This window comes from Drosophila teissieri, chromosome 3L, assembly GCF_016746235.2.
Source record: "Drosophila teissieri strain GT53w chromosome 3L, Prin_Dtei_1.1, whole genome shotgun sequence".
In the NCBI taxonomy this organism is placed as follows: Eukaryota; Metazoa; Arthropoda; class Insecta; order Diptera; family Drosophilidae; genus Drosophila; species Drosophila teissieri.
The window spans coordinates 4016076-4157408 of NC_053031.1; the positions used below are offsets into that span (position 1 = coordinate 4016076).

At 43.1% G+C, this 141333-nt stretch overlaps 11 protein-coding genes across 23 annotated transcripts; 8 read left to right on the top strand and 3 right to left on the bottom strand.

The window, feature by feature from the left end:
- Positions 1-4149: 4149 nt before the first annotated feature.
- On the bottom strand, positions 4150-8886 carry LOC122617586 (POU domain protein CF1A). The gene is given in 1 exon segment (XM_043793502.1): positions 4150-8886. A coding segment is annotated over 1 exon segment (2151 nt). The 5' UTR covers positions 8218-8886; the 3' UTR covers positions 4150-6066.
- A 26105-nt stretch (positions 8887-34991) lies between these two features.
- Positions 34992-41577, top strand: LOC122616913 (radial spoke head protein 3 homolog B). 2 transcript variants are annotated; one of them, XM_043792503.1, is made up of 4 exons: positions 34992-35325; positions 40089-40179; positions 40265-40680; positions 40754-41577. In XM_043792503.1, exons 1-4 carry the CDS (start codon positions 35120-35122, stop codon positions 41274-41276), a joined length of 1236 nt encoding a protein of 411 aa, XP_043648438.1. In that variant the 5' UTR covers positions 34992-35119; the 3' UTR covers positions 41277-41577. The 2 variants fall into 2 exon arrangements, with proteins under 2 accessions (XP_043648438.1, XP_043648439.1); XM_043792504.1 differs by lacking the exon at positions 34992-35325 and adding an exon at positions 37250-38229.
- Positions 41578-41695: 118 nt separating this feature from the next.
- Positions 41696-44187, top strand: LOC122618526 (IST1 homolog). 5 transcript variants are annotated; one of them, XM_043795024.1, is made up of 5 exons: positions 41696-41985; positions 42052-42784; positions 43069-43119; positions 43404-43466; positions 43739-44187. In XM_043795024.1, the coding sequence occupies exons 1-5, from the start codon at positions 41804-41806 to the stop codon at positions 43955-43957; spliced, it is 1248 nt and encodes a 415-aa protein (XP_043650959.1). In that variant the 5' UTR covers positions 41696-41803; the 3' UTR covers positions 43958-44187. The 5 variants fall into 5 exon arrangements, with proteins under 5 accessions (XP_043650959.1, XP_043650961.1, XP_043650960.1 ...); XM_043795026.1 differs by lacking the exon at positions 43404-43466; XM_043795025.1 differs by lacking the exon at positions 43069-43119.
- On the bottom strand, positions 44188-45214 carry LOC122618527 (ribosome maturation protein SBDS). The gene is made up of 2 exons (XM_043795029.1): positions 44984-45214; positions 44188-44900 (listed from the first exon to the last, which is right to left on the bottom strand). Exons 1-2 carry the CDS (start codon positions 45112-45114, stop codon positions 44273-44275), a joined length of 759 nt encoding a protein of 252 aa, XP_043650964.1. The 5' UTR covers positions 45115-45214; the 3' UTR covers positions 44188-44272.
- Positions 45215-45581: 367 nt separating this feature from the next.
- LOC122618525 lies at positions 45582-53937 on the top strand. 4 transcript variants are annotated; one of them, XM_043795019.1, is made up of 9 exons: positions 45582-46189; positions 46896-46986; positions 47043-47756; positions 47832-50294; positions 50360-50471; positions 51334-51452; positions 51565-51781; positions 51872-53328; positions 53395-53937. In XM_043795019.1, the coding sequence occupies exons 2-9, from the start codon at positions 46906-46908 to the stop codon at positions 53719-53721; spliced, it is 5490 nt and encodes a 1829-aa protein (XP_043650954.1). In that variant the 5' UTR covers positions 45582-46189; positions 46896-46905; the 3' UTR covers positions 53722-53937. The 4 variants fall into 4 exon arrangements, with proteins under 4 accessions (XP_043650954.1, XP_043650955.1, XP_043650957.1 ...); XM_043795020.1 differs by having other exon boundaries at positions 50363-50471; XM_043795022.1 differs by having other exon boundaries at positions 46896-46980.
- A 1214-nt stretch (positions 53938-55151) lies between these two features.
- On the top strand, positions 55152-69926 carry LOC122618467 (protein split ends). 4 transcript variants are annotated; one of them, XM_043794924.1, is made up of 10 exons: positions 55152-55282; positions 56275-56408; positions 56613-56701; positions 56769-57460; positions 57557-57772; positions 58531-59754; positions 60752-60889; positions 60945-61069; positions 61132-65325; positions 65384-69926. In XM_043794924.1, exons 2-10 carry the CDS (start codon positions 56381-56383, stop codon positions 68005-68007), a joined length of 9330 nt encoding a protein of 3109 aa, XP_043650859.1. In that variant the 5' UTR covers positions 55152-55282; positions 56275-56380; the 3' UTR covers positions 68008-69926. The 4 variants fall into 4 exon arrangements, 1 of the variants encoding a protein (XP_043650859.1); XR_006326029.1 differs by lacking the exons at positions 60752-60889; positions 60945-61069; positions 61132-65325; positions 65384-69926 and having other exon boundaries at positions 57557-58134; positions 58531-58556; positions 58627-58741; XR_006326030.1 differs by lacking the exons at positions 60752-60889; positions 60945-61069; positions 61132-65325; positions 65384-69926 and having other exon boundaries at positions 57557-58134; positions 58627-58725.
- A 9467-nt stretch (positions 69927-79393) lies between these two features.
- On the top strand, positions 79394-84686 carry LOC122618625 (tyrosine 3-monooxygenase). The gene is made up of 7 exons (XM_043795199.1): positions 79394-79927; positions 80956-81067; positions 81303-81422; positions 81554-81646; positions 82025-82844; positions 83164-83290; positions 83515-84686. Exons 1-7 carry the CDS (start codon positions 79859-79861, stop codon positions 83911-83913), a joined length of 1740 nt encoding a protein of 579 aa, XP_043651134.1. The 5' UTR covers positions 79394-79858; the 3' UTR covers positions 83914-84686.
- A 5265-nt stretch (positions 84687-89951) lies between these two features.
- LOC122617138 (ras-related and estrogen-regulated growth inhibitor) lies at positions 89952-94897 on the bottom strand. Of its 2 annotated transcripts, XM_043792854.1 has the most exons (4): positions 94772-94897; positions 93794-94717; positions 90420-90550; positions 89952-90364 (listed from the first exon to the last, which is right to left on the bottom strand). In XM_043792854.1, exons 2-4 carry the CDS (start codon positions 93879-93881, stop codon positions 89960-89962), a joined length of 624 nt encoding a protein of 207 aa, XP_043648789.1. In that variant the 5' UTR covers positions 93882-94717; positions 94772-94897; the 3' UTR covers positions 89952-89959. The 2 variants fall into 2 exon arrangements, with proteins under 2 accessions (XP_043648789.1, XP_043648790.1); XM_043792855.1 differs by lacking the exons at positions 93794-94717; positions 94772-94897 and adding an exon at positions 91348-91599.
- Positions 94898-95982: 1085 nt separating this feature from the next.
- On the top strand, positions 95983-110661 carry LOC122615770. The gene is made up of 6 exons (XM_043790869.1): positions 95983-96167; positions 107400-107606; positions 107706-108545; positions 108608-108765; positions 108830-109613; positions 109688-110661. The coding sequence occupies exons 2-6, from the start codon at positions 107525-107527 to the stop codon at positions 110047-110049; spliced, it is 2226 nt and encodes a 741-aa protein (XP_043646804.1). The 5' UTR covers positions 95983-96167; positions 107400-107524; the 3' UTR covers positions 110050-110661.
- Positions 110662-132807: 22146 nt separating this feature from the next.
- On the top strand, positions 132808-134003 carry LOC122616413 (uncharacterized protein CG32395). The gene is made up of 2 exons (XM_043791852.1): positions 132808-133776; positions 133845-134003. Exons 1-2 carry the CDS (start codon positions 132808-132810, stop codon positions 134001-134003), a joined length of 1128 nt encoding a protein of 375 aa, XP_043647787.1.
- Positions 134004-134961: 958 nt separating this feature from the next.
- On the top strand, positions 134962-136506 carry LOC122617263 (eukaryotic translation initiation factor 4E1). The gene is made up of 4 exons (XM_043793032.1): positions 134962-135453; positions 135520-135619; positions 135706-135793; positions 136104-136506. Exons 1-4 carry the CDS (start codon positions 135113-135115, stop codon positions 136262-136264), a joined length of 690 nt encoding a protein of 229 aa, XP_043648967.1. The 5' UTR covers positions 134962-135112; the 3' UTR covers positions 136265-136506.
- Positions 136507-141333: the final 4827 nt, after the last annotated feature.

The window sequence follows — 141333 nt, forward strand, 5'->3', positions numbered from 1 at the left end:
ATTTGTGGAAATTTCAAGTGCTGCAAAATAGGTATTATTAAACGCTGGCAAATTACCAATGCTTAAAATGGAATGGAAAAGATTTGTTATTTATTTTACATAAATGTTTTACTTTTACAATGTTTGTCTTAATGCACTTTCAATTATCACCTAACTCTATAAGTGCTAGCGAATACATTTTAGCTTGGTATTCCTGCGGGGCTAATCTCTATAAGCAAATAACTAAAAACTTACATTTCGAAAACGCTTTTAAAACTTTTCCTTTCACCAGTTTAGATAGCACACAGTGCTAATAGATTACCTAATAAATCTATCAATTTCTTCCAAACATTTTAAGCTTCCCCTAGATGTTCCCTAAAGCTTACTTATATCTATCACTATGATCTTCCATATATAGCGTGCCCGCATTATTTGTCTAGGTGTCTGCTGATCCAGCGCTGTAGGTGCTCCACTGTCGAAGGTGTCTAATGGCAATAGCGGCCCCCGCACCACAGAACTACCTTCAGCACCACCTTCAGCACCACCGCCACCACCGGCACCACCTTCACCTGCCTCATCCCAATTTGTGGCTTGTTTCGCCTGCACTTTACACACAGTCACAGCTTAATTCGCTGGTGGGAGTATCACCCATTATACACACCATACACATACATCTAATTTTTTTGTGGGTAGTTAAAAAGAATTTCCAACGCTCTTGACTTACGTTTTCGAGGGCTCCGTTAAGAGGCAATAAATTTTGTAATTAGCGCAAGGTTTTTACAATACCAAACGCACTGATTTGGCTCGAAATTTGGAACGAAACAAGAATATCCACGTACACCTATATAACTTAATATACGCAATACGTAGTACTTCCCATCCGGATAGTGCTGTTCATCCGTCTTTTCATTTCTTTTGTTTTTCCTTAGCAGAAATGTCGCACACGAACGCACACGGCCAGAACTCTGAAAATACAAAAAACATAAAAAAAAGAGGAGCGCGTAAAAAGAAAATGAAAATTCCCAAAGGAAGCATAGATAATGAGCACAGAGTCCCCGACACTCCGAATGGCAGTGGAAAAGTCGCCCAGCCGGAGCCAAAAGCCAAAGTCACACCGACAGAAAGTGCGGCCCAATCACAGGGGCGGATTGCGGAAGTTTGCAGCTTTACAGGGCTGAAAAAAAACTTTAAATAATTTGGGAACAAATTATGATTTTAAGAATTTTAGTGCGTACATAAACATGAGGTAAAGTAAGCTGACCAGGCTAACTATGTTTTATCAAGTTGGAATTAAATAATAGCAAATGTAAACTAATATTGAACATATATGTTAAACATTATTATATATTTAATGGCCAATAATGATAATATGGTTTTAATCATCGATGTAGATTGTAACAAATATAAGTTTTAAGTTGTGAATTGTAAGTTTAAGCTTAAAATGTTGTTATATTTGTATTATTTATTTTATTTATTTTAAACCCGGACAGAACGTGTAGGTAGTCCGCTCCTGTGGGCTGGTCAGTCGGCCAGTTCGTCAGTTGGCTTTCTCGGGTGACTTTGACTAGAGTCAGCCATTTTGGCGGAGTTGCGGCAGTGCTGCCACAATGGCAATATGCCCGAGACCATTGTGGCCCGATTCTCCGTTACCAACTTCTGCTGCCGGCTCGGCTCACCTACCAGCTTCAGTGTCTCTCAGCTGCCGCCACGGTGGCTTTTGTTTTTAGCCATTGTTAGTGGAACGCTGATGCTTCTGCTTCTGCGTCTGCTGCCTTTGCAACATTTGAATGATTCTCGTTGGTCGTGTCAGTCCCACGGGTAATTATTGACACGGTTGTATGCACGCAGCCCAAAAAGCACACACAGTGAAATGTACAAAAGCAGGCGGCGTGTTGCTTTGCCACGCGAAATAATAAAAAACCAGCCAACTCCACTCGAAATAATAATGAAAATGTCGGTGTATTTGCCTCGAGGAGGGGTTTCTTTCTATAGATATGGTCGGGGTATATATATTCGTATATATACATATATAGGGGAGGGTGTGTAGGGGGTGTTGCCACCGCTGTCGCACTTGGCACGCACGGCAACATTAAAACCAATGAAATCTACAATTTGCCCTCGTAGATTAGTGGCTTTTCTTTATCATCGAATAATGTGGAATGTGCTTTTTAACTATGCAGTGACTATAAAATGGTAGTATAATTTTCATTAGGCGGTGGAGAAAATAATGATATGGAGCTGATATATCCGCATATTAAAATAGGCCATTAGGTATATTAATCACCTGAAGAAATTCTACAACTTCTGTGCGATGTGTAATAAGTAATAATATAGAAATAGCTCACATTACCTCACATTTGAATACAGCAAATCCATTAGCCATGATTAATCAGTGAGGAATTTCCCCCAATTTCTCTTGGACAATCCTCCGAAAATCCCATAAATTCTTAAAGCGCATTTCAACTAGCACATGACCATTAAAAACCTTTCCTTTCCTTTCGGTTTTCCATATACAAGTTTATATAGCCCGAGGGGCAGGTTTCATCTACACCAGTGGGTGTGTGTGGGTGTGTGTATTTCTGTGTGTGTGTGTGTGTTCAACTACCCCAAAATGGCAGGTGGCAATAGATAAACGTATAAATAGGCTTGTGGGCAGCCATGTTGTTTCCCCATTAAATTTCATTTCATTTCGCCGTCTATTATTTCTCTTTTTTTTTTGCTGTTGTTAGAAAATAATTAAGAGAGCATAGAGAATAATTATATGGGTGGATAATATAATACTGTCGATATTATATTGTTCAAGTGCATGAAGCGCATCGCGTGGGTGTTTTTCCTTAGTATGGTGCGGAAAATATAATTTTCATTTTTATTTTCCATTTTCCGTACGCTTTATTGAAACATTATAAACCACGCGCGTCGAGAGTTCAATTTCAACAAAAAATAAAAATAACAACGGGCATTTTTGTTTTGTTTAAACGGCATTATTGCCGTCGCATAAATAAAAATCATTGCACTTGCGCTTCTGTATAATATATATTATTGTTATTATTTGTTGGTTTGTTACTGTTATTGTTATTGTTTTTGGGGGCAGTTGTTGTTTATATATTTAAGCCTAAAACTGGCTTTCAATTATGCGAATTTATTTCGCACACAAAAGCGAGTGAGGGCTCGGGTTATATGTACGTAGATATATATTTACAGGCTGATGCAATTTTTATGCAGAATTACTAACCAATATCATTTCGGCACAAAATTGTTAATCAGCATCCAATGAAATATGCATTTAAATTATGAATTAAATGCTAAAAGCGTGCGGCACATTAGATGACAATGAGGTGGCCAGGGGGCAATGTGCAGGTGGACTGAGACGAATTTAATGATATTGTATGAATTTGTTTTTCATTTGCGGAGCTCGTGAAATAAGTTGGAAATAACTTAAATGATTTGAAATTTAAGGACAACTTTAAATGAAGTTAGAAGAGGTCCCAATATCTCATGGGATGTTTTGGGTGATACACTTGCAAACTCAAACGGAGTGAGTTGCGTAAATTTCCAAATTAAATTGACCGCGTAAATCTGGCAAATTGTCACTTTAATCGCCTGTCGATTGACGTCGGTGTTTTTTATTTTTTCGTTTTCAACCAATGTGCATTGACCAGGCACAAACAGAGATCCATCAAGTGCTTCCAGCAGCACTTAAGGCCTTATAAAAGGGTAATTTCACGAAATGCCACGCTTTTTAATGGCAACTTTCATTAACGAGCGGCATAACTCGATCTGCGGAGGGGTGTTGTTAGTTAATTGCCAATTGCTCGCACTCTGACGTAGGCAATCGCATTATAATATGCCCACTTAATTATTTAATGGCTTTCCGAACACTTTAAGCAAACAAACGAAATTAATAATACGCGCAATTATCGCGATTTCATCGATATAAACATATAAACGCCCTATCGCCACCAGAATCTGCAAAAGGTGGCCGTAAAACTCCTGTAAAACTGTCAAAACCAACGACTCATAAACTTCTGAACACAAAAGCAGACGAAAGGAAATGCAAATAAATGATGCCGCTAATTAAATAATAATAAAAGGACGGTGCGTTTTTTTTCGAATAATATTCTTTTTTATTTGTTTTTTAAGAGTTTTTTTTTGCTTTTCAGTTTTTTCTTCTTGGTTTTCCTCGGTGTGGATGTGTGTGTGTGGGTGGAAATGCACCGCTTTGTTGACTTTGCTGTTGCATACTTGTATATATGTACGTCTATATAATTTATTATACAGTTGAGGGCATGGCTTAATCTTAAATATTCGGCTTCGCTTCTCTCGCTCTTACAGCATAGTTTTCAACATACCAAAAACAAAGTACACTAAACAAAAATTTCGTTAAGTTCTATAATATAAAGTTACACCAAAAGATAAGGTTCGATATCCTTTTTTTTTTGTTTTGTATATAAGAAAATAGAAAAGGTGGACTAAAATGTAAACGTATATCAAAAAACACAAAGAGGATTTTTTTACACAATTTTCGTTTATTTTTGTTGTTGAAATAATTTCAAGTTTGTTGTTTAGCATTTAGTTTGCCTTTTGTTTTAATGTACATCAATTAATATATTACAATTTAGCATTTGTGGTATTTGATTATTATTGGTTTTCTTTAAATTTTAAGATTTAGCTATATTCTTTTTCGTTTTCCATTCGATTTCCTTGCTTATATAGAAAGTACAGTACTAAGTAACTAAACTTCACGTGCCTATTCTTTAAAAATTACCGCCTAAAAATTAAAATTTATATTTTGTAAATGTTGTTTACTTTTTTTTCGCTTGTGGTTGTATTTTTATGATTTTTTCTTAGGGGGGCTTATTAAAAAATCTACAATTGCATTTAAAGCTAAAAAATATGACTTAACTGTAAGTTTTTTATTTACAGATGTTTTGGGTTTTTTTTTTCTCATATTTTACTTAATCCACCTTCATCTCGTATTTTTGCTTACTTCGCCGCGCGTTAAATTCTACGTTTTTCGATTTCTGTTTTACGTTCTGTTTGTTTATAGATTTTTTAGAGTACAATCTACTGGCTATATATATATAATATATATAAACACGGCTTGCTTAAGAACCTAAACCCTATCTAGAACCCACCGAGTTCTCCTACTGCTGCTGCCTTCATTTCTATTGAGCCTTTTTTACTTGATCTAAACGGCGACAAAGTGTTGAACGAAAAAATATTTTGTGGACTTTTGGGCATGGAAACATTTACCTTGCTTTTGGAGAGCAGCTGAGGAATTTGTTTTCTTTGCTTGTCTTTTTTTCTTTTTTGGTTTCTTTAACACTTGGGTCGCACTTTTAACTAGTTTTTTTTCTGTTTTTGTATCATTTAGTTTAATTTTTTAGCATTTAGTTTTTAGGTTAAAACAACATCACTTGGTTTCACGTTTGATTTGAATTGCGTGTTTCTTTCGCTTTTATACAAAGGAAATTTTCGTTTACATTTTAATTTAGTTAATTTGATTTAATTTAAGCAAGTTTTTCAAACTTTAAAACAAACTAAAATGGTGGATGGCAGCCTCCCCATCTCCTCCACTCCCTGCTCCTATTTAAGCTGAAGTTTAACACAGATTAATGCACTGGTAAAAAAGATGATTTCTCAACCTCATCGACGGACCTCATCTATTTCTATTCTTTAAAGATCTGCATACAGTCGAGCTTGTCTAACGTGGATCTCAGAATGGTCGAAATAGTTAAAGTTTTGTTTAAATATATGATTTAAATAACATTAAATAACATATATGATTTAAATAATGTTTTTCCGTCGCTAAATTTAGTAACAGATTTTAAGATTTTGAAATTTCCAAAAAATTGAGTTATAGAAAAATTCCAAAAATATTCTTTCGACTTACGAAGTATTGAAAAATGTTCATAGCTAGTTAAATTTTAGATAGCTACTTCTGCGATCAAGCGAACCGAACCAACCAAGTTCGCGTTAGAGAAGTTCGACTGTACGATTCTAGGGCTGCTCCCGCTTGAATTGCGGCCACCCGTTCGACGCCGAGTCCTAGGAGGACTCATAGCCGAACCAGGCGGCCGACGAATGCTATTCCCCACCCGCACCGCCCGCCCCGCCAAAGCTGTTGAAGTGCCGTACCGCTCCCGGTGCCGCCGCCGCTCCAAACTGCAGACTCAACTCGAAGAGGCGGCGGGCGTGCAGCTGCTGCTGCTGCTGCTGGTGGTGGTGGTGCTGCTGGTGATGGTGGTGCTGATAGTGGTGGTGCTGGTGCAGCGGATTCAAATTGAGATGGCCACCGAGCACCGAGGATGCGGATCCGGCCGGCGAGGCGGAGCTGGGCGGCTGCAGTGGCAGCCCACTGTTGCTGCCGGCACCCGGTGACAGTTGGGAGTTGCTGCTGGTGCCGCCGACGGTCTGCTGCTGCGAGTGCTGCAGCTGATCGCTCGTGTGGAACAGGTGCGGATGGTGGGCGGGATTCAGGTGCGGATGCTGGTGCGGATGCGGATGCGGGTGGTGCGGATGCTGGTAGCGCATGGGATCCATGTACATGGCGGCTGCTGCAGCGGCTGCTATGCTGGATGCCTGCTGTTGTTGCTGTTGCTGCTGGTGGTGTTTGACTTGCTCCTCGTTGTTGTTGTTATTGTTGTTATTATTGTTGTTGTTGGTGCTGCTATTGTTGTTATTATTGTTAGCCTGATTGCCAGCGGAGGAGCTGCCCAGCGGACTCTGCGGCGACATCACCTGGCTGGTCATCGTAGCCGATGATCCCGCACTGGAGGATGGCGTATTCGGTGTGTGCTGCTGCTGCTGCTGATGTTGCTGCTGTTGCTGGTGTTGCTGCTGCTGCTGCTGTTGCTGTTGCTGCTGCTGCTGCTGTTGCTGCTGGCTTAGACTATTGAGGGATGCAGGAGTGGACGCAGCTGCAGCTGAGTTCGACTCCTGGATTTCTGATTGCTAGTGGGCCGCCAACTGATGCGCCGCTACCGCCGACGATTGCATATTCTGTGGACTCAGCATCGGCGGACTGTGCGAGTGGGAGTGTGTGCCCATCGGACTGCCGTGCATATCGTGATGCGGATGGTAGCCACCGTGATGCATATGGCCCGGCGGCATGCCGTCCATCATGTCGCCGCCGAGCGTATTTGGCGGCGTCATGCGCTTCTCCTTCTGCCGCCGATTGCAGAACCACACGCGCACCACCTCCTTCTCCAGCTGCAAGGAGTCGGCCAGCGAGGTTATCTCCTGGGCGGACGGCTTCGGCTGCTTGTGGAAATGCTGCTCCAGTGCCCCCTTCACGCTCACCTCGATGCTGGTGCGTTTCTTGCGCTTACGCCCCTGAGCGGCGATCTTGTCAATGGACGTGGGTGAGCCCGTTGTGGAGTCCGCCTCCTCCAGCCACTTCTGCAGCAGCGGCTTCAGCTTGCACATGTTCTTGAAGCTCAGCTGCAGTGCCTCAAATCGGCAGATGGTCGTCTGCGAGAACACATTGCCATAGAGTGTGCCCAGTGCCAGGCCCACATCGGCCTGGGTGAAGCCCAGCTTGATGCGGCGCTGCTTGAACTGCTTGGCAAAGGCCTCCAGATCATCGGACGTGGGGGTGTCCTCCTCGCCGCCGCTTATGGCATCCCGATCGCCGCCGCCCATGTGATGATGTATGTGCAGCTGTGGCGATTCACCGCGCAGCGCATGATGCAGTGGCGCCACACTCTGATGATGGGCCGCTGCGGCTGCATGAGCCGGATGATGCAACATTCCGTTCATGGCATGATGGTACTGCAACGGTGATCCGCCCGTGGGCGCATAGTGTCCCGCATGGGGGGCGTGCCAGGCGGCATGGGGCGAGGCCATGCCCTGTTGGATGCGCGTCTGCTGCGAGAGATGCGACATCTCCTGCTTGACGGTATCGGCGGCCGAGGCAACGGCAGCGGCGGCGGGCAGATGGTGCGTATGATGCGTTTGCATCCACGGATCCGGATGCAGGGCACTCCATGAGCCCAATCCGGAACCGGGACCCAGTCCCAAACCGCCTCCATTGCCCTGGCCATTGGGCGATGGCGATGAGGGCAACTGATGGTGGGCAGCTGCCGCAGCGGCAGCATGATGATGATGATGGTGCTGCATGTACTTCATCTCACCGGCATCCGCAGCCGAACGCGGCGACGAGGTGTGATAGCCACCGCCTCCGAGGGCCATGTCCAGATCACCGCTCGGCGGCGTCATGTACGAGGTCGCGGCCATCCCCACCGCTCTGGGGCTGTTCAGGCCCTCCACGCTGGCGGGGTAGGGCTCCAAGTTGGGGCTCAGTTTAACGACTTTGTACACCGATCGATCGAAAGGAAGACCAGGGTCCCTATGCTCATTCCACTCGAACCGTGAGGCAACCGTCTTGACGTCTTTTACGGGCAACGTGGCAGGCGCAAAAATATTCTATATCGTTTATTTTCTTTTTTTCTCGGGATCGGCGGTTTTAGCTTTTTTTTTGTGAGGGGGGGCGTGGCCCTCGAGCGCGCTCAACAAGTTTATTTCAGCTTTGGGTTAAGTAAAAAATCCGACGGCAATTTGCTTGGTTTAACACGTTTGCTTAGCTTGACTAGCGTGGGGCTAACTGCGTTTTATTTGGTTATTTACTTCGATTTTTTTTTTTTTCGAATTTCATTTAGCACTTCTAACACTTGGCACTTTTTGTGTTTGGCGACTTTTTCGCTTTAACTCATCGATAGAACTCAGTGGTCAGAACGCAGAACTCTGTGTTTCAGTTACAGATTGAGATTTCGAATGTGTGTTGTTTCTACTGGGTTGGTTGACCGGATTCGATGCCGATTGAGATTTGAGATTGTGTGTTGTGTGAGATTTGTTTGAGCAGTCAAGACAGCCGAGAGCCCAGGGAAAATTCACGTGCAGACTCGTAGAGCTATCGAAGTGAACTAACGTCATGTCTCGCACCGCAGCTCTACGTTGAGCGCTCTCGACGCTCGGCGGTACGTCACACAGATACGTTTACGCACACAAGCGCACCGAGTACGCACACACACCCCGGCGAGCGAAACCAGTTTGTTCGCTGGCCTTCCAGCGTTCCACGGGTGCGAGCAGCACCGCCATTGGTGCGGCAAGCGAGACAGACGCTCAACCGAGCAACTGGAAGGGAGACTTGCGCTCTATTGGGTTCGCTGTATTCCAGCGTTACGCCCCCAAAACCAAAAACCAAAAAAAAAACCAAAAAAAAGAGAGTACGAGCTGAAAAAATCATACGTAGAGCCGGCTCTACGAAGTTCCCTCAATGCATTCCCATGCAGAGTGACATTTTTAATTGCCCAGCGCCCAGTGCGAGCGAGAGAGGGCGAGAGACGATACGAACGGCGACGGCGCATCTCTCGATTTCTCGGTGTCCAGCTATCGGGAACAGGGATTACATGGCAGTGCCATCTCCCAGTTGGAGCTGGAGCTGAAACTGGAGCTGGAGCTGTAGCTGGAGCTTTTCCGTACAGGACTTCTCTCTCCCATGCGGGGAGCTTTGCTTCAGTTCCTTGCAGCTCCTTGGCCAGACAACTTTTCCTCTAGCTTTGTGAGTGTGTGTGTCTGTTAGTGTGTGTGTGTTTGGAAGGGGGAAATGTGGAGTGGTTGCCATTGCGTTTGGAAGAACATATTACTAACAATTTACCAAGAAAAGGAATTAAACAAATAAACTGTTCAAATATTTATCTGTTTATCGTTGTGCTGTTAAAAAGACTATTTGAGGCAATTGTTTTGGTCAACATAGTACGAAAAGAGTGCCTAGCAATAGTACATCGACTTTATTGCCAAAATAATATTTTATTGTCATAAATTATATATTATACTTGAGTCTGCACAATCTAACTTTCAGCGAATTTTGTTAAAAATATTCGTTATATAGACTGTGCTCCATTAAATGTTCAAGCAATGTGTTAAATAGAAAATATTTGTTTACAAGTTTTCAGATGCTCATCAGTACAATTTTAAAGAAGTGAAGTTTTTTAAAATAAACTTAGTATGAATTAGTATTTAACATTTTGGAATGGAAACGTAATCATACTACCGGTGACTATGTTATCGTTTTCCTTTTCATATGCATAACAGTTTCGTTTGCTTGCCTACATAAAATATACCTTTCTTTTGCACTCTGATATCTTTCTTTGGCTCTTTGTGTTTGTGACTGTGTTTTGACTAGTTTACAGTTAAATTATGTTTCCTGGACAAAAGATATTGATTCACTTCATCCGTCAGTTTCATTGATTCTATGGGCAGTTTGGCGAAATTCACGCAAAACTCGACAGCAATTTGCATAGCTAAAGGAATTGCCATCGTTAAAGTTATCATTGGAATACCGACTTTTGTTTCTGGGTGTGCAGTTTTAAAGTTTTTTGATTTAGTGGAGCGTTGGGGGACAATGAGAAGAATCGAATGGAAAACATACGAAAGAGTTAATGTTTCCTAAGACAATGAATGAATGAAACTCTCGAGAAACAATCAACGGAAATCTATTTCTCTTTGGCAGCCAATTGCCGTAAAATGCATATTAAAATGTAGACATATAATAGCTTGCTTTTCTAAAAGAAATACAAATTACTTCATATTATTCCATTCCATACAATTTCCATTAAATTAATGCACAAAATGTTCAAAGCGGCAAAAAACCTACCTTTTTTTTAATGAGTCGTGGCACACATAATTTCACTAAGAATCCCATCAACACCCACCACAAAGTGCTCAGCATAGTTGTAGACCCCTTTTGAGGCAGGTCAAGAGCTCAATCAAAAAATTATGCAAACTAAGGTCATCCAGCCGAGCAGACGCAAGCCAGACAAGTTCAGGCGTATTTGCATGAAATTTGTTGACTTTGTCTTTTTTTTCCATGACCATATCCTTTGGCCACGCACTTGGGCATAATTAATAAGCCAACCGTTGGCAGCCCAAAAAAAAACAACTCAGTGACAAAATAAAGTCACAGTCATTGTTGGTCCTTAGACAAAAATTTACATGATAATTAGGTGGCGGCGCTAAATAACAACAGCGAGTGAGTAAAAATACAACAAAAAAGAGACGCTGGTATTTAAATTTCAAATGTCAAAGCGCAGGAAAAAATCCTGTTTCTGCTGGCCATCCTCCCTCGGTGATTCTGTCACTTTTTTCAGTCTTTTCGTTTTTTTTGTCCATATGCTAAATGCGCACGCGCCGCGTTTTTGGTTTTTGTGGCCAGCAAAGGACTTGTTGCATAATTATGCGCCGCATGCGAGTAAATAAAAAACGATACGTTCGTAAAAAAAATGAGGATGAAAAATATACATATACGAGTATATACAACTAAGCGCTGCGTTTATGAATGGAAGATCTCTCGTGGCGGCCACGACCACGGCGCCGTTGATTTGGATGATAATGAGCTCGATTAGCATTTCGGCTGCATTTTTATATGGCCATCTACTTGTATCATCTACCCGTCTCCTTCTCCTCGTCTCTGGCTGTCTCTATCTCACACCTCGTTTTCGGGGCGCACTTGTTTATAATTATTAGCATAATTTTCTTTCTTATTTTGCATTAATTTGCCATCTTCAACGAGTGTGAGCGAGAGGCGAAAACCTCAGCGTCTGCTTTGGTAATTAAAGTGCCATAATTTCCGAATCAAGACATATAAACTGGTCTGCTTTTGATCGCTTTGTTTATCGCGCAATACAATTAATGCACACTCACACACTCGATAAATATTATGCGAATCTCTATATTTGTGGGGGAAATAAAACACGTCGACTAATTTGTGGCAAATGCAAAGTCATTTTATTCGCTTAAGCTGTATTTAATGCATTTGAACAGGATTTTGCGTATGAAGAGCATTATTTCATTGGATGTGCCAAAAGTTAAATGAAGTCGGCGGGTGGGCGTATGTATAAACATTTTTAAGTGTTAGTCGTAACTCTACATTATATAAGGCAAATTAATAAAAGCGATGAACAAGAAAAGTTGCTTTAGTTTGCTGATACATTTGAATCTTGGTATCTAAGCATTTGAAACATGATTCCCTCCAATTATAAACAGATAATATAATCTCTTTTAGAACCCCAGTTGATTTCAGAGGTAACCCAAGGCGAATCGATTAAAAGTCTGGCATTCAATTGATCCATACCTACCATGTCCTACCTACATCATCTTCAAAGTACATTTCATGCAAATAATCCCAGCATCATCTTCCCAACCCCTTCCCAAACCCCTTTCCATCCTTCAGCCTTCACCCCAACCCCATTTCCGGATCTATCTATTTTGCTCATTTGCAAACAAACGTTTCATTAGAGAGACACACCGAAGGCATCATCATCAGCTGCAATCCATTTGCGTAAAAAAGAAGCCTCGGCTCGGACAACTCGTTACCATATGCCCAACTCTCGATTATTTTTTGCGCGCCAAAAAAAACAGACAGAGAGAGACAAGCACTTAAGAAAACAACAGGATGGAGAGGAGGACCTCGTTCTCGTCCTGAAGACGAGGCCGCCGTAGAAGACAACCCTTGAGCAACCCTTTATTACGCTTTTCGGCAAGGTCAACTATCTATCCGTGTAGGCAAATTGCATATAGGCAAATCCGAATCCGAATCTCCCGTGGATGCAACCCAGTCATTTATCATTTTCTTCTGTTTTTTTTTGTGTTGTGGCCCTCTTGCAATTTCGATTTTTGCAATTTTGCATGCAGCGGCCGTTAAAAAAGTCTCTGGTATGCAATCAGGGCAGGGCGCTTATCCTTTGGGTCTTCGGCGCGAATCCTTTCACTTTCGCTACCTACGAGGCAGGACGATTCAGAGAAGTAGAGTTTGCCAAAATTCCAGCACACACACACGCACATCCTTGCTGTCATATGCAAATTAGCACAGCAAAAATAGAAAATTTCTGCGTCCCGCCAAAAAGTACGTAGCGTAGAAGCGACCAACATAAAAAAAACAAACTGAAAATGCGAACGGAGCACAAAATGGCAATTGTAGTCGAAAAGGGTAGAAGAACGGCCCATCGCCCCGTTTTCGGTTTAAATGCATTTTTGGTGCGCCTCATTGGCTTTTGGCATTGAAGCCCGACGCCCGACGCCCAACTGTCAATGAGACCGCGCAAAGGGCAAATATGCAAATTAGTTAGCATTTTTTCCCTTTTATTTATTAACTAATTTATCTCTGCGGCGCTGTGACACGTCCCATAGGCAGAGCGAACCCGTCAGGGTCGTGAATTATTGGCGAACGCCATAGAGGAGGTACGAAAAAGCGTTGCAACACCTGGACACAATTTTTTTTTCCAACTTTTTTTTCCCCTTTATGTGGGGTAAGCGTCGCTCTCAACGCTTGTTAAGTAGTTAAGTAGGTTATGATAAAGCCGATTAAAGAAGAGCAGTTCAACATGTCCTTAAGTCTACTTAGTTGAAGTTCACAGTACCAAGGTTACACCAATTTATTTACAGTGCCGTTTTAACATAAAATATATCATATTACAAACTATTATAAAGAAACATCAATTACAAAATATTAATACATTTTTAATGAGTTTTTATAATTATGAACTTCGATATATGTTAAATTCTTTCATTTTGTTTTGAAACACTTTATTTTTACAACTTACAATCAATGGGAATTTATAGACCATATAATGCAGATACAATGACCTTTAAATTTAAGCAATAGACTCGCTGAGAAATAAATTAGTAGTTATAAAAAATATTAACCATCATTAAAACTATTTGTGTTTACATCATAAAATCAACATAATTTGCCTTTTAAAAGCCAAAACTTGCATCTGCTTAACTCACTTTCAAGATCCGATTTAATAGCTTTGATTTTGGTTTCATCATTTGGAAAAACTCCAGCAAAAGAGAAAATCTAGAAAAATGCATAATTCATTAAGGCGTTAAATCTCCATAAACTTCACTTTTGTGTGCTGTGCTGTCCTCTCACTTTCAATCGGTTCGAAATGCAAACCAAAGCACTCAGTCACTGAAAACCCAACCCAAGAATGATGGCTGGAAAATGGAAAATGTATGAAAATTAAAACTCTGTTCACACCCACCGAAGTGGCGACAGGAAATTCAACGAAATACATGCGAGCCGCGCGGCAAAAGGGAAAAACATATGTCAATAAAAATCTCTTTTCATTGAACATTTGCATAATGCAGTCAAAAGGGCAACGCGTTCTCCGACTCTTCCTTTTCCTGTGCCCAGGTGACTGCGACTTCAAACAGAACCCAAGCTTGCAAACTATGGCACAACTACGGCACGCATGTTTGCTGGTTTCCTTCGAAAAACAGAAAAACTGAAAAAAACAAAAAAAGCAACGATTGCGTCAAACGATATCCATCGCATTTGAAGGGGTCGTGGCCTTTTAGGCCCAGGGGTGCATATCATTAGCGACAAAAACAGTGGCACACATTTTCCGACTGACACTTTTTTCCAGGCACACCAAATGCCTCCCGACACATCAAAGGCCAATCAACTCGTCCAATTGTTTTTATGCCCCGAGTTCTTAGTGTTTTCGGTTCTTATAGGAAGCGGAAGTGAACCCTTCTAACCCATGACTTAGCCTCTCCACCAACCATCTGCCCAAGGGGTGGGTTTCACGTCCGTTCGTGGTGAGTTTCCTCTGACCTTGCCATAAAAATTGCAAATTTCAAAGTTTCGCTCGAAGAAATTCAAGATTGTTTCCACTTTGTACTTTAAAACTTTTCAATTATTTTAAATTGTTTCTTTAAGAATCGAACTCAGTTACATTTTTATAGTTTCTGTCTGCAATTTACATCATGCAAAAAATCATAAAAAACTTCCCTTAATATTATATAATTTCTGTATTTATTTACAAGTCTGCATAAATTAAATTTAATTGAAACATAAGTGCCATTTTTATTGTGCAAGTCGCACGCGCCACGCCGAACCAAATTGCGCAGAAATTGCAAATCGCCCATAAGGCATAAATGAAATTTTTATAATCGAAACGATTGCCGAAAAACGCCCGAAAGTTGCGCATGTGGTGAATACTGTGTTTTCGCCGCTGCCACCGAAATTGCTTATACTGTTACTGTTATTGTTATTAACTTTAGCTGACAGTGACAGGAGCGAAAAACTTTACAAAAAAAAGCCTTGTGCCGACAAAGACTTGACGCCCTGACGTGACATGCCCGACTTTTGTATTTTTTTTTTTGGTCGGGAGATGTGGTCAGGAGTTCTTTGATCTGCGGGCGGCTGACGGAGGTGGATATAGCACGTGCAGAAAAGCTCAGCCGGCGATGGTATCTACTGAACCACTATCCTCCAGAGATGTGGCGAAAATCAAAAGACTTCGGACACAAACGCGTTTTCATTGAAACCGCTTTGAGCGCGATGCTTTACACCTGATAACCGACCAAAAAAGTAAGGCAAAATAAAACGCAAAAAGTACAAAAAGGAGTACTCTTTCCATTGAGACCGCCACAGGACTGTGATGTAATCAGATTCTCGACCCCCCGCGCCCCATGCGATTTGCCGTACGTGATATTGTTAAAAGCTTTTAATTGAAGTCATCTTCTTGCTCAAAACAGGTAGCTGCCCCCAAAGAGTTGTCTTCTTCTGCTGCTGCTGCCATCGATATCGAGCATTTTTATGATTAAACTAATTTTTCTTTCCCCCATATAGCAGGTGATGGTGGTACCCCGAGCTCTCCCGATATCCCGCCATTCCTGTGCGTCCCTCTAGCCAAGTTATTTTAATAAACTGCGCGACGTGCCGAGCATTCTGAAATGCGATCAGTTTCAATTTTATTATTGCTGCTGCCGCTGCTGCTGCTGTTACTGCGGTTGCTTCTGCTTTTCAGCATTTCTGCTTTTATATTATGTAGTTCCAGCACTTGTAAGTGTTGTTAGAAGCCAGCCCCGGAGAGGAGTGCCCCGGACACGGCTGACCAGGCCCAACGTGCTCATTTAACAGTAGCCAGCAAACGTTCACATTTCCCTGTTGTTTGTACCTCTTTGTATAATAATTTAAAGCGGCGTAAAAATATTTTAATGATAAGATATAATGGCCGTTCAGCTGGCGGAGGCGCTTCGCTTTTGGCCAAGTCAAACAAGGCGTTTAGAAGGGCCGTTAAAGTTGAAGACTGGCGCGGGCTAGGAATTTTAACTTCGGTTTGGGTAATATCATAATAAAAACCATTTGAAACTATGCGATTTATTATTCATATTATTTCAAATTCTGGCACTAAAAATATGGAAATATATTGCAATTATTGGCTTTCATACAAAGGGATTTTTAAATACCTTAAGAGAAGTTGAAGGATTTCTATTTTCGGTCTACTCCCAATTTGTTACCTCGAGATTTATTTGCGCTATTTTTCTTAAAACTTCCTCTTTAAAAACCCCATCTATTAGGCGCCTTTTTCAAAAATTTTTGCAGCGATTGTAGGCAACCTGTGCGAAGCTTATTTATTTTCCAATCCTTACCCCCTGAAATAATTTATGCGCTGCAATGACACTTGCTCATGACCTTATCGACGTCGTCATCGTCATTGCAGTTGGGCCCGGACTTTGGCAACAACTTTGGCCAGCGGCATACATATTTTTTGTTATTTTTTGTTATTTGTTGTTGCTGTGGCCAGACCTAAACGAAAAACCAATAACAACAATTAAGCACATATACACGACCATGCACAACAACAAAGAGCGCAGTGTTGCCATGAATTGTATTGTTGCCATTTTTCTTTATGGTTTTATGCGTTTTGGCATAGAGTTCCAGCCAGAGCCGAAGGAGAGTTCGATATTGAGCAAATAAATCAATTTATTTCAATTATAATTATAGGCTCGAGTGCAGGCCGAAGCAAAGAGACTCCACTTCTCGCTGCATCCTTCTGCAGTTTTTTATCTTTTCGTTAGCCTGCGGGTAATGTTTTTTTCCCCCCTTTTTTTCTTTACTGTGAGCGCGCGTGGCCAACTGCTCATTACTTTTGTGGCAGCACACGCCCCGTTTTGGTTATTGAGGCGTAGTTTTGGCCAATTGTTGAAAAATGAAATGGTCTGGCACATAGTTATGCCCCGATATCGGATCGGCATCTCCCTCGCTTCTGGCTAGGCATTCGTATGTTACATGGAGATGTAAAAATACCATTTTTGATTTTAATCAATAGAATCGCCTGGTTATTTATACGCCAGCGCTACTTCACAACTTTATTTGAAGGCCCCAGGCTTTTGCTCTTTGAGCCCTCGTTTCGGTGGGTTTTTCTTATTCGCTAAGGCCGCAAATTATATGCATTACGCATACGCAGCGGGGAAGTCCTCCTGCTTCGAGCAGCAGCAGTGGCTTTTGTAAATTAACTCATAAGTGAAGCCCAGAAAAACAGGCTGCAGCGATGAGTGCGATAAGTAAGCGGAATTGCCGATGAATTTATAAACTTATTACAAGGTAGGCTCAAAAGTGCATAAAAGCGATATTTATATCCAATTTTTAAAATAAATAATCAAAATGAAATTTATGCACATAATTATGCATTTAAAATAAATTTAGAAAAACCAAAACTATATATTTAAATTATTATTTGGGTGACAAATACTTACCTTAATAAATGAGCATTTAATTCCCTAGTTAAGCAAGTAACACAAAATCATATGTAAATCGAGTATATGCTACCCTTTACCTTCTGACATTCTGTAACCTTTAAGAAAACGTCAGAGGCAATCTGGAATCTTAATCTGGAAACTGTACTGCACCTGCTATCCGCCAGTTGTCAACGCCAGTAGCGCGGGACCCAGTCTTCAGAAATAGTTGTGCCGTTCCATATCTAAATATACGAACGTACAGATACCGGCTGCGATGCCTTGCCAACCTGTCTCACATTTCAAAATACATAATTAAGTATGCACAGCGAGTTTGTTAGATAAAAATCTTAAAAACCCTTAAAAAGCTTTAAGCGCCTAAGACACACACACTGGATATTTATTCACTTGTATGGGGCGGGCGAAAGAGACAAACCGAGGAGGCAATACTTGATGGATAACTTGATAGGTATCAGAAGAGTTTTTCTCTTTCTGTTGGCGACTTTTTGTTTTTTTTTTTCGTATCAGAGCACAAAACAAGCTAGAAATACAACAACTATCACGTATGCGATGTATGATACGAAAACACTTTGGCGACAATCATGGGAACGATTTTTTTTTTTGGGATTTGTGTGCGTCGCTAGCTGCGACCATTAAAATGACCAAACCCAAAGAAGAGGTCAGACCGATAACGAGCGAAAGCTACAAAGGCAGTAAAGACGGTCTGGCACCTGATGGTCGTTTTAGCCGATTTGTAACAGAAAGCTTTCACATGTGTCTCCAAAAAAACTTGAAACCAAACCAAACCAAACCAATGCCCGGCGACCGATCAACGACAGAAATCGATAAAGTTTCCCAATGCCAGGGAGACACAGAAGAAACTTAATTAAAAGGTCTCTGTTAATGTTGTTAATTTGAAAATATTGTCGAAGGAAACGACCTGACATACCAGCACACACACACACACACGCACACACTAGATGAGGCTCTCGAAATCGGACAAAAGAGGCTACGTTTTAAAAAATCGTAGAAGAAACGCCATAAAAAACGGCAGCCAACAGCATCGTTGGCATCAACTAATTTTATAGCCCCCGTATTTTGTGTCTGCGCTGACAGACATCTCGGCGGGATCGGATCCCCTACGGTTTACCACCTGGTTAATCAGGCCCCAAACGCAGTTGATCAACAATTTCAGCCTGATGACAAACAAGTTTATTGCCCAACGCATTTGCTCTAAATATTCATCTAGCAGCAGCACAAACATCAAAAACCTTTTTCAATAACAAGTTCGTTGCCTAAGTCTTTTGTTTTAATTTAATGAAGCAGCATATTTCAAATATACTCTTCTGTGTTTCTCAATTCTTTCTAAAGTTGAAATGCTACTTAGCTTTTTGTCCATTTTTATAAAATCAACAAAAAAACCAAAATATTATATTTATAATGCAATTTTAAAAATGTTCTGCATACTCAGTTATGTGGGTAATTTCTTGGTAAGTACTTAAAAGATGAAATTTATTTTATGGAAATATTAAATAGCTATCCGTTAAATGTGTGCAGCTCATGATTTTTTCCTTTCCCACTTCAATTAACTCCTAAATATATGAGAGCTACCACCGCTCAGAAAGTGCACCCATCGCATACAAATGACGCCCATTTGGCCTTAACCAAAACGAAAATTTCACTGAATTTTCAATGCGACAACCGATTTCCTCAATCAAAACGAAGGCATTGAAAATGAAGTCCCCCGCCCACCACCGCCGACTCCCCTTAATAATGTTAATAATCAGGCATATAGACGAAGTTAAAGAGTTGCACCAGCAACGAGCAACAACGAAAATGCACCGCGATGCAGGTGGTTTTGGGGTGGGTGAACGGATGGGTGCAAGTGGATGGGGCCAATTGCTGCGATTGCTGCGTGGCCTCCGTTTCATTTATATATGTATATATTTATATATATAGGTGTATATAATTTTTTGTTGGTACGCCCGAATGGCGTTGCACGCACACATGAAGAGATGGATACACACGCACTAGCAATGTAACTTCAACCTTCAATTGTTGTTGGCGGTTGTCACGAAACGTTATTCGTGCGGCGGCCATGCGAGTTCACTGCCTCCCCGCACTGCGCGTGTGTGAGTAGCTTTTGGTGCTTTTCACATACAGTGAAGCCTCTGCAAGGAAATCCAATAATTTTGATAGAAAAATATCAGCTCAGAAACTTATAGTTTACACAAAAAGGTTAACATTTTAGATAAGATATTGGGGATCGTAAAAGTTATTAATAAAATAATAATATAATTACCCATTAGTCAGGCATTTAGTATTAAAAAACTTCCTAGCAAACTCTTAGGCACATAAAATATAATATAACAAATTCCTTCTTGTTCGCTTTGACTGTACATAGCCACATTGTATAATGTTGTTGGCCATTTGCCGTTCGCTTTGTTTTTATTGCTCTTCGCCGCATTCGTGGCTATAACAAATAACAACAGCAACAATCACAGTGGGCTCCTCGCCATGGCGGCCATATTAACATGGCTTAGAGTACAGTTTGCACCTGCAGCTAAGGCGGGACGGACAGAAAAAAAAACAAAAACACAATATCGTTAACTGCTCAAAAGTTTTACGACAGAGAATCTATTGTTGAGTACTGCACGTGATTGAATCGAATCGGAGGAGGAAAACCACAAACAAAAACACTGAAAAATTGCGTTGGTTTTTTCGGGGGCAAATTAGAAAACCCGCTCACGATCAAAGCCAAATACAAGAACACAACCAGCAACAAGCTAACAAGCACAACTGGGCGAATCGTAGAATTATAGTAAAAATTTCCAAGCCTCGGGCCTGCTAATTGGACAAGTCAATAATAACAATAAATGTATTGATTTTTCTTCATTTTTTTTTTTGGCAATTTGTCGGCTGTCAACACTCAATCATATTAACAAATATTTATGATCGGCTCCTTTTAAATTGCGACTTTTGAACAATAAATACTTTGCATTCCTTTTAATTTGTTCAACTTCTTGTAATGCTTGCCTACTTGAAATATAGTAATTAACAGGAGGTAAACTAAAAAAGAGAGAAGCTTCCATTGCTGTTTAATTGCCAAAGCACATGCAAGTGTAGGAGGAGGGGGAGTGGACTCATCACGGTGAGAAAACCCATCAACTTGGCTAGCTGACATGCAATTATTATTTCTATATATATATTTTTGTGTTTGTGTGGACTAATCCAAAACAATGCGGTGCTCACACAATAAATTCATTAGTTATTGTCTAATTGGTGCATATAACGAAGGCAATTTCGAATGCTCAATGGGCACGGGGGAATTGCATTTGGGTTGTCTGCTATTATATAGTATATAAGGCAGGTTGAAGGAACTTTCGATAACAGATTAAGACATTGTTTTCCTTTACTTTAGTATGGTATACTTGATTTTCGTGTATGTTACCCACATAATTGATTCATTACTTCCTTTCGTGGGCCTTTTTTTGTTGGTTTGATTTCACGACAATAACCCACACACGGCAATTAATTTGGGGAGAGCTTGTTGCCATTTTACGATCGTCATTAAAACCAGAGAGGCTTCCTCTATAAGTCGCTGTATTCCCGCCCCATTGCAACCACAAAATTTAACGACTGCCATCAAACTCCCAACATTTGACGCTGATTCTGTGATTACACCAGATCAGATAATTAACATCGGCCCGATGAAGGAATAAGTCGGTGGTTAATCGGCAGTCGATGGGCTTATCGCAGAATAAAATATAACTGCCAGCCCCATTTTCCGCTCTTTCAAAGTGTTAATATCCTACCTAATGTGCTAAATGTGTGTACACATTGTAAGTTGAAATTACGCGAAATTCATTTTTAACGCGGATTTAGCTTTATTTTTAATGATTGCCCTCTCTCTGATAAAAATTCATGAGCTCAAGTGTTGTTTTGGTTGAAAAGAGTTCTTATAAACATCTTCTTTCTGTGGCGTTGGCTTGGCCGCTTAGAAGTCAGTTAAAAAGCGGAAGTTCTAGTGTTTCATTTGAGATAGCAAATGTCCACGCCCTTGACAGACATTCCAGCTGCATAAATCAGAGCTGCGCGATCCAAGCTGGCTAATAACAGCAATTGTTGTCAATTTGCCACAAAAGCAGGCGCGAAAAATGCAGACATAATTTCGTTGTTGCTGTCGTTAAGCTTCGAACACACCCTGACAATTGGCTGAATTTAAATTGTTTATAAAAATAGAATATGTCCCAAAACACGCGTCACTCATACTCACACTCGCATGGCTCACACACAGCCGAAAAATGCAGCTCACCCTGGCTGGCTGGCAAGTTCGTGCCTTAAGTCTTTCGTTTTGGCCACGGTGACAATGAAAGCCTAGGATAGCCGCCGCCTGCATTTTCTGTTCCGTCGCTGTCTCGCCATGAGCATGCAAAATGCCATTAACAATTTGCGCACATAGTGCCAAGGCAGCCAGTTAACAAAAAAATCTGTTCCACGCACAACTCAAAAGACCAAAAATAAAGGCGCATAAAAAAACTGTTTACAAGAGTTTTGAATTTATTTATGTCAGCAATTATTTTATTTATATTGTCATTGCACACATGCACACACTGTCTCTTTGCATTGCCCGCCTCGCCATTCTGATTTCGCAGTCACAATATGTTTGCAGCTCATGATATGCTACCCGTTTTTAGCGTTTCTGCCGCTTCTGCTGTTGCGGTTGCCTTTGGTTTTGGCTACTGGTTTTCTGGTGGCAGCCGTTGATTGTTGAGCAGTGCAGAAACGCAGGATTACGGCACGTACATAAGTTGTACGAAATATTAGGATTTAGGATTGTGTTTAGTTCAAATCAAATACAAGCCATTTATATTTATAATATGCAAATCCATTTCAAAGTTCAATTATGTGTGCTTTCTACAAGGAATGTGTAATTCCGACATTAAATATTTCAAACCTTTGTTGACGCCTCCGCAGAACTTATTCAGAAGAAACCCAGAGACGGCAGCGAAGACGACGCGACACCAAATAATACCAATTCTCCACCGCCACCTCCGTTGGCAGCCTCAATTCCTGGGACCAAACCGAACCAAGCCAAACAGAAGTAGCCAGCAGTACGCGGCAGTCCGTCAATTGTCAGCGACAAATAAATTTTTTGAAGCGAAACACCAAAATATAAAAATAAACACACCAGACCAAACTAAAACGCAACCACAAAAATCGCATTTCAAATTCAAAACGCGATTTTTGCCGAGGTTAAACTATTTTATCATTGTCACAAACGGAATTTTTCACCAGCGATCGGATCGTTTTGGACGCCTGCTCCTCGCCCTTGCTGCCACGCCCACCGACCCTCTTTCACCGCAGCCCCCATTTCAGCCAGTGCGTGCGAAAACGCAGCTAAAAAAAATTGAGCAAAACACACACACACTGATTGTACGTTTTAGGGCGTTTTCTGGCCACGGTTTTCATTCTTTTCTTGGCCCTCTTTTATTTTCCTTATGGCCTCCTCATAAGTTTTGCGTATGCAGCAGGACGGCGGCGGGGGGCTGAACTTGGTTTATATCTCTTCATTTGAGCGGACCGGCCAGTTATTTATTGTATTTTATGTGCTTGCTGTTGTTGCTGTTTAATTGAAGGCCAAGAGCTGCCGCATTTCTGCATGCATGGCCAACATGTCCTGGTTGCTGTTGCTGCTGTTGTGGCAGTGGCTACTGCAGTTGTTGCTGCTGTTGCCGCTGCTGCGATTGCTGCTGCTGTTGCGTTGCTGCTGTCGCCCCTCTGCAGCTGATGGCCACTGGCCAGACATGCCCTTATTTGCGCTGCCAGCCAAAACGTCCAGTGCATAAATTATATATGCCAACAGCACAAATTTTTCGCTAAATACCCTTGATATTTGGTTACGGCTGCAGTGTTTATTTCCAAGATCGTTTTAAAGCTCTGCATTACTATTGAATGCAATACAGTTTAATTTTCAATATTTTTAAGACATTAAAAAATGCTTTATATGATTAATATGCCTAACTAAATGTACCACTTATTTTGTGCATAATTTTTTAAACCTCATGTAATATTATTTAACTATTGCAAAATGTCTCAAACTTTATCTGGTATTTTAAAATAGTTTTTTGTTTGAGTTTTCAGACTTTTCAGACAAACGAGACTTCCGTTTGTGTGTGCATTTAAATAAAAATCTAAAATCCAGCCTTCCGAAACTACAGCACAAAAAATAAGTGTTTTACGGAAGCGGACAAGTAAGATTTTTACATTTTGCCCTCCAAAACTAAATTGAATTCTCATACTACCTGCAAAAGATTGTATGTTTAATAAATGCGGTCTTTATTCAGCGAATCTGTTTCAGTGGAGGCAAAATCGAAATCGACGACAAGGGCATTCCTTCTTCGGTACCTTGATGAAAACCTCCGACGTCAACGCAACTCGATTTTCATTTTGGCATTGGCTGTTTTTGATTTGGGACTGACTGACAGTTTCAGTTGTTTTCTGATGTATGTAAGCGCGCTGCAGAAACAATCTTATTTTCTACATATTTTATATTCGTATATGTAGAAACCAGTGCTTCTCAACGGGGAAAAAAGGAGGACTTGCGCAACTTGGGGCGAACTACTTAGAATACTGTAGCAATTGTATTTGACATCCATAAAACATGCGATCGATTGGCCTCTTTAGGCGGGTAGCTCGCAGATCATGCAAATCGCTTGGGTCGAGATCAATTATAAATGCAACAGCCGCCGTTGATAAACATAACTCGGACCCGGTGTCGGCGGTGCCAAATACAGTGGAGATCCCCAAAGACAGACACAGACACCACAGCGGTTATAGGCGATAAGAATCTTGGGTCTGGCCCAGAGCGTTTATATAAGCAGCCAGCAGCCAGCAGCCAGCATCCGTAGAACGCGATCGATGTGACAGACATCGATCAACGAGGCGACCAGCGACATTAACGCTGCATAAATTGTCATAAATTACATCAAACAGACTGTGCGAGTTGAGATAGAAACCGAAACCAAAACCAAAAATGAAACCCCAGCCCAATCCGTATCCGAATCTCAAACCTCAATCCCAAATCCCAGGACCGAAACTCCACGCATTGTGTGGGTATGATCGTAACAGAGATATGCGCTCTGCTGTTTTGTAATGCGATAAAACCCGAAAAAGTCAGCATTTAAACCAAAAATAGGTTTTTTTCGCCACTCCGACTGATGGAACACCCCAAAGACTGATCCAACACATCGGGCACATCCCAGAGCGCTAACCAGATACGCATCATCGTTTGGCTAAATGCTTACCCAGTTTGGGCTTATCCTTACCCCCCTCTAAGTCCCCCTCTCCCGAGCCCCACCACTTCTCTTCACAAAGAAACGTTGATCGATATGTTAAAAATCGCGATTAAATGCGTCGAGCCGAGACATTGTGGAAAAACTTTGATTGACACGGCCCTTGTGCTGCAATTGGATTGTCGCAGAAACACGCAGAGTGACGAAGGTACTGGTGGGAGTTCTCAAATGGCCATTGTATGGGGAACGATCCTTGAGGATGATGGCAGGATACGATGGAATGTCACTTGGGTTAATGAACTCCAATCGTAGATCTAAAGATTCCGATCTCATTGGGGTGTTCAACAAGTTGTTTTGTTGAAAGGAAGTATTTCAACTTATTATTAATCTTTTTAAAATGTTGTACTTAAATATTCTTGAAATATTACTTTATTATATAAGACACTATAAAATGATAATATATTTCACCAATGCTTAAATATGACTTGCCATGTTTGCCTGGACCATTGAATTGGTTTTTATAACCAAATCTAAGCAAAGCCCAAAATGGAATAATCGCATCATAAACGCTTCATAAACATGTGCAGATATTTGAATTGTAATGCAAATGACACAAGGCACAGCTCGCAGCGCCTAAAAAATCAAAATCAAGTCGAGAAACAAAAGCGGACTTGGCAGGCAACAGGCATAAAAGTCGTGATACTAACAAATTTCATTAATGTACAACAGCGGCAACAAGTTGCAGGCAGGCAAACTCGCTCGCTGATCCGATCCTCATCCGAACTGGAAGCCCCATCTTCATCCGCATCCACATCCACAAGCAAATCCACATCCACAACCACATCCCCGAAACTGCGAAATCTGCAGGCGATTCCATTCCATTCATAAAACGAAGCGCACTCAGCTCCGCAGACAGACAACAAACACTAAGCGCATTGCATGATTTTGCATAATTTTATGCAAATTTACGCTGCGAGACGATCGGCGGTGCGCAGGCGCAGATTCGAGGCAGTTTCTTCGTTTTTTTTCAGTTTTTTTACTTTTCAGTTTTTTAACATTTTGAGCGGGCGTTGGGGCGTGGCAATCGCCATGTCTACGACAACATGATATATGCCACATGATGTGGCCCACGATGCGGCGAACAGTAGCAATTGCTTTTGTTGTACAAGGACACGATTATGGAACGTCCAGGATACGAATTCAGTGGGCTTTATACATACATATATTCTTGAAAAGCTACGATCTTCACACAATTTATGCAAAGTGCAAAACGTGGCAGCCAAAAGTAGATTTCTGCATTTTTCTTTTGTCTTCAGTGTTTTGTTTTCTCTATAAATAATTTTTGTGGCCAAAAAGCATGCAAAAAATCACTGACCGTTTCAAGGCAAGTCGAGTCTTAGAGTTGACAATGAAATTCAATTTATGGCTTAAAATATATTGTTTAAAGCATAACCACTAACGGAAGTGTTCTTTTGGTGGGGTAGCAGAAGGTTTTAAGTTCTCGGTAAAGGCAGCCAGCAACCCCCACACAAATATTTAAGTCAAGAGCACAGTGGATCTATAATTGAAATAATATCTAAAATAATTTATTCAAGTATTTAAAACCACTTACAATAGTGTTTTAGTATCTAAAAGACACAGCAAATAAATCTATAAAATATGCAGGGGGTGTTATACCAAAATAAAATTTTAAAAAAATGTTAAGATATTGTTGTTATCACTTTTTCTTATAATTTTGGATGTCGAACCACTGTATATTATAGAGGATCCCTCGTTGTCTGTTCCTGCGAATTGGGCCTGCAGCGGTGCCTTCGGTGGCTCAGTGGTGCCTTGGTGGTGCTGTGGTGGAGCTGTGGTGGTGCCATGGTGGTGCAGTGGTTGTGTGGAGGCCGCCCGTCATCCAACGTCAAGGTGGAGCGATGGACGGACGAGGACGAGGACGAAGGCGGAGGACGAGCTGCCTTCTGGCTCTAATCAGATTCAGATGTCGTCGAAAAATGCGCGACGCGCTGGCCATTTTAGCCAGCATCGCGTAACACGGTAGTTGGGCCAACTTAGGGCTCCTCGGCTGCCCTCCGTTTCTGTTTCAGTTTCTGATTCTGATTCCACTGGCATGCACAGCTGAACCTCAAGCTGAAGCTGAAGCTGAAGATGAAGCTGAGGTTGAAGCTGAAGCTGAAGCTGAAGAAGAATGACGAAGTCATAGCCGAGATGCGTCAATTTTAGATTCAACAAAAATGATTGCAATGCATGTTGGGTCCGGATTCCGTCCTGGATGGATTCAGGATTGAGGAGACACAGCGCTGCGACGAGACGAGACGAGCAACCAGTTTGGTGGCACAGACCGACCGTCTGTCAGGGGCAACTTGTGAAATGCCAATTTATTCGTTAGCAAATATTGCATCTGATAGAACGGACCCCGCCGAATGAAGGCTGGCTGGCTGGCTGGCTGTGGGTCTTACTGGGTCTTTTTGGGCCTGAACCCGAACTCCGGGCCTCTGATTTCGATTTCGAGTGGCAGTGCAACATATGCAGACATGACTGCCAGGATCTCGGGACTCGCGGGTCTTCTTGGCTACTGAATCATGTGTAAAAATCTTAAGTGCAAACAATTGTACGCGTTTATCGTGTCTCTGGGGCGACGACCACCATTGAAGCTCCATTCGAATCGAAGGAAGACGACGACCCATCGGAAAACACAGGAGTCGAACAGAAAGGGCAGTGGGCAGATGGAGCGGAAGAGCTGCGGAGCAGGAAGAGATTCCGTTTAATTAAGCTTGCTGATTCTTTAGGCGTTTTTGCTTCACTCTTTTGTTTTGTTTTTTTAAGTAAAAATTGGTTTAAGCATTTTTTGGAAAGCCCTTAAGGTGGTACATCGATCCGATCGGATCGATCGGCTCAGTTTTGCCAAAAATATCCATCAAATTGATCAATGCTCATAAATCAAATGCGGATGCCACGGAGAGTATTATAAAAGTTTGACTCGCTTTTACTGGAAATTGCCCGCAAGAGGGCCTGGCTGTCTGAAATTAGTTTTGCCCTTGCCTTTTTCGTTTGCCTGATGCGTCCGTTATGACGACGCACGCTGACCCAATAATTACGACCCCCTCCTCAATCCACACCTAACCCTCCATCCAGCCATCCAACGATCCATTTCGGCATCCATCCATCCAGCCATCCATCCATCCATCCATCCGTCCATCCTCCCGAGAAATTGAGAGTGAAACTCAGGCGCAGACATTCTATGCGATACATTTATGTTGGTATTTTCGGAAAGCCCGCGGCGAGTTGAACATTTTTGCTTATCAGTTAGATACAGCCTCAGGTTTTTCCATGTTACCAAATACTCTACACACACCTTGGGGGCATTTGCATTTTATCGAGTAATTTAACATACAAATCTATATATTATATTTATAAAATGTAATAAAACAATCGTAATTCTACAAATCAGTTAACAAATTTAATGGGAAAATATCTATCAGAAAAATATATAAAATATTTTATGGTTACTAGAAATAGAACTATATATACATACTTCTTAATCAATTAAGTCCCCGTTTTTGTACTTCCAATTCTCTTTTTAAGAGTATCAAACGTGTTACCTTTAAAACTTCAGATCCCATCTAATACTCCTCTCTTAACTAATGTTCCAAATGACTGGCTAAAATAATTGTGTGATTGCTGGCCATATAGCACGCGTCACACACGCAGCTAAAATTATAAAGCCCCTTAAAGTGGTTGTGTTATATGGCAAGACTTGGGATTTGGGAGAAGATCGCACCGCGGGCGAGTGTCACACCACGCGATAAGCAGGGGGTTTCGGTTAGTCTAGACGTCTTCTAGAGGCTGGGATTAGAGATTGGTATTAGGAATTTTGTGTTTTGGTGTTTTGGATATTTCGATTTCTGATTTCGGTTTCAGCCTGACCGGGCTAATCAATTTTAAATGTGTTTTTGCGTGTCAATCGCTTGTTTGCGTGTGCGACTTTTATTGATATGCCTTTTGGTCTTTTGATTGTTGCCAAGGCATTTTGTTTAATAATTATTGCCTGACTTGACTTGGCTTGGCTTTGCCTTGAAGTCACTCCTCCATCTCCAGCTCCTCGACGATGGCTTCTCGGTTTCTCGATTGTTTTTCTGAGTGAAATTCATTTGATTTATTGCACAAATTATGGAGACAGCGAGCTAGCTGGCTGGCCAGGTCTATTGGCCATTATGCAAGACAACAGCTACAACCTGAAGCGGTGGCAAGCGACAACTATAACTATGTATAACCGCGATGAGAGAAGCTGGGAGCTGGCTTTACACTTGTCTCTGTCTCTTTGGCGCATTTTTACAAATTTGGCACGCCTGCCCATAAAAATTGGTTCGAATAAAAAAGTGTGAAGCTGCAAATGGCGTCGCCTTGGTTAGACGAGTTCTTGACTCGATTTGGCATACCAACGATTAGCATAGTTTGCTGTCCAGCCAAATAGATATATATATCTATATAGCTCTATACAGCTACATTGTATCTAACGATAGATATATCAACTGCGATTCGGGGCGGCCAAGGGGGCGTGGCACTGCCGCACGCGTTGCAACGGAAGTCCAGCTCATTTGGCCAGCGAAAGAAATCGAAAAATGCGGCGCGAGCGGAAGGGATTTCTTTTTTAAACGCATCCTGGACACACGTTCGAGGACAACTCCATTGATATATGGTTTGTTTTTCCTCCTTTTTTTTAGACCCATCCAAACTTCCTGTGTGCAGCCTTTTGTTTGCCAGCAAACGGCCACCGAAAAAGTGTAATAAATATTCCCGAATTTTATTCCGGCAAATGGGGGTTCGTTTTATGAAGTTGTCTAACCATTTTCGAGTACGCCCAGCTACCAGCCATTAAAAATGTATAAGAAGTATTTTCAATAATTAAAAACGAGTTGCTTTTTATCGACTTATTACCCCCCCAAACATATAATAAATAAGGCCAATAAAACCCTACAAGGAACTACGGAAAGCTGTTAAATATTATGAATCAGGTCCGATTCGCTGAGAGCCCCACGCAGCGCCACCCGAGAAAAACAAAGAAAAAAGTCCGTAAAATTCCATTGATTGGTTAATTTCTTTCATAGTTTTCTCGATTTTTATGGGCCCACAAAATGTATTTTGTGGAATATGCTCCTTCAATGGCGGCCATAGAATATGTTGACAATAAACAATGGATTGCCAGTGAAGTGGATGACTGTTGAAAGTTTGATGAAGTGAGATCGTATCGCCCGATATTGGAATAGTATTGCTCATAAGCCGCGAGGGGTGGCCCATTAAACCGCCATTTGTAGGCAATCGTTAAGTCATAAGAGGATAAATCAGAAGAGTGGGGGTCGAATCGTTGGCGAATAGCATGAAATTGTTCTATGAATATGAGATTTGATGATGATTGGCTTAGAGACTTCCGCTTGCTGTAAGATTTTGGGCCATGAAAGATGAATAACATTTTTAATAAGTTACAAAACTATTTATGGTGGATTAAGCATATCACTCAATCGTAATCTACAGTAAAAATCCAACCTCTCAGTTGAACCTCTAACTGTAAAAGTATTTCTTCAGGCTTAATGTGTTGAACCCTCCGGAATTTTCTTAACCCACTACGTGACCAAATTTCCGGGTACCGGTCACGCGCATCCTTAACACTTGTTCCCGATAAAGTCAACTGGCAACAGGAAGAGCGATTTCCACACCTTTCGGATCGCTTCCAGGGAAAACGGAAGTCATCTCCCAATTGCCTTGTAGTGTGGCCACAACAGATTATCCTCGGCTAATAAAGATCTTTGGATTTTTAACACCACACGTAGTCCTTGGAAATTTTCTGGCTAATTGAGTTATGAGGCAAAACACCCAGAGCCAGCACCCAAAAGATCGATTACGATCGACGCCCGAACACAATGTTGTTTACAATTTTTCTAGGTAAACTCGCAGAGTTTTGCACGTGTGTAACAGGTAAATTCAGTTGAAATCTGTCTGGAAGGCAGGGAGAGAGAGTGAAAGTGTGCCCAGCAGGAAGATCTTTATCCTGGAGATTCTGTTCTTATCCTTGAAACAGGAGAAGGCTGGCACAGGTGGCGCCTAACGGTGCTTCGAGTCATAATATCCCTTCTTTATTTATGTGACTGTGTGGGAAAGTGATACCTTTCTTAAAACCTTTGCAATAAGCTGAAAATACTATATGGAAGAAAAAAATCTTTTTTTATAGACTATACAAATATTTTAGTTAACTTTAACATCTTTGTTAGTTGCTTTGTATATTCAGTTCTTGATTCTAACGCCCATCACCGGACTCCAATCATCTGCATATTTATTGGCCAAAGTGAGAATCACAACCCTGTCGGAGCAACTTTACAGGACGTAATTGAAAAATTGCGGCTTTTCCAACTGCATTTCATTTGCCAACTGACAGACAAAAAAATCTCAGCTGCAGCCAATGAAGTTTGCTATTTTTTCTTCCTTTTTTCTATGGCAAGGGGTGAATGGTAGGGGGTAAGAAACTATTCCTCGCTCGTGAGGGCGACTCAATTATGAGGAATGGTTTTTGGTTTTGGGCTCCTAAGCCCGAGCACTGCCGCAAACATTCGCATCAATTATACATACGCCAACGCACACAAAGGACTCGGACTCGGGCAGCTCCCGAAATCCTTGCTGCCCCCAGCATTTGAAACTTGCCTCAGCTCAGCTCAGTTCAGTTCGGTTCAGTTCAGTTTACCGCATGGCAAATTCGACGAATTTCCTGCGGTTTTCAAGCATTTCACTTGCCCTGCAAACGGAGGGCCAGGCCTCCTCGTCAACCGCAAACAGCATTGGTCGAATCCAATTTATTGTAAATGTGCAAAAGGATTTGTTGCGGGTCGCTCGAGTTGCCCGAGAATGCGAACCCAAAATGCAGCTGTACTCGAGGCGAAAGGAGGAAAAAAGGGAGAAACAGTTGTCCTCTCGTTAACATGGCACATCCGCATGTCAAAAATGTCGCACAAAAATCAATCGGCCGGCTATTCTGGGGTCCACTGGGGGTCCACTGGGGGTCCACTGGGGGTCCAAAAGGGAGGGTCAAGCGTACCAGGAACCCTGGTTGAAAAAATACAAAAAAAATACAGGAAAAAAAAAACAAAAATCAGCAAAAATAAAAACAAAAAGCAAGAGGCAAACCCAAGCCAAAGCCGAGCCAACTGAAAAGCAAATTAGCAATTCCGATGCGACCATTTATATTGTTCATTCTCATTGTTGTTGACGATCGTCTGATCGCGTTTTTATTTTTATTTCATTTTCTATTTCCCTTAAGTGTGTATCAGTGTATCAGTGTGTAAGGTAACAAAAAGCTCGCTAGGTTTTTTTTAAATTATTCCGCCGTGTAGTTGGAAGCGATCGGTTGGAAGCAAACGGATTTTGCTGTTATCAAGTCGCCAGCGAAAATGCAAATTAGACGCACAAAAGTCAACCGAATGGCGAAATGTTAGGGGCGGCAATGTCTAATGTCTGACTAAAACTAACTAAAACCAACTGAAACGACATTTTCACTTACCTCGCACATTTGTCAGACGAAGAACGACGAGGAAGTTAAAGAGCCATTTATGCTCCAAATGTCAGCAATCAATAATACTAGGAAATATTTCAGTCATGCAAGCTTGTCTCCCCGAAAAAGCAACCAAAATGTTTGCGTGTCTTGCATTTCGTATATATGGGGCTTGTCATTAGGAGAAAAATGGTTATATTTATTTTAATTTGGGTGAGTTTGTTTATCGTTTAAGGTTTTGGAGAGGGCCACAATGTAGTTTATCCACAGAGATATTAGCAATTTAAGACCATTCTTGAGCTCCTGCAAATGTGGCTAGCAATTAATCAAGTTTTGTTTAAAACTTACTTTAAGTACTCCGTGCTTGATTTATTTATATATTTAATTACTACAAACCAGTTTAATTTCCATTTGTTTAAGAGTCACGATAAATCATATAAATAAAAAATTACTTTTGAATAAATCAGTAAATTTAAATTTGAAAATTTCGCTTTATAGGCAAGTAATTCGATTTATTTCAATTTAAAATTTTGATAGTTTTCCTTAATCTGATTGAAATTACTAATGTGGCGAATGTAGGCCACTCTATTATTTCTTGGATAACGCTTACATTTATTTTCACGGATTTACCCATAACTATTTTATGATCCTGTTGGCGCCACAGCCGAACATAAATAACTCATAAAAAAAGTGCCCACAACAGCAGCCCGCAGATAATTCAACAATTGTGTCTACCGAGTGTTTTTTACGATGCGCAACCGTTAGGAACCCGAAGATCACTTTCCCTTCGAGCAGCGGTAATAAATTAATCAAATCTCGAACTGGACGTACTTTTTCCTGGGAAAATTGCAGCTCACACCTACACGGTAATATCAGTAATATCTTGAGGAATATCGAGGATCCGCAGTAAATGATTTGTTTGACAACAAGCCAACAAACCCAGTGGGATACCCATGCCCAGTGAGTTCGCAGAATCCGTATCGTATCTGAGCAAATGATCGGGAAATTGCTGGACAAGATCTCAGTCGCCAGTTGTCGCCTGTGTGGCCATCATTAACCTTTGACCTGGCTAAATGGCCAGAGGACTGCAGCAAATGTCAAACGTCATGGCCACTTATCGAATGTGGACTGTTGCCCCTGTGATCTTATTAGGCATTTTCCAGGGTTTTCAAGGGGTTCGCTCACAATTATCACCCCCGCATAAAGCGAAACGTCATCGTTGACAGCCACGTCATTGTTGTCCAGTCCGAAGACGAAAGTCCTTTGAATTATTTGTTAATGAATAGCCAAAACCATACAAAAGATTCTGTGTAACTCGAACAGCAGAGGGGGTTAATTCAAATGACAACCGTTCGATAGTTCGAGATATGTATGATATGCCTTGAAAACCTAATTAGATGACACGTTCCAGGGAAATTCGATTCAGGCGTGTCTTCATCGTTACGTTTTAACTGATGGCAAGCGATTTAACTTCTGCGCTGATAAATTGTTGGGAAATTCAAAGTCATTCTAATTTCCAGGAATTAAAGCAAATTTTTTGATGTCTCTACGGCAGATAGACAATTTCGGTAATTGTGCAACCAAAGAGACAAAAAAATTAATTTATCCTCATACTAAAAACAAATCTGTAATAAGAATTTTCAAAGAAATAAGCTTATACATTGTTGTCTTTTGTTACTGTAAACTATTTAATAAAAACCAAAAAGGTAAAAGAACACTGAAAACGTTAAAAACTGCTTGCATTCAAAGTTCGTGACTACTGCTTGCCGAAAAGTAGAACAAATGTAAAATGTATAATATTACTGTAAGATAGAATATTCAACATGTTACAGTACCTAGTGTATAATGTAATGTACATCAAAAGCGTTATTTTCTTTAATGCTTGTAAAATGTGTTAACTAGCACAAAAAAAAATTGCTGTAAGCCCTTTTTACTACGTGTGAAATATTTATTGTTATGCGAAAAATAAGCTTGTATATTCACTGATACTTCTTATAGACAAATGATATTTCAAAAACGCTTCAGTTGGGAAGAATTAAGATAAGTTCACCAGTAATTTTCAAGAACTGTGGTATTTGGTAATGCGGTAAGCTGGTATTAAAAAATCGATCAAAGATTTAAATTCCTGAACGAAATGCATCCTGCATCCTGGTGTAGGGGAAATAATTAATCAGGGATACCATAGGTGTTATTTAGACCCTTGGTCTAATCTTGCCAATCCCAGCTTAAAGCTAATAAAGCTCCTTTGAGAAAGTTGCCTTGCCTCAGATTCGTCTTGCTGCGGAGATATAAAAATAGATTCCTCATACTGAAAGATAGTTAGTAGTGAATACTATAAGGGCAAAGGCAGTGACCATATGTAAGCTAATCGAAAGTGTGATAGAAAAATTGCAGGAAATATTCAAATCCATATATCCCGATAAAAAAAATATATCGAGTGTTAGAAGGAAGAAGTCGCATTGCCAAAAAACCCATCCCCTCACAGCAACAGTTTAACAATGCCGACTTTTAATTCCCATGGCAACTGAGGAAATTCCGCCGTCGTTGTTTATTTTGGATACAAATTCTGACCAATGTCGGATAACACCTAAAAAAATACAAATATTTAATAATTTAATTTAAAGAAATCAAAACATAAGGCAGAGAACGCCTGTAAATATGTGTCACTTAAATAAATCACTTTTTTACACGTAATTTCGGCAAGCGGTAGACCTTTACCCGATAAATATTGTAAGTGTCTAAAAACCTTGAAAACGTAACATAGCAAGAGTGAACAATGCCGACGATCCCGAAGAGGGAGTACAAGCCCAGTGGTGGGGGCAAGAGCTCTGGAATGGATTTCCTCAGTTCCGGCATCAAGGGAACCGAGGTCACCGAGATGCAGCTCAAATGGCACGAGAATCCTTGTCCAGCGCCACCATGCAAACAGGCATTTTGGTGGGCCAGCCATCCCAAGCCGATCAAAATCAAAGGTTGCCCCAAGTGAGTACCAAACAGAAACCACCCAAAGAATTTCCCAAGCTTACCCTGTAATTAGAGCGAGACAAGTGCGGCATATTGACTGCCTAATGCTTTAGACAGAAGCCTATATTCAGTTGTATTATTAATAGGTAACTTTCCCAAGTTAGGACAAAATTTATAACTTATACGTACATATGCATTTCGATTAGATTTAGCTTAAGTAAATAATGAATATATCACTTATGGGGTTAAAAATATGAACCAATTCAAATGCCAAACTCATGTGAAACATCATGGATATTATCCCTTTTCTAAAGGGTATCTTATAGTTGCAAAATCAATGCGTTTGGTAACGCCTTCGATGGGGCTCTTCGACACATTTGTATGTCTCCCCACTGGGGTCAATGGAACCCAAGACCAAAAACGAAAGTCATAAATTGCGTAAATAAATTATTAAACGCTCGCCGTGCTCGGGTGATGGTCAATACAATGGCCCAGCTAAAGGACACGCAAACTCGGTACGATTGTGTGTGGAAACATTCGTGTCCTGAAGCGAAACAATGAGAGAAACAATGTCCTGTGTACTCAGGACATGAAAGGCGATGCGAGGGGAAATTATGAGGAGTGTGCAAGTCGTTGAGTGCTTAAAACTAGAAATTGACGCACTATCATAAAGGTGTACAAATATATCTGACTACAGATAATGACGGGGGCTGGACTTGGGTCGGATTAAGGTCAAACAGGGAATAAGGATGATCCCAAAATATGATAAAAACACAATAAACTGTGTAGTGTATCTATATTAAGTTGTAGTCAATTTCTCACTCTCTAAAGCCAAATTAACCAATATATTAGTACATAAAGTGTGGATTAGGATAACAATACTGTGTTTTTATGTGTTTCTCGTGAAGTTCTAAGGTCAGTCACAGAATTTAATCATATAAAAGTATGATGGAGCTCTTGGACCTCCCAATTCTAGTTACAATAATCTCTCATCTATTCACTGACCTTTCCTTATTGCCAGTGAAAAAAAAGAAGTGCCACCTTCGAGTGCTAAGAAATCCACTTAATTATGCTAGTTCCCTGTTGAATTCCGCTTATCAGGCCGTCCAAGCAATTGACCTTGGCCATTGACATTAGCTGGGAGGTGTTCCAAGTAATAGGACCACCACCCACCTCCAATTTCAATGTCAGGCAGGGAAATGCGTGAAGTCATCTCCAAGTCCAATGTGACAGGAAATGTGGACACCATCGAATGAAATTCAAGGTCCTCCGGGCGGGCAGGACCTTTAATTGGAGACCCAGCGAAACTACTTGGGTGGAAAAAAGCTCTTATGCAAAGTAGAATTCCTGGGAACGTGGATTTGGCCATGCCAATGCCACCGACTGTTAACAGTTCGCATTATTATTGCAACACCTGCCCATCAGGTGGCTCAAACTACGACGCTAACCTCCAGATACACTCGAAAAAAATTTGAAAAAAAAAGTATGTATATAGACAGAAAAATTATATCCCGCGCCAAATGAATTATTTTTATTGTAAACATCTTTTGAGGTAAAAGCTTAATTGCTGCTTCCTAAAAATAATTACAAAACAAACTTCGAATAGAATGAATACGATATATTTCTTCGTCTGCACGACGACTGCTGACCACGGGCCGAATCCAAAGTCGAAACTGGGTCCGAACGCGAGTCCTACGAGTCCTGCGAGTCCTTTGGTCATTTGGCGTTTGCCATTCGAGCCGTGCGGTACGTGTTCCGCGGTGAAATCAAGCAATCAAGCAATCAACGACAAGCAACACCTGAGCGGCCAGCGCGGCACACAAAAGGGAAAAATATCAGAGAAATATTGATTAACTTTTTTCGGTGCGGCGGGTGAGAGAACCGTGTGGTGGCTATTTATAATGAACGAGGTGACCGGTGGCCGGGAGCAGGGATAACCGAGAGGGAAGTGGAGACCATGCCAGAGACGGAGCAGCAGCAGCACCCAGCACACTCACATCCTGAACTCAAGCCAGATCCACAGCCAGCGGTGGCAGAACTGGAGCACCACACCGACAATAGACCGAATCGCGTGCAGAACTTCTCCTTCGCCAGCAGCTATCCCTACGCACCAGGACGCGTCTCGTCCAGCTCCGATTCAAACACCATCTACAACTCCAACGCCGGCGGCTTCAACGTCCAGCGCTATCAAAGTCCCTACCAATTCCAGCACGTGGTGACCAACGCGTTCTCGGTGCTGCGCCACCAGCCCTCCGAGGAGCCCGAGTTCGATTCCTATCCATCGCGACCCCAACAGGCCATCGTGCGTCCGATCCGACGAGAGCCGGGTATTAACCACGTTGAGGATCACAATGTAGCAGAGCCAGCTGGGAATCCACCGCAGAGATCCCACTTCTCGCGCAGCAACCAGGAGGTGCGCAGCTTCGCCGATGAGCTGAGCCAGAAGTTGCGCTTCCTGGCGCCGGAGGAGCAGAACTACGGCGGTCGCCAGAGCGCCAGTTCCGGCGCCTGGATGGATCCAGCGATGACCCAGCGACCGCGTTTCGAGACCACAGTGCCGCAGGGCATCTTCCTGCCGCCTCCCCATGAAGTCCAGATGATACCGGCCACCATGTTGCGGCGGCATGTCTACGCCTACTCCTCCTATCCCATGATTCTCCAAGGATATTTCGCCAAGGAGCCCGGCACCGAGAGCAAGGAGCAGAAGGTGACCGCCACCCGGCTGAACGGCGTGCGTGCCACGGCGGCAGTGGCGGCGGCCACAGCTGCGGCCTCCAAGTCCGCCCGCAACGATTCGCAGTCCCTCGCCGGTGGACTCCACATCACCAAGGCCCAGTTCCAACAACAACTGCAACAGCGTCGCTCCACCAACAACAACAACAACAGCAGTAGCAGCAACAACAACAACAACAGCGACAAGAGGTAATAAAAAGACCAACCCCCAAAAATGGTATGGGTGCTGGAGTTGGAAGTAAAAAAGGTGGGAAGTAAAAAAGGACGAACAACTGACCAAGGCAAAGTGGGCCAAAATATATTACCATAAATTCAAATGAGTAATACGTACCTAAACTGCCATTCTGCAATGGAACCAGAACTAAGCTCCCCATTTCAGTTCGCACTGCCTTTATCGATTGACACCCAACAATTCAATTACAAATAGGTTTAGGGCTTTAAAGAGCTCCGAAGTTAATCCTTTAAAGGATTACCTCTTTTTTGTATAAACAGGAACTTGGCTCTTCGTCAGCCAAGTTTTTTGAAATGATAAACATGTGTGGCACGCCCACTTCCACAATTAACCCATCAACAATTCAATTGGAAATGCTTTTCCAATAACATTTGGACTTTCTAAATTCCCTGAACGGTTTGATTAATTTATTTAGCGCATTCTCGAATGGGGAAACTCGTTTGCCTTGCATAAAAGAACATGCGAGCAAACGGACGGACAAAAGGACCCTCGAATGTGTCGTGCCAGCGGAGAATATCCCATATTCCCAGCTCAGGGCTTAAATAATTTAAATCAAGATTTCGTAGACAACAACAATGGGTTGAAAAACAGCGAAAAAATAGTGCCACAAATGGAGGGATATTACGTTCAATTACCACACCAGCGAAGAAGGACACCTATGGCACAATAAAAAACAAAAACATGTCCTGCCTGGAGTTTTTTTGCCCAAATTGGATGTTGTTCGGCAAAATGGGCCATACTTTTTGGGTTACGGAATATGAAATATCACTCAACGTTTATGAAATATCACTCAACGTTTATGAAATATCACTCAATGTTTATGAAATATCACTCAACGTTTATGACATATCCCTCAACGTTTAAATAAAGCAGCTATAAAGCAGATAACTAAGCGTCACAGAAATAAACTGTAATGACGATATGTAGTTATACCAAATGGTGTAAAAACTGAACAATTTAGATTTTCCCCCTAGTAGTTGTAGTACCCATAAGGAAATCGCACCCAGGGTTCGGTTCCTCGTTCCATTTGCCGATTGGCGTGGTCTGCAGACCCAGACCCAGAGAAATGTTGTTAGACATTCGCCAGCAACTTCAATGTGACTTCCGGTTTGTGGGCCAAAAGTAGCTGCGAATTTGCATAGGTCACGAGTTCAGGTGCCAAGTTCTCCTAGTGCAATGTCTCACAATGTTATATACTCCTTCTTCGACTCGCAATCTGTATATGTACATATGTGGATATGCGGCAAGAAATGTTTGTTTCCCCGTTTACTTGCCGGGGCAATACATATAAATTAGCAAGTCATAAATAACTCAGCCACGGACTGGACTCGGGATTTGCCTTTAAGTTTAAGGCTTTAAACTCGATTTGCTGCCCTCACATCTGACCCAAAAGTGTACTGAACTTTGGCCAAATTGATTCGAATCGGAGATGACCTGCCAAGCGGCCTGCGAGGGCGTCGAGAAATGCACAAATTTGATGTTTATCGCCTTGATAGTGCAACAGATTTGGGTCTTGGGTAATAAAGCAAAGTGCACTGAAACTGCAAGAAATCGTAACTTAATAAGTAAAGAAATATTTAAGCTTTAATAGGTACTAAATTCATATTTTTAAAAGTTATAAATCATGCAGTTATAAATGTTTTGCATGGTATAGTATGGTAAGAACTTAGTATATCATATTTCTTCGAGATCTTTTAAAACTCATGTAAAATGCATCCATTTTTCTGCATGAGCAGTTTGTTGAACTGGGTCGAGGCTTACTAATTGGTGGCTCCCACCTGGGCAACTCCTTGCCCGCCATTTGCTCCTCTTGCAGGCCCATCGTCCCGCCTCCGGAGCCCTACAAGAACGTCATGTACGACCGTCGCGTCATAAAGGGCAGCAACTTCGGCAACGCCTCGCTGGTGGTAAGTACCATCGGAGCCCGCCCAGCTCAGCTCAGTTCTCTGGCAGCCCTGACCCGCGACTAATCCACTTTACTTTCCGCTCCAGACGGATGTGGATCCCTTCGACAAGGGCGCCGAATTGAGGCGCCGCAATATGTTGCGCAAACGGACGATGCAGTGTCGCAATCAGCGCAATGTCCTGGGCACTCCGCCGCCGGTCAAGGGCCGAAAGCACGAGACCATACAGACGGAGAAGTATCTGGAGAAGTTGGTGCAGCGTCCGCCGGAGTTCTCCATCGACACGCAGACGGACCTGTTTCTTGAGAAGCCGCCAACGCCGCCCTTCATCCCGGCCAAGGTGGGCGTGGATGTGGGCACCGAGATCGGCGAGGGCGAACTCTTCCACTTCGATGCCGAGGCGCAGCCCATCATCGATGTCCTGGTGGACGCCTGCATCGAACAGAGCATGCTGGAGGTGGCCCACGAGATGGAACTGGCCAGTCTGCGGCGCAAACAGGAAGAGTACGTATCAATGTGTACATATACTTAAATGCGAATTCTTCAGATTCCAATAATGGTGTCTTGTTATCCACAGATTCCTGGCCCAGAGGGAGGCGGAACTGGCGGAGCTGCGCCGCTTGGAGGCGGAGGAGTTGCGTTTGCAGGCGGAGAAGGAGCGTCGCCTGCGGCAGGATGCGATTGCCAAGGAGCTGGACGCTGAGATGCAGAAGAGCGTGACGGCGGCCAAGTTGCTCCAGGGACACATTGCCAGCCTGGTGCCGGAGGTGCTGGAGAACATTGAGCCGGCCAGCGATGCCGTCAAGAAGGAGCAGCTGATGAAGAGCGTCTGTCCGTGGTTGTCCGCCGAGGTGGCCGAGGAAGTGGGTCATATTGTGGACTCGCGCGAAATCCTCACCGCCATCATTCAGGAGATTATCAAGCAGCGTGCCGAGATTTATGCCGGCTACAAGGAACCTGAATCGGAACCATCCGGACCGGATGCGGGTATTTGCGAGGAGGAGGGCTGCGCCATCGATGAGATGGAGGCGTGTCCCTGCGAATCGGAAACGGATATGGAGCAGTGCCCCGAACCGCCGCCACCGCCTCCTCATCTCTAAGTGATTGCGTTCGAGTTCTTAGTTCATATTTCGAGTGGGATCCTGATCCCACACCCACACACACAAACACTCACGTGTAACACTAACACACACCTGCTATTAAATCGTGGTTGGCTGCAACTTTGTTGTTGTGTCTGGCGAAGAACTCAATTCGCCGCAGGATTCGAAGCTGGGCGCCAAACACAATTGCACAGCGGCGGCGGCGAAATGGAATCGAATGGCAAATTGTAAACTGGATAATTGTTAAAGGTTTTTGTGTTACCGAAAATTCAACCAATAAAGCTCAACAAAATAAGCCGAACCAAGCATTTTTATGAATATTTTTAATTAGTTTGAATGGATTAATATTATTCAAGCCAATTGGAATTTTCAATGTTACCGTCCTGCAGGTGCTGTTATTTTTATAGTCTGCCCGCACGGTCACACTGTACGTGACGTCACATTGTTTTCCCTATCAAATTAATGAATCACCACTAAACAAATTTCTTGTTTTCACTACTAACTCGGCTGACCAGGGTGAAGTGAAGATGTTTTCCAGCGGCCCCAACTACAACAAACTGAAGACCAATCTTCGATTGGCTCTCAATCGCCTCAAATTGCTGGAGAAGAAGAAGGCGGAGCTGACGCAAAAGTCCAGGAAGGAAATAGCCGACTATTTGGCCACGGGAAAAACGGAGCGGGCGAGGATTCGCGTGGAGCACATCATAAGGTGAGTGATGGAATATATTATCCATACAGATCCCTCCATTTATCATCTATGTACATTCATTCATAGGGAGGACTACTTGGTGGAGGCAATGGAAATGGTGGAGATGTACTGTGACCTGTTGCTCGCCAGATTCGGCCTGATCACCCAGATGAAGGAGCTGGACACAGGGATTGCCGAGCCGGTGGCCAGCCTGGTTTGGGTGTGTCCCCGCCTCCAGAGCGATATAGCCGAGCTGAAGATCATTTCGGACATATTTGTGACCAAATATGGACCACAGTTCGCCGAGCAATCGAGAACCGCCACTGGGGAGCACTATGTGTCGGAGAAACTCATGCACAAGCTCACGCTGCAGGCACCGCCAAAGCTTTTGGTGGAGAACTACCTCATTGCCATTGCCAAGAACTACAACATCGAGTACGAACCGGATCCGCAGGTCATGCAGGAGGATCAGCCACAGCAGCCGCATCTGATTGATCTGTCGGATCGGAACAACTTGAGCGGAGGTGGAGGGGCCGGCGGAGGTGGTGCTGCACCGCCACAAATGGGCTTCATTGGTTATCCGGCTATGCCAGCACTGCCCGATATGCCGGTGCCACCGAGCGCAAAGCCCTTCAATTATCCACCCTTCGGTGGAGGCGGCGGAGGAGGTGGAGCTCCAGCTGGGGCTTATGCTGTGCCACATCCCGTGCAGCCACCGCCGCCATTTGCCTACAATATACCGCCCAATCAGCCGGCACCGCCTGCAGTCCTGCCTGCCAAATGCGCCGAGGAGAAGGATCTGAACACCAACTTTATCAATGTAAATATACTTTTCTAACGCCTTATTGTAGTTCATCGGAAGAGGGATATTAATAGTTTATGCAGTTGCAATCGCTTTAGTTATAAATTAGTTTGAGCTGCTTCACAGACTATCTACTCGAAGATAAGCTAGTAAATATACGCTTTTAAGTACTAACATTATTATTTATTGGCCTTATTAAGTAATACATTCGATTGCAACTGCAGTAAAGGTATATATCCTTTTTGGAGAATAGTTATTAGTTAAGCTTTGGCATGTTTTGCATGACTCTTGGGCTGTTGCAGCGTGAAGCGGACAATGCGGATGGCTCGGGCAGTCCGGATGAGAATATTTTGGTAGGTTATCTCTGTGTAGAATGCTGTTAAATCAACAACTAACTCGCTTATCGTTCTGCAACATCACTAAACAAATGAAAAACGCTACTATGGGCTCTCCTCTTCCTCCACTTTTGTTTATCTCTGTGTGACGTCCACTGTGCGTGTAAGTCCAGTCATCCAAATGATTCATAGCTTGCTGTCCACTGTTATCTCGTTGCTTGTCTCGATGTTCCTTATTGATTTGTTATGCCAGTGTTTTTATTTTTTATTTGCCTTATCTTTTCTTTAATTTTGCCTAACAGCGCCCCAAACCCGAAAATGATCCGCCGCCGCGTTACACCTCCATTAATCCCGTAAATCTCCAGGTCAGGACATTGGATTTGATAAAATCCAGAACCTACTTTATATATCATTTTATAGAATCAAACCTATATTTTCTGAAAATTCATAAAAAACGGAATTAACTTATGATTTAACAGAATTATTTATGAAATCCAAATTAACACAAATTTTTAACATTAAAAATGTTATTTACTTATTTTTAAATGGCTTTTAAATATCAGAAAAGAAGGTTTCGCACAACTTGTTACTATTAAATATGTAAGGTACTGATTAATTTTTTTTATTCCGTTCGCAGAATGCCAACAAACCCAAACCTCAACCCCGATCCAAGCTGCCACCGGGTAATCCCACGCTGCCAAGTGCTCCGCCGGCGCTGGACTTCCCCTCGCTGCCCAACGTCCCGAATGATCTGCCGGATATTCCGGGCGCAGGTGCCGAGAAGAAGGACGACGAGGAAGAGATTGACTTTGATGACCTGTCACGCCGCTTTGAGAACCTTAAGAAGCGAAAGTAAAGCTGGGCAGCTGATCACCTTTTTAATACTACAGTATATTTGTTATAATCTCTGTCCTGTTCTATATAAATAATCACATATATATGTAAGGAACGAACTATTGATCATTTTGTATTTTGGATTAAGTAGTTGGTCAGTTGAACTTCTCAACCTTGAAACTTGCTTCTCATTATCGCAATCATAATGATTTTATTTAGATGAAGCTAAGATTAAAATAATAACAGATAAAATTGTGTGTGTTATCATCTTTATGTTTCACATAAATATCAACAAGATTACAAAGAAAAACAGAAGATTTTTAAGGGATTATATTTCCTAGAAGAGTTCCTCGCTCTCCACAACTTCCTTCAGTTCGAGCAGCTCCAGCAGCCCCTTGCCCTTTGTTTCATTCCTCACCAGCTCATCGATGACACGATATTGGCCAGGATCTATCAGCAAGGTTAAGTGCAAGGTGGCCTCGTCCCATTCCTCGTGCTCCACTGTGTTGGCCAACTTGACCACCGATTCTTTGAGCTTGCCACCGCCCTCCTTTCCAGCGAAGCTAACCCGCAGCTTCATGCGTGACCTCTCGATGGGCATATGGTCCTTGAGAATCTTGATGGCCTCCAATGTGTTCTGCTTGGTGTTCCTGTTCATCTTTACGGAGAAGTGGGCATCCTTCAGGGATTTCTCGATGATGGAGGCGGGATATGGACGACGCGTTTCTGGATTTACACACAAAGCCGCCACGGAGTTAACTATACTATTTAGCTGGGTGTCCAGACAACTTTGCCGCTCCTTTTCCGACACCTGCAGTTCTCCTTTGCTCAGGATCTCCTTGCAGATCTCGGTTTCATCTGTTTTGTTGAAGGCCTTTTGCAGCTCGTCCTTTTTGGCAGCCTGACCTTTGGAGACATTGGTGAACACGGTATGGGTTTGCAGGACCTCATCAATGTCCTTTTCGCTATGGGAATACATAAAGCGATAGAATATACATAGGTAAAACGTATTTCACAAGGTGCACGTGTTGCATTTAGCGACATTTACCTGTTGCTCCTCCAGGAAAGGACCTTATTTTTATAGCAGGCGATCTCGAAACGCTTGCCTCCTTTTTTGAGCCTCACAATGGCGACATTTGTGAGGCGAATTTGATTTGTAGGCGTAAATATTTTGGACATTGTTATTAAAATAAAAGCTGCGGAATTAGAGATGGCCAACTATACCAAAACACTTTCGATCGAAGCAAACGATAAATTGTTAGAAACTAAACCTTTTATGCCCCTAGTTATGAAATCATTAAAATTTCATTTGAATTGTCAGATGATGAAATTTTCAACAGTTTTAAAATCGCTTATAATTTTTGATAATAATATTTCGAACGAAAAGTGCTTGCTAGATAAAAAACTAATTGGAAATTTGATTAAAATATTTGGCGAGCACAAAGCTTTATATTAAATTTCAATTATATTTGTTAAATTTTTTATCATATTTGTTACATTTATAACATAGTTGTAGTATTTATGTTTGGAGGGATTTATTTTATATATTTTATACATTATTATTTCCACCCACAGTTTCCCGAGCTATCGAGTTTATCCGCCTATCGCCATTTTGCCATCACAACAGCGATGTTGTTTTTCCCTCGCCTCGCTTCTTCTTCTTCTTCCTCACCCAATTCGCCAGAGCGCGCAGCAAACAACAAAACACACAGTGCTCAAAACCGCGATATCAACGGCCGTTAAAAATCGTTATCAATTGTTTTTCGCTAAATAACGGCAAAATGTGGTGCAAAATGAAGGAAATCACCGAATCAGCGCGTTCAGTGCGAAAAACTAAAGATTTTAAGGCAACTCCAGTGGCCCGACCGTTTAGTGGTCCCTTTAAACGGGCTACATGCCAAACAGAGGGACCTCTAAACATTAGGCGAAGAGGACGGCACAAGGCAGACATCGATAAATCAGCGGCCCAAAGCAACGCTGCAAAGTGTTTGTAAACAGCTGACGAGCCCGCCAGGTGGCGCTCGAGTTCGGGCATTGCCAGATTGGAAAAATCAACCAAATGCTGCCTTTAATGGTGAACGCCATTTTTATTGCAAGAAAGAAAGCCACGGGTTTCAAGCAAAAACGCTAATATTTAACGTGTGATTATTGTAAAAAGACAGCGCGACTATGATTTAACCAAACAACAAGTGTTTCGAGCTGAGGGCACGGCGATTGGTTCCAGAAACCAGCCATTTTTGGAAGATTAACGGAGGTGTGTGGGTTTGGGAATGCCAACCAAAAAAAATGAGGCTCAAGAAATGCCCTGTAATTGTATAATAAATTGGTCTAAAAAAAGTTAAATATATTGCAAAATTGTCAAAGAATTAGTTTACACAAAAGGTCAACCGCATATTGACAAGTTTCTGCCCGGAAAATGCTAGATATCACAATTTTCAAGTGCGATTTTGTGTGTGTGTTCTTGAGGGCTGTGCAAAAGTCTCAAAAATGCGACGCCTGCAAAAAGGGCAGAAATTTATATATTCGTGTGTTTAAAATGGCACAAGAACGTGTTTAAACTTGTTTTCCTGTTCACCTAATAGTTTTTACTACAGCATTTAGATACTTTTCCTTGATTTTATTATATTGAATGTTCAGGAATTTAGTAAGAGCTTGTACTGAGACGTAAAAATATAACCTGTAAAGAGTACACAAATGTTTGAAGTGTCTTAGTTATGCTACATTCGGTGCAAAGTTTAATAACTTTATAACATTGTAATTTAAATATTATTAAAATGCCTCTAGGTGCATATATTAAATATTAAATGACATTTAACTTATATACAATATTAAAAAACATATTAAATAAAATGTGCAATTACTCGTCACGTTTGGAAAGTATAAAAATGCAATATTATTTTGTAAGGGCTTAAAATGCATATATGCAATTCCATCTTAAATGAAATTCTTACCCTTTCCAGCTGCCTTAAAATGGAGCAGTATATTGTGCCGCTGGAGGAGCCCGTCTACTCCGATCTGCAGGTAGTGCAAGTGCCCCAAGATGAGGTGGGGGTGAGTAGTATCAGAAGCCCACGATGAACACCTAGCTAATTTCCTGATCCTTTCAGTCTCTGGTCCTGCAGGATGACCAGCAGTTGGTGTTCAATGACCAGCAGCAAGTGGTCTACCAAACGACGGCTCCAGCTCAATATCAACAGCCGCAGCAGTCGGCGGCACCCACATACCACATAATCGGCGGCGATGATCTTGCCCATCAGCAGCAACAGCACCAACAGCAGCAGCAGCAACAACAACAGCAGCAGCAGCAGCAACAACAACCGCAGCACCAGCAACAACAAGTTGTAATGCATCATCAGCAGCACCAAGTGCAGCAAGTGCAGCAGGTGCAGCAGGTTCACTATCAACAGCAGCCACAGGAGCCCCAGCAGCAACAGCAACAATTGCACATGGAGCAACAGCAGCAGCAACAATATGTGCAGCATCAACCGCAGCAACCCGCCATCCAGCACACGCAGCAGATTTACTACACTTCCGAGCAAGTCCTGCAACCAAATGCCATCGTACAACATATGCAGCAGCAGAAGAAGCAGCAGCAAGTGCTGCAGCAACAACAGTATCAGCAACACGCACCCGCCTACCAAGTGCAAGCGTCGCCCCAAGGGCAAACTCAATTACTACAGAGTCCCCCGCAGCAGCATCAGCAAGCGCAGCAGCCACAAACATTGCAGCTGCAGACCTCGCCACCCCAACAGCAACCGCAACAGCACCAGCAGATTGTCTATCGCATGACCACCACCCAGCAGCAACAGAGACCATTGGGGGTAAGTTAGGTTCCACATAGCCTTCTATTTACCTGTCACTTCTGAAACATATTGACACGATTTCAATACACTTAGATGCTCAACAATACGCACGTGATTGTCCAGCAGCAACCGGTGTTGATCCAGGGGCCGCAACATCAGGAGCTGATTATGCGCCAAGCCATACATCCGTACAACAATCGTGTAGTTTATGCCACTTCACCGCAACAGCAGCAGCAGCAACAGCACGTCATCCAGCAGCACGTACAGCAGCAGCAAGTGCAGCAGCATCAACAAGTCCAGCAGCAACAGCAGATGCAACTGCAGCCCACGACTCAAACAGCCCATTTGGTTCAGGCGCGTGTGGTGCCACAGCAGACGCAAAACGTTGTCTACCAGCAGTTAAAGGTGCAGCCGCAGCAACAGCAGCAGGCTCCACAGCAGCAGCAGCAGCCCCAGTTGGTGGCACAGCAGCAGCCGCAGCTAGTGGCCACCACTGCTGCAGGAGGCACTCAACTGGTACGAGCCTCGTTCAGGAAATCCGCCCGAGGGGGAGCTGTGTTGGCCCGACCGGGCACACTAATTACCACCAGACCTACACTCACGCCCTCAACTATAGTACGACAAGTTCGCCCGCGAGGAGGAGCAGTGGGCTCTGTGCCCGGCGGACTGGTTAGGAATATGCGCCCTGCGGGCGTACGACCCACTCGAGCTCAGCTGGTGGTGCAGACTAGCGGTGGCGGCGAGGGTCAGGCCATGCTAGTGACCCAAGGCCAAATGAAGCACATTACCATCAGCACGAATATCGGCCAGCCGCAACAACAGCAGCAGCAGCAAACACAGCAACAGCAGATGCAGCAGCAGCCGCGCCACATCTACCGCACACACATGGTCACCGATGGAAACCCCCAGCAACAGCAGCAGCAGGCGCCACAACAGCAACCGCAGCAGCACCAGCAAATGCTGATGATGCGCCATGCTCCGATTCGTTACAGAGCTCCGGTGACCACAGCAGTCGCGGCGCCAGTTCAGGCGCCTGCTCCAACGCCCGCAGGTGGAGTCGTCCAAACGAGTAATATAGGCATGGATTTGGAAGAGCGCATTCAGGCGGCCGTGCTCAAAAAGGAGCAACAGAAGCCCCAGCCTCCTGCTCAGCCGGTGGCCCCCAACCAATTACAGCCCATGCAGATTGGAGCGGGAACCACACTGACCACTTACTATCCTGCAGCAGCTGTCCCGCAAGAAGAGGAACAGCAACAGCAGCAACACCAACAACAGCAGCAGCAGCAACAACAGCAAGTGGTGCAGAGTCAGCCCCAGGGAATACGACCACCCAGTGGAGCAAGCATGACTCTGGCGGAGTACAAGAAGAGGCAAACGCTGTCGGCCTCACCAGCTCCAGTTCCGCCTCCAAATCCAGGCCTTGCGCCCATGAGAGCCACGGCACCTGGAACCATGGTTCGCCCACCGGCCAAAATAACACCCACACAACCTGCTGGCGCCCTGCCCCCCGGCACCAGGATCATGCAGCCACAGAGGCCTGTGCAAGCGGCAGTAGCGGCACCACTTCCAGCGCCAGCGGCGGTGACACAAGGATCATCCGTGATGAAGACTTCGCACAATAACTACGAGATTCACTCGCAGCACGTTCTGAATAACCGAGCCGGTCAGGAAATAGCCGAGCGCGACAAGAATAGTGCCAAGATGCTGGTGATCCTGGCCAGCGGAGAGCAACGTCTGATCACCTTTACGCTTCCACGTGAGTCCTGCACGGTGCAGGATCTGCTCGAGCAGGTCGGCGTGCCCTTTGACCACAACACCACCATCCAGTGTGTCGAGCATCGGGGTGCCAATGTGGACTTTGTGGTCACTGTCGGCTTTACGGTGCACGAGTCGGCCAGCGAACTGATTTCACGGGCGGAGGAGAGTCTGCAAATGAACCGTTCCCAGGAGAATCAAGCTGCCGTCGCTGGAGCAGCGGCCAATCCCAATCCCAATCCAGCCACAACCAGTGCCTCGCCTGCCTATGCCCAAGCAAATGCAGCCGCCGAGCAGGCGAAACGCGAAGCGGCCAGTTCGGCCAGTGGAAACTCGACGGTTGGGGCAGTTTCCTCTGCCGGTTCCGCTGGAAGCAATCCGTCGGAGGGCAGGAAACTGATCGACGGTTTTCTGGCCGTCTGCCAGCTGTGTGGATTCACTGGCGTCGATCACGCCCGCTGCGAGCGGTGCAAACGCGTCTTCCCGGAGCCGCCGAAACGCAAATCCTACATGCCCAAGAATAGTGCTGCGTCCTCGCCAGCCTCATCGTCCTCCAGCGAGCCCGTGTCTGCTCTCCCAACGGCAGCGGATAAGAAACGCGAGTTGGCAGCAGCTAGATTCAACAATAAACTGGCTGGAGTGACCTACGCAGTCGGAGTTGGAGCTCGCGGTCGCGGTTCCCTGGCCATGCGAGGCGGTCGCGCCAGGGGAGGCAGACGGGTGCCCGAAGTGGATCCCGTCGTGCTGCTGAGCAGCGAGGATGAGGCCGACGAGGGTGAGGGCACCTCGGACTCGGGCAATGTAAGTTATTTACATTTACATATACCTCTGTCTTGCAATTGTTAATATTTCGTTTTATTTGCCAGCAGCCTACAAGCAACTCCAAGCTGAACTCCAATGGAAACCTGCATGAACTTTCCGCCGCCTTTCCTTGCGACCCAACTCTCCCAGAGATCGATGAGGAGCTTGTGTACAAAGGTAAGACCTAATTATGCCATTCAGATATCATAAACTATACGTGTTCGATTGCATAAATCGATTGTATAAAAAGAACATGGATACATTTTTACTTCGCATTTCAACTATAAATCATTTACTCAGATTCATTTTAATTTATGAGATACTATTTGTGAATAATGAATGAACTCGGGTACAAAGTATCTCTTAAACAACATAAGAATGATAATTACATTTCTAAGATACGTTTTATGGCTAATATACGAAAAAAGATACATAGATATGCATTTGGTTAGAACATCAGATACAAACAGTGATTACAGTATGCCCGTATATAAACGTATCTAAAAGATACAGTACATTTGTTTTGGCAACATTAAAGTGAACAACAGAAAATAATTTACTAAAATTATATTAAACATTAAGCTAGTTTTCGTTACCCGTTTATTTTCGGGCTAGATCTAGCCATTTTGTAGCTAGCAACAGCACTAATGCATAGCAATGTTGTGTGTGCAGTTATTTCGTGTTGGCAACGCCATACGCCTGTGTTGCGTCGCCAATCCGCCAGGGGGCGCTCCAGCCAGCCAGAGCACGCCATTTTTACGGTCGGCAAAGAAGAAGCAGAAACGCAAAGCGAATGCGTGAAAACACATCGTTTTCCTCATTCTTTTGCAATTTTCCCATATCTGCAGGGTTTTTAGTACTTTTTATTTAATTACTTAACGACACCGAGTAGACGAAGCACTCTACCACAATGAACGATGAAGGTAAATGTGTGGGCAAAATCTAAAACTCGCGAGTGAATAAAAAATGTGACTGGTGGCCACGAGGAAAATGTTGCAATTAAATAACTACCACTGGTTTTTGTTTTCTACAATTAAAGATTTCTCCCGTGGCGATGTTAGGGATTTGTCGGATGTCCCTGAAACGGAACAGTTTTCCGCATCCTTGAAGTGCAGCTGCGTGCGTCTGGTGCCCTACAGATTCGAGATTACCGAGCCGGTAAGGCGTCACCCCTGTACCCTGTACCCTTCACTCCTACCCCATTCCACTGTCCTTGAAATGTGTATAATACAATCGAATGCAATCTAATTGTGCATTTGCAATCCCACAGGTATGCTTCACCACGAAGGGCGTTCGCATCGCTGGCACGCTGAAGGACAAGGACGAGAAGTTCGAGCTGAACATCCACAAGCAGGAGGTGATCAAGGTGATAGCCCACTTCGGCAACGTTGAACCCGCCCAGCCACTGGTCACGCTATATCTTCTCAAGACGTGCGCCGAGTACGTGAAGAACCAGCTCAAGCTGCCCGACGATCAGCATCACGAACGTTAGTTTCCGTCCATTATAGTTTCATTCATCGTTTCTTTCACCATTCGGCACTACACTAACTAATGCTAATTGATTCTTTCAATTGTAGAAACCGGTTTCAAGACGCACAGCTATCACACTCGCCGCCTGATCCTGATGTTCGACAGCATATCCGTGTCCGCCCGTGGTAACATCAAGTCGATGTTCAGCTGCGTGGACGAAATATCGTCGACAGATGCCGCCGAGATTCTCGAGAGGATAGCGGACTCCGACCGCAAGACGCAGGACAAGAGCTCGCAACCACCGCCGCGCCAACTGAGAGCAGACGAGCAGGTTAGTCTGCTGATGTATCCGCCGAAGGGAACGGGGGGCCTGTGCATCCGCATGGAGGACTACGTGTGCCTCACCAAGGAGTCCTACCTCAACGACATCATCATTGACTTCTATCTGCTCTGGCTGAGGAACACGCTGATTCCGGAGCCACAGCGCGACAGGACACATATCTTTAGCACATTCTTCTACAAGAGACTCACAACGCTAACGCGCCCAGCGGACATGAAGCAGACGGCAGCACAGAAGCGGCACGCCAGGGTGCAGAAATGGACCAAGGGAGTGGACATCTTCGAAAAGGACTTCATTATAGTGCCCATCAACGAGCAGTCGCATTGGTTCCTCGCCATCATTTGCTACCCCAACTTGAAAGGGCCCGTCACGTTCGATACGAATCAGCCAGTGGAGCCGCAGCAGTTGAAGCGCCCCAGAGGCAAGAAGGTGTCCCTGCAGATTGGCAACACCACCATAACCCCGCTGACGAAAAGGGGAGAGGGAGGACAACTCCCAGCGGCGCTGACAGCGGAGAACGTGTGCCGGATAGCAGACGATGAGAGCGAAAGGGATGAGGCGGAGGGCGATGAGAGTGACATGGCCTCGGATGACAGTGAAAACTCCAACTCGGCCAAGGAACCAGCGGCCACGCCCACTTCCACGACTCCCAGCACCCCCAGTCTATCCAGTTCGCAGCCAACAGCCCCCGGACCAGCGAGGAATCTTGCATCCGATGATGTGCCAGCCGTAAAGCAACCCCTAATCCTAATCTTTGATTCCCTGGCGGGCGCTTCGCGTAGCCGCGTGGTGGCCACATTGCGAGACTATCTCACATGCGAGTACCGGGTGAAGAAGCCGGATGCGCAGGCGCACGTCTTCAACAAGGACAACATGCCGGGCCACTGCGTCAAGGTGCCGCAGCAGAACAACTTCACCGATTGCGGCCTATATCTGCTGCAGTATGTGGAGCAATTCTTTGGCGAGCCAATCAGAGACTATAGACTCCCCATCAAGCAGCTGACCAACTGGTTTGACTTTCTCACGGTGACAAAGAAGCGCGAGGACATTGCCAATCTCATCCAGCAGCTAATGGACGAAGGCAATCAGCAGCAGCGACTTATTCTACCAGTGATCGAGTTCCCCACGCTTAATGGCCAGTTGGTGGAGTATCCGGAGGACACGGAGAGTGCCGAGTTTGAGGAGGAGGAGGGCCATGACGACGAGGATCCAGCCAGTGAGTTGGTAAGTTTCTGTCAAAAATGTATACCTGTTAACGGTCACGGTCACTAACTATATCCTTTCCTTCAGCATGATGAAAACAATGCCGGCACTGACATGGAAGTGGACCCTGTGAACGAGGAGCCAGCGCTGGCAGGGAAAACCGCTGCGGTTGCCCCTGCGCCCACAACTACGGCAGCACCCACGGGTAAAAGATTCGTGCTGAAGCGGCGTCTGCACAACGGATCCGTCTCAAGTCCGAGCAATGGAAACGGGGAGGCTAACAGTAATGGCGGTGCACTGATACCCCAACTGGTGAGCACGGCGACCGCCACGACAGGCGTTTCGCCCGGAGTCGCTCACCTGGCACCGCGCGGTCCCAGCGGAGGTCTAAAGATCCGCAAGATAGAGCCGTAGCATCAACCTATTCTCGCCATGCGAGCTCGCGATCCGGATGCGCATATGACCCACCTGCCTGCGCTGCTCCAGCTGCCACAGCTGCGACACCACCTGTAAATACGCCATTACATTACATCGGTTATTAATTTTATGTATTCTAACGTTTGCCTCTAAAACTACACTAAACTAAAACTATAAATAAAGACTAAAGTACTATGTATGAAATACAAGAAACTGGTGTGTGTGCTTTTTAAGCATATATTGATGGGGAAAAGGGAGAATTTTTATTGAAAATGAATTCTATGCTCATTCAAATTGATTTGACTTAATCCCTGAATTAATTTACAATTTCAATGATCTTGGAATGACTGATTAATTTCAAACAGCCAAATTCCAGTTTGAATAGATTACAAACAGAGATAACAAAATTAAGGGTTTTGAGTTATTTCAATAATGCCTTACTTGTTGGTTCTAGGGGAGTCTTTTCCAGCACCACTTTATTTTACAACGAATTTCGTGGTCGCCCTTGCCCAAACCAGTTTCGCATGTCTCGCCATGTAGGCTAGAATCGCCATGTAGATGGGACCTACATGGTGGGACTCCCCGAGGCACGTTTATGAACAGAATGCAACTTCAACTGAAATATGCATAAAGGAGTTTGCAGACTATTAAAAATATTGCATGCGCGCTCAACTTGCATTGCAGCTTTGAATGGTTTTGCATAATTTTGGTTAATCTTTAATTGATAGCTCCCCAACCCGCGATTTATTCCATGTAGTTACTTTAGAACCTACATGGCGACCTACATGGAGACGGACACGCACACACCCGCACTCGTGCGTGTAAAGCAACAACACACACAAGCACGCCTCCATGTAGTTAGCAGGCCAAAAAGTTAGGTTAGACTCACAGCTGCTCGCGCGAAGGAAGGGGTGGGAAGGCATGAAAAAAAGAGAAAATAGTAATGGGTGGAGAAGTAGTGGAGAGGCGAATGGCAAGCGCAAAGCGAATGGAAGAAGGAAATCGATGTATCGATAGAAACGCGGAAAGTCGTAAATTAGGAGGGAACGCATTGAAATTAATTACAAACTTCCTAATTCAACATAAATTATCAATTTATTGTTATGTGTGTTATAAAGTACTCTTCATATCTGAAGTATTGTGTTTATATGAAAGGGCGAATATATTTCAAATATCGTTATTAGTCTGATTTTGAAACAAAAAAATGCATTAAAAATATGTTTTATAAAACATAAATACACATTTTAAACCAAATAATGTATAAATTGAATGTGAGTTACAGATTTTTGATGCAAGACAGTTAATGTTTTAATTATTTTTTGATATATCCTCTTAAAACTATCGCTTAGGAAAAATTAGCCTCCGGGTGACTCATCTCTAGTGAACCATCGATGCCAGGCGTGTTGACGAATTTCAGGCCACCACTAGTTATCGAAAACCTCGATAATTTCTTCGCCGCGTTTGCTGCTCGCTGAAGAAAATAAAATTAACCAGGAGCGCAAAAAACGCGAATCGCATATTATCTGCGCAGCTAGCCAGATTAACGGGATCGAAACGGGTTAGCATGCTGATTAATCAATCGATCGCAGCGGATTGTTTATTGCGTGCTGCTGTTGTTGTGAAATAATTAATAATATTTTATGGCAGATGGAGCCCCTCTTCGTGTGACTGTGTGTGTGTGTGAGCCCTGGCATCTGAGTGTATGCGTGCGTGTGTGTGAAAAAGAAATTGAGGGGGGAAAGCAGAAAGAAAGGAAGATGCGCTGGGAAATGGGCGTCTCTAAAGTTAAATGACACTTTCGCACGTAACTGAAAAATATATATACGTGTATTAATAAAAATAAATACACACTGGCCAGCAGGCAAAAAACGGAGGCGGAGAAAAGCCGTCGGTCGTCAGCCGCCGCGCGCATGCTCCACAAAATTGGTAGTTTAATAAACGGCTATGCTCGCCAACTAAATCTGGGCACCATAACCTTTCATCGCGTGCCATTATTGTGAAAAGCGGAAAAAATCCAACTGCCCAAGAGCCGTGTAAATTGCACATTATAATTGCAAAATAATCGAGTGCAGTGTAGTCAAAATAGTAGTGCCCATTCGCGGGAGCGAGATGGCAGGCAAACGTGAAAAACTGAGCGGTTCGGCTATTGGCTGGAATGCACCAGTGCCGTCCCACTCTGGCGCACGCCTGTGCCGTTTGTCGGCTGTCTGTTTTGATTTTCTCTTCGTGAAAATAAGCGCGCGAAAGGGGTGCTCGTGTACTTTCTTTTGACCTACCGTCCACCCACTCGACCCACCCCCCACCGCCTCCCCTGCGCTGCCCAGCCCCTTGCGTGCATCGGAATGTTTGATAAGTGATAAAGCCAGATGTTTGTGTATATATCGCCGCCAAATGTCCCAACACTTACACACACACATGTTGCACATATTGTGTATTTTTTTGTTGTATTTCTTCGCTCGCTCTTTTTGCCGCCTTTTGACTTTCGGTCGTGTAATTTGAGCCTAATTCATTAACGCCTGACCACATTCGTTATATATACAATATACGCAGCCCGACTTCCACGCAGAGAGCTACCAAAGAGGCCCAGGAATAGTTTTTAGTCACATCTCTAAAATCCCGCAGAGGAGCAACGTTTCCAATAAGCAAGCATACATAAATGGTTTCTACTTTCATTGGTCTATTAGGTGAGCTATAGTTCTATCAAAACCAAATCAATGTAAATTAAATTAAAATCGATTTTTTTAAGTTTACTTAAATAGAAAACTTAAAATAAAATCCGGTTTCGTACCAGTTTTGTATTCTAGTAATATAAAATACTAACAAATGCTTTAAATGTAATTCAAAATTATTTAGAAGTTATCTACAATTAATGACAATGTTTTTTGCAGACATTCAATCATGGTGGGAGATACCGTGTATTTCGCATTTCTGTTCATTGTTTAGTTCCGCCTTTGATCTGCCCGACATCGACATCGAGGTGAGTACCTGATAAACACTTTCTGAATTGAATGAATCTTATTGAACGCAATCTTATAAACGCACAGGACCTCGAATCGGCGCTGCTCTCCGATGGTACCAGCGATGAGGATCAGGTCGCCTTAGTGCCCGAGTTAATTGTGCGCCTGCTCAAGGGCTGCGATGCGCTACAGTCGGTAGCCAAGGAAATCACACACAGCAACTATCAGATGTTCTTGCGTCGCTTCCTGCGCCAACAGTGTCGCCTGCACCAGACCGAGAACCACTTCGACACGGACATTGACTTCCAGTCGCTGCCCGTGCGCAAGCGCCTGCACATCCTGCACGACCTGTGCCACTTTCGCCTGGACTCCGCCGATGTGCAGGTTATCCTCAGCAATCTAGAGGCGGACAGTCTGCGCGTGGAGCCCCTGGGCTACGACGCCAAGAACTCCGGCTACTGGTACTTCTACGGCACGCGACTCTATCGGGAGGACAAGGCCACTGGTGGAGCGGCCGCCTCCAGTTCGAGTTCGTCCGGTTCGGGATCAGGGTGCGCCGGAGCCTCAACTGGCGGAGCATCCAATAGCAAGGGCATCGGCAGCAACGGCACAGTTTGGCAAGTCATCTGCTTCACCGAAGAGGACTGGCAAAACTTGGCCGCCAAGTTTAAGACATCGACGAACGCCAAGGAGCGCGAACTCTTTCACATACTCGATGACAACTTTCTGCCCAAGCTGCCGCAGCTTTTCCGCGAGCGTGAGCGTTTGAGGCGTAGGAAGTGAGTTAAATACCTTTATCTTAATCCAGTTTACATTTATACTCAACGTATTCTGTGAAGCGACATTGCTAATGAAATAATATTTTACTTAACCAGACTTTTGCAAGTGCGCAACTCCAGTCGCATTCGCAATATCGCGGAGTTAAAGGCGCGCCAGGAGGAGGAGCGTCAGCGTCGTGAGCGGGAGAATCTCTACCAGGAGCGGCAAAACGCGCACTGGTTGGCACCACCGCAGCAACAGCAGCAGCAACAACAGCAGCAACAGCAGCAGCAGCATCAACAGCAGCAATCGCAGCAGCGCACACGCAGACGGTTAGCACGCCAATGTTCCTAAGAAGGCTGGCGTACGCGACGGCCACATCCATCCTACTCACAGAACAGGAAGCAGAAACAGAACAGATACATTGAACTCACTTGCATACCAAAAGCATCTTTGATTTATGTTTTCAATTGATCATTTGAGTTGCCGTACTTTTATAATTTGTTAAGCCAAAATACTCTTCGCTTACAATTTGTGTTGCTGCAGTTGAGAAACCAAATCGACATCATCAACATCGACGATAAACCCAGGATCAGCATAGACGGAACGAGGATCAGCACTTAATTTGAGTTTTGCCCATCATTTAATTTTGTATATGGAAGAATTGGTTGGATTTCGTTTTCAAAAACAAGCTGTAAGCATGCTTTTTAATCTATTTCTATTCGATATATGCATTATCTTATGGTTTAAGTTTATTTTAAAGAGAACTTCACACTTTCATCCCATTCACGAGACACAGACATTGACAGATTCGTATCAAATAACATCTTGTCATCAATTTCTCGTATCTTAAAACGCTGATTCAATCTTAAAATTAATTCATCAAAATTAACTTGTAACGTTTGCTTCTATTTAAAACCGTGCAAACGATAATATAATATTGAAACGCTTTAAAAACGGTTTTAGTGATACATTATCATATCCTAAAATCCATTTGTAGTAAAATTTAATCTTCATTATAACCAAATAACATACGGAAAGTTAATTATTAATAACATTATTGTGTTTTTCTCAACTGCTTGTATTATAGATCCCAGTCTACGTCGACAGCTAGTGGTATTTCAACCTACGCAAGCTCCCTGAGACGAACAACCACAACTAATTCGAGCGAATTTCTGTGCCACAGGGAAACCTTCTGCCTCTCGCCAGAAAACGACGAAGACGACGACGACGAGGCCCTCGACGCGGAGCAGCAGTCAGATCAGCCAGAACAGCAGCAGCAACAAGAGGAGCAGCCGCCCGAAGAGGAGCAGCGGCAAGAACCAGAGGAATTATTAGCAACCTCAGCAACTGGCGACGATTTTCGCTCTCCAGAAGCGCCGAAATCGCAAACGCCGGCGGAATTGAAGAGCAAGAGTAGTCACCACCACCATCATCATCACCACAAGAAGAAAAAGTCGGGCAAGAAGCAGAAGAAGCGACATCATCGTGATAAAGATCGTGAACGGGATCGCGAGCATCATCATCATCATCATCGGCGGCGACACAAGCATGCTTCAGAGGCAGACGAAGGCGAGGACGACAACAATAACCACAACAGCAACAGCAATAGCAACAGCAACACCAATAGCACCAGCAGCAACAACAGTGTCCAGCCAAAGCGAAGACGTAGTGGTCAACAGCAGCATCATCAGCAGGCAGAGACTGCCGAGCCCAGCACTTCTCTAAGTCCCGAGGACAAGGAGAACTTTTGTAGGCAGCTACAACTTCTGGACACCAATTCGGCGGCCATTGCGGTGGCCACAAGTATCGCCGATCTAAGTCTGCCCTCGCCGGTGGCACATGAGAGCGAAGCCGAGCAGGACGAGCAGGTTGATCAGCCGGCAGTAGTGGAAGCACATCCACCAGCAGTAACTTCTTCAATGGCGCCAGCGGCAAATGTGAAGTTGCCTGGCAGGCAGACGAACAATTCGCTCAGTTCGCTGACTGGAAACATCTTCATACCGGGAGGAAGCGCACAGCAACAGCAGCAGCAATCGCAGCAGCAGCAATCCCAGGAGCCGCCGAGCAGCAGTAGCAGCAGCCACAGTGGCACCACCACGACAGCCAGCACTGCGCGTTCCAAGAAGCAGAAGGCCGTGCTCAACAGCACCGGGAGCAGCAGCACCAGCAAAGTGGCTGACAAGGCGGATCGCAGCTTGAGCAAGACGGAGACGGGCAAGTCCAAGAAGTCGGCCACGGGCTCATCGGCGTCATCGTCCTCCAGCAAGGCGGAGCGCATCAGCGGTGCCTACTCGGACAAGAGTGGCGATGAGTAAGTGAGGGTGGACAGTTTCGATCCCCAGACACAACACAATCGTACTATCCGTTTGCTCTTGGCATATTCTTTAATCATTCCTTATGCTTCTGCTTGCTGTTGGAGGTGTGGGCATCATGTCATAGATTTACATCTTGTTTAAGCAAAAATTAAATCCTAAAGAACGTAAAGACTTATTCAAGGTGTAATTTCATATATTATGCATAAGCTTTCATGATGCTCAACTCTGGTATTGTTGTTGATTTTGATTATTGAGTTTGGGCCCTATGCTGCGGTCTTGGTTCCTTTCTGTCACAACTTCTCCTTCCTTGATTGTAAATTTTCACAATCCGTTCTTAAGTTCTTAACTTCCGTTCTTAACTATAAGGCATTGCATGGTGTCGGCTCAGTACATCCACTCACCCATCAAATTGTATATAATATGATCAATTGATTAACATATTTATCATTGTTATTGTAAACTTTTGTACCCACCCGCAAACACAAACGCAAAAAAAAACATTTCGACTGTTGATCATCAAAAACCCAAAACCCCGATAAAATGTAGCCATGTAAATAGTAGCAACCGTAGCACCACCAACAACAACAGCAGCCTTAACAACAACAACAACCACCATAAGCACGCGTCGCACCACAGTCACAACAACAACAACAACAATAGCCATCCAACGGCGACATCGGCTACAACAACAGCAACAACGACAACGTCGCAGGGATATCATTACAATTCGAATCATAATCATAATCAAAATAATCAGAACCACCAAAACTCCCACACCCACTCACACTCACACCACACCCACCATCATCATCATCACCATACCACTAATAATTACAGTAACAAACATAAAACCAAATCGCACCACTCCCTTGCCCACAACAACAACAACAACAATAATCACACAACAAACGCAACAAGCACATCACAACTCCACCCAGTAACCACAAACAACAATTCAACGTACAACTCCTCCAATCATGCGAATATTCTTAGCTTCACCGAAACGGAAGAGGTCCTGCAAATCGGGATGCACAAGGTGCTCGTCTACGTGAAGAACCATCGCGATGCCTGGCCTTTTGTGGATCCCGTGGAGGAGGATATAGCACCGCGCTACTACTCCATTATCAGGAGGTTGGTACTTACCCAAAACCTATTTCAAAATGTAATCTGTAAAATCGCTTTCCAGACCCATGGACCTGCTGAAAATGGAGGACAAACTGGACAGTGGGGAATACCACAAATTCAGTGAATTTCGCAACGACTTTCGCTTGATTGTCAACAACTGCAGATTGTACAATGGGCACAACAATGGTACTGTTCCACTTTAACACACATATTTAATGAAAAACTAATTTACTTTTATTCTACCGCAGAATACACAGAGATGGTTAACAATCTGCAGGATGCTTTTGAGAAGGCCACCAAGAAGTACTTTGATAATCTCTCCGACGACGAGGATGATGATCCCAATCTGAGCTATCCCGCCGCTGACTCCAAGATGAACGTGTTTCGCGAGAAGTACTTCAGCAAGAAGGCGAAGGAGGAAACGGAGAAGGATGCGCCAGGTCGGCCGGAGAGCAGCGCTGAGGAGGATCTCAGCGAGATCGAAGCGGAGGTCCCTCAAAAAGCCCAAAAGCGCAAGCGTAAGGAGAAAGACAAAAGACGTAAAAAGAAGACCAAGAGCAAGGCGGATGTGGAAACGGATGATGAAGATATGGAGACCGAAAGGGAACCAACCCCACCACTTCCACCTCCTCCGCCAACCAGCAAGAAGAGCAAAACAAGCAAGCTAGGAAAGGAAAAGGAAAAAGATAAGGAAAAGGAGAAGGATAAAGATAAAGATAAGGATAAGGAAAAAGACAAAGAAAAGGAGAAGGAAAAGGAAACTTCTTCATCCAAGCGAGGACGAAAAACTAAAAGCGATAAAGCCGCGTCCAAATCCAGCAAAAAGACCAAAAAGGGGACCAAGAAGACTTCGGCCGATTCGGATCCTGAGTCGGATCCGAGCGACAGTCGCGAGAGCGAGGATTACAGCGATGATGACCACATTTCGTTGGCCAAAACTAAATCCCTGGTTAAACCCACAGCTCGCACGATAGCGGCCCAAAAGAAGAAATCTGTACCCACAGAATCCAAAGTAAAGATGCCTACTCCGGTCAAGCGACAAGTGAAAGGCAAGGGCAAAGGTGGGCGCAAGGCCAAGGACGACTCCCTGGAAAGCGACCAATCCGATGTGGATGTTAAGAAGCAGCTGCCACCAACGGCAGCTGCCGCTTTAGCCGATTCCGCCGCCGAGCTGGAAGAAGATGCGGATGATCCGCCCAGGGATGAAGACGAAGATGAGGATAGCTCGCGGTCGCGAAGCATGTCACCATTCAAGGTTGATCTCCACAAGAAATACTCAAAAAGTGCCCTTAACGATGATCTCTCCGAGCTGCTGACCACCGTGAAAAAGGTTCCCTCCGCGGAAACCACAAAACTGAGTGCCCGGCACCAGGATGAAGCGGATGAGGAGCGATCTTCCCGAGAGTCTGACGGCGACTTTAAATCCTTAAGCAACAGTAGGGCCAGCTCTGAAGAGCGTCCGCCAGTGGCGAAGAAAGGAAAGAAGGGGGAAAGCTCGAAAAAGGAGAAAGAAAAGAAAGGCAGGGATAAGGACCGAGACAGGGACAAGGAAAAAGACAAAGATAAGGACAAATCCCGCAGCGCAAAGCATAAGAAAAGTAAAGACGAATCCCCACTTTCAGCGGCCGCCGCTGCAGCCGCAGCAGAGCAGGCCGAACTGGAGATGCTGTTGCCTTTCATGGACAAGTACGATGTGATCAAGTACCGACGTAGTCGTGCCGCCCTCAGCGGTTCCAGTGCATCCAACTCGTTAGCACCCTCCGAGGATTCCAAGTCAGCGAGCACGAAAGGCAATAGGGAGAACAAAAAAGCTTCTGCGAAACGAGAGAAATCTCCTGATGCTGTGGAGCACAAGCGCGGGCGGAAAAGCAAAGACCAAAAGCGATCAAAGGAGTCGGATAAAGCGGAAAAAACTGATAAAGCTTCAAAGGCCGACACCGAGAAACACTCCGAAAAGTCGAAGAAAAAGGAGGAGCCACTGAAAGTAGTGGAAAAGCCGCCAAGAGAAAAGTCCCCCGTACCGGAATCAGCTTCGGAAACCATTAAGGAACCTCCAGCTCCAACTCCAATACCCACATCAGCGGGCAGTAAGGTGAAGGAAGCACCAGCTAAAAAGGAGCCTAAGAAAAGACCCGACAAACAAATGCCGCCCCCTCCGAAACCTGCCGATAAACCAAATGAAAAGGGATCAGGCAAGAAGGCTTCCAGCAAAAAGGCAGCCCAAAAAGCGGGACAACCGCAGACCAACAATAACACAAATCTTGAAGCATTGGATGTGGAAACAGAACAGACCCTTAAGGACATAAATCGCTGGCTGGAACACACGCCCCGCTTCACGGAGTTCAGTTCGGCCAGCAATTCACCATCCCGATACAATCTTCTGGATGACTTCGACTCGGGAATCGGTAGCAAACTGGATGCGGCCGATTTTCGACGACCAGTGGCATTGGCGGCTCCAAAAGCGGAATTGGTACCAACTAAACTGGCTGAGGCACTCAACGAACTGGTGAGCGAACCAAAAGAGGCTGCTAGCAAATCGGAATCGGAGTCGGTGGCTCCAACTCCTAGCAGTGTGAGTAGCAGCTGTGGTACTCCTCCGCATTCAATGCACTCAGGGAACTCCATTGGAAGCACATCCGCCACTGCGGCTTCCAGTTCAAATTGCTCCAATAACTCGATGCCCACTCCATTACCCGTGGCGGTTACTCCCACGCCAACGCCCGCGCCTCCGCCACTTCTTCCGATTCCCAAGCCAAAAGAGCCGAGCACCACCCAACTGATCCTCAATCCACCACCGCCGCCTCAAGTTAAACAGCAGCTGGCGAAGGAGGCCAAGCGCAAGTCCCTGAAAGAAAAGCAGGCGGCTCAAGCTGCCCAAGCTCAGCAGGTGAAAGCCAAGGCGAATGTTATGAGAACCATCGATAGGCTTCAGCCAGGCAAAGCGAAGGGAAATCTTCTGCAGAATGTAGTCGCCGTAAAATCAACAGAGGAGGGCGGAGATTCGCACGCGGGTGTAAATCCAGTGGCCACCAAGGTTAAGGAGCTGAAGAATGCTCTTATCACGGAAACGTGCGAGGGAGCACCGAAACTGAGTTTGGGTACGGTTCTAAAGACACAGGACTTTACGTTGGGCAAATCTCTTGAGGAAATGTCGGGAAAAAAGGACGGAAATGAAGACGATAGTCCAAATGAGGAAATCAAACCGGAGAATGTTTCCACACCGACAACACCGAACGCAGAGGCTCCAAAGCCCTTCGAAGCCCTTCTCGAACTCAGTAAAATAGGTAAATCCACAGAGCCATCGAAATCGGAGGCTAGTCAGAAGGAGAAGCCCAATCTCAGCGCCTGGCTAAAAGCTTTCGGTGGCCCAAAGGTTAGCAAGAAGTCAGAGGAGGAGGAAAAGCAGCAGACGCCGGCCCAAGATCTTCAAGGTGATTCCAAGGTGGATCCGCCTGCTCACTCGCCAGCTGGTGATAACTTCTGCCTACCAACAGTACTGCGCCCAAGGAAACCGAGCACTGGCAGCACGAATTCAGAGAGGAGTTCCTTTAGCCAGGATCCAGATTCCCCTAGAATCGCCATCGATGAGCGTTATGCATCGTATGCCGCTGGTTCTTATACCTCGCCGATCGGTGCCTCACCCATTGGCGCATCCCCTATTATGGTTTCTCCTAAGCCCAATGACGATATGGGTAAACCAGCATCACCTTATCCTCTAAATGGCGCTATCAAAGTGGGCTTTTACCAGGACACCACGACCAAGAGCAGTCCGGACAAGAGCTGCAGTCCCAGAGAGATGAACTCGCCGTATCCGCAGTACTCGCAGCATATCTACTCATCCGCCTCGTCGCCTAATGTATCCACTCCGGATATGAGTGGAACGTCCCCTTACGGAGGAGGAAACAGCTACAATCCTTCGGGCTCCGAGGCTTCTAAGACTCCAGCGTATTCTTCCACATCCCCGCTTCCAATTTATGACCAATACAAGCAACCGCGCTCCCAGGAATCGGACTACAACTCTTCCATGAGTCCGAGCACACCCAACCCACATTCGCCTTATCAGCAACCCCAAAGTTCTCCGTACACCACCCCGCAGCAGTCGCAATCGACACACCCGTCGCCATATCATGGCCAGTCGCCGTACCACCAGCAGCAGCACTCACCATATCATCCACCCGCGGCGCAGCAGCAACAGCAATCCTCGCAGCCTTCGCACAGTCCGGCAGCCCATCAGCAGGCTCTCAGTCCCATGCACAGTGTGGAATCGCCGGCGTCCTCGGCAGCAACGCAACCGCCCACTCCGTTGGCTCAGTCACCGGCGGAACAGCAGCACTCGCCGTATCAGCAGCCCGTGTTATCACCTTATCAGCAGCCGCAGCAACAGGTGCAGCCGCCGGTGGTACCGCCAGTTCAACCATCCACTGGTGCTCAGGCAACAACGGGTAAGCATTGATTTGCTTAACTATGGCCAGCATTTTCTAATACATTTATTTATTCAAGCTCTGGGCAACAATGGTTATGCGCCCCCTCACGATAGCTACCAGCAGCTTCAGCAACAACAGCGATCCTTGTATAACCCAGCCACTTTGATTAATCCTCTGCCGAGCGCTGCGTCTTCAACAGCTTCCATAACAAAGCCTAACAATGACTGGAGTCTAAATCGTAGCTTGTTGCCGCCCAGTATTACGAATACTGTAAATCAGGCGGCACAGCAGCAGCAACAGCAGCAGCAAGCTGGACAGCTACAACAGCAGCCACAAATGCAAGCTGCGCAGCAGCAGTTGCAGTCAACACCTCAGCAGCAGCAGCAGCAGCAGCAACTACAAGCAACACCTCAACAGCAGCAGCAACTACAAGCAGCACCTCAACAGCAGCAGCAACTACAAGCAGCACCTCAACAGCAGCAGCTGCAAGGATCCCAGCAACAGCAACAACAGCAGCAGCAACAGCAGCAACAGTTGCAGGCACCACAGCAACAGGGGCTGGGCCATCAGCAGCAACACAAACCGAAATACCCAACCTATGCGCAATATCAGTCTACTAATGCCGCTGCCAATGCTGCAGCTGCAGCAGACGCCGTGCAACAGCAACAGCAGCAGAAAATTGCGCCTCCAACATATGGCAGTGATATGGCCACATTTATGCAGCATCAAATGCAGCAGCCACCCAAAACGGATACCTTAATAAATCCACTAAAACGACCCGGAGAGGAAATAGGTATGGATTACAGTGGAAATGCGGCCAATAAAATGCAGAAAAGAGAGGAGACTCCTGCGCAGCAGCAACAACAGCAGCAACCAGCCCAAAACCAGACGCCATCCATGCTCAACAAGCAACAGCAAATGTTTAATAGCTTCCTGGGCTCCATGGCATTCGGCAAACCTATTGGCAACATAGCGCCTGATAAAGCATTTGAGATGTATAACCGAGCGGCGGCCATGGGATTCCCCAAGGACTTCGCAAAGGACAATAGTTGTCAGCTGCAGCAGCAACAGCAACAGCAGTCGCCCCAGGTGACAACAAACAAGCAGCAGACGAGCCAACAAACGCAGCAGCAACCGCAGCAGCAGTCCCAGCAATCGCAGCCACATCTTACTCAGCTTCAGACGGCGCTCAGTCAAAACTACCAGCAACAGCAGCAGCAGCAAACGCAGGCGCAAAAATTGCCGCAGCAGCAACAACAGCAACAGCCGCAACAACTCAACTACCAGCAACAGCAGACACAACTTAACCATAACTATACCGCACAGCAACAGGCAACTGCAGTGGCGGACAAACCTCCCGCAGCTCAGTCGACAGTTGCTGCTGCGGTAAGTGAAACGAGCAGCAACATGATGAATCTACCCTCTACCGCGCACCAGCATCATCTCAGCCAGACGCATCACCTCGCCGCCTACAACAAGCCAACGCCACCGCCTCCCCAAACCTACAGCAATCCTTTGATGCAATCGATGCTTGGCTATGCCGGAAACTATTTCGACAAGGCCATTCCGCCGGCAGCACACATGTATAGCGCTTCGAGCTCTGCGGCTTCGGCTTATGGCAATCCGGCGCAGCAACTGCCGGGTAATTATGTTCCCGGCAACAACAATCCCGCTCACCAGCAACAGCAGCAGCCACAGCAACAGCAGCAAGCTCCTGCTGTTCCGCCAGCAGAAGTCAAAGCTCCAGCGAAAAGGGGACGGAAAAAGAAGGCAGCTACTATTGCGGCCGAAGCTGCGGCTGCAGCTGCCAAGCAGCAGCAACAACAGCAGCAGCAACAGCAACAGCAGCAGCAACAGGCGCAACAGCAGCAACAGGTGGCCGCCCAGCAGCAGCATCAGCAGCAACAAGTCTCAGCCCAGCAGCAGCAGCATCAACAGGTGGCCGCCCAACAGCAACAGCACCAAGCCATGTCGCAATACAATATGCCGCAATCAGTGGCTTCCGCGGCCGCTGCCACCAATAATCAGCTGCAGGCGCATGCGCAGGCGCTGCACCAAGGCTTCCAGTTGTATGCGGGTTTAAAATCCGGAGGCGTATCCTCGCCCGTGGGCGGTTCAGCAGCTACGCCGGTAAACAGTGGTTCCACCGGCAATCAGACGGCGGCCGATGCGGCAGCCATTTCCCTGAAAACATCGACAGGGGGAATGGTGCCCGGAAGTGCCTTCAACTTTGCGCCAACCCCAGGAGCGCTGGGCTTGTACGGTGATCAGGCCGCTGCAGCTAGCAGCTATTTGGATCAATTTAGAGATGCTCCCAATCCCTACTACATGCCACCGGCGCCGGCCCACAGTGGCACAGCTGCGAATCCGTCTGGAAATGCGGCGGACAAGAGTCAAAATCCACTGAACACGGCAGCCGGATCGTATCCGTTCCTGGCGGCGGCACATCCATCATCGCGGGCAGCTGCTGCTGCAGCTGCATATCCGTTTGCCGATCCCAACTCGCAGTTGTACCAGCAGTACCTACGGCGCGATGACTTCCACACGCGGATGATCTTCAACCAGAGTCTGCTGGGCGGACCGGCAGCGGCGGCGGCAGCAGCCGGATATGGTCAACCGCCGCCGCCTCCATCCGCCTATCAACGCGCCGCTCTGGGCATGCCAAAGCCGTATGACATCAACCGGCAGTCATGGTTTTAGCAGTACGCCAGTGCCGCCAACGTGGATCTCCAAGGAGACGACCTGACGGGGGCGGCAACTGGAACAGCATCGGGACCAGCAGCAGCTTCATCCTCGACAGCAGCTACACAGCGATGAGATCGAAAGAGTGGGCAGGTTTAGAAAGGTTTCAAATCCACATGCTAATTGGTTCCAAAAAGGTTAACAAACACCAGAGTTTTCGTTTCGTTTTCGAGCTTACATGGAAGAATTTTAGTAGGTGTTTTATTTTTTGAAACTCGCTTTTTATATTGTACATTTTTTATTTATGCTCAAAAAAGCATACAAATCGTGAAATAAGAAAAGCTACTTCTTTGGCAAAATGTTTGGCATTCTAACATCTATTTAGTTTCAAGAACGAATAAGGTAATCATCCTGCAAGAAGCAAAGTTTGCGTTATGTGTAAAAGTAAGTGAACTTTTTGAGGTGTCTTTGTTTTGTACTGATATTTGATATTCATTTTGGAGACTCGAATTCCACTGCCCCCATCCTCTGACTCATTTTTGTATTCTATGACCATTTTCATTTGTGCAATGTTTCCTTTTGACTGCAGTTGCGCCCTGGACTTTGGCCACGCCTAAAGAGCAAGTTTGTTGGTCTTTAGTTTGTAAACTTTCAGTAGTCTGTAGGTTTTAAGCCTTTTGTTAATGACAATTAATTTTAATAGCTTTAGCTAATTAGGCCTCTAATCTAATTTAATTGAACTTAATTTGTTTTAAATGCTTAACAAAGGAAACTAAGCAGAAAAGCGAAAGAGAAATAATGCAAAAAATTCAAAGAATTACTCTAAAGCTCCCCCTGACTATAATTAGATTTTAGTTTTTTCCCGAACCTAACTCGTAACTATAGAACTCGTGTAAATTAACGACGATTATTAGTTTTATTACTATTGATTATGTACTACGACTATTATAACTATTATCGATTCGTGCTGCGGGCGATTTGTTGAAATATTTATTAATCCAACTAAACAAAGAGATTCGCAACACACAACTAAAGCTAGATACGAAATCTAAGTGAGGTACACACTTTTAGTTTGTAGAACGCCAAGCAGATGTATAAATTTTTGTTAAATATGCTAAGTAACAGTACGGTCTAAGCAGTAAGTGTCCCATCAATTCAAATAAATCCATTGTAAACCCAAACAGCTCACATATGTGCAACATTCCGCCTCAGACCCTCATCCCCTCCCATCTTCCCAACTTCCCTAATTCCCAACTTTCATTATGAAAATCCATTTGGTGTACATACAAGAGGGAAAACAGACATGTAAAACCTCTTCTCGTTTTTACGCATCTCAAATTGTAGCTTTAAAGTTTAAACCATGTAAAAATCGATATAGATTTGACGAAAAGCAAAACAATTGAAATTTATGAAATATGAATGAAAAAGTGTCTTAGTCGCTATTGAGGGCGAACGGAGCCGATGAATCGAGAAGGAAACGCATTAACCGAGCGCCCATAATATTATTAATGGATAAATATATATTAAATAGTGAAAACAATAAACACAAGAAACCGTATTTAATTAAGTTGTTAAAGCTTTCGTTTTGCAAACGTACATTTTAATTAATTTCCCTACGATAACATAGTTGATAGAACACAAATGGAAGAGAAGCGATGCGATGCGTTGCGAAATTGCGAAGAGACGGTACCTAGAGCATAAAAGAGCAGCAACAAACATATTTAAAGAACCACAAGCTAAATATTATATTAATAATGAATATATATACATAAATTATATATATATATATACAAACATATATATTATATGCAGTAAGTGCAGCCAGTGCACATTATACATAAATCTGTATGTATAGGCAACAGCAGCAACAAGAGTAAATTACAATAAAGAATTCTATTGCATATTGTACGAAAAAAAAAGAAGACAAAAATCCAAAAGAACCCATGTTTCAAATCAAGTTGATAATTTCGCCGAGCAATTATTATGCAATTTGAGGCTCTCGACACGGCACGCGTTCATTTGCATACAATTGCAGTCCGGATTGCAGCGACTACTGCTGCCCTTCACCAGCTGGTGTGTTCTGCTGTTCTGGCGTTCTGGTGTTCCCAGTTTCCAATTCCCAGCCAGCAATTGCAGACAGCTGTGCCAGCTTGCTTGCCGATCGAGCGGCTATATGATATATGCTATATGGTATATGCTATAGCGGATAGCCTACGGCTCCATCGATCATCTGCGTGCAGGGGCTCCTAGAACGGCACGAAGTCGGGAAGCGTGTGGCTAATGCACTGTGCCATTTTATGAAAACTTTCGAATGGAATTGCCGAGAGCAAGTGATCAGATTTAATTATCAGCGCCACAGCGATTACAGCATTATCTTCGAGTGCAATGGAGTGCAGTGAGTGGTGACATGTGGCGAAGGAGGAGGAGGAGGTTGACATCTCCAGCCGATCACAGGGCACATTCCCCTGGGTGAGAGGTCAAAATTCCGGGAGATGACGTGTTGCAAAGCAGGTTAAGGAAAAACACCCAATTACCCCGCACAAGCTGCTAATTAAATATGTAGTATATATACAAATCTTAACCCAAAACACGGTGCGTGACTAACGCTACCTGATCCAATGCCCTCTTCTTGGACGCCTGGGGTTTATCCGGCAATTAGCGGACTTACATTGGTTTTCAACACCCATTAAGACGTCGTAATCTATATCACAGATAGCCTTTGAGTCACGTTACTATATATACATTCTATAACGTTCTTGTGATTAATGATCTGCAGCACTTGTTTGGTTCTGCCGGTGGTAGGCGAAATTTTCATCCGGTTAGAACCAGTTGTTTTTGATTATTACTTATAATAATTATTGTGCATGTTAATTGGTTTATTCACCAGCAGCAATCGAAGCCGTTTGAAAATGTATGAGAATTAAAATATTCGAGTCAAACCGGCGCGCTCAAACATTTCAAATTATAATGAAATGCAAGCGTGCATAATAAATTCGAGAATATTTAAATTGCAATTTGTTAATTAAACGCCGGCAGTTGCGTAACGATTGTTATAAATTTGTGCGCGAAATTCTTTCGATGTTATTGACACGCAAGCACTGGGCGGCTCTGCCTTTGCCGATTAACCTGAGAATTTCAGATATTCTGGGGAGGGATGTTGAGGAATATTCTAATTGGTCGAAAAGAGGCGTGGCAATCTGAACAATCCACACAATCCGTACATGGGCCGTCATTGTGTTTAGTCACGCAGCGATTTTCACCTGCCGGCAAGTGGAGGCATTCTAAAATAGCCTCCGGATCGAGATTTATGTGTTGCAGTATTGCATAATTTACGAGCTCGACGCTGCAGTTGAAAACTAAACAATTAATACATAATAATCATGTTGGAGGAGGGCAAGGAAAAAAAATACAACATTATTAATACAATATTGTGCGTCGTCGTTACGTTGCTGACCAAAAAGGTCATTCAATTCGTATTTATGCACTCGAACTGGTAATTGTTGCTATGGAAGTTAAGGCACTATTTTCCATTCTATAAGTTAGGTATGTAGTTCTCGGTTCTCGCCACAATTTTGCACTGGGATTGAAGAGAACGTGGTGTTTAATTGGGTATATCAGCTGGTAGAAGGCGGTTGAGGTATTTCAAGTTAATAGTTTACAGGCTTAGGCAATTTTTTAGAAGATATTTCTACAATTCAAAATATTTCTTTACTTATTTTAATGAATTTTCAATTGACAAGGTTTTAATTAGTTCCTAAGTCCCCTGAACTATGAAGTTACAAAATGTTAACTAATAATATTACAAATGTTTATACCTAATTATTATTTCTTTTATTGCTCAGCTAATTAGAAATAATTTCGAAATGTTTAAGAAAGGTTTAATGGACCTAGCTCTATCACGTCTGATTGTATAATACCATTTTCTATTATTGCTCTTCTACCGAGCACTACGATTGGAAAGTACAGCCAATCAAAATACAATTAAATAACTATTCACGATCGCCTCCGTAGGGCATTGTAAAATCGCCGTCACAAAAGGTTCTTGGCTATGTGTAATTATTACATTACACTTGTAATGGCTACGTTAAAATTGACTTTTATTGATTTCGTGTGCAGTAGACGGCGGTGTAAATCAAGGAGAATGTGCAAATAACATGCAATCAGTTTGGCGAGTCGTCGCTTAGTCAGCCCAGTATTCGTATTCAGTAAATAGTGTTCAGCATTTGTTTATCCCACGTGAAGCACCAAGCACCTTTTACTTTCTAAATTTAAATTACAAGCCTTGCTGCGATATCATCCAACAAGAAGCTCCTTAGTCGGTTAGTCAGTGCCATGCAATCGGTGACTTCCGTTTGTGAATCAACTGGTAACTGGAGAAAGATATCCGCCCAATTAATGCGAACAAATCAAATTAAATCGAACTTAAAAATAGCGTTCCCTTGGACGCCGTTCGTTGAACCTGTGCTTCTGGATTTTTTCTCTTTTTTTTCGGAGCTGCCGGCCTTAGTTGTCAATATGTTAGTGGTTTTGCCATTAAGACAATGCCTGTATAGAGGGTGCGGTTTGAACTTGGCCTTTGTATGGTCGATTAGACAAATGGTTTGTGTATTTGCCTATGCTATATATAGTCGAGAGTTAGTTGTTAATGTAATGCAGATCTTGCCCCGTCATTCCTGATATTAGATAATCGCTGATCGGATCACAACATTGTTTGGCCACACTTTGTTAATTAATGGGTCATTAGAAGAGGATTATGTCGTTGTTGCCCGGGTGATCACGTAGTCACTGGAATTTACATTGCCGTTTACACGTTAATGCCAACGGCGCACATTAACTCATATTTAAGCGTTTCCGACATAATCAAAAGACTTAAGCGGCGAACGCGACTTCCTGCACAGGTGGAAACCAACATCAACGCCAAAATCAAAACCAAAACCAAACAGCCCAGCATTCAAGTTCAATGGAATTTTCGTGCACGCGCCGTGCAAAGTAAAGCGAGAAATTGAAATTGAAATTTAAATTTAGAATGCAATGGCAGCTGATTAAATATTGCATTACATAAAATGCAAAGCAAATGAATGAGCTCACCCCACCGGCGACACTCATGACACTTGAAGCTAATTAGTCGCCACTTTTCACCCTCGTTTAAGCATTAAAAGTATCTTAGTATCTTGGGTGCAAAAACATCATCGCAGCTGGTCTAATGAAATTGTTACTAGTTGTTTTACCAGGCAGCTGCTCGATTGAATCCGTAATTTATGTTAATATACAGGAGCCCACTAACTAACACCTCCGATTCCGATACAAAAAGGTCTTAGAAAGTGCATAACCTTCAGGCAGTTGGCTTAAATTTTCGTATTGTTCGCCTTGACAGCTTGAATTAAGAACTTTGTGCCCGACTTCAAACGGTAGCTAAACAAAACTGGGCTGGGCTGGGCATTAAGTGGAACATATTTGGCGAATTATGCTAAACAGAATTTTTGGGTGAAAACCGGTTCAATGGCGTGAAACCCATCCAAGCCAAAATCTGTCAAATCATTCGATTAGCGTTTGCTTACCATTGTGAAAAGACTCGTAAATAGAACGTTTCCTAGGAAATAACCCGGCAAAGAATTATGCAAATCCCCCAGAAAACCCAGACCAAAAGATGATATCTCTTCCTTGCCAGATTAACCGCGGCATTTCCGATTTGGAAATTAGCACAAAAAAAAGTGCCAGAATCAAACCAGAATACTGATCTCGAGGAAAAAACCCCTTGTAAGTGGGAAAAATAACCACTTTTTCGAAAGTATCAACATGGCACTCATGACCATGACTCAGATAGCCGTAGTATAAACAGCAGCAGCCACATTTGGTCTTGACGCAAGTGCGTTGGGGAAGACCAAGTCGAGTCACCTAACTGGATTTTGTGGCACAGACAGCGCCATCAATTAGCATGTGACTCCTTTTCGGCTTAATTGCTGCACCTGGCAGCCGAGGGAATCCACCTCTTTAAACAGAACTTTGTGTGATTTACATTTGTGCAAGCGAATCTGGCGAATCAAGCGAATCAGGCGAATCAAAACCAGAGACAGGCACTTGTGGAATGAAAAGGCTGTGGAGGTGGGCTTCCGATTTCGGTTTTTGTTCGAGTCTCAACTGTCATCAACAGGTGTCTATTGATTTTTGAGCCGACCCACCCCTCTTTGCTAAGCGGGTCAAGAGTGTTTGGCAGGAGAGCAAAAAAAACAACATTTTCAAGTGGCCAAAAGGGCTTGTCATTGACATCATTTAATCGGCCACCATACATGGATATATATTAATATGAATTCCTATATATCCCTGAGTAAACGAGTGCAAAATCTTCCGAGCTCCTTTGGCTTTAATTTTAACTTTCTTTGTGTGGTATAGTTGATAAGGTGCAACAAACTGGTTCAGTTCCACGGTGCTTTGTTTAACTTTAGCCGAATTTTTACGACAATGTGATAATAATGAAAATATACTCGTACATACCTGCGAAATGCTACTTTTTGCCGATTATTTTTGGGGGCTCGTTCCGATACACATGGTGATTAAGTTGGTGTTTATTTTTGCTCCACTGCGTGAACACGCCTTGGAAATGTTTTGGAACACATTCACTGTTAAGTAAGGCAAAGTCGTTAAAATCAACTGCGATAAGCTAAATATAAAGCTGTGATTGGCAGCAGGGAACACGAGCTGCAATCCTGGCCAGAATTCGCCAACTTCCCCTTACCATTCGAAAAGCACTCTCGAGCTGTCCGGAAAAAGAATTTATCATCAGTTGGAAGCACTGCTAAATGACTTATTTAATTTAATGAGTAGTTTAGCATTCCAGAGCCAGACTCATCAAGATAATTTGATAAAGCGCACTCAATCTGCCATATTAATTTGTAAAAATTCCCATTCCCCTGAATAGTTACATTTCCCGCGAATTCTACAATCAATATCAATTAGCAAAGCAATTTGTTTGCCTGCACACTCATCAACATATCCTTTCCAACAAAATCCCCGCCACTGAAATTGCGTTATGCTGCAGTGACTCTGGGATTTTTTGAACATGTTTTTGGTTTGCCGCACGTGACGCAAAATGAACTGAAAAACAATCCGAAAAAAAGCACAACAAAAATGGCATAAAACAAACCAAAACAAACAAAATACGAAATGCGAACGAGGCGTGCGGCTATTTTGCATATTCAAATGAACAATTTTACTGATAAATACGGGCAATAAAAACACACAGCATCAGGCAGCCGGCGTCATCTTAGGCCCCCAGTGTGAATCAGTCCCAAACGAGTTGATCTTAGAAAGCGGAGGAGCGGAGATCCCCGCCTCCGAACTTCGGTTTCCACAGCACGTGATTGACATATCATCGCCAAGTGGTCGAGGTGGACGTGGACGTGGAAGTGGACGTGGACTCCCCCTTTGCGACAGCTCATCGCCATGGAATAACACTAGCCGATGCCCCCATCGACTTCGATTTGGGAAAGCAAAACCTCAATATTATACAATAATTAGCAACAAAAATGATTGCCATTCGTAATTAATGCACATAATTGCCGCGCCAGATTGCTGCCGTAGAATGTAGTTCGCTAGAATGGAGTAGTAACAAATGAACAAAAAAAAAAACAGAATTCAGAATTTTTGAAATGGACTCTTAATTGTATTTATTAATTGCGCTTAATTGAATTATGAATAATATTTACTTGCTGCCCCCTAGGAAGTGCCGGCAGTACAGTCCTACCACAGATTCGTATTCTCGGAAGTCCCCAGCAAGGGCATCCAACGAGGGCTGGGAAATCGCCAGTTCTCCAAGTGGATCGAACCAAGGCTGCAAGATCGTGCGATCCGATCGGATTGGATTGGATTGGATTGGATCCGGAGCCGGAGAAGGGGAAATAAGGCGATCCAGAGCGGAAGGTTGGGAAAAACTAAGCTTGTGGCTTCTGGTTCCTATTTAGATATCTACAAATACATTTATTTCTTTTTTATTCCCATCTTTCTATTGATAGATAGATCTGTCATAATCATTTCACAATATGTGTTTAAAACACTTCATGGAGTTGTATTAAAATTAAAACAAGTTTTTTTATTTTGCGAGTAAAGAATTTTATTTATTTTGGTTATTCTAAAGCTTATATTAATGTACTTAAGTAAGCAAACTTTTGATTAAAATAAATTCCCTTGCTTACCAATGATATAAATTTATGTATAATTTAAAGAATACCATTAAAAACTATCTTGTTAACATAAAACAAATTGATTGATTTTCTTTCTATTCTTGTTCTCAACATCAGGCAATTGGCCAACAGGAACTGCTTTCCCCGGATTTTTGAAAGATTTTTAGCATTTCATGCTGGCCATAATGATTGATGGCATGGACACAAAAAGAAACTGTACTTCGATATTCCCAATTTGGGCAAAAAAGTGGACTACGTGACCGAGGCAAACATAAACACATTTTTTTTTAATAGAACAATGAAGTTGTGTGGCACAGTAAAAAGCCAATAAAGTCCGAAAAGGTCGTTTTCAGCAATTGCCGCCTGTGAAATTTTTAATTATAGAATTTAATTTGTTTGAACGCTTTTTTATCTTGATGATTGATCATTAGGTCTAAGAAAAAACACAAATATAATACAAGCGAAAAGAAAAAAGTAAATCCGTCTTATGTAACAAATCTAAAAAATTGCAAAAGCCAAAATCATCGACCTTCAAGCAGCCAAAAGCGAGCCAAACTCAGTTCTCAAAGGAGCCATTTCAAAAACTTATTGCTGGCAAACAATTAAACATTGTTTAATGGCAGGGAGATAGAAACGCCCGTGGTATAGACTGTATAACTGATTATGGTTTGATCATGAGACTTCAATAAAACAAACAAACTGGTTGACCCATAAAGGGGGCCGGTATGGGGGGAAGTTTTCGATGGAGCTCAGGAGCTAGTCAACCGTTAAAAGGTTCACGGCCAAGGACAAGGAAATCCCAGTGAATGGCTGCGGCTGCCGCCTCCATGAATCACGACTTGAAACTCAGACTCCGTGTATCTGAAACAATTTTGTGACTTCTGAAACCTTGGGCGTGTGCTCGTATATATTCGTTTTGCATATTGTTCGCCGTCTTATATCTAATACCTTTTAGAATACGCTTGTGTGCGGCGTGCACAATTAAATTTAAATATTGTAATACTACAAGTAAGAGAATTAAATTAGCGAAAATAAAGGCTGTGCCTTAATCATGCGGCGCGACTCACAGAACAATAGTAGAAAACTTAAGTCGGAAGAAAAGTTTTGACCCAGCCGTGAAGGCATTTGAATGTGTGAGAGGTTATGCTGGCTTGAACCTGAAAGCACTTAAGCCATAAAAACATTTAGCTGAAATTATTGTTTGATTGACTTCCTAAAATAATGCACGAAAATCGAAAGTAAATGTTTGGCCGCATGTGAATGGTATTAAGGCTAATTTGGGAACTTTTTGCAAGTGACTAATGGGTAATATAGTACGCAGTTTATTGCAAGCTGGATTGCAATCTATGTGGGTTACTTTTATATTCTTTTAATAATATAAGCATCACATAATCTTATTTATTTATTATATCCCTCACTAATCTTGGTTTTAAGGAACTGAAGTAATGCAACTAAAAGCATTTTAATGTTGTCAAATGTATTTCCTAGCTCCCACGAACTTATTAATGCATAAATCCCACTCCATCGAGCCATACCGATTTGTATAATGGATCTATCAGATCAATAATTATGTTTTTACTACTCCAGATGCTATGCAACTCGGGGACTTAATAACTTAATGTGGATCGAAGCAAATCGACGTGTATACTATGTGGTGTGTTATGATGTGTTAGCTCATTATCGGGCTCGTTAGCTCAATCAAACGATTCGATCTACTAATTTGAACGGTCCGCATTAACATCGGCATTAGTTAGTTAGTTACTTAGTTAGTTAGTTGCTAGATGCAGGCTGCAAGGATGACCGGATTGTTGGCAAGTACAAGTGCACATATGTAGATCAATGGCAAATGGCGCCGATCTCGAGATCGCCGCTAACTGAATTTGGTTAAAAGCTAACACGATCGAAAATAACGCTGCCACTGCCACTGCCACTGAAAATGTCATTCGAAATGGCGGCCCGCGTCCAATTTGAGAAGCGGCGGCAGCCTTGCAAACGTTATCAGCTTACAGGACAGGAATATATACTCGTATATATAATTATTTGTATATAGATAGATTGCTATATGATCTCGTAATCCGTCAGCTGCCATATGCAAATGGCATTTGCCAGATGTTTGGACGGGGCTTTCAATTATGCCATAGATATTGTAATGTGCCTGTACTTATCGCCCGGGCTTAGTTTAATGTGCTACATTTACGCATGCAAATTAGTTGTTAAATGTGCTTTTAAAATTTAATCGATATGGCCGGGTGCCACCTACTTGAATCTCGGGCACGCACGTAGCCATGTGATCCGTACTTCCTGTTTACCAGTACTTTGTTTTCCAGCTCACTTTCACTTGGTCCCTATACGATCCGCTTCTGCATCCGCTCTAGTTCTGACGCGAATCGTAAACAATTGAGTCATTCAGGATCTAACATAATGAATTGTTTGCTGCTCAAAGTGACAGAGATCTTTGGCTGTAATTACACCTGGAAAAATGGTCGCAAGATAGCGAAAACCAAATTCCAACCCAAACATTAGTTAATAGCTTGCAAATAGTAAACTAATCTACTTCCACATAAGCATTTTATTCTTTAAAACTAATCCTATCTAATCTTATAAATTACTCTCAAGCAGCTTTCAGATTAGTTAATGTTATGTTTTTATTATTTTGCTCCGTGCACACACGGCGTATACTCAACATTTGGCATGGGCTAGCTGCGCTTTGTTTGGGTTTGTTTTGGTTTTTTCTACATGACCTGTGGAGGCTTTTCAAATGACGCCCGACTGACAAGAATACTTTTGGGGTATTCTATGGTATTACCAATCCGACTGACGCGCACGCGCTAATGGTTAACCCCGCTTTATAGCCAAGCGACAAGAGCAACAAAAACATGGCCAATGCGACGTTCTAGCCTGTTGCCGCACTTGAACTTGGTCGACCAAGTTGAGTCGAGTCAGGCCCCGCGATTCTCGACCCACTCAGCTGGCTGGCTGGCTAGCTGGTTAGCTGGCTGGTGAGAGGAAACCCCACGGCATCGGCTTCGGCATCGGCATCGGCATCTTGGCTTTAACCCAGCTTCAGCTGGGCAACTACGTCACAGCCGCGTCATGCGAAAACCAGTCATCGTCGTTCGCTGAAGCCAACAATCGTCGGCAATCGGGCGAAACGTTAACGTTCGTTAACTTGGCCGTCGGAATCGGAATCGGAATCTGGGGGTATTTAAGCGGCGGCAACTCGACCTGGAGCATGCATTGATTCGCTATCATTCGCTCTAAAGACTTGTGCCCAGCCTCAAGTAGTTTGCTGACTCTGTTTGTTGTAATACAATTAGCTGACAAGGATAATACACATCACCACACATCAGTTTCGAGTTCGCGAAAGGATCCAGCTAAAGTTCAACCAAATCCAAGCATCTATCTATATCCCGCCGTGAATTCGAGAGTCGAGAGTTCTTGTCCAGCTCAATTCTAGACGCAAACAGTTCAGTACCAGGAGCGATTTTCTTGAGAAAAAAACAAAAATCCCAGCCAGATCGCCAATAAGCAGTGAAAGTGTCAACACATTTCGAGTGCTTATTGCAAATCAAACAAGAAAAGCGTAACCAAGCACATAAGCAAATAGTATTCTAAGTGTTTTTGCCAACACTTTGCGTAAATTTTTGTTATTCACCCCAAAACAAAAACCACCCAAACACACACAAAACAAAATGATGGCCGTTGCAGCAGCCCAAAAGAACCGCGAGATGTTCGCCATCAAGAAATCCTACAGTATTGAGGTGAGTCCTAAATCGAGAAAACAGAAATACATACAATTTCCAAATCAAATAGTAAATGTATATAATATAAAACAAGCAAATGAGTGACAAGATTTGGTCTACGTGACTATCTAAAGGTTTTGTGTGTTTTCCAAAAACCAGTTAACCGGCCAGTAGTCGAGCCCATTTTTGTGATCCCGCATTTCTTTTTCGCAAATTCAGTTGGACCAACTCAGTCCTCAGTTGGCCATTAAGTCACACCTCTAAGAACAGGCGGCCCCAAATCGAAAGGCCCAAATCGCCAACGGAGACAACGGGTTGTGTGTTAAGTTATTATTTAACAAATAAGTGAAAGTGGCTGCCTTTATGCCCCATGCACTTAGCCTGGTCGAAACAGTCGCGCCTCATTGTTGTTGACTCGTCTCTGTTTATGTTTATGCTGCGTCCCGAGCAAAACAAAAAATATGAAATCAATATAAATGATTCAATGAGTTGGGCATCTTTCATCAGCCACAGCAGCGGTGGCCCAAAAAAAGCAGAAGAAAACAAACAAAAAACGGGCTGACAGTGAAAACTGCAAGTGATGGAAACCTTTTTCCCCCCCATCAAGCATCAAGAAAAAGAAAAAGAGAAAAAAACAAACCTTTAACGATCGCCAGTTGCATTTTTTCCCCGCCAGAATCGCATGGGGATTTTCGATTTCTCAGTCACATATTATTATTTATCTTCGCACCTGCCTGCCAGCTTCGAAGCGGTGACATCGCATTAAATTACCATTCGTGGCTTTGAATCACAATCAATACAGTTCCATGAATAGCCAGCTCTATTCAAAGAAAAGATCTGAAGACGGCGCTTTCACACACATTTTATATAATATTTCTTTTTTAAAAATTGCGCAATAGTCAATAGTCTGCTCAAAGTCACCACCCAAGCGTGGAGCTACATAGAAAGCCACCCTGGCTTGAAGGTCAAGGCAATCGCCTAATTTCCGCTGTACATCCTGCCAGTGTCACTAACACGTCGTTCCATCTCCTCGCCTTTGTTTCCAGAATGGTTATCCATCCCGCCGTCGCAGCCTGGTGGATGACGCCCGTTTCGAGACCCTGGTGGTCAAGCAGACCAAACAAACCGTCCTCGAGGAGGCCCGCAGCAAGGCAAATGGTAAGTGGATGCAACAAGTGGTGCAACAAGTGGGTCTCTCAAAGAGCTTCAATTTCAAATTGGTATCAAAAAAGTAGTAGTACAGAAATGTTCAACTGGGGCAATAGCATTCGATTAAAAACCTAAAAAGTTACCATTTTATATTTCTTTTCGGCTTGACTTTGCTTTTAGCTTATTATTTATTCACCCCTTTACTTATTATTTCCCTTTGTTCGCATTTTTTATGATTTTAAAGACGATTCCGTGGAGGATTGCATTGTGCAGGCTCAGGAGCACATTCCCTCCGAGCACGATGTGGAGCTCCAGGACGAGCAGGCCAATCTGGAGAACCTGCCATTGGAGGAATATGTTCCAGGTTAATATCCATTTCCATTTCCCTGCCCCTGCCACTTTTCCCTCTTCCTGAGCCTATTATCTTCGATTCGATTTGATTTTGATTATGATTTTCATGGGCTTTATTATTATTTTCATTTCATTCGCTTTTAGTTGAGGAGGATGTTGAGTTTGAGAGCGTTGAGCAGGAGCAGCAGCAGTCGCAGTCGCAGGAGCCAGAAGGCAACCAGCAGCCGACCAAGAACGGTGAGCAGGGGGTTCTAGAATCCGGCGAGCAGCCATAAGTAGTACTTAACTTCTGAGGGGCTTTTGAAAAGCGTGCGACATTGATTTAAGTGCTTAATATGATAAAGTGCCAGGGCAGAGGAAAAGCACTCAGCCACACGGACAATTGTGTGGGCGCGCTCTCGCTTTCTCACTCTCTTGTGTGGAAATGTCGCATTTCCCTTTTTCATTTGTTACGCTCGACTTAATAAAAGTATGAAATGCGTTTGCCTGGCAACCGCTGCCACTGCCACTGCCAGTGCCACCACGTAACTCGCTTATCGCTTACGTGACCCTAAGCCTTGGAAGATTGCATCCTTAACCATCATATTATCCCCGCTTCTTTTGGCCCTTTTGCAGATTATGGTCTCACCGAGGACGAGATTTTGTTGGCCAATGCCGCCTCCGAATCCGCCGAAGCCGAGGCTGCCATGCAGAGTGCCGCCTTGGTGGTGCGCCTCAAGGAGGGCATCTCCTCCCTGGGCCGCATCCTCAAGGCCATCGAGACGTTCCACGGCACCGTCCAGCATGTGGAGTCCCGCCAGTCGCGCATGGAGGGCGTCGACCATGATGTGCTCATCAAGTTGGACATGACCCGTGGCAATCTGCTGCAACTGATCCGTTCGCTCAGGCAGTCGGGCTCCTTCAGCAGCATGAATCTGATGGCCGACAATAACCTGAATGTGAAGGCTCCGTGGTTCCCCAAGCACGCCTCCGAGTTGGACAACTGCAACCATCTGATGACCAAGTACGAGCCCGATTTGGACATGAACCACCCCGGATTCGCCGACAAGGTTTACCGCCAGCGTCGCAAGGAGATCGCCGAGATCGCCTTCGCCTACAAGTACGGAGACCCGATCCCATACATCGACTACTCCGATGTGGAGGTCAAGACCTGGCGCTCGGTGTTCAAGACCGTGCAGGATCTGGCTCCCAAGCACGCCTGTGCCGAGTACCGTGCCGCCTTCCAGAAGCTCCAGGATGAGCAGATCTTCGTGGACAACCGCCTGCCCCAGTTGCAGGAGATGTCCGACTTTCTGCGCAAGAACACCGGATTCTCCCTGCGTCCTGCCGCCGGTCTTCTGACTGCCCGGGACTTCCTCGCCTCCCTGGCCTTCCGCATCTTCCAGAGCACCCAGTATGTGCGCCACGTCAACTCACCATACCACACCCCCGAGCCGTAAGTATCTAACATCCCATTTTACTGGGGCGGTTAAAATCACTTCAAAAGGGGAGAAAAAGGCTCTTTGTCCTAACCTAATTGCATTTGCCTGCCTGCCTGCCATCCACTTCCCTGTGTATGTGTATGAGTGTGGGTAGCTGGGTTTCCTTTTCCGCTTTTCCACTTTTCCCGAGCAACTTTTGTCGCCTGGAACACAGGCAAATTGGCTGCAGGAACTGCGGCAGGCTGCCCAGCTCATTTAACCGGGCTAATTGCCTTATGCCAGCACATTTTGCACACTTTTAACAAGCATTATTCTCTGCCATTGCCATTACAGCGACTCCATTCACGAGCTGCTGGGTCACATGCCCCTGCTGGCCGATCCCAGCTTCGCCCAGTTCTCGCAGGAGATTGGACTGGCCTCGCTGGGTGCCTCCGACGAAGAAATCGAGAAGCTGTCCACGGTGAGTTGATTTTCCTTAATTGAGTTGCAATGCAACGACCTTAGGCTCAAGTGCAGCTATGACGCAGCTGCTTTTTCGCGCAACCAAGATCAGTGTTGACTCACTGTCAAAGTCGCCACACAAAACCTTGATCTTAAACAGTCGCACAACTTTCCAAATCTGCCCTTGTTTTTATTTTCTTTATCGTTTACTCATTGGATCCTTGCTTCCTTCATGTCTTACAGGTCTACTGGTTCACTGTTGAGTTCGGTCTCTGCAAGGAACATGGTCAGATCAAGGCCTACGGCGCCGGACTCCTGAGCTCCTACGGTGAGCTGCTCCACGCCATCAGCGACAAGTGCGAGCACCGTGCCTTCGAGCCCGCCTCCACCGCCGTGCAGCCCTACCAGGATCAGGAGTACCAGCCCATCTACTATGTGGCCGAGAGCTTCGAGGATGCCAAGGACAAGTTCCGCCGCTGGGTGAGCACCATGTCGCGTCCCTTCGAGGTGCGTTTCAATCCGCACACCGAGCGCGTCGAGGTGCTGGACTCCGTCGACAAGCTGGAGACTCTGGTGCACCAGATGAACACGGAGATTTTGCATCTGACCAACGCCATCTCCAAGTTGCGACGCCCATTCTAAGTGGATTGGGGGGGGAGATGATATATAGAAGCACCCAAAACACCGCCCAAAACACACCAACCCCATACCCAACCCACCACCCACCACCCAAACATACACATACAGGTGCAACGGTCTCATTTATACAAATTAATTTTAAATTGACATACCGCACAATCCCTCGTACACGTAATCCTTAAACCAAAATTAAGGCATCGCGCATTATTTTTATTTTTTGTTTATTATTGTTTTTTGTTTAGTTTTTTATTTTATTGTCATCGAAAAGCTGTCAAATTGTCAAAAATCAAGCATATTTATTTGTTGATCACCCGATACACCACCCGACCCGCATATTTATCACCGCAACTATTATTGGACCAAAAAATCTTTAGACGTTTAAGTGATGTGAAAACAAAGCCAAGCCAAGCAAAGCGAATTAAGTGAAGTGAAGAGCAAAGTTCAGATACATCCGCACTTAGTAGGCAAAGTACCACACAAAAACCGATTGTATACTCAGACAGAAATTGTTTTTGTATTATTATTATCTTCTTTTTGTCTCTCACAATATTTACCTAGACTATATAGACACGCGATATAGTATTCCCGGTATAGGAAACTTCATTTGAAGAGAGTATTTCTAAACAAAAATAATTATATATAAATACAACAATCGAGTAGAAAACAAATGCAAAAAAAAACGGAAAAGATCAAAATGAAATGGAAAACAAAATAGAATTTTCTTACATTGTACAATAACTGCAAACGACAATATTACTATTGTGTACTATTATTATTATTATCTATTATTATGCTTATAACTATTACGTATTGTATTGTAGGTATGTAGAGTTTAAACATTATTATTTTATTTAAGTTTTGTGTATTAATAAAATTAAAAATGCAATTGAAAAATAATTACTCTTTGGTTTCTTCATTTAATTATCTTCTTTGGCAATTAGGAAATCTAAAGTCTGAATCTGTTTAGGGAACATTTTATGACATCGAAGTGGAATATTTATTTTAAAATGAATATATTTATGGGTGAGAAAAGGGTAATGTCTTGTGAACAAAAATCGAGCTATATAGAAAATATATATATTAAATATTCAAAGACCTTGGACCAGTACATATATTATTATAAAGTAATTAAAATTAAAGTATTACAAAGTAAACTCAACATTGGGATCAAGAATATTACATAATAACGTAAACGTAGCACGGAATTTTATTGTTATTGTTCGATGTAGTTGCAATTGGATCGAAAGCCAACCAAGTGTTAACATTTCTGCAAGCAATTAGCCAAAGTAATTACTAATTATATTCGCATATAAATCTATATAAATAAACACGTTAAAGAGCAGTTGGTCCCCAAGCCAGGCTTCGTTGGTTCTGAAAAATCCAATAAAAGTATATTTGTGTATATTGTAAGCATGAATGGAGCACAAAACGTGCAGATATCGTTAATATACGAGTATATACGTTCTTCTCTAAATGTACATTTAATCGCTGTTATATGAATAAAGTTGAAATCGTTTAAACTTGAAAAGGAGGGGCTTGGGCACTCACTTTAGAAACGCCCCCAGCAATTTACAATGGTTTTTTATTTTTTTTTGTTTGCACACCTTGACTTGTCAGAGATCCTGAAGTCATGATTAACAATTGGAAAGGGGCCTGCGATGGAAATATTTTATTCTATTCTTAACCTGTGCCAATTTACTTTAATTAGCAGGCTCCACTAATTAGTCTTAATTGCACACGAACATGCTATAATTACTGCAGTATAGCTTTTCTATCCAAAACTATTTTTCATCTGCCCAATTTTCGGTGATCAAAATGTTGATTAACATTTATCAAGCGTGTACTTTAATTTTTGTTTTACCGATTATCAAAAGCGACAGCTGTTTTAGAAACATGACCTACCTCAGCATATTAATTGTGGTCAGGAAAAAAAAAATCAGATAAATAAATAACACCTGAGCGGATTTATCATATGCCAATTATAATACGTATGCGAGTACGGGTTTATTGTGATATAATAATTGGCCGTGTGAATTGAAATTGAATGTGCTAATAGTTTCGAGTAGCAACAGCGATCGGATGTAGGCGATATGGAGTGGACTCGTGGGAACGCCCACGTTGTCGTCCAATTATAATGATATTAATATCAAATCAGAACGATAAGGGACCGATGTATCGAATCTAAAATGCCCTCGCAGGTGTGCCGATCATCAAAAGGGCTGTGCTGAGCATATTAGCCCGGGGATTTCCAATAACTGAATTGCTTAAGTTGGTAATACCTATAATCTTTTGCAGGTGTGCTGAAAAGAATATTAGCTTACCTACTAGATTTTATTGGAGATTGAAGAATTTTTTGTATTAATAGGATATAGATAAGTGATACCTACTAGAATTGGAGTATAGCTTTCCCTTAAATCTTTATGCTTCATTGGTGGCTCATTTCACACTTGGCTTAAGCTAATTTATAAACCAAGTCTTGGGAATTCCCTTGGACTAATTTCATAGAATTTATGTGAGACATATGGGCTAATATATGATTAAAATAGCAATGGATATGTACGGTAACAGGTGCTCGAAATTGAAGGTCATTTTAGTAGTTTATAGAAGACAATTTGGTTATGGTTTCACGGATTAAATTGGAGTTAAGATTAAATGCAGCAACAATCCGATAAGCTGGGCGTGTTCTAACATTTATTTTCAGTTTATTAGGTAAGTTAGTTTATGGGTAAAAGACCAAGCTACGAATATTAAAACCTTTTAAAAATACAACGCAGTGCCAACAAATCGGCTGCTTCGATATACCCATTTAGCACTTGGTATTTAATAGTTAATGACAATTGCTGATATATCTCCATTATGGCCTAACATGATAATAAAATATGAATTGGCGGCGAAGTTCAGCTGGAGCTAAGGCTGGGCATTTATCAACTTTAGTTGGCCACAATCGGCTAATTGTCCGACTGATTTGGGTCAGGTTTAAAAGGCTGGCTCTGGCTCTGGCTAAATGCTGAGCGTACATTCAGTTTGGCGTGGGCAAACATTTGCACTTGATTTCGATTGCCAAGACGAAGTCCGGCGGACTACGTGCCGTTTGGACAGTTGGGGCTGTTTAGTACATGTTTAGTATATGCCCAGTGGCATAAGGTTCTTATGGTGTTATGGTGTTATGGTGTTATGGTCTTCTGTCAAGGCCACTGAGCAAATGGGTTAGGGTTGCAGGAAACGCGAGGCTGGCACGGGTTTGTTGAACCGACAACGGCGAGATAATTGCCGGAAGCCCAATGCACTTTGCAATTAAACACTTTTCATTAATTGTTTAGGTTTTTTGTTGTGTTTACACTGCCAACTGGCAACTGGCAAGAAGAAAATAAAATTCAAGACTAGAATAAAGGCAGTGGCAGTGGCAGTAGCAGTCGACCTAGCTCCCAGCGAAACACGTCTCATTTACAGCCGCCGCCAACATTTCAAATTTGGCTAATTAAAGCCGCATAAAAACCACGACGAAAAAAACCCGAAAAATACAAAAGCCAAGGTTAGCTGGAGCTTGGCTTTGACAGTAGAAGTGGCCAAAGGAATTAACTAGAACATGTCTACAGCTCTTATAGCGATTACTAGCGTTTTGGTATTTGGTTTTGGGTTTGGTTTTGGTTTTGGTCTATGATATTTGGCTTTGGCCAACTTCGAATATCAAAGTCAATGACTTACAATTTGGCATGGCCAAATTCTGCATTTGGCTTTGGCATTCTGGCCGCCATGTGGTGCCAATTAAATGCAGTCGAAACGCGATTCTTGAACTTTTCAGAGATACTAAATCTAGTCGCATACTTAACTGCTACCTTGATTTTATACTATATACTCGTATATATATATATATGTACCTGCTGGAGGTGTGAATATCTGCAGCCAAACCGTTAGCCACTTCACCACCAACTGCACGGGGATTTGGCCCGAGGCGCACCTGTTGGCCGGTTCTAATTTAAATGATCGAGCATTTATAATCGCAATAGCTCTCGGGCTAATTAGAGTATGAACAGGTTTCCATCCCGCCAATCTCGCGGGGATGTGGTGGCTCCAGGGGCTGGGCTGTAGAGTGGCTAGTGGGTCGTAGAACCCCTCATTTGCATATGGATGCTGGAACGTTGGGACAGCTGGTCTTACGAATATTGAGGAACGTGAGAGATGGATCCATAAATTACTCAGATATTTATAGATAACATATTCATTTGTAGTGTTACATCAAATTTCCCGCGGTGGGAATTATTGTTATACAGGGCGGATCCCAACATGCTGATTATCTATTTATAGGTTTTTAGCTGGAGATTCATATTCTAATCTTTATAACTTCGCTCGCTCTTAAGACTGGTATAATATTATTATTTTTGTAAATATTTTAAAGACCCCACTGAACTACATTCCACTATGATTCTCTGGGCCATGCAAAGTCTCCCCAACAAGTAATTATAAACTATTACAACACCAATTGGCTAGACAATTACATCCACGTTGGCCAGCTGCGCGATCGCTAAATAGTTCAGACCACTCCGGAATACGGAATACGGAATACGACACCTGGCCCAGATAAGTACTGCCGCCTGTAGCTAAGGGCCCAGTTACCAAGACCACTTTCGATCATAAATTAAAATTAAAATTTTAAATGTGCAACTAATCAAGCAAAGCTGCAAACGGCAAAAATGCAGAGATAATAGCTATTAAAGGTAAGTGGAGAGAACCTGTGAGATTTCATGCAAGAAGCCGTCAATTTTGTTACATAAAATGCAAAATCGTGCATAAAATTCCCCATTAGCGGTTGCCAAGCAGCAGCCACCCTGTCTGGCTTTCGAGCCAGGTGGTACTTTTCGCCGGGACAGCGGGGCGTATGAGTGATAATGGGTGCACATCAGACATTGGCACGCGATTGGATCGATGGATCAATGGATCGGCGATGACTTGGGCCTGATTCTGCGCATCAGTGCTCCCATTGACGGGTCTGTCAATATTATGGTTTTAGCTGGACAAACAAAGCGGGTAACAGTCGGGTACGCAGAAGGAGAGCTGACGCAATGTCAACAGTGGGACAAAGTGATCTGTTTGTCATCGCCGATCACCGTCTCATCTTCGAGAGCGTGAGCTGGAGCTGCATACATACATATATCCATATAGCGAGTCTGGAGCCGAAAGTCTTAAGTGGGCTTACACGCTTCACTGGGCCACTTGTTGACTCTGGCTAATTAAAAGTCGTGCACACGCTCTCTCAAAGCGGAAGTTTGTCTAGAGTTGGGGAAGAATCCAAAGGTTGACGATGGTTTAGGGCATTTGCCTGTTAAGTGATTTAATACTGTATTCTTTAATAGTGGGTTTTAAGTTGTTCAATTACAGCTAAAGCCACTTTGTGTATTTTTGGAAATGAAATGCAAATATCAATATTAAATAAATATATTCAGAACGATCTAATATGAGAGCTTGACATACATTTGGCTTACTTACTTGGTGTAGTATATAAAGTAATCTCTCCGATTTTGAAGCACAAGACTGAAAATGTCCTTTTGTTCTTCCTTAAGTGATCAAACTGTCTTCCTACAAAGGGTTTTTGCCAAAAATGGATATCAGGGCCAGTCGTGTATTTTACATTTATTTTACAACATGATTTTACCACAAGTGTGTTTAAAGCGCCACTCGCTTACTTGAAAAGCTGTTAAAAAGCTTTGTACTTCTGCGGTCTCTCTAAAGCTGAAAGTCGTGAAACGCATTTCCGTTTTTTTAAAATAATAAGTAATACAAATTATACAATAAGTAATAACAAAAAATTTTAGAAATATAAATTTCCAATCTAATTTTATAATTAAATATATAATGGCAGATATTTTTTGTATCTATCAGATACGAATGACTATAACGTACCTATATGTAGATACACAATATGACATACTGTAATTACTAAGTGTTTAAAATCTCATAACATTTTGCAGGAGAAATAATAACTAGAATGGTTCCGTTTGATTTATAGAAAAATGTACATTTATTTACATATGTAAAAATCCCATCACCGCTCTCAGTCTTTTGGCAAATTGCTGTCGCTCTTCCCTCGGCTGTAGGGTCGTGCTCCGCCGAGCATCCTTTCGAGCAGACTCTGCTTGGACTTGCGCTTGGAGGCCAGCACCTCCTTGCACAGCTCGTTGAAGACCTCGGCCACCTGGTCCACGTGGTCGGCGGCGGAGACCTCGCTGAACTTGCACTCAAAGTCCTTGGCCAGGATCTCGCCCTCGTCGCGGCTCACCTGGCGCAGGTGCACCATGTCCACTTTATTGGCACAGAGTTGGACGGGCGTATCGGACTGCAGATCGGATTTGGCACGGCGTATGTAGTTGAAACTCTTGCGATCTGTGATGGAGTAGACCAGCAGTAGGCCATCGGCCCACTGAACGAGCTCAGCCGCATTGGGGTATTCGTCTTCAGCCTGGGAATATGTGAAATCTTTACCTTATTCAAATTAATATACAATCATAACCCACCTTGGGACATGTGTCTAGGATTTCGAAGAGCACCGGTTCGCCATCCACCATGGCCTCGTGCTTGTAGCGATTCTCAGTCTGATGGTCGTACTCCCCGATGTAACGCTTTGTCAGGAAACGCACCACTAGAGCTGCAATCAAATTAAATAACCAAAACCATTTATGTAACATGAATTTAATTTATTGTCGTCGGCGCTATCAGCGCGATCAGGTGTAAACCAGGGTAACGCCCTCCAAAGCCCAAACAACCCTCGTTCTGGATTTGGGTCAGGACATAAGCGAGCGTGAAGTATGAGTGCTTCGGTAGTCCTGCCAAAAGGAATTGCAGGGACCAATGCAGAATTACCCGCCACCTGGGGCAGGTGGATATTGCGTCTTGTGGGGTTAATAAACCCGATTCGGCTGCCCAACGACATGGCAACAAAAGTTGCGTGTCTCGGGCCAACAAACGGCGTCCTTCGTAGGCCTCGTGTCCTGTCGAGGGGGTGAAGTTCGTCCTGGCCTGGTCCCTGGTCCCTGGTCATTTCCTATGCAAGTCCTTTGAACTCGCTAAGCAAAAAAAAAGGGCGCTGGGAACTAAAACCTCAGGCGCCACTTCAAGCGAGGATGACAACGTCTAGAGTAAACAGTGAAGCTTCAAGATGTAGAGTTTTCTGCGTAAGCAGGCAAATTAATTATCTTTATTTACTATCCACACACATTATATATTATTGCTTATGTGCATACGCATTTTGTAATCAAATGCAATTAATTAAAAAATGTATTTCTTTTTATATTTTGAAAATGAATTGTAGTGAGTCCCAACTGTATTTAAGGCTTTTTTGAGCTCGCGTGTGTGCGTTTTTTGTGTGGCTAGCGGTTGCCTTGGTTGCCTCGCGACTTTTTAATGACATTTTCATCATTTATTTTCCCAACACCGCATACATACGTGTACGACCAGTGCTTTTCCCTCAAAATTTATGTTATACGAATTTTCTTCTCAACTTTCCGCGAGGTCAACGTTTAAATTCTTCGACGCGCGACGCCGGAATGGCAATGGTGATGGCGCTTCTCCGCCCGATGGGCACTGATCGCGTCTAGGTCTGTATGTCTATATGGATACAGGTCTATATGTCTATATGGTTATATCGCTATATGGCTATATGGCCAAGTGCGTGTGTGCACGGTGAATTTTTCCGGCGGGCGGTGGGCGGTGGGCGTGGAGGTAGATGTGGATGTGGGCGATTTAATTGCTCCACCGCATCCACAGACATAGACACACAGTGAATTAAATATTTTTCCCGGTCTTTGGTCGCTGATGGTGGCGGAGTGACAATAAAATATGTGGCAATAAATTTATTAAACATATATGCATTTGCCATTATAAGTTGCTTTTGGGATCGGAATTCCATTTGCTTTGGGATGGTTTGTTTTTGTGGACGGGGGAAATTTTTGAATTTTAAGTTTAAGGGTTCACATTAAAACAGTTTTAAAAGCTACTATTATTTTTTAATATTATTTCATGACGATTTCAATTAAATAGTTTACCATCCAAAGACTATTACTTCATTCTCACCATGAAACGAGAAGGCGTAGCTCATACCTTTGTCACAGAAGCCACACCCAGTCATATACTGTCTGCCATTCCATCTTTTTCCTTGGTTTTTCATTCACATTATATTTATTAGTGCCACATATTTTCTAGTCATATTTCATATGGCTCCACTGTCCGCGCTCTTCGGCTGCTTCCGCCAGTTTTTCTTTTCTATTTACAACCAAAATTAGTTGTGACCGGGGACACCAAAGTAACCCAAAGCTGACATCTCTCTCTCACAGAATTTTATAGATTACTATTATTTCGGAATTTCTACAAGGGTTTTAAATTCACACAAAAATTCATTTGTGCAATGGTAACATTTTAGATTACTTTTTACAAGACCAAAGTCTTATAAGTTAGAACTTTGGGGTAACATGAAAATATTTTCAGCTTACACAGATCAGTGATCAAGAAATAATATAAATCTGGGGTAATAGGTGACACCGGGAACATATATAACGTAGGGGTGAACTGAAGTTGACAGTGGCGAGAATAAATTTCCCGGCCAAAGCCATCATCATCATTAGCATCGTAGCCCATGGGATGGGGATGGGGATGGGGGTTCCCAACAAAGTGTTACAAATTAAATATATCTCGGGGATGCCCGGCATACGTGATGCCTGACAGGGAACATCAATTTATGCTAAGTCGTTCGCATCGAAGAAATATGCAACATCTCAGCCGACAATGATCTGTGATCTCGTGAGCAGTTTTCAAAAGTTTTTAAAAGTTTTCAATAACTAAATATGCATTTATTGATAATAAATATTGAACTAAAATAAATTATTATAAATTATTATAGCTGATATGATCAGGATAATTAGTTTATTGTATAGTCTTGGGTATTTGGCTATTTTAATTTGATAGAATGTTCTTTACCCCACATTTCTTTCGGTGCACTGTGCAGTGTGCTCATGGATCGTCGTAAATTAGAGCATGGCCTGGTCTTTTGGCCAGAGCCGCTTGTCAAATCAAACGGTGGAAAGCGATTAAGGCGGCAGGCAATGCCAAAGTGCCAGCAGCCGCCACACACACACTCACACACACACATAGGGGCACAGATACCCAGCAGACAAAAACTTCGTTTATGATATTACAAACGATAGTTTTGCGGATTCCTATATCATTCGCGATATTTTTATAATATTATTTACGGTCCGTATTTGGTATTTTTTGCAATACTTTTATAATAATGCCGCCCGTTTTAGTGTCCGTTAGCGAGACATTTGCGGCATTTATACGGATCCCAGTTTTCGTCCGTTCTAGCGTTTGTTTTTGGGTCATGTTTCGATAATTAGGCAAACCTCTTGCGATAAGTCCGCTATTTGCCCGCCCACTGTACGTTTCAGTGTCCGTTAGCAATACTTTTTCGGACTTTTTTTGAGAGACGCCACAGTTTCGATTTTTGTCCGTTTTAGCGTTCGTTTTTGTGCATTCAACGAACCTAGTGCGGAAACTCCGATTCTACGTCCGTATTTAATATCTTTAGCGGACATTTTTCGGATCCATCCGCATTGCGTCCACTCTTTGTCTGCTGGGTACACCCAGCTGCAGAAGTGTGCTGGTGTGTGTATTGGGGGGATATCTGCAATTGTATATGTATGCTGCCACTTTATAAACAAAACAAACAAAAGTCTAAATATACACGAATCGGCGATTGCTCAACTAATTTGCTGTTGTTGCTCAGCATCCATGCTACAATGCTCCCCGAGTATCTATTGGAACGTCTGCTATTGCTCGGATTGTTTTCGAGTTGTTATTGTGCAGGCACTTGGCATCGTGGTATTTCGTATCTTACCGCTTTTGCCAACACTGGGCGCTCCAATCACGGCGATCTTCAACTCCGTCAATGTGGACTTCTTGCGCCGAATTCCACGCGTGGTCATCTTAACGCAATCCCTGAGTTCTCCAAGCTCCTTGATTTAGTTAGATCAATTTTTGTTTTCAATTTTTTAATTTCAATTCTGTTTTGCACGGCAGGTGTATATCCGTTGGCGTGGGTTTTCTCTGTTTCAGTTATCCGATTGTTATTGTTGTTTCATTTCAATGTCAAAACAAGCGCAAGAAATGCGTTTAAAATTACAGCCGCACAGCGAATTTCGTATCCGTGAGATACGTTCATTTGTTTTATTTTTCTTGTTTTTGGGTGAAATTTGGAAAATTAATGAGTTTTCTGCTGCCGCTTGCTGCAGGTTATATTCGAAATATTTTTTCGGATTTTTGTCTTATGCTTTTGGGCATTATTATTGCGGACACTGTTACAGAAATCGCGCACTGCACTTTCGACGCGCACCGAAAACTCATTTATTTATTTATTTAAACCATCGATTTTGCGTATATTTCAGTCCGCCACGATTCGATCTGATGTGGAGTATGTCTTTTTCACCTTTTCTCTTTTGCTCTGACTGATCTCTGTTTTTTTTATTGTATTTTTGATTTCTTTTTGTACTGTATCTCTCGGATTTTAGCCCGCCCGCATCCGTGCGATTTGCGCGGCCAACTGATTTCTACTGAAAAGCAAAAGCGGCGGAATCTGTGCTACGCCGGAGTGTAAGTGTAGATCGGGGATCTTCCGATCGACCCGATGTCTATAGCTTTTCGCGAGTGTACGCGCGAGCATCAACCAAAAATAGACAGTACGAGGAGCAGAGCGGAGCGGAGCAATTCCACTTTCAATTCCAATTCCAATCCCATTCCGATCCCCAATTCCCAGACACGCGCCCTGCAAAGGGTTAAAGTTAAAAGTTGCTCACTCGGCCAATAGGCTAATCGCTACCATCGAAAATAGCCCCATCGATGCGCCACATCCGATCGCTGTATCTGCGGCTATTTGGGATCGTTTCGAGGCAGCCAACCACCATGATCATCATCAGCGTTCTTGTCGGCCAAGACAAATGCAACTGCGAGCGGCGGACGGCAAATGTCGCCTTAAATTTAATTTAATTGGCACTCTGGGGCTCTGGGCAAAGCAGCTTTGGGGTGACAACTGTTTCTGTATGTGTGGTTATCCTACTTTTATTATTGAAAAGTCCCTTTAATTGCAGCTGTTACGACAGACATTTAAAGTTTGTTTGGTTATGCAAAGTAATTGCACCTGGCCTAGGAATAAAGTATTAAGCGTTTGGGGGAGGTTAGTTCAGGAAGTAAGGATTATGAACATACAAAATATATATGAAGATAATAAAATAGAGTATGAACTATGATACATAAATAAATGTAGATTTAGGATCTAAATTTGGGAACTATATTAAGATAAATGTAAATATAGTCTAGGCGAACTACCAACTTAACTCTCTCTTTAAGTATATTGCTTAAACTATAAGTTATAAAGTCCGAAGTTGTAAGCAAGTTCCCAACAGACTTCGCTTAGGGAAAACTTTAAGCAAATAAAATTGAATATCAAATAACTATTGTTTTAGCAGACCGTGAAAGTCAATTAAAATCCACCAAAAGCAATCATAAACATAATATTATTATTTATTTAGCGTTTCCGCCCCATGTTGACAACGAATTAAGGACCTTTTAGTTATGCATATTAGGTCAATATTTTCTAGTTCATTAAGGAAATGGTCGCTAGCCATGTCCCATATGCATATGAGCCGAGCCAGACTGAAACACCCTCAGCAACAATGCACGTGTGTCTATTCGCATTGTGCCGCCGAGGATTTCCCATTGCGGGGGTGTTTCCGTGCGAGTGTGAACCGCCCTAAGGGTTGAAAATTCCAGACGGCCGAAAAAAAGAGCGAAAAGCATTTCGTTAGACGGGAAAATCTTGGCAAGAAACAAAACAGAAATCGTAACACAAATATAGGGGTAATCGTAGACGCCGGCCGCTGAAAAGTATGCAACGCTATTTTCGCAGCGCCTCTTAAGTCACAGTCGCGTCTCCGCATATGGGGAAATTGGGTAGGGTTGCCCAAACAGCTGGCTCTGAATGCTTTCCGGTTTTTGTCGCTGTCGCCCGTTTAGTTTTCTTTCGAACGGCGAGGCGTTTGGACGCGCACGCGGATTACCAGTTGGGAAAATATATCGAAATCGTGTCTCGAGTTCTCACCCACGCCGGGAGCTTCTTTGACTTCTGGCAGCTGCCGCCAAAATACAAAAAAAAAATACACATCAAATAAAAACAAAGTAGTTTTTATTTGAGGCAACCGCGCGACGCGCGCTTTTCGGTGTGTTTTCCTCTATTAGCTACTTACACATAACATAATAGTGTGTTTCCTTTTGCTTTTTTGATTTTTCGAAAAACTTATTTTCGTAGTCACGGCTCGTTTTTAGAAATCGCTGCGCGTTTAGCTTGGCAGTGTCGCCTGTTATTCTTGTGCCAGCCAGTGTTGAATTTGAAATATTTTCATTTAATTTGAAAATAAGAAGAAAGAAAGCGAAATAAAAATACAATCAAATGCGATTTCGTATATTCCCTGACGACAAGTGCTTGTGCTGTTACTCTACTTGTGCGATTGGCAGTGTGTGCTTTTGGTTAATGGATAATACATAAATAGCAAATAATAAAGCTATAACAAACAAGAAGCCACGAATTGGTCATTGACTGAATAATTAGCCTAAGCAATTGCCATAAGAACGGAAACATTATTAATCGATTTTCGGCTAACGTTTATGGCGGACAAGCAAATAGAAAAAAAGTTATTATATATTCCATATGCATTTGGATATGAAATTGCTGGCAATTGAAAGTAAATTTGCATTTAAATTATTACCTTAAATTGGAAAATGGTATTTTGGCCGGAAAACCTTACAGGAACTTTTTATACTTGTTTGATAAAAACTAAACTTTTTTAAGTGGTTTAATAAAAACTAAACTTTTAAAACTTGTTTTCTAAAAACTAAAATTTATAAATCAGTTTTACTTTTATAAAAAATTTCTTAGATGGCAGTTTTATAAAATGTATTTTGAAGTAATCTGCAGCTATTTTTTAAATTTAAAATACGTTTTTTGATTATAAACCACATTATGGAAAATCCTGCCCATGTCCTCGGTAAAACCTTCTCTAAAGCTTACTCATCAATCATTTCGCACACAAAACACACTAACACACAATAAAACCCACTCGCAAAATTGTGATGTCATCGGGTTTGGCGGCTTCTGCGGTCACCGTAGGCAGCCAAAAGACGAAATTAAAAGCGAAAATGATGTGACTTACTAAACCACAAAAGGATGACGACTTCGTTCGACTTCCAGCAAGGACTTCGTTTGCCCTCGGCCACGTGTTGCGTTTGCCTCGAAGGATTCTCGCGATTTCCGCTGGTTTTAGGGTCTGCGAATGAAATCATCAGTGCGGAGTTGAGAAAATCGATGAAATTGTAGGGACAAACTTCTTTCGTTCACGCATTGAAAAATGCAATTTCCGCGGCGACTCCCAGACGCTGAGACTGCCTGGCGACATGGCCATGGCATATAGATGGCACACATAAAAAGGACAATTGCTTAATGCACTATGCAATCCCCCACTCCATTGTCCTTTTGTTCCTTGCCCACACTGTGCACTGGGGTAATTTAATCAGTCAGGCGCTCAATTGACGCCAGGACACTAGGAGTAGTGTGGGATAGAATAGTAACCTTGGCAACTACAATAAGAGAGCCCACAAAGGACTTTGCGTGTGACCCCTTGCCGCCCCCTAATGTCCATGGAATGGGTAGCAATTTGCCGTAATTTTTATTGACATTTTTATTTTGCACCCATGACGTCGGCATCGTTTCCACTTACCATGTTGCATCTGTTGCGTTTCCTTTTTAGCGAGCCGCAATTGCACTTTTTTTTCCGCCCATTTATAAAGTTTCCAGTGGCAGACGGGCCCCTTTCGAGTTTTCCTTTTTAGGGGAATGACCTAATAGTTGCTAAATAGGTTTACGAGTTCAGCGACCAAGTCGGTGGGAGGGTATTTCCCTAAATGGTCTTAAAAAAGCAATTACCTAATTTAGGCTTTAATTTAATTAACTCGTGTTGTTTAGTTATTAAATATTTTGACTCTCATTGTAATTTGAGTAATTTAAAAATAAATATCAAGTTGATCAGTGAATATTGCATAAAGTGCAGTATGACAGTAGCATATTGAATTACAAAATCATGCATCTGTCAATTTATTCACAGAATAAAATAATGTGTGTAAGTCCCAGAACTTTTCGTCGCATCTTTGACCCAGATCTTTGGACATAACTCATGATCTATCAATAAATTGAGCAATTTATCATCACCCTAAGTTACCCTAAAGTAGCCCAAAAGTAGCAAAGTTATGCGTGTGGGATTTCGTAAAAAATACCGATGGGGTGGAACAAATGCCGGTAGGCAAAACGTAAATAATAACAGCCACCCCGTTGCAATAAAAGAAGGAAATAGGCATTAAAACACGCCAGGCGTTGCCGTCAATCAAGCCGAAAATGAAATCTACGCCAAAAGGGGGCCAAGAAGCGTCGTTAGAAGAGGCGGGAAACCACCCCGAAAAGGTGGAATGTGCCGGGAACCACCCTTAGAAAAGGTTAGACAACCACCCTAAGAAATCGTTGAAACTTCAAGATATCTCCACCTTGCCAATATATTTTGTTGACGCTCTTTTGCGTGTGAGCTACTGCTGTTCTCGATGTATACAAAAGAAACAACGAAAACATACACCCGCATCGCTTTTGGCTTGAACTTGAATTTTGCAGAAAGCAACGCAGTCGATCTTCGCAGGCAAAAAAAACCCGACAAACAACTTCGGGGCTTAAAACCGGCAGACAAGACATTCTAATGGCAAACAATGGAGCTACACACCAACACAAAAAGCCTATTAATGGGCCAGCGGAGCCCGGAATAAACTATATATATAAATATATTTTTGTATATAGGCGGTACCTACATTTATTGGTATGGGTTTAATTTGAAACACAAAACCCGAAACAAGCTTTAGATATAAGGCATTCGAGTGTGTCCGCCGCATATGACATCATTTTGCCGTCATCAGCGATAACCTCATCATGATCTCTTTCAAAGATCTCTCTGCTTGCCAGTCGGCTAATTTGCCCTCGTATCGAAATTATGTTAGCTAAACTCATTCTGTGCTGATTTTTCCAGAATTTGAAATTACACATGTGTATTCGAGTATCTGTTGTGGGTTGTACTGTCGACATTTTGAGCTTATCCATTCGCACATCTGGTGAGGAGTCTTTCAGTTAGTTATGTTTTTATATATAAGAGACATGTGTGCTAATAAACGATTCCATGCCAACCAAAATAATCTGGAAAGAATAATTAAAAAAAAACGAAAATAAACGAAGGGGAAGAGAGGAAGTAAACATTTAAGTTTCGATTGTTTACTTTGGATCATTAATTGTTTGTTTTTGAGTAGTTGGCTTATTTACAGTGCCTTATGTCACAGAACCAATAAATATCTTAAATTTCCTCTCTGGCCTTGTACTAGTTTCCACTTCTTTGAGTAAATGTTTTGGAAATATGGGGAAAATTATTAAAAGAGGGGAGTCTCATTATGTTTAGTTCTTATATGGGTCACAAAACTTGACCATATATGTAGAACTTTTCCCACTTGTCTGTGCATCTAGCTTTCACTGTATTTAGTTTGTCTTGTAAATTTATACAGTGCCCAAACATTTTCCTTTATATGTGTCACAGCTTTGGCAAGTTCCGGATGACTCAGAGACGTCGACGCCTCCTTCAGGCTGTCTCAAAGATATATACCTAAAGATATATCTATATATACGTATATATATTTGTACATTCGCAGAGAGCAAGACACTTTCAGGCTATTTCGGCAACTGCCATGGACCCCAAGCATTTACAGTAGCTGTGCCGTTCAGTTTGTTTTTATTTATGACGCACCACTATTTTGGCGGACCAACTGAAACTAGGGCAAACTTTTGTTGGCTTTGTTTTGTTTTTTGGCGACCAAGACAGAGATTTTGGGCCAGCAAACATTACTCTACTAAGTAAGGCAGTTAAATGCCAGCGAATTTCAATGTCAGACGGCGCCATTGTCAGGCAAGTCGAAAACTGCCCACGCCACATAAAAAGGGATTTGTCTTTTGTATTTTGTTTCTGTTCTGTGTTCGGTTGTCGAGGGACAGACAAAGGAAATGTTGTGAACCAATCGAGAACATGCTCAAGTTAATGCTGCATTCGAGGAAATGTTTTCCTGTTTACGAGTACCAGAGTATCGGAGTATCTGAGTATCTGCCGCTTGAATGACAGACAGGCCAACGTCAAAGCCAACTTGTAGCTACAAATGTATCTATGTATCTCCTTTTGCGGACTTCTTGCTGGCGCTCTTGGGGGCCGGTTTCCAGAATCGCATTTGCTGCCATTGAATTGGAAATCAAGTTTTGAGGAAATGTCTGCAATGCGTGACTTGGTTGGACAAAGATCCTCGACACGACTCTGGGTCGCGCTCAGCGCCACTGGGCACCCCTGACTTTGGATCCCAGCTCCAAAGTTGGTAAACTCGCAGGTTAACATACGTTTTTGGTGGCCCCACATTGCGACTGCGCAACTGATGTCTCAATTGTCGGCGCCGTCACTTTAATTCTCCGTTTGGATAACGGCAATTGGAACGCTAAATAATTAATTGATAGCCAAACTGAAGCCACTGCAATTACAATTCAATTAAGCTCAAATTCCATGTCGCAATGGAAAAAACTTGCAAAACTATTTCAAAAAGGTTCGAAAGTGTGAAACGCGGGCTGGTGGCAGGGAGAAATATTTTCACGCTGCACTGGCGCGTTCCAAATGCATAGGAAAACACAAGGTTAAATGCAAATATCTCATACATTGAGTCAGCAATCTATGGGGCATGATATCATAATTTGTGGGGCCTACTGGTGGAAAATTGATTTAGAAAATCTGAAAGGCATGCACCTCCTCCGTGGCCCCCAGTCAACTTATCAAAACTTTTGGTATGATCTCATTTATTACGGTTTCATTGGGTTTTTTCTTTAGTGAATAATTGATAAAATAGTAAATCTTCAATGAGGTATACGTATATTTGTCACTCTGTTTTTTTTTGCGGTTTTATGGAGCAACAAATATATTTTTCTTTTGTTATTTTTCTTTTGAAAGCCCTAGGCTCGCACGTTCTTTTTGATAAGTAAATTAATACAGTATAGCCTCTGATGTGTGAATAAGATATAGCTAAGATGTTGTCCCCTCTCCCTTGTTTATTCAGCGTTCCGAATGCTAAAAAGTTTTTTAAATATAGATCGCACCGAAAAATATTGCGTCAAAACAAGCAGATGATGTCATCGAGCCATTGCTCCAAATATCTCTAGAGAAACGTGGACGCGAGATCATTTTATTTCGTTGTCTCTGGGGTCACGACACCTACAAATTGAGGCTGGCAAAAGTTTTTGACAGTTTAATGGGGCTTGCTTCACCGCCACTTGGAGCAGAATTAAATGAGCATTTCTTTTTTTGCATAGTTACATATCAAAACACCCACATTTGCTGACCAGTTGGGCCGACAGTTTGGCTGACTGCGTCGACGGGGGAAATCAGTCAAGAAACAAGTGCTGTAAACAAAAATGCATGGGGAGGCAACAAGTTGCAAACTGATGCCGGCTGCTGCCCATTTGCATCGCCTCCAGCAATCCGTACGAAACAAGAAAACTATAAACAAGAAATTGATTTTCATATTGGTTTACCTGAGAATGTACATGTGCCTTGGATTCCCCTCACATTGTGTGGCCTAAAAATAAACAATAAAAATGTCTGGAAGCGGGAGACTTTGATGTTTGTATTTGTATCTTGCTTATAATAACTACAAATTTCAAATTTTAGAATAAAACAATTGTGGGCAATCCTGCAAGATATTTGATATTGATGAAATATTTATCCGAATTCAGTTGCATTACGGCCATCATCTGTTGTGCTTGCTTATTTTTGCGATAAAATTGAGGTTTGTGGTCCATATTGAAACTAGATGCTAAATACAAATATAAACAACAATAAATTCATGCTAGGCTGAAATATTTATGAATTTCGTTTTCATTTTTTTTCTGACCGCCGAGCAAAGAAAGATTTTCTATTTCTGTGTCTCGCACTAATTGAGAGTATTTTCGCCATAAACTATGTGGAAATTATTTCTCCACTGGATTTGTTCATCTGCATAGCTCAACCTCCGCTCCCTCGCCACAAATTTTTTGGAACTTGTCTAGTTCTTTTCCCCCCGTTGGCCCCCGGGGAATTGTGACTTGCGTGTGGCTGCTCTATAAATTGCTCAATCATGGGCTCCACTGGCTTTACATTTGCGCATAAATTCTGGTTTGGCCCCCACGAAAGAATACGAATTTTCCGGAAAGCATGAAGATCTTGGAGGGTCGGGTCACTATGCCCACCCATTCGTCGCCCCCCATGCACTTGCCTGTGTTTTGACCCAATTTCCATAGCTTAATTAATTAGTAGACGGCGAGCACGAGCCAGCATATACAACATACATATGAGGTGCACCCAGGGAAAGGGATCGAATGGGAATGTATAGTCTAGAGTGCGTGTATCACCCTGTTAGGGGCGTGGCCGAGTATACAAATGGCTCCTCAGGGGAGCCTTGTTATTCCGTTAATGGAAATGCGTTTTTAAGTGCATTTCAGGCGGTTGAGAGATGCTAAGTAGATTGTAATTGTAATTTCCTCAAAGACAAGTGGGCGGAATGACTATAAATAGGTCTGATGTATCTATGCATTGAAATGCACCTAAACACTGCACTACAAGCGCTTTTAGTTCTTATATAAATATTTTAGAGTATTTATTTATTTAAATAATAGTGGAAAAATCATGTTAAAAAGAGCTAATTTCTTTCAAAAGTCAAGAATAATAATATGATAATATTGTTTTACGTTTGTAATGCCTTTTGTTATCCCGTGTTAAAGTTAAAGCCCATCTGAGCTGGCAGCATTCCAGACAAGCTGTCAACACACGATTGTGAGTCAGGAAAATGTCTTTAGCGCATTTCCATAATCATAAAGCACGGCTTACTGGGAATGGCAATGCCAATGCAAATCTCGCATTCACAAAGACCTCACACGAAAACAATGAATTATTGCACAATATCATTAAGCGAATGCCCTAACGGAAGTGTGCCTAATAAACTATCACCAAGGCTTGTCCCGCAGGCGTGTGTAGATGTGATGTAGCCTCACCTCAAAAACTCCCCGACGCATTCATCAATAAGTCACTCCATACTCCATGCACTATAACTTACCCAATTGATGATTAGGCGTACGTTCATTCAACTATAGATTGCCGAATGTGTGGGTCTACGAGTGTAGGTCGTTGCGATGCAGTAGTAACACAGAAAATGAACCAGAACCTCGCTACGTGACTGCAATGTAAACAAATGGAAGAGACAGGGACCCAATTAAATGCACAATAAAACGAGGAAATCACAGAAAAATGCCAAATCAAAATAGCGTTGAAAATCGATAAATATGTGTGAGTGGCGACTTAAACTGGCTACCGAAACTGATTTGCGTATTGGGAAATTTATGCTGGCTAAATGTCAAAAGGCGAGTGCCTGTAAATGTGCAAATCTACCATACGATACACAATTGAAATAAACGTTCTATCGAAAACGAAAAGAAAACGGGAGAAAACGTTAATGTAGCGTTTAGTGGTGATTCAGGGCATTTGAAGTGCATTGACTGGCCGATAAATCTGGCAAAAGTCCAGCGAAAGGCAATGAAAGATGGCCAATAAATTTGACTTACTTTCATTTGGACCTTTTCGAGCGTCTAGAGTCTAGACCTTCAATGACGTTGCACTTGCCGTGGCAATAGTGGTCAACCCACACGTAAGCTCTCGCCGCCCATGTTCGGAGCCAAATTGTTGACACAGTTCGAATGGTCGCACAATTTATGCATTTTAAATGTTAATTAAAGCCGGCACAGTGCCCATGCATCCATTCATAAATTTAACTAAATGCAAGCGGCCTTTGTTGCGGCTTTTCTAGTTTTCCCATTTTCTGTAGTCGTGTTACGCATAATTAAGCGGGCGGCGCGCTGTCTGAACACAAAAATCCAAAAAAAGAAAAAGACAAAATCTATATAAAAACCAATTGACCCACAATGTCTGCTGAGATATGCAATGTACAGGCGCAACTTAGTGGCCAAATATTGCACTCAAGAAAACATACTGGAAAGCGCGAAAACTTGAGTTTCCAGCTGAGGTGTTAAAAATCGTTGGGCAAACAATGCAGTGGGCAAAAATAACAAACAAATAAGCGACTGCAAACCAACAAGCCACCAAACCAATTTGCATAAGGCATGTGCAAATATATTACCTCATTGTCTTTTGATTTTTCGCTGGTCGCTGGCTTTGGCCTTATCACTAATTGACATTTACAGAGTGATTTACTTGACAACTGATAAAACAGCAGCGCCATCATTAGAGGGTCATGCTGTTTGTTGTGCCTGTAATTAAATTTCTATTTTCGGAGGCCTACATACTCGCACATTCGTACATAATTACCGAACCACTGAACCACTGGCGACGCCATCGAGTTGCCCCCAACAAAAGGTACAAAATAAATCAACTGCACGCAGAGTTCTCACAGTTGGCTTTCATGTGGCAGCTGAAAAACAAAAGTCAGAGGCGCCACCCAAGCGGAAAAGTTGCAAGCGGCCGTGTGGCGAAAACCGAAAAGAAAACTCGGATAATTTGCTCAGGCGGCAGAGCCGTCGATTAGGTAACCAGATTGGGGTTTTTCAAAAAGATTTGGGTAAAATATTATGCTGCTAAGCGTGGAGAGCAACAGCTCATAATTTAAACTGCGATTTTATCTTAGCTCAAGTTACACATTACATATAACAAATGATCATAAATCACACAAATTTATATAACATTGAAATATTTTCATTAATGGCAATTATTGTAGTATTTTATATAATATTCTTTACCATATGTACAATTTTTAAGGAATTTTAAATTTTTGAAATATTAAAAAACACAAAAGTTTGGGAAAACTTGGGATGAAATTAACATTCCGTGAAAATGTGAGGGCGTCACTTTCAGTGCGCAATATACTAAAATGGATTTAGGGAAGCTTACGATTATGATTTATTTTGGAAGCATAAAAGTCAAGATGTGTCGAAATGGTATACAGATGTTTGTCGCCTGTACATACATGAATACATATGTGCACCGTGCTATATACAGTCCGGTTAATTGTCAAATGCCCATGGAGGTGAGTCCATTGGTTAGGTTCCTTGTACTGGCACCTCTGGCTCCAATCTCCTACTATCCAAACACGCAATTGGAAAATGCCGCCCATTTTGGTTTTTTGTTTCTGTTTACTTTTTTTTTCGAATTTCTGGGCTAGCGCCGGGCAAAGTTTAACAAAGGTCATAAATAAGCACACTATGTCATACGTAGTGCCCATGTGGGGCAATCATTGGTAGTCCAGGTGGTGGAGCCCCTATTTGGATGGTTTTGTTTGGGGGTTTTCGGCATTCGGTTTTCTTCTCTTTGCTTTCAATTTTGGGGTGTGTGCGTGCGGGGCGTTTTGTCATTAAGTTGAAACTGAAGCTACGTTTTTTTTAATTTTTTTTTGTATATTTGCTGCTGCTCGTTGGCTTACTAATTTGAATTTTGGTCTCAAACCCAGCGACAGTTTTTATAGCTGCTCTCTTATTGTTTTCGTTACCATTTGGCTTACGTCATGCGTTGCTAGTTTGCTGGCTTTTGTTTAGCGAGTTGACCTTTTTTTCGTACCTGCGGTTAAATTCCATGCTGATGCTGAGATAAGCCGGTAATATTTACTATATTATTTCTTGTTAAGCCAATTTGTTGCTGTCATAAAAACTGATAACACGCCGATTTGAGTTCGTCTATTTTCGAAAGATGATAGAGTGTTTCAAAATGAGTCATTGGTTGGCTAAACATTGTGTTTACTTATCAATTTGTTTGCATTCGGCTTGACCTTTGGCAAGGCTATCGTATTTTACATTATTGATTGACCCCAGCGGCTGTGGTTGTGGTATTAAAAGCCTAAAAGTCTATAAACTGTATGTAAATCAGACCTTGGAGTCCAAGTGATTTGTTCAATTAGCTGGTGGTTTCTGTGAGATTTTGCAGATGGTAGATTGATCTGCCCATCTGCTCGACCTTCTTCCGCCTGGGTTGGGTAATTGTGGATTTGTATCTTTTGGGGGGCGTAGATCTCACGCAGAGTCACTCAAATGCTTCGCTTATTTTGCTCGGGGTGATGTAATTTGCCTAGGCGACAAGCCAAACAACCGGTTTTGCCACAAACTACTTAAATCTTGTTTCTTGCCATCCAAGTTCTCGGCGCTCTGCGAGCTGCGCATTGGAAAATTATGACGACGTACGTCTGGCACTTTCCTTTTCTTTTCCATCCAGAGTCCCATTGTCAATGTTGAGGAACTGCGCTCACTTGAAGTATCATCTTGCAAATTGCAATGCAGACGCTGAAAGAGTGGGCTTCTTGCATCTTGCTCGACACATGCGTTTTAGGTATTATCAAGCAATTTACTTGTCAAGGGGGTTTAACGCACTGTCTAGTGGCTGCATTAAGCATACAGAAGGGGTCAGTAAAATGGCACAACTGCGATCGAAAAATGAGCATAGTGAAATATTTCAAAAATACTACTCACACTTTATATCGGTATACAAAGAAAGATCTTTTTTATATCAGAACCTAGTTGCATTTAAAATATCCAAGGTTTTTCCTAAGTTCTATTGCATTGACTGCATCTGTTTACATATATCAGCAGCCTCTCCACGTATCATAATCTCAAGCAAATAGTTTGCTGATGATTAAAGCCATGTGCCAATGGCAGTTTCGTTGACAGTTAATTTAAATTTATGTCTAGGGCAGGCACAATATAAATTTCATTACTGTTTTGCCATTGTCGATGTGTTCAATTACTCGTACTCGTTTATTTTAGTTATGTTGCTGCTGTGCCATGGTGCGTATGTGTGTTCTGAATGTCGACCGCCAGTAGTGGCCTATTGCCTATTGACACTTGTTTATTTTCGACACCCCATTGTGACACGTATATATTTATATTTATATTTGTAACGTGGAGCTCTGCGAACGATTTTCAACATGTTGTGTTTGCCCACCGATTACCATCGATGACGGGTGGCATCAAATGGCTTGATTGGTTTTTGATATGCCCACAATTGGGCAGAGCACCATCTCTGTGGGCATGGGATATTCCACCGGGCGCATAAATAGTTCTTCCAGCCTCCGATATCTTATTGTTTATGTGGTTACACTTGGTGTTATTCACTCAGCGGTGTCTGCGTGTGTGAGTGACTTTTGTGGTTGCGTGTGGCTCTAGCGTTTCAATGTCTTTATATATTTTGTTGTCTTCTCTGATTCTCTCTGAAAATTTGTACTTACTTTGTAGATTTGTATTAACTTGGTTACTTTTTTTACAGACCCCATGAGCAACTGAGTCCCAACGAAACGAAGAGGAAATCGACCAGGGAGAACGAAAGCCACGAAAGGTGGCCGAATAACTGAGATTTTATATAGATAGTTTGTAGTAACCGAAATCGAGGAAATGGGTTTCATTGCGGATCACACGCCGCGTGTCAATCGGACGTTGGTCTCGCTCAAGTTTGTTGTGTATTTCGTCATAACCGGTGAGTACTGTAATATGCAATAAACGTCAGTTTCAACATCTATAAGTTATTATATTTAAAAACGCTTAATTACTAACAAATATTTATTTGAAACTACAGGTCTCACAGCTTTGCATATTCTGCATGCCAACAAGCCGCTGGTGCTGGGACTTAGCTTCTCGGAATACCGGACCATTACCATTTTGGCGCCATTCGTCTCCATTTTGGGCCCTTTGATCGTTGGTCCCTTGGCTGATCGATTGGCTGCCAAGAACCCGAACACTTTTGGAAAGACCCTACGAGTGCTAACTGCCGTCTGTCTGCTGATCTCGGCCTTCATATATGCCTTTCTGTTTGCCGTGCCGAAAGTTACTCGGCCGGGCGTGGTGCGTGAGCCACTGGTGAGCTTTGGCTGCGATGAAACTGGAGGATTCTTGTTCCAGGAGCGCTGCGGCTCCAACTCCAGTTGCAGCCGGTGGGAGCAGAAGGAGGGCAAAATCAACCTGGCGGGCTGCACCTACAGCTGCCAGAATCCCAAGCTCTATGAGCCACTCTATGTGGCTTGGTTGGCTGAGGTTCCCACACCGGCTCCTTCCACAGAGCAGAGCTCGGAGTTCGACTACGAGGATGAGGGCAGTACTGCGGTCACCGAGAGCTTGCGCACCAGGCGGGACTTGGAGAGCTCGGATCCGGCGGATAGTGCTGGTGTGGAGGCCATTAGTGGCGAGGTTCCTCATCATCGGTCCATCAGACAGGTCAAGCAACCCCCCACCAAGGTGTACGTACAGCCCCCACATGTCTGCCTAACGCAGCGGAACCAGAACGGCGAGGATGTGGTGAAGCACTGCCACGCCTACACTGAGGACACCACCAGTGTGGTGATGGATGCGCTCATGGGCTCGGCGATCAGTCAGGAGGAGCACTACGATGACTACGAAGGATGGTGCCAGTATCCACTTGGTGCGTAGATAATTGAAAAATATTTCTATACACTTTATTTCATTTTATGTATATTTTTGCAGAGGGTTTCCAGTGCCACATTCCCGAGGAGCAGGTGAACTACATGAAGCACTTCAAGCACTACATGCAGAACGACAGCAGCTGCAAGCCCATGATCGAATGCCAAGTGGTGAATCCCTACCACGAGATGAGTGTGCTTTCGGACAGCGAGTGCAAGAATGTGAGCATGACTTTTAATCATAGAAAAGGGAAATATATTTTTTAATATTTTTATTTATCATTAGAGCACCGACCCTACACTCGATACCATCGCGATCTATACGACCATTCGTCTGATTGGAGACATTTTTCCCATGGCTGCCCTCACTCTTCTGAACACGGCGATCGTGATCGCAGTTCGTGAGACCTCCGAGGGAAGGGGAGAGGTGTGCCGCCAGTATGTTTGGGGCGCCATTGGCTATGTGTTTTTCATCGCGCCGCTGGATAAGATCTTCTTCCAGCAGGAGCCCAATCATAATGCTGTCCAGGGTGCTCTTATTGTATTTATCGTATACTTTGTCATTGGTGCTGTGGTGCTACTCTGTGCCAGCCAGATGCCACTGAGTCCGCCGGAATGGTGGTGGCACACAAAGACCGGAATGCTGGTGGTGCCCATGTCAGCCATCCGTCGCTACACGCCCGAGATCTTGGTGCTTACACTGGTGTCCATTCTCTTTGGCACCTTCTGGAGCAGCATTCATAGCTACCTGCCATGGACATTCAGCGATGTGCATGCAGTGAGCTACTCTGGCGTAATCCTCGTCCTGGCGCTGTTCTTCAATGTGGACAAGTTTATTGAGTACTGTGGGCACTCGAATATCTTCATCGGTGGCTTGGCCATCTTTGTCATTAGGTTTACGGCTTTGAGCGATGCCGAAACCAAGTGGTTGACTATCGTCATGGAGACCATCGAGCCGTTTGTAATTGGTCTGATTTGGATTACCATCATCCTGTATATGCGTCATGCCATGCCAAGAAAATTGACAGCTACTGGACAGGCAATCGCCGTTTTGTCCTTCTTTGGATTGGGTTAGTATTGGATAAGATATTCCAAGTTAATCTGAATTGTATAAAGTAAACAATGCTTTTGATGTACCTTTTAGGCAAAGGCTTCGGTGCTCTGATTGGATTAGCTCGCGATGAGTGGGATCCGAGACTAGAGTTCTGGTCCTGCACCTACCAATGGCTGGCTATTGTAGCCTGCGTTGTGGCTTTGGTCTATTTCGGAATCTACAATCTGATCCTGGCCCCACGATGCACCGCCAAGCCGCAGCATTCTGAGGAGTTGATTTCTGGATCCGCATCGCAGAACTTTGGCAATACCGGAACCGGAAACGGTGCTGGTAACGGAACCGGCAACGGAAACGGCGCTGGAGCATCGCTCAGCGGAAACGGAAACGGCAGCTACTCACCACTAAGAGTTTACCACAACGAGAGGGGGAAGAAGGGGCAATTTAGATACTAAGATGAAGTGGGAAGTCCAGAGATTAATGGATGCTTTACTCTTTGCATGGATCACTAATGCTCCGCCTCTCTCAAATCGAGTGCGAAAGATATACTTAGTTTTTAAATGTGTACACCACGCCTCGTCCCCCTCCACCTACCGCCCCCCCGCCCGCTTGAGGGCAACACTGCTAATAGTTTGTAATGCGTATTTTTGCTAAGTGTATACACCAGGAGGATGAAAAACGACAGAGTGGAGAGAATTAAAAGAACAACAACAAATTGACTTTTTTATAAATCGCATGTAGAACTTATTTTATTTGTTATTTAATGCCAACTAAGCGAGTTTATAATTTTAATTAAATCGCAATGCGGAAGTTGACAAAAGCAGAAAAAATATCACCCAACCAAATCATCAACTGCCCGAATTTAATTGCAACAATAGCCATGGATACAGCAAAAACAATAACGACTTCCTCAAACAGCACGTCGTTCGTTTTACAATGTTACAAAAATGAAGGCATCAATTTTTAATGAAACATTTGCGTGATTTTACTAAGCATAATATATGATGCACTATGAGCATATAAATGTAACAATAAAACAGAAAATGTAATTATACAAAAATATAATTAATGGTAATTAAATGTTTCCAAATTAAGCGTAATAACTGCAGAAACGCTCTTTGTTATGGGCGTAAAAGGGATGTGGAAATGCCATGCGGAAAATATAATGACGGTAAATGAGGAAGTAATTTGGCCAAAAATCCACGTTATAATCTCATGAAGACATCTACCTAAGTTCCATGTTCACCGTCTATGATGCAGCGCCATCTACATTTGGCTTTTTCGGCGGAGTATGTTCAAGTTTTCTTTGACAACGACCTTAGTATGGGAACTTAGCACTTGGCAAAAGCTGAATAAGAATTGCCATGGAGCTTTTATCTGGAAGCTTATCTTTCATTAAAAGCTATTGTCTTTAAATCCCACTTCTTGGTTAATTATTTTTGTTATTTTCCACCGCGATTTGCAATTTATGAGTCCAATGAATTGCATTTACCCAGCGAATGACGCAGCACAAATATTTTCCCAGCACTTGTTGTAGAATATACGAGCAATATACGAGTCCTTGTGTGGAAGGACGGAGACAAAGTCACAGGACGGCGGTCTCTTGACCCCGAAGGATGTTGGCTGGCTGTTAATAGCCGAAAAACTTAAGAGCAGAAGGGCAGTCTCACTGCTAGAGATTGTGGTATTCTCGAAGGTTATTTGTATTTGGTTTTTGTAAAAAGCTTACATTATTAAATATTAAATAAATTAATACAGGTCCTCAAAAATAATTAAAATATAGTTTACCATATTATTATTTTTACATAATTTAATATTATAATATTGAGGCTATATAATATTCTGGAGTATATATGAATGTATAAATAGGCAACTAAGTCAAGTATAAACTCAAATGAAAAACGCTTTTTCAAATTGATCCCCATTTCTCCCGGTGCACTTAGCTCCAAGAAGAAAGCCAGTGACAGTGTCCACTTAACCGAAAGTAAGTAAACACACACTGGCGAACAATCACACACACACTCTCGCACCCCCTTGGCTATTTACTTGTGTGTACATATTTAGTTGCATAAAAGGAGTAATAAGTGCGGATTTTATGATGCGACGCGACGCAGACACACACACACACTCACTGGCTCAGCGTGACTCGATTGCCTTCCCCTTGAGCTCTCCACATGCGTCTGCCCTTTGACATTAGACACACACACACACATACATATGCAGAGAGTCCTTGCGCTCCTATGTGTGGGTGTCAAAGTGACAATAAGCCACTTAAGGCAGCGCGCACTTCATTAGTTTTCTTTATTGATATTTTCACAGCAAGCCAAACAGTTATGAGTAGTTGCGAGCCAGCAATTTAAGCGTTCGACTTGTTCAGCGCCTGATTTTGATGGTTCAATAAAAATAACGCACAAGTTGTTGCTTTAATTTAATGTCTGCTGCATTTAGTGGCGCTTCAGCGTTCAACTTTATTTTTAGAAATTAATAAGCAACCTTAAACATAAGTAGCTTAATAGTAGTTATTATGGGTTAAGAATGGCTTAAATGTGCAGAGGGCTTAGATACTAAGATATTCCTGTTTTATGCTAATGATGCCAATTTATGGAAACTGCACAACAATTCAAAGCTTTTTTTGGCCAACAGTGCGTATGTGTAATAAGCTGGAGAAGTTTCGTTTGCTGCTTTTGAAGATACATTTTCAAACGCTGCACTAAATTGAAATGCTTGTTCGCTGTACCACAGCGCGTATGAGTTATAAACTGAGGCAGCTGCGCTTTGGGTGTTTTTAAAATGACGGATTAAAGCCTTGTGCTCGGGGTGAAATGTGAGAGGAGCTGGGGTTCTTCTTTCGGTCTACCAAGCATCAGAAAATCTTGGCAATTAGGCAGTGACAGCGAAACAAAAGCCCCCACTGAGGGTTAGCGTGTGTGGCTCTGGCCTCTCACTTCGCCTGGCAGGGAAAGACAAAATTATTGTCACTTGGCACCTCGCAAAAGACAACAGCAGCGGAAACAACGTGGTGGGGCTGGTGTGGGTTTGTGATGTCGTTGCACGAGATCTAGGGGGAGTTTTGCAAGCGCTTTGCCCTATGAAAAATTGCTGTCATTTGCACAGCATAAAAATAGGAAAATTCTGGCGAGAATGGGAAGCTGCACTGCAGGATGGGTATAAGGCCAGGATGCACACATACAGTGAGACCCCTGCTAACCATAAGTTAACGGAAATCCACAGAACCACATGGCCACATCCACATGCAGGCGACATGGGCGGGCAGCAAAGCACTTGTGAAAAATAACTTTGCACATCGTTGAATTTGGTGTGCAATTTACCCAACACCCACCACCCGCCAGCCAGCTCCATCTCCTTGTTCGCGTTTCGTTCTTCGTTCTTCGTCCTTTTACTTTTAATTTTGTTTGTAAAGAAAACTCATTTTCATCATTCTGGAGTTGCAACTGCGCTTGTCTTTTGTGCGCCGGCAGAAGCGGTAAAAAAGTGCGCTTCATGTAATTATTTTGATCATTTGCATTTGAGCGGTGGAATCCGCAGAGCAGACATTGAAAGGGGGACCCGGTTTTTGAGGCCCTTTAAGGATTTCACTGTGATCCCCCAGCCAGTCAACCCCTTCACCATCACCATCATCAGCATCAGCCTCATCATCAGCATCATCATCATCAGCATGGCAATTTATGAGCTTGCCTTTTTCAGTTTGCACGTGTGAAAATCGTCTTGCCAGAGCTGGTTTTTGTCTTGCCATGGAAACGCAGCCGCAGAACATTCACTGGAGCCCAGGACCACTCATTGTCTGGCCCAGCATTTATTACTTTCGCATATTGTGTCACAATTCCAGCGTACAAATCTGCACGAATGCACAATTTAATTTTTATGAAATTCTCTCCCTTTTTTTTGTGGGTTTCATGCATAAACATTCGCACTGATTTGTGCTGTTTACCCACGGCAGTCCATCCATCTGCAGCTCCTGTCCTCTGACGCGTGACCCATGAACTTAAGCTAAGGCGATAAAAAGCTGCCAATGGTATGAAAAATTCGCATCCATTTCAATGCTAATTTGTTATATTGTGAAATTTTGTTTTTTTTTGGTTGTGTTTTCGCTTTGTGGGCGTAAATAAATGAATTTCATTGCATATATTTGAGGGGAAGAGGGCCAAGGATTTTATTCTTTGCAATTTATTCATTCCAAAAGTTGGCGCTTCCAAGCGAAGCGGTGAAAGTGAGTCGGCCTTATATAATTGAAATATGGCCAGAGGTGTCACCTCTCTGAATGAGTGGAACCTTTCAAGCGGTGCACTGCAAAAAACTAGCTTGGAATTTAACTTGAATATCCTACTAAATAAATAACTAGAAGGGATGTTTATTACTAAATATGTATATCACATTATGTGTCACATTCGTTAACATTTTTATTTTATCACAATTTCATATCATAATTTTCTCTGCGTGCTGGCAATAAATTCATTCTTTCCCAGCAGCAATCAGTTTGACTGAGTGGTTCTTGAAAATATTGCTCAAGTCTGGAGTGGATGTGATTATCGCCAACCGAAAACACATGGCTGCTCATATCAAAGTTATGCAAATTTCTGCCCTCATCTAGCCCACAAAGTCCTTTGAAATAAATTGGATTAGGGCCTGGCTCAGTTTGCATGGGTCCCACTATATTCAGGCTATCATTTACTCGTACTTGGGCTCTGGAGGACTTTTCATTAGATCCGGCCGCCTGACAGGCGCCTATAAAAAAGCTAGAATGCCGGATGTCCTTTTGTTTTTAGGCGCAAAAACTTTGCTAATTACTGTGAAAATTTTCGCAGCATGCGACTTTTTTGTTTTCTTCGCAGGTGGGGGACATTCCATGCCCCATGGCCCCAAGCCATTAAGTGTGTGAGTTCAATTCAAGGTGTTGACTTTTTAATTGTATGTGAGGTGAGGATGACAGGGTCGGAGAAGAAAAGGAAGGGACTACACTCACAATGGGCGGAGAAGGCTTTAATTTTCCCCTGGTAGTGCAGTTAATGAGACGTACTCGTCTTTTGTCCTGGCCGCTTGCAATTAACGCTTTCATAAATTGCAAAATTCGGACGGCGTCTTTCGTGGACGCGTCCTTGATGTGTTCGAAAAACTTAACACTTTTAATTGGCCATCCACATGGGAACCTGGCGTTGAGTTCATTGTCTGCCATAAGCTGCTGTCTGCATAATTAATCTTGTAAAACTTTTCGCCAACCAGATGCGGAAAAAATTACATAACCCAAAGTCGTTCTCATATTACATTTACCTACGGATTTCTCGTTTACTAAAGTTTTGAAGAAACTGCCTTTAATACTGTAAATATTTTGGTAACAAAGTTTACATTACTTTTTGGTTGTTACTCCTAAGAGGTGGACACAGTTGAAAATTGAGTTATTAAGAATATCCAAAAAGTAGTTATTAAGGTACTGAACTAAAAAGTATTACCTACGCTCTAAGACTAAGCTCTTTAATATCAATAACAGTTTAACAAGCCTAAGAAAATATTAGCTAAAATATTAAGATTAAATGCGAGTAAATATTGCAAGCTTACCCAAAGTATTTAAAATATCAGCAAAAATGTAATAAAACGCTCGTGCTTTGAGCTCCGCAACTTGTAAAATATTGGCCAGTTAAAAGTAGAGGCATTAATAGCTTAGCGAAATTTAAAACATTTCAATTGTGCCAGGTCAGCAGACGCTCACGCACACACGTTCAAAAGGGGGCGTGGCAGCCGCCTCTTTATTAGCCACCGTCTTGAGCTTCCAAAGTTTTTCGCTTGCCAGCGCAGTTTTCATCATCAAAGGATAAGCGTCCCTGTTGGAAAAGCGGGGGGCGGAAATCGGAAAGTGGCAGTGGGGGGCGTGGACAGTACGTCGCTTGCATTCAAAAGCGCACAAATCGCATTTTCTTGAGAGAAAATGTTGCTTCATTTGTGCAGCACGCGGCGGTTTGTATAGAAAAATGTTTGAAAGGATTTCTCTCTTTCACAGCTGCGTAGGTAGAGCAGAGCAGCCAAGATTCAGTTAGGGAAAAAGGACGCAGAGCGAAGGACGAAGGACGCAGAAGGAGTCCCAATTGCATGTGAAAAATTAAATAAAAGCGCAAAGCCATAAATGCAATTTAGCTGCAACGGCAACTGCATTGATAAAATATATATCAATTGATTTTTAGCTATTATTTAGATGGCATACGCTGATTCAGCAGTCGAAGCATCGACATAAGATCCTTGAGGCTAAGCTTTAGTACGATAGGAATTGGGTATTTCCATTGTCGTCGGTTTAATGTGCACCTTTATAACCACTTGGAATGGAATTTATGGGCCGAAATCCGGAGAAAACAATTAAATAAAATTACACTTCAGGCCAGAAGGAGAAGTATTAAAAATCCATTAACATTGCATTGCCATTAGGCACAAATTGTATGAGTTAAGTTATTTTTATTTGTCGTTCCGATCCGTTGGCTTTTGCTTAATTCCTATGCCGCCCCAACTCTCGACTGCGGCAATAAAAGATAGAAACTTATTTTATGGCGCTATTTATTTTGCCTGATTACAGTTTTTACGAGGCGCTGGCGACAAAGCGAAAGCTGGCAAAATGCTGCATACCTTTTGGCGCAGCCACCGAAAACCTAACTCAATATTCAAAAGCCACCAAAAAAGATAGAAACGAAAAAAAAAGGAACGAGGTGAAATCAAGAAGGGGAAAACCAAAAGGCAGCGCAGCCAGAGCAATAAAAATGCATTTTTATGAGCAAAACTACCAACAAGCATAAATCTCTATCGAAAGCTGCTTTGCATTGCCATCGTGTGGAGCATTCCACCTGAATTTTCCCGCACTGACAATGCGGCTGCCATGGTAGAAGTATGGTAGTATGGAAATAGTAGCCAGAGTAGTAGTACTGGTAGTACATATGTAGCTTCAGATATACCCGTAAGATAATGCGGCGACTTCACTAAGACTCCTGCGACACGGGAAGCCACGGCAGACACAGACGCAGAACAATAACAAATGCATGGGAAAACAAATTACAATTCGTTTGTCGATGGCTAGAGGGAGAAAGAGTGGTAGAGAGCGAGGGAGAGGGAGAGGGAGAAAGGGAGTCGAGAAAATAATCCCATTTGTAAAAATTGATTGCACTTTATCGATAAAAAACGTTGCAGTAGAACGCTGGCAGTGGGAAGTGCTGCAACCGGAGACGACGGGCGGAGAAAGATGAAACACGTTTGTTAAGTGGAACGTCGAGGCCACCAGACGTTGACCAGGAGGCCAAAAGGAGGCACACATCCTGGCTAGATGGCTGGATGGCTCGATGGCTGCCTGGCTGCAGTTCATCCATAGGCCATCCGCCATGGGTACATGTGTAGAGCACAGATCATTAGTGTGGCCCGACATTAGGACGTGATTAATGGACGTATGACGACAGTGACTGCAGACTGGACAATCAGCTCCGTTCCTGGTCAATTACCCAGACAGTGTTTGGCTCGGCATTCTTTTCCATTTATTAGTGCATACTGCTTTTTTTTATATCCTTATTCTTCCATACATCTTTCTGGCTTGCAAATTGGTCACAGGATTCGCTTGAGTTGCGGTTTTTGCGCAGAGCCACCAACTTTTGCTTACCTTATACCCAAAAATCGCACTAAACGGGGGAAGTGGCCTGCATTCACTGGAATTGTGGGCAAAGTTTTCGTATTTTTTGCACAGATTTTTGTACTTTTCTTTCATTTGATATTTTTTTTTGGTATGTTTGTGCCCGAGGACTAACAAATGTTGCCAAGCCATGGCGCTGCACTTGCGGCCGGAAATCTAAATTTACAGCATTACAACTTCCGGTAAGCTGCTTATTGGCATAGAAACTCCAACGCTCAACGGTCGTCCAACTGCGAATAAAATCCGACAATAAAATGATTTATAAATAAACGTTTTGCTTGCCACGTACGTTTACATAGCCAGGCATGTTGGCCATTGCAGGTTGGGTTGAGAAAGCAGCGATGACTGCTCGATTTTTGCGATTTCAATTGGCCAGCATTTGTTGCAGTTTGGCCGCTTGGCGTTATCGGTATGGCATTATTATTAGCTTTTGTGTGCAATTACACATGAGTGGCGGCAATTTTGCGGTAGTTTCGAGTGCCCGGCAATCAGTTAACAAAAATTTACCTACAGCCAATCCCAAATCCCAAATGGAGTGCAGTTCAAGTGTCCGTGCAAAAGGAGTTATTAATGTTACGGCTGGAAAATGGCCCTTGAAAAGTTATATTATTAATTTGCCCACGAGGAATGCAAATGAATATATAGTTGAGGCGAAAATGTTAAATGAAATGGATTCGAGCTTCCTGAAACTTTCCCGGACTAAAGAGATTTAATGAACATTATTCAGCGCTATAAATAAACCTTCTATTTTATTTCCGCATTCACAGAACTTACCACTTTAACTCTAGAGATTTTGACAATGTCTCGATGAGCCCCATAGGTATGTACGTTTATTTCCCCCCCAAACCTTGTCAATCAACTTGGATGAAAGACCTTTGCGAAACATTTCTGGGAATTAGTTGACTGCTTCTGGACTGTGAATAGAGCTCTGCTCGGTTACCTGCAGGAGAGCTAAGTCGAAAACCAAAACTTCGGCACGACTTTTGCACTCCGTTCGGTAAACTTAACTTGCTAACCAACTGGCGGGAGCTGTCGTAGTTGGCCAAAACTTACGGCTCATTCTCATTCCGGCACTGCTTTGTGTATAGGCGACTGTCAATCATTTCCATCAAATAGCTGAACCACTTAAAGCGGCGAAAAACCGCTGGTCTGGGCAGTGAATGTAACTTTTTAGCAAACACTTCATGCAGAATGCTGGCCAAGTTCTCGGCTTGCTCATCTCATCTCGTCTTGGTCTTGGTCTTGGTCTTGGTGAATCCTGGAACCTTGAAACAATGTCAAAAGAAACTTGCTACAAAGGGCAACTTGTCACAAATTGCGCATACGCCGCGTTGTCGAGAACTCGACAACAAACTCCGACCATAAAACCAAAGTCAAGTTCTACTTGCTGTGGTAAATTTGTGCCATTGTTTCGCTTTCGACACATTTGATGATGCCACTTCTTTTTTTTTTGGTTTTTTTGTTCTCGGCGGCGCTCGTGAAATTGAAAACTTTTGAAATTCAGGTTTGGGTCACACTCAATACTTACTTATTGCAAATGCAAAATGGTTTTCATCCACTGCCTGCCGCGCGTGAGACACGCAAAATAATAAAAGAAACCGAAAAGAAGCCGAGCGGAGTGGATGGAAGTAAAGTGAAGTGGAGTGGAGGCATAAAGTTAAATTGAACATAATTTAATTTGGCTGTGAACCGCAAAAGTTTTGCGTTTTTAATTAAACAAACAGCAACAGTGAAGGAATCAAAGAGCAAAAACTGCGGCAAAGACCCTTCAATGCTACCACCCCCCCCACCCCGACCCCATCCCTTCGCTTTTCCAACCGTACTAGCCCGTTTCCCAGAACCCAGAACCCATTCCATTTCAGGCCAAGGATTCAACATAAATCATGCTCGGCGCTGAAATTTTGAAAAATATTTTTGCAGCGATAACTTTGCATTGTGCTGCGTTGTTCTTGTTGTTGCTGTTGTTGTTGTTATGGTTGTTGTTGTACTTGCTGTGTTTGTGTTGTCATTGCGATAATTAATCAACATGGCGGCATAGTCCTAGGCGCTGGCATTATCAATTACCCGATGATAAATTGTACGGCAAAGAGTTCTTTCTTTAATAAAATTTATGATGCAATTGTTAAGAATCGGATAAATAATTTCAATGGATTCCCCCCACGGACAGTGTTTGGCCGCAAAAAAAAGAGTATTAAAACGTCATTAATAAGGCGCATTAAATATTTATTTTGCACATGTGAGCAGCGACTGTATTCAATGAAAGTTCAATGAAAGTTCAATGGCCCCGCCAAATATCAATTAGTGAGTGCCGTCAATCTGCACTCTTTATGCTTTTTATCCGAAAGAAATCCAATTTATTATGACAAAACCCCTTAATCTGTTATTATACCGCGAATCGCAATTGTTTGCTCCTGTAATGCTGTGAAATTGTTTCCCATAAAACTAACAATTGAGAAATTAGTTCGGGCCAAGGAGAGCGGAGAAGGGAAAGTGGAGTGGAGTGGAGTGGAGAAGATGAAAAGCAACTTGATATCAAACAACATGCCTTTTGTTTTGCAGTCGAACTTAATTGCAATGGCAGGGCGATTGCGATGATGAGGGCGGCGGTGGGACATGAGGACTAGCAAGGACATTGGCCAGAACCTGTACAGGTCCTGTACCTGTGAATTCAGGCTCAGGAGCTGCGACAGCAAGAGCAGAAAATATAAATTGCATGCGAGCAAGGGCAGCTATTACCTGATGCCACAGATACATCTGCGCAGTCACAACCACTCCTGCAAACGGAAAAGAAGGATGTGTATCCGTGTGGCAGGCTAACATGTAGCTGCATCTGTAAGTGTGTGTGGGTGTGTTGTCTTTTGTGTGTAATTAAACAGTGCTGTTGGCATGAAATAAAATATAAGCACTGCCAGAGAACAACAAGAATCCTGCGAGGGCAGCCGGGTCGAAGTGGGCACGCTGGGCATCGGAGGGTTAAGGTGCAGCGAGGGCGAGAGGGGGCAAGAAGGGGGTTGCGATGCGGAAACGTACAAAGCATAGCATGAAATTTTCTTGTCTTGGCATCCTGTCGCCGGATATGTTGCCTCAATATGGCCGCCGGATGAATGATGCGTGCACATACAGCTACAGATACAGATACATATATACAGATATGCGAATACATCTATAGCTGCACACACACTGATTCACATGGCGAACGACTGGCACAAAAGGACACAGATACATCCTACAGCTGAGCACCAGGACAATGGATATTTTATTGAATTGCGCCTTTCGAAGTGCGCTCTGTAGTCTGTACGCTTCTACTCGTATATTGTTTAAAATTTTAGCTATAAAGTATTTCTTAGGCCATTAGTTTGACACTTGAAAATTTAGTGCGCAACAAGGTTCGAATTCGATTGACCCTCCCCGCCCCTTCACTCCTTTTTGCAGTTGATTATGGGGCATTGGCATTCTTTGGGTGCAGTTTATTTTCTGTTCGGGATTGGCATTCAGCTGAAGCCAAATGTGTTGGAAATAAAATTGACAAAATGGTAAGCAATAAGCCAAGGCTTTATATATGAGGTAAAATTAGATGGCAAGTTAGTTAGATGGTATTTGTTGCATTACTTTCTTAAGTTTTATCATAAACTACTAGGATATTGCAATGAAATATGTTATGGATTTTAATTCCTTCTAAGCAAATATCAAAATTTGTTCCCTTTTAAAAAGTTCTTAAACCCCATTTAGCACTCCTAAAACAAATGCAGTATTACAGGGACTGTTTCATCTGGCACAGAGAACGCCGCACAAAGATATTTCTTAGTTAAATTAATGGCTGTGTTTCATGAAATCGTAATTACAAGGCGCATGTTAACCGCAGCCAAACAACAACATCTAGTCGCTCATTAACACAGGATGCAATTCAACGGCAGTTAAACGAAAGCTAAGCGAAATTTGAAAGCGCCCAAAGCCATGAAACGAAACAACAAGGACCTTCTCCCATTTCCATTTTCCATTTTCCGCCGTTGAATGTGTTCATATGTATATGTATATGTGTGGTATTTAATTACCTGCGGTCGGGGGCTATAACTTATGCCGTCCACCAAATGTGTTGCAATATTTTGCACCTTTTGTTGCCGCTCGCAAGTCGTGGAAAAGCGGATTTGCCGACGCCGTTGGAAAGTGCATGCTATTTTCTGCAGCTTGTGCGAAAATTGATAATAATATTAAAGTTTGTACGCTTGAGGAAAAGTGCTAGTAACAGCCCGAAGAACATGCCGTGTTATGTAGCAGGGGGCAACAGCAGCAATTGCAGCATGGAGTGAAAATACTCTACTAACTTTGCACAACAAAGTTACGACAATTTTGTAAATTATTTAATTGATAACTCCTAACTGGCTTACGATTTTTGTTTGATTTTCCAGGGTCCTTAATGGATCTTAAGCACCCATCACAAACTCATTAAGTTAACCAAAGTGCCCACACCGCAGTCGAGAGTGTGAAATCCTTTTTGTTCTTGCGTCTCGCACTGGAAAATTGCTGGGAAACTTTTATTATTCTCGCATGTCGGCTGGCTGGCTGGCGGGGGGCGGGGGGAAAGAGGTCGCCTGATTGCAAAATAAATGCAAAGGCAAATGCATTTAAAAACTTTTGCAAAAGAAAGAATTTTCCCGGCAATGGCAGTAGCGGCAAGATTTTCCAAAATCGCTTCACGCATTTCCCAGGAATGTCACACAAAAACCAATCAACTCGCTTCGAGTTCCACATCAAAATGAGTTTTGTTTAGCTGTCAGCTAGTGTTTGTTTTGGTAGAAATGTAATAAAATGAAACACTCCAACATTGACATCAATAACGCAGGCGAAAAACACATTAAAATAAAACTATTTTTACGCTTACCCACTATTTGAGTTTTATGCGTGTTTGGTTTTGCTGCCAAAAATTTCAGCAGCACACTGCCATTGCTGATTGTTATTGCTTTTCGAGCTATTTTGTTTTAGTTGGCAATTAAAAGCGATTTCTGAAATTCGCCTGCAGGCGAAAGCCCCCAATTTTCCCCACCAACCGTTCACCTTCGACTGTCGTAAAAGTCACGCGCCATAAAACTGACAGCTGTTAAAATGTTGTATGATTCGGGGTAAAGTGTGAAGTGCTCTGTGGGTGTGGGCGAGCAGGGGGAAAATGCTGTTGGGGAAAATCCGGTGTGGAAAACTGCGGTTGCTGTGATGAGTTAATGTGCCATTAAGCGTGCAACCTCTTAAATTCCGCCATTGTCTGAAGAGCACTTGCAGAGTAACTACATCTGAATAAGTAATCGAACTCAATGGTTCTATTTAGCTAGATTGCGGCATAAACTAGACTTCTAAACACCCATCAATTTGGGCTGGTAATTGGAGATATCTATAGCTACATTGTCTATTTGCTTGGTCCGGCATCAATATGCGTAATATCGTATGTGTGATATCTAAACAATGGCGTCAATCATTCCACGCCACGTCACATATGCAGCTGAAATCCGTTCAATATCCGGACAAGAGATTGAAAACCAGAATTTTAGTCATTATATATGGCCATTTCCGCATCATTTTCATTTTCATTTGATTTTTGGGTTTCATGGAGGCCGGCTACAGAAATTTTAAATGTGCATCGGCTTGCATATTTGATGTGGCATCATTTTGAATTTCGCTATTCCATAATTTCGGGCATCGCGGTGGAGAGCGACACAGCTGGTTAGCGCCATTGTAAATGCTTTTAGCAAATATCTGTAAAAAGGCAATTAAAGCGAAAATTTTCAGTCAGAAAATCCAGCGAGACCACGGGGCGTATGGGTGACGCGCCGGAAAAGCTGTTGAGAAGTTTGTCGTCTATTTCGGTGCTGTCGTAAGCCCAGCACCGGCACCCAGCAAAGAAAAGTACGACTAATTTATTAGGGCCACGTGTAATACTGGCAATTATTGAAAGCGTGAGACAAATAAAAATATATGGCAAAATCTATAGGGAAGACAAATGTGTATATATATGTACATACTAACATATATAGCGTGGAATATGTGTGTTTTGGCCAGCAAATTGCAGTTGCCCGGCACGTTCGTGGCCAACAAATCACAAGCAATTATAGAAATTTAAGAAGAAATAGCCTGTCCCAATGCCAGTTTTCCGAGGACTTAGCTCCATGCTCGAAGGACCAAGGACCAAGAACAGCTGCCGCTGACACAGGACACGAACGTAAAACTTGAGACGAGGGCAGCAGGAGTATTTGTTTAGTTGCCGCGGCGACTTAATCGAAATTGTTTCGCAGATAAACGTTAAATATAACGTGACACTGAATGGCGCACGGAAATTGTATCGACGATTAGCGAGCCTGGATATCAGGATGTCAGGATGTCATGATGTCAGGGGTTACACTCGTAAGCACTTTATTGTTAAATGTACAAGAGCGATTATCGCCCTGTTCTACATATTTGTGTTCATTACAAGAGATTAGTGCCGGCAATCGGTCTGTAATCCATATGCACCAGGCCATCCATATACCTACATATGTATGTACGTGTATTTGGATGTATACGAGTATATGGTCGGGTGATTGGTGTCGCGCCCTATAAACTCCATTCATTTGCATAATTGCACTCAAGCATGTTTAATTTGTATTTATTGCGTTATTACGCATATCAACGGACCGCAAATTCAACGACAACCGCCGAAATGCACAGCCTGCACACAGCTGCAAATGCAGTTGAGCAATGCATCCAGATGATGCATCCCCCAAATGATGATGATAACGATAATGATGCTGCTGGTGATGGCGATGGTGATGACCTGGCTCACCAGCGGTCGATACTTCCTAACTACATGGCATGTGATAGTCACCATTATAATGGAGGGATATCTTTCACTCATAGGTAATCCCAAGTTAGCCTATTTTTGAGTCAAAAAATGGTTGTTTATGGTGATGGAACGGTGGTCCACATAAAATACATTTCGTATCTAAAGCTGACTATTGACTATCAAGTAAGTAGCTAAAAGTATTTCTTGTAGCATATACAGTCATTAAGATTCTTAAAATATTTAAAATATTATTTTAGTTAGATAAAAGTCTGGGAACCATGCTGGAGTTATGCATATGAATTAGCTTATAATTGCCCTCGTCTTCATTTTGACTAACACGATACCTTTGAACCCAGAAGGATAAGTTTAACTGTGTCGTTGTTCCTCCCTAATCCGTTAGCAAAACTATGCCCAAAACTAATCAAGTCTCAACAATACACTGCATGCAACATAAGTCCCTTTTCAATTTCCCTCTTTGCCACAATTAATTAAGGCATAATCAGTCCGAACAGTTTCAATCTCAGCATTTTATCTTATTGTTTGCTACCTTAGCCACACAATGTGTGGGTATTTATCTGCGCCCAACGGCCATCGGAGTTCTATGCTGGGCAACAAGTGGGCGATATAGATGCATACACAATTTCTGTTAATTATTTAATTAAAACTTTTATCTGGCCATGCACACGCACACGTACACGCAGACCGGATTTCCACCCTTTGGGCTCGAGAGGCTGGGAAGTTTTTGTTTCGAGTCTGTTTGAGCTCAGTTCGGCCAGAGTTTCCATGCAAATAGTTTTCTTCGCAAAGTTTTTATCAAGTTGCTGCAATGGAAATTGCAATTGTTGTGCATATATTTAGATTTTGCCCGCTCTTTTCCAGGTTTTCCCTTTTCCCGGAGCGTGTGACAGGGTTCGGTAATTAACATCAGGAAGGGCTTTAGATGGATGTGCATGATTTATCTTGGCGCGTTTTAAAACACACTCAAGAGGTTCATTAATTCTTGCGTCGCACACTGCAGATTACTCATACGCAACTTTGCCCGCCTCTTGTGTTTCACCCAGTAAGCCGAAGTGAGCAATTAAAAGCTCATTAGCATTTGAATTTTTCACGCACAGCGCTAAAATATTCATCCGAGCAAATCCTTGTGAGACTAGACTGGCTGATTTCAGTTCTTTCTCCTCCTGCTCGAATAAATATTGTTTTGTTCACTAGAGAATTTCTCACGCCGCATGTAGTCGCGGGCGGAAGTTTTTATTAAATTCTTTTTTGCCTTTCGCCGACTTGCAACAATCAATTACGCGGCGCGTCCGACATTTATGGCTTTTGTTTGGCGGCAAGGGAACAAAAAAAAACAAAACAAAAAAACAGATACGAAGCCAAAGTAAAAGCAAAAGCAAAAGTTATTTTTATTATAATATTTTTGGGCAAAAAGGTGGCCAGGCCGAAAAATGATTGCAAGAGTTAAAATTAAAAGCAAATGTAAAATCATATTTCTATGTGTAAACTTTTGCCAAGGCCTCAAGGTCCTTGCCAGTTCCGCTAGCCGAGTGAAACAAAAGTTTTTTAATAAAATGTTTGCCTTTCCACAGTTCAGAACTTTATTGAGAGCAGTGGCGGTGGAGCTGCAGGTGCTCCATCCTGCGGCCCGTGGAAAAAGCAGGAAAAATCATGGAACTTACATTTACAGTAACGTAGCAGAAAGCTGAAAGGGCTCTTAGCAATAGGCCACCAGAAAGGCAATCGAGTATGAAAATTGGTATTGAAGTTGCCTGCGTCTCATTCTTATACTTCTCTCTCTCTCTCTCTGAAAACAGGACTAAACAAAGGAAACCCCCTAGGAAGAGCAAACGCCTTTGGGAAATGAAAACGAGCCGCCAAAAGACAATTGAAGGCATTTCGGTCGGGTTCACGGTGCGTATGCGTGCTATTGCAGCTGTATTGCCTTCGCCATATCGCCATTTCGCCATCACCATCGCCATCACCATCGCCATCGCAAAACTAAACAGCGCCCGCGGCGCAAATTTTGAAGTTGCCATTGTCAATCGCAGACAGCGGCAAAAGTTCATTTAATTTTATCATCGATTTACGTAACTCGATAAAAATCTTGGTCCTGCCACTCGAGGGCCAAGGTGCAGATTGAAAATTTATTACATTTTTATTGCTTTAATGTGCGCGATAATCGAAAATTTATTTAACAGCAAGAGCAAGAGGCTGGCGACTGCAGGGCATTCTCGATTCTCAATGGCGGGGGCGCAGGCGGGGGCGTGGCCACGTTTGATTTGTGGCCACAACCGCAACGGAGCACCGAGATCCTTAAACTACGGGTATAAAGATATAGATAAAAGTATCTACAAGCAGCTTTGCATGCATAATTAACAGGCCAAACTAAGGCAACAACAACCGAACAAAAAAAAGAGAGGTAGGCATGCCAAAGAGGAAAATCCTTTGGATTGGAGTGGCCAAAGTTTTGAGCCACAATGGTTATTGAGCTGCTGCTGCTGTACCTTTTGCTGTTTTTTTTGGGGCTGCTCAACTTAATAGTAATTTCGAAGCAATTTCCTGGACCAGTGTTTGTAATTAGTTGTGCCGAGTTATTTCTTTGACCAACGATACCAAAATGGCTTTCACAGCCAATATTCCTCGGAAATAATCGCTGGGAATTTTCGTTCTGGCATCGCTGAAGATAGGGGAAAAGTTTGCTATTCAAACATTTGTGTTAAACTGCAGGTAACCAACTGCAAATAAGTTGCCAACAAACGACAGCCACTGGGTATGCGAATTGCTGCCAAGTGTGGGTTGGTCCAATGTGTGTGTGTGTGTGTGTGTTTGTGAGAGTTAACATTGTAAGCCGCTTATGCTGAGCCAAAAATTTTTGTTTGTTTTCCGAATTTAAGCCGCAAAATGGCGCATGTGTGTGAGCATTATAAAAATATACAGCTATTCAGCTGGAACTACGCTGATCCTTTGCACACAGGAAAGGACTTCACAAGCATTGCGCATACGCCGCGTTGGCCGTCGAGGTCGGAACGCAGTTGAGGGCGCTCGTTAGGGAAAAATATGCAATTATTAAGAGATGTTTATGGCATTCATTAAATAAATATTATAATTTCAGGCATTCACTTGGCATAACAGCGAATTGCAGTTCGCATATTAAATATGCTCCATAGCATTTGAATTATTAATTACTATTCAAATAAAGCAGCAAAAGTTAAATTGGGTGCATTTTAATTTAAATAAATATAAATACAAATATGCACATATGCGCTTCATAATACGGCTTGAATGATTCGAATTGTTGGCATTACAAGAGGGATGTTCCCGAATTTGATTTATATTCAAATTTGAAAAGGTTTTGGGTAGAATTAGTACTCAATGTGTAACAACATAGTAAGCCTTAAAGAGTTTTATGCATTTTTTAAGCAGCAAAAAAGGTTAATGATATGCCCGAGGAGAAATTCAATGTCGCAACATATGGGATTAATTACAATTTTTATTTGCATTGCTCCTACAATGGGCTTGTGTATTTTCAGCGCCCTTTTTTACGTGCAGTTTCAGCGACAACAGCTGCCCCGTTTGGGCAAATAAAAATAAAACATTTAAATGCATGACATCGAATGGAAATTGACACATTCAATTTGGCATCAATTTAGCCGGCCAGCTGCAACAAATTGCCAAGAGATTTACAAAGCCAGCAGCTGCCAAGTGCCCCAATGTATACGTATCCGTATCCGTATCGGTGTCCGTATCCCTAGTCCGTGTTTCCAATCCAGCTAGCCCTGATAGTCCTTTTAGCTGAACTTTGCTTTTGCTGCAATTTAAGTTTTGACTGGCTCGTCTTGATTTCATTTTGAAGTTATTCCCAACCCCCGCCGCCACCCTGTGCAACTCTCAAATGCAAAAACTTTGCTAATGCAACAGAGCCGTGGCAGAGAGTTGGCAAAAGTCAATCGGCAAATGCATTTCTGATATCAAACATGGACTGTTCCCAGCCCGATTTGCAGCCCAATCTGCATATCTGCATATCCCATTCTTATGGCAATTGCGAAAAACTAGAAAGTTGCAATTAAAAGTTCTTTGGATCCGTTTTACAAGCGCATTAATTTTGTGCAGCGCATAACTAATGATTTAATTTCTCCTGCCCACTGGAACTTCGGCCCTGGAATCTGGTTTGCTGGAATCTGGGCCTGTTTTGCCATCATTAGCAACTTAAAAATGATTATTTGCAATGCAAATGCAGTCGGCAGAAAAACGGAGTCTAGAGAATATGAAATGTGTGCCATCTGCATGAGAAATGCAGCAATTATTCCAGACTCCAACGGACGGAGGCCAGAATGCTGAGAGTTGAAAATTAAAGCTTAATCTCGGATTTAGCATGAACATAAAACAGGGATGAAAAGCAGGAAAATCCACTGATTTTGCATGCTCCCTTGCACCATTTACTACCTTTGAGGTGCCAAATATTCACACACTTACGACAACCGCTCCCCAGATGATCTCCAAGGATAACTTTTCCTATAAGCGCAATAATGAGCTCGCCATAATAGACAGCAACTAGACGCAATCCCCACAAAAATTGAAATACAGCTCCCAGTGCACACATTTTTCCATGCCTCGGCTGAAAATCTGATGGGGTGGTCCTGGGAAATGGGGGCCAGGATACCGTAGCGTTTTTCACTGCCTACATCGCGGCGAGGCGGCCATAATGTCATTTAATTAAACGCCAGAGAGCAGTTGCCGTTGGCCCTCCTGGCTGTTATTTGCTGCTCTGTTACTTGTATTTTTGTATATATATTTCGTGTTTTTCGTTTTCGTTTTTTTGGTTTCTTGTGCGGGGTCAGCGGCAGCTAAACGGTTAACCAAAGTTAGCGGGAAGCCGGCTTCACATAATTTGGCCTGGCCAAAAGAGGAGGCGAGCAACAGTGAGGCCGAGGACCAGCAATTTATGTTCATTTGCATAGATATTAAAAATTGTTAGGAAGTCATTAGTAGGCATCAGTCAAATGACGCAGCCTGCATATAAATTAAGCATAATTTTATTAGGCAAACTCCCCGAGAAGGTCAAGCCCACTTGACAAATGTCCAAGGACTTTCCCTCCCACAAACCAAAAAAAAAACAAAAAAAACGTGTGCTTGTTGTCGTATTAATTATTAGTTTTAATTGCGTTTTGTTTGCGTAGGCTTTACTTTTTCGGCAACCAAATCATCCATTCATCCCTTAACCAAGTAAGGGGAAAAATCTCGTTGATCCCTTAACAAATCTACACACATATATAAGAGTGTATTCCCCATTTGAGTTTTGCTATTTTACGCAAGGACGAAGCTATGGCTATGGAATAACCCCAAAAATTGTGTGCAATTAAATACTTTAAACCATAATGTATTTTTCACAAGTTGAGCAATGTTGACCATTTGGTTGCGGATGTGGTTGATGCCCCAGTACTCTGGGCCACCACCACCACCACCACCACCCCGCACCGCAACCCTGCTGTTCAGTGTAAATTACATGCACAAGAGGCCAACAAAGAAAACTCATTTGTATTCCGAGACCCGAGGACCCCCGGCTTAACCCCATACTGACCACCGCCCGCAAGTCAAAAGCTCAACCACAGGCAATTTTATTATTTCTCCTTGGCCTCTGTTTTCTCTTTTCCTCTTTTTGTTTTTTTTTTTTGTTTTTGGCTTAAACACATACAGAGAGATAACTAATTCGAGTTGCGTCTGCTGTTTGCTTATCAAAATTTTAATTGCGTTTTTTTTTGCTCGTCTTTTGCCTTTGAGATTTGCCGACGCGGCTTATCTATTTATTATGTGTTGTGTGGATTTGTTTGGCCAACTGTTCGATCTGGGTTTCCTTTTTGGCCAAATCCGCCTGGGAGACTTGGCGCCATCATAGCCAGCTCACGTTCGAACTCGAACTCGCAGTGCCATTTCCCCCACACCCATTTCCGTTTCCGCTCCGATATTAAATGGTGCGCGTAATTAGATTTTAAATTTATTGTTCTGTGTGCTGGTATTTATTTTGTCTGCCTTGGTGTGCATAACAATGCAATGGCTGCAATAAATAAATAAACAAAACGTGAATGTGAATTCAATGGCGCGGTATCTGTGTCTCTGTTAGTGTAGGGATATTGGGATATAGCTGGGACCCCCCCGGGGAGCAACTTTATAAAACCAGCGCACACGATGAAAATGCATCTTTGTGTGGATTGTAATAAAATATTTTTGGAAATGAGGAATCATGTGGTAAGTGTATTGATTTACATCGAATGGTGTCATATACAATACATAAAACTACGTAGATATTATAAAACTGAATAATAATTAATCAAAATTATATGGATGATGTTATAAAGAAGAAAAGAAATCTTATTGGCAATGTTGTTTCCAACATTCAGACACTCAAGTACTCCATTATTTCTCCCAGTGTCAAGGCAGCTGTGGCGCCGGGCCAAAACGTTCCTTCACCAGTAAATTGAATTGAAAATCGATTATCTGACTGGTGCTGCAAATCTGTCGGCTCAATCATTGGTTAAGGCACACTTCAAACCTGAGCAGATTTAAGAGTTAATCGCGGGCCATCCGGCTGAAATCACCTGCATGCAATTCTCGACCCTCTGCGTACTAATTTATGGCTCATCTTTGCCAAGCTTCTGCCGCAAAACTGCGGCCGTCCGGCGGTCGATTCATACGGACTGTCATCCAGACCGCAGACAAGTGGCACCACAGACAAGATACTGAGGCACTGGCACACGGAGAGCTGCCATGAGGACGTCCACCGAATGGACAGACAGATGGACAGGTGGACATATGGACGGGAAAGCCTTTAAATGAACATAAATTTTCGGAATGGCGGCGTGAGTAATGAGTGCTTAATAAGGCGCCATTGGCATATTTTTAAGTTCCGGATGGAATACAGTGCTCAGTGCACAGTGCATGTTTCATAAATTTACATACTGCGAAAATATTTGTGCTCATTAAATATGCGCAAAATAAATGCAAACGTGCAACTGCAGTGGAAATTGTTGGCTGGCTGGCTGGTTTGTTCGCAAATTTCATAAATAACCGCTGTTAAAAACGCTGCTGATGATGATGAGTTCAGTTTTCTGTTCTGGCCGATGGCAACATCAACTGCCACATCCTGTGCACAAGGCAAGCCGTTTGAGGCGTGGGGTTAAAGGAGGCACTCGGCCATCTGCCTCGCCTTGTTTACACATGTTCAAAACGCAAATGAGCCGTAAAGCGCTGATAATGCAACAAACTGACAATTGACGTTTCCAAACAATACCACCCTCGGCAGGAACTTTCATTTTTTCCACGATTAAATTATGTTTAAGCGCAACAAATGCTGGGCAACAGTATTATTGAAGCGAAAGTCCTATTTGAGGATTTTTACAATTTGCAACTTCCTATGCCGAACAGCTGCAAACAGTTTTAATAAAATGATGATTGTATATTTATGCCATTATTAAAGAACTTACATGTGCGGATTTTTCAACATTTTTTATGCATATATACTCTTTCGAATGAAAGATGAAACTGAATTTTTCGTTGTGCACCTGATTTCTGATTTCTGGGCCATCGCCTCAATGTTTTCCCGTCACTCACCGCCATGTGATTTTTATTATTTTTTCTTTGTTTTTCGCAGCGCTGATAGAGTCATTCCATCCTTGAGCTCCTGTCTATAACATTTTGCCCTCTTGTCCTGTCGGCGGCATTAAAAAATATGCCAATAACATGGCCAGCACGGTGGCAGCGCAAATGATGCGTTCTCCTTTCAGAGGCGAATCAAAATGAGCTGCCTGCCAGGAGAGATAGCTCATGCATGTCGGCGATGGGCGTGCCAGGATGAAGGGGCGGATCCAGGCCCACCGCCCACCTTGGACAATGGCGCGAAATGTGTAACGGAAACCACAGCTGAGTGCACTGGCAGTGGATGAGGGATCGAAGGATTGAGTCCAAGTCCGGATTTCGAACCCGGATCCGGGTGCCGGCCACCGTCCGCCAGCCGCTCGCTTCAGTAATGCGGACAATACAATTTTAACGTAAATGTTGCGTAATTAAATGTGCTCGCCGCACGGCAGCGTAAAACGAGATTGAGATTGTTTTTCCTTCGCATTGAGCGGCAAACAAAGGGGTAAGATATGCCAGTTGGCTGCGGAGACCGCTTCGAAATTCGAATCTGTTTAAAGAACACGCAGCATAACTCAGAACTTATTGAGGTTAATGGGAGTGAGAGTGGCAGTTGCTTCGTTGGCACTGAAATGAAATTGCGATAATTCGTTGGAAGAGTGCAGAATGTGGGCTTTACCTTTATGTTTAAGTATTTCATGCCAGTTTGCTATGTTAAATTCGTATATAAATGATTATTATCTGTAGGGTTTCGTTGGAATTTTAAAATTATTAATTAACCACTTTGAGGGAATTAAAACTTAATAATTTGCCTGGGCCACTGGTATTCATTTCACCGCAACTCCTATCATTATCTAATCCTCGCTCGTCGTGACCAGAATGCTGGCATACTTTTGAGCGCCGGAGCGGTGACCGCAGAATGCGCTGTGGTCGCCGAACAGAAGTTGCCGACGTCGTCGTATCGATTAAGCCATCAAAACTTTGACCGCTTATTAATGCGCGTACATCAGCGCCAAAGTGCGGTCATAATTCAAATGGGGCACCCGCCGCCATTCACGTCCTTGAAGGGCGGCAAATCGGGTTTCGGGATCAATTGTTTGGCCATCCGCGATGAGGGAAGTGAATCTGCTCAACCGCTTTACACGGCAGTTCCTGTCGCTCATCGTGTTGGTGACCCAGATCTGCGGGGTCACCACCTTTGTGTACAACTCAAAAACGCAATGCTTTCGGCACTCTGCATTCCTGCGGTTTTACTCCAGCTTGGTTCTCATTTTTTTGACACTATTCATCTTTGTGAACACAAGTAAAATGTTCGATAATCTGCAAGCTGTGTGGCCATATGCGATGGGCAGTGTTGTCATCTTGGTGGTCAGAGTATGTGGATTTGTGGAAAGTCAGGAGATCGTGGTGCTATTAAACCAAATGATGCGAGTAATGAGACAGGTGAATCTTATGGCCAGGCATCCGAATATGTTCCGCCTGAAACATTTGCTGCTCCTTCTTCTGACTCTGCAGAACCTTTTGAGATCCCTAAACACGATAGTGGGCATAGGTAACTATCCTGCTGATGCTTATGACACGCTGCTCAACAGCGTTCTACTGCTAATTATGCTGGCCTTCCTTCTGAGCTTCCTTCTCCAGATCACCATCAATATTTGCCTCTTTGTGGTGCTCATTGCCATGTATAGCGAACTACACCATTGCACCCGAAGAATCTCAAAGGATATGGATAAGCTACGGCTATCTTCCGTCCTTGAAAGTGGTCAGTTTTTGGTTCTGATGAGACAACTTCAACAAATTGGCGAAAAATTGATTCGACTGCGCTATAATGTCTATCACATTACCCTCAGAATCACACGACATTTCCGACTTCATTGGCTGTGTGCCACTATCTACGGGTTAATACCATTTTTTAGTGTTACCGCTAAAGATAAAAATGGTTTATACTTCCTTATCATTTCTGCATTGAACATAATATTCCAGTGGACTATTTTTGCGATGCTGTCACGTGAATCAAGAATCAGCAGAAGTTTATGCACTTTTCACTTGACCAATTACCATAAGGAAACTGCTAAAACGGTGAGTAAAACTTATATATAAAATATAATATAGATATAGATTTTAGTAGAGTTTCCCTTCAAGTACAGATTGATGAGTTACTGCATCAGGAAATCTGGGAACGTGTCACAGTCACCATATACGGCATTACACTGGACACGAAATTGCTCTTCAAACTGCTAGCCATCAGTGCCTTTTGCGCGTTTGTTAACCGACTGGAGTACTTGCACCTCCCGAGTCCTCAATAGATCCTGCCATTTAACTGTCAAATTATAGTCGGTGGAGTCCTTGCTCAATTTCGATACTGTCGTTTATTGTCTATTATTAGCATTCTGGGTTGTCATGTTATCGCAACTGCTGTGCAGCAATGTCAATTGCACAAGTCAAGAACTGCCTCATAGATGACTTTCGAGATACTTTGCCGGCAATTACGTAGCTGTTTCATTGTTCCTCCATTTCGAACAAGCTTCATAATATTTTCACTTTTATGGCAGGCAACATAAAAGACGACAGCTTTGGCAATAGCAACAACATCATCATTATCAACACCATCAAAGCCCGGAAAATTCCACCTACTCTGACTTTCCCCCCGCTTTTCCTCTTCCTTTGTCCCCCTCAATTGTCGTAAAATCATAGGGAAAAAGAAAGGAGCCAACGGAGGCGAAAAGTGTGAGTGCGTAAATTTCTCTCTGGCCTCGGAGTCGCTCAAGTGTCCTTCCATTCTGTGTCATAAAATTAACGCTTTATATGAACGAAAGCATAAGGCGCTCGATTTTTATCACCAAGTCCAACAAGATGGCCATGAGCGAATCAGGAACATGGAAATGCACACGAAAAAAAGGAGCAGCTAAATACCTACAAATTGATGGGTGCCATTACAAATGTTACTAAAGTTATAAGAATAAGATATCTAAAGATCTTAATAGCTAAATACATAAGCAGCGACTGAAGTATGTTTTCGTGGGCACAACACATTTATTACTGATATTTTCTTACAGTGCATGAGCTCATTGTGTACCTTACGAGAGCATAAATAGTTTAGAGTTAAATTAGAAACTGGTGCCGAAGGACGTTGCGTACTAAAAGCGGTGGTCCAGAGACTGTCCAATTATTTACGGGCAATGAAAGTTATGAATGGGGGCCAGGTCAACTTGAAAGTGGGTAAGTATACCTTCGAACATCCCTATGCCTTTACTGTCTGGATAAATGGTTTCAGTCTGGTTTCGTAGCCAGGCCCTTCTACACATTCTCGTGTTGTGTCTGTGAAATCGTTTTTCCAAGTGCTCTGAAATTTCAATAGCGTCCAGTGTTATAAATTTGACTCAGTATAAAGGATAATTTGCAAATACACGCAACCATGCTGACGACCCAGCAGACCGAATTCAAGATGATGGACAACGGCACCGAAACGCTCACCGATTCTCGTTCGAGTTCCAGTGCGGATCTGAAAACGCTCTCGGAGATGGATCTTCGCAAGCCCCTCACGGAGATCGTTGACTTGCGCCTGAAGCATCCACTGGAGAATACCTGGACACTTTGGTACCTGGAGAATGATCGCAGCAAGAACTGGGAGGACATGCAGAACGAGATCACCAGCTTCGACATGGTCGAGGACTTCTGGAGTCTCTACAATCACATCAAGCCGCCATCTGAGATTAGGGTGGGCAGCGATTACTCTTTGTTTAAGAAGGGCATACAGTAAGCTTGCTTTGATTTATACACAAAATACAAAATAACCTGCAAGTTTGGACTCCTTCATATCAGGCCCATGTGGGAGGATGATGCGAACAAGTTCGGCGGCCGTTGGGTCATCAATATGGGGCGCGGCTCCAAAGTGGAGCTGGACAAGCTCTGGCTAGATGTGGTAAGTAGCTATTGGAGCTTTGTGTCCATCGCCTGTCATATCTGCTGCTGCTGCAACTGCACAACCTCTTTCCTGCCCACTGACAGCTACTCATTCTGATTGGCGAGGCCTTTGATCACACTGAAGAAGTCTGCGGCGCTGTTATCAACTTGCGCGGCAAGAGCAACAAAATTTGTGAGTACACTTAAGAAAATTTGTGTGATTAAAAATTATATGTTTTGTTTATAACATATTTAAAAAATATGAACAAATATTTCTACAGCTTAGAAACAAATTTAGTAAAATGTAAAATTTATTGAATAATTCATTTGATTTCTTCGCTATCAAGTTACTTATTTAAGCTCTAAGAACACCGCAATATACCTAGGTAGTATCTTTTTATTGTTAAGCCAGCTTACACATTGTAGTTTTGTAGTGTACCCAGCTTAAGTAGCCACTGGGCAACGCCATGACAACTGCTAACCCCGCGCCTCTACTCCGCCAGCAATTTGGACCGCCAACGGGCACAACGAGCTGGCCGTCATGGAGATTGGACTCAAGTTACGCGACCTGCTCGTCCTGCCGCCCCACCAACTGCAGTACCAGCTGCACAAGGACTCTATGTCCAAGCAGGGATCGGTGGTCAAAGCGGTTTATTGCGTGTAAGCCGCCGCCCCGGATGCCACCCGCCACTCCAAACCAGCCGACCAATCATCTCTCGACCAACCAACCAACCACCCATATATTTCCGTGGCCGCTTACGCCGGTTGCTGTTTCCAGCGCGTGTATCCAAAAAAAAAAATAGAAAAAAAACAATATTGTCTTGACACAGAACTGGTTTTATGAATTTGACCATGTTAAAAATTGCAAAGAAAGCTGTAAATACATAGTGTTCTGAATACATAGCCCACCATAGCCATCGTTAAATGTCGAATTCCCCCAGCTTTAAAGTCCCGAGGAGCTCTTTTTATGCCGCTAGTTGGATGTTGGACGTTGGAGGTTGGACCCTTTACGCTCCACGAAATGTTATGCAAACATATGCCGCACCAGAGCGCAAATAAAATGGTTTATATACACTTGCAGTTTGTACTTTTGGCCGCGCCAGCTAGAAGTGCACAGTGACTGCAAAAGATAAACGTCCACTTGGCTCGCTTGGCTGGCCGAGCGAAAAACAAAAGACCCCAAAAGGGTCAACAATGGCCACGTTGGATTGTCCGTTTTAGCGAGTGCCACAGTACCCGTGCAGCTGAATCTCTGGCATCTCTTGGTTCTCGGGTATCTGGGTATCTGGCACTGGCGTCGAGGGCTTCCAGAATGCAGACAATTGAATTTTGATGAAAGGCCGAAACGCCGCTGCTTCGCGCAGCATTAAAATTCATGCTAAGAGCTACGAGTTGCATGAAAAGAGAGCTCTCTGCAGTCCAGAGTCCATGAGTAATTTGCGCGTAAGAATATAGTTAGGTATTAAGAATTTAGTTAAGTAGAGTTTCTTTTACAAACCAAATGTAAACGTTTATTCAACTTTTGTCTAACCCCTGTGAAGTAAAGCGACGTTGCCAACTCGGGTCACCAGGCCATTCAATCAGCATTGAAATTCCGATGGCAGCGGCACGTGCAGTAGCAACTTCATTATGAGCCACTTTAAGCTGACAAAACTCATCTCCATCCGCATAGCCCGTTGACTGCATTTTATGGGCCCAGGTGGCGGCGGCTTACATGGGGAGCTGTTAAACCGAAACCGCATCAAAACCGCACACGTCCCACATGGCATCCAGGTGCCTTCACCTGTAGTTTAGCTAGCCCACCTTCACCAACTCTGCCACCCAAAACACCCAAACAACACCCACTAGCCCACCCACTTCGCGTTCTTGCACCTTTGACATATTGCAGGGATAGAATGGAGGTGGTTTTTTGCCGGGCGGGATGAGAGATCCACACTCACACAACACCGCAAACTTTTTGCCTTCAGACAGACGAATATTTACAAATTAGTTGCTCGAAACGTGACATCGAGAATGTTGTTGCACTTGGATGTTGCAATTGGAGTCGCATGTGGAATATCTGGCTTTCTACCTTTCTGGCTGGTGGCTGGTGAAAAACTTTGGCAAGCATGCAACTTAATTAGCACATACATAAATTATGAGGCCATTAGAAGGTCCTTAGCACGTACATATATTTAAATTTGGGTGATTAAATAAAGTTAAATAAACACTTTAAATTAAAAAGCTAGCAAATAATAAAATTATTCTAACAAGATTAAAGGGGGATATATTGTAAAAGTTTCGATCAGCTACAAATGCATTCGCAACAGAGAAATATGCACGCACAAAATATTTGTATGATATACAAAATCGTTTTGATTGCTATTTTCTTTATGCATATTGATGGTTTTCTTTTTGGTGGTTCCGTTATAAAATGGCTAGATTAAAATCTGAAATCGAATGATTTGTATTAGCTCCATTATAGACTGGTATCGCTCTCCACCTCCATGCTGGTCACGCATATATCAACACTCTTCATATAGCCAACGCAGACCACATTGAGCTGCAGCTTTGGTTTTTATGGCCACACCAGCTGGACAAGCACTATGGCAGCACCACCCAGTAACTACAACCACCCAACTGGCCAACTAGCCAACGAACCACCCAGCCAGCCCAGCAGCAAACTCTCCATTTTTGCTCAGCTTTTGTTTATTCTGTGTATTGTTGGAACTCGCGCGATTGCTGGTTTCAGCTTTTGGTCGGGTTTGCCTTCGTCTTTTTCTCTTTTGGCAAAACAACACTATACAACATAAAAATAAATTGCACTTCTGACACTTGAATACGGTGTAGGAGTAGGAGTTTTGCCCAAGGATGGGGGAGAACTGGGATAGCGAAGGGCAGATGCTACTATTTGGGCAGCGACACATGATTAAGTGGAGTTTGCGGTTGGCTCTGTACTGGGAATACGCATGTAAATCTATTTGGGTATACATATATATATATTATCGTCGTCCAGTTGAAGCTTAACTTTTATCATATAATAAAATGTAATTTTCCAACTCGTAACTCTCTGGTAATTAGAATTTATAGCGAACTTAATCGCTTTTGGCACGCAGACTAAATGGAGGATGATGTAGATCTCTCTCCACCCAGCATTTATTTCATTAATTTTTGCTCAAGAAGAGAATTTCATTAGCCGCATAACGCACAGGCATGCAACAATTTGTGTGCAATTTTCGCCAAAAAGGGATAACAACATTTTCACTCGCATCAAATGGACAAAACCGCATCAATGCGGAGCATTCGAAATGAAATATTAATTTGCAAAATTCCAAGCCTCCGTTTCGCAGGGCGCTCTTCACAATTTTTCTTTTCCTTTTTATTATAAATTAATAAGAATTTATGAGGCCAACAAAAATGAAAACGAATCAACGCAAGGCCTTGGATTGTACTTTTGAGCTCACCTTCAAAAGGAAGGCCCGAGGAAATGGCAAGAGACGACAGCCAACCGAGATATTTGTCTACAAATATTATTGCTATTCGAAATGTGTAGTATCTGCTGTGCCCTTGGCTTTCGTTCATTCGTTCGTTTTGGGTACAACAAATTCCTGCCTGCCAAATATGCAGGAGGTATGCCCTCCACTTCACTCCACTCCACTTTGCAACCTGGGGAGTAGTGGGGTAGAATTCAGTACGAGATAAAGGCCAGTTCGGATCGCTCCGCCTATATAATTCTTAATATTTCGCTTCATAAATATGTAAATAAATGCCGACACGAGGGAAAGACAAAAGAAATCTTGGCCATGCTCCTTGCCTGTACTTTGTTAGCCATTTCTCCTCCCCAACAAGACGAGGAGGAAGACGGAGACGTTCGGTTTGATAGAAACTATAAAGGAATCCGACAAAAACCGCACGGAACTCACAACGGGATATTAAGCACAAAAGTTGGCCACAAAGATTTTCGGACCGGGCCAGCCAACTTAGCACACACATTCGAGGACCCGTGCCCGAATCCCGAATCCGCATCCGAATCCATGGGCAAAACCTTAACCTAAAGCATAAGAAGTCAGTCATGAAAAGCGTACGTGAGCAATGAAAAAGTCGCAAACACTTTATTATACGTGGCAAGAGGGCAGGCAGCAGGCAGCAGGAGGATGTGCTGTGGGATGGCCTTTCAGCCACATCAAAATGCTACGCGACGCGTATACGAAATAAGTCCTATGTAGATGCACTCCACCCACCCACCAGGCACATTACTCATACGCCGCGTCATTGTGCCGCAGTCAGATAAAGACCCAGGGCGAAAGACAAAAGATGGCCAAGAGGGACACTGGACGGAGCATGGTGGGGCATGTGGAGGCACGGTGGCAAGCTGGAGGTGAAAAGGAGGTGCGGCAGGACACCAAGGACAACGCGATGGCAATGCACATAATGGCCGGGTGCGTGAGCTAGGTATTTTGGTATTTTAAACATGTGCCCGGCAGCTAATGCATAGTTTATGGGTCTCTAGGCCCACGGCCAAAAGTGTTGGTCAAATTTGGTCAGCGATTTAGGCATGCCCACCATGCGATTGTAGGCCAAACTGGTGGCAAGCCTTTAACTTAAATTGTGCTAAATGGTAATGGTAGAATGGTAAAAGGGATATATTAATAGTAACACTTTTTAATGTCATTTAATAATTTAAAATATGCCGACTCCAAGTAGTTTCTAAGATGCATTCCCTTATTAATATTAATTGAGTTCCAATTAGTTTCAGAGATAATTAATATCTTGGCCATTGAGAATTTACGCACTTGGAATGCGTAATATTCAGTCAAGATAGGCTACAGCCTTAATAAATTACAATAATATTTGCTAAAATATTTATCATGTTAATTATATTGGTCAATAGGCCGCAACCCATTGAAGCCTGTGTTCATCTTGCCAGTGAGGTGCAAAACTTTCGCTTTTAATTTCACACACAATCAATTTGTGTTTATTAGCTCATTATAAACATTTTGAGGCTGCCTCTCGCTCACTTGGCATTCCCGGCACGTGGGTCGTATACTTAATTTGCTTAGTCAACGAAGCAAATCATTGACCAAAAGAGTCCCACCGACGCCAAGGCCACCCAGTTTCAGCAGGACGTGCATGAGATGGATGTGGATTTATGTAGAGGACCAGACAAATTTTATAATTTGAACAACAAGCATTGAGGGTTGAGAAAGAAGTACAAACTACAAGGTGCACTAATTTGAGGTGTTCAACTGGCCCAAAGCAGTTTCGCAGCATGAGTCCCAGCCGCAGGCTTTTGATGTGCACTCAAGGGTTGAAAGGTGGCATAATCAAATCAATGTCTGGCCCAGGGACCCGGATCTATAAACACCCCCAAAAAGGTTATTTGTTCTCCTTGGAAGACTCTTTGTTTGGACGTTTGCGGTCATGTTTCTGGTCCGACACCTTATTTGCCATTCCGAGCACATATCCGCAACTTGAGTGGGATTTGCAGATCTGTGGGCTTTTTCTGTGCTCTTTATTAAGTGTCACTTGGCATAATTTAAATATTTAATCCGCCGCGTCTGATATTCCTTTTAATAAGTATGCAAATGGCACATTTACAAAATCGCGAATTTCGCCGCACAACTTTTGTTTGCCAAATTTCGCGTAATTTGAGCTTGAGTTGCTTGTTTTTGTTGATTATTTTCTCCTCTAGCGGAGTTGTGTCTAGACATTTTATGCGCACCAGAGATTATGTGAAATTCATAAGCGACACTT

What these genes read in the sequence shown, in the direction of transcription:
- LOC122616913 (XM_043792504.1), top strand. Translation starts at nt 37,265, where the DNA reads ATGCCAGAGACGGAGCAGCAGCAGCACCCAGCACACTCACATCCTGAA. An exon ending in AACAACAACAGCGACAAGAG is followed by an intron (nt 38,230 to 40,088) that starts GTAATAAAAAGA and finishes CTCCTCTTGCAG; the next exon opens with GCCCATCGTCCCGCCTCCGG. An exon ending in TCGGCAACGCCTCGCTGGTG is followed by an intron (nt 40,180 to 40,264) that starts GTAAGTACCATC and finishes TTTCCGCTCCAG; the next exon opens with ACGGATGTGGATCCCTTCGA.
- LOC122618526 (XM_043795024.1), top strand. Translation starts at nt 41,804, where the DNA reads ATGTTTTCCAGCGGCCCCAACTACAACAAACTGAAGACCAATCTTCGA. An exon ending in CGCGTGGAGCACATCATAAG is followed by an intron (nt 41,986 to 42,051) that starts GTGAGTGATGGA and finishes ATTCATTCATAG; the next exon opens with GGAGGACTACTTGGTGGAGG. An exon ending in TTAATCCCGTAAATCTCCAG is followed by an intron (nt 43,467 to 43,738) that starts GTCAGGACATTG and finishes TTCCGTTCGCAG; the next exon opens with AATGCCAACAAACCCAAACC.
- LOC122618527 (XM_043795029.1), bottom strand. Translation starts at nt 45,114, where the DNA reads ATGTCCAAAATATTTACGCCTACAAATCAAATTCGCCTCACAAATGTC. An exon ending in CTTTCCTGGAGGAGCAACAG is followed by an intron (nt 44,901 to 44,983) that starts GTAAATGTCGCT and finishes GTATTCCCATAG; the next exon opens with CGAAAAGGACATTGATGAGG.
- LOC122618525 (XM_043795019.1), top strand. Translation starts at nt 46,906, where the DNA reads ATGGAGCAGTATATTGTGCCGCTGGAGGAGCCCGTCTACTCCGATCTG. An exon ending in GCACCTCGGACTCGGGCAAT is followed by an intron (nt 50,295 to 50,359) that starts GTAAGTTATTTA and finishes TTTATTTGCCAG; the next exon opens with CAGCCTACAAGCAACTCCAA. An exon ending in AGGATCCAGCCAGTGAGTTG is followed by an intron (nt 53,329 to 53,394) that starts GTAAGTTTCTGT and finishes CCTTTCCTTCAG; the next exon opens with CATGATGAAAACAATGCCGG.
- LOC122618467 (XM_043794924.1), top strand. Translation starts at nt 56,381, where the DNA reads ATGGTTTCTACTTTCATTGGTCTATTAG. An exon ending in GAGCGTTTGAGGCGTAGGAA is followed by an intron (nt 57,461 to 57,556) that starts GTGAGTTAAATA and finishes TTACTTAACCAG; the next exon opens with ACTTTTGCAAGTGCGCAACT. An exon ending in TACTACTCCATTATCAGGAG is followed by an intron (nt 60,890 to 60,944) that starts GTTGGTACTTAC and finishes ATCGCTTTCCAG; the next exon opens with ACCCATGGACCTGCTGAAAA.
- LOC122618625 (XM_043795199.1), top strand. Translation starts at nt 79,859, where the DNA reads ATGATGGCCGTTGCAGCAGCCCAAAAGAACCGCGAGATGTTCGCCATC. An exon ending in CCAGCAGCCGACCAAGAACG is followed by an intron (nt 81,647 to 82,024) that starts GTGAGCAGGGGG and finishes GCCCTTTTGCAG; the next exon opens with ATTATGGTCTCACCGAGGAC. An exon ending in AAATCGAGAAGCTGTCCACG is followed by an intron (nt 83,291 to 83,514) that starts GTGAGTTGATTT and finishes CATGTCTTACAG; the next exon opens with GTCTACTGGTTCACTGTTGA.
- LOC122617138 (XM_043792854.1), bottom strand. Translation starts at nt 93,881, where the DNA reads ATGACCACGCGTGGAATTCGGCGCAAGAAGTCCACATTGACGGAGTTG. An exon ending in GCCCAGTGTTGGCAAAAGCG is followed by an intron (nt 90,551 to 93,793) that starts GTAAGATACGAA and finishes ATTTGATTGCAG; the next exon opens with CTCTAGTGGTGCGTTTCCTG. An exon ending in TCCTAGACACATGTCCCAAG is followed by an intron (nt 90,365 to 90,419) that starts GTGGGTTATGAT and finishes ACATATTCCCAG; the next exon opens with GCTGAAGACGAATACCCCAA.
- LOC122615770 (XM_043790869.1), top strand. Translation starts at nt 107,525, where the DNA reads ATGGGTTTCATTGCGGATCACACGCCGCGTGTCAATCGGACGTTGGTC. An exon ending in ATGGTGCCAGTATCCACTTG is followed by an intron (nt 108,546 to 108,607) that starts GTGCGTAGATAA and finishes ATATTTTTGCAG; the next exon opens with AGGGTTTCCAGTGCCACATT. An exon ending in TTTGTCCTTCTTTGGATTGG is followed by an intron (nt 109,614 to 109,687) that starts GTTAGTATTGGA and finishes TGTACCTTTTAG; the next exon opens with GCAAAGGCTTCGGTGCTCTG.
- LOC122616413 (XM_043791852.1), top strand. Translation starts at nt 132,808, where the DNA reads ATGAGGGAAGTGAATCTGCTCAACCGCTTTACACGGCAGTTCCTGTCG. An exon ending in ATAAGGAAACTGCTAAAACG is followed by an intron (nt 133,777 to 133,844) that starts GTGAGTAAAACT and finishes CTTCAAGTACAG; the next exon opens with ATTGATGAGTTACTGCATCA.
- LOC122617263 (XM_043793032.1), top strand. Translation starts at nt 135,113, where the DNA reads ATGCTGACGACCCAGCAGACCGAATTCAAGATGATGGACAACGGCACC. An exon ending in TTGTTTAAGAAGGGCATACA is followed by an intron (nt 135,454 to 135,519) that starts GTAAGCTTGCTT and finishes CCTTCATATCAG; the next exon opens with GCCCATGTGGGAGGATGATG. An exon ending in ACAAGCTCTGGCTAGATGTG is followed by an intron (nt 135,620 to 135,705) that starts GTAAGTAGCTAT and finishes GCCCACTGACAG; the next exon opens with CTACTCATTCTGATTGGCGA.